The sequence below is a fragment of the Cervus elaphus genome, chromosome 15 (genome assembly GCF_910594005.1).
Source record: "Cervus elaphus chromosome 15, mCerEla1.1, whole genome shotgun sequence".
In the NCBI taxonomy this organism is placed as follows: Eukaryota; Metazoa; Chordata; class Mammalia; order Artiodactyla; family Cervidae; genus Cervus; species Cervus elaphus.
In genome coordinates, this window is record NC_057829.1 from 56,346,270 (window position 1) to 56,490,448 (window position 144,179).

A 144,179-nucleotide genomic window follows, 5' to 3' on the forward strand; every position below is an offset into this window, starting at 1 on the left:
GTTCATCCTCATAAGCCAAAGAGTATCTATTAATATTGTACATATAGTTGGTGTTCAGTACATACAGTTGGTGTTCAGTAAACTTTAATTAAACTGAATGGAATTGAGTTCACGTTCCAATAACTGTGAATCTGAAGCCTGTTTTTTCAGCCTATTCCCACTTTCTCTTCACACAGCTGATTTAGCATTAGCACTTATCAGTTTTAAATTTGCAAAGATTTTTGGTTGATTAAAAAACTTCTTCGCATAAACATTTAGAGCCAATACCACAATTTAGCTAACAGTTACAGACTTATTTAATTCAACTAATTACCCTCAGCTATATGTTTAGAGGTGGGGGGTGGACAAACATAATTTTCTTGAAAACAGATTAATAACTAATGTCCTTTTTATTGCTTTCCCCTGTACATGAAGCCTATGATTTGAATAATCTGTCAATCTAACTTCATTTACATACAAGTTTATCATTATTATCTAATATGTTCAAAACACAAGTAATTGGCAACAGTTGAATAACTGATGTTATAATACCAACTTGATATAATCCTGGCCCAAGTCATTTGTTTGTTTTTTTGAAAAACACTTATTAAGTGCCCATTGGGTATCAGGTTCTATTCTTGGGGATAATGGTGAAAAAGAGAGAGAACACCCCCGCCTAAGTGGTACTTATATTCTAGTGGGGCTAGAAACAGAGAAAGTTGATGGTTATCAAGATCAAGTAAATCTGTACAGCAGTATTTGATAATACATGTATGATGATGTAGACTTTAAAAAATTTGAAATAGCTTGTGGTTTCACACTGTTTGCTGTGTCTAGAGACCTTCTTTGCCCAGGGAACTGTTGCACCAGATACACTGAATTTCTTTCTACCTTAAGTAGTCTGGTCACATTTTTCCTGACTCTGTCAGTTTTCTATCGCAATGTAAAAAAGTACCACAAACTTAGAGGTGTAAGACAACACCCACTCACAAACTCACAGTTCTGTAGGGCAGAGGTCCAGACTGGCTTGGCTGCATCCCCTGGTTGGCTGGGCTGTCTTCTGAGGGTCTGGCAAGGCTGAGGTCAGGTGTCAGCCTTGTGAGGAGGCTCTGAGGAGATCCCACTTTTAAACTAATTCAAGCTATGGAAGAATCCAGTTCTTCGCAGTTGTGGGTCTGAGGTCACTGTTTCCTGGCTGGCAGTCACTGTGACCTCTCTCACAGCTCCTTAAGGACGCTTACATTCCTTCTCATGGTCTCTGCTACAGTCAAAGCCAGCAATGGCGCACCACATCCTGCTCTCGCTTTGAATCTCTACAACTTCTGCTGCTGGTCAGAGAAAGCCCTCGGCTTTTTGGGGCCTGTGTGATTAGATGAGGTCCACCTGGAGAACCACTGTCTTAAGGTCAGCTGTGCAACATAACACAATCATGGGAGAGAGAGCGCCTCACATTCACAGGGGCTGGGCTTAGGGTGGGACATTTCGAGGGAGCATTTCAGAAAGCCTACCTACTCTACTGACCAGTGGGAATTTCTGCTTCAAGTAATCAGTCTTTCAGAGACCTTTGTTGCCAGACAGAAAGATTTCAGACCTGTGCCATAGATAAGGTTTTTAGAATCATATAGGATTATTTTATTTAATCAAAGGAAAATCTTTAATAAGTGCATGTTGAAATTTTATAGGAACCCTTTTAAGATTTTTTTGGTCCCTTTTCCTTCATGTCCTTTCCTTAGAAAATATCTATTTAGGAAACTGACAGGTTAATCACAGATTCAATGAGTACCTTCAGGTAAAAGAAATATTAATGAGTTGTCATTTATAGAAATCTTTTCACATCTAGTCCTCCAAAGTATATTAATAAATAATACAATTTTATTTTGTCCATTTTGGATCTACCATTCATTAAATTTTACTATCTCAGTATTTCATCAACAGAATAGAAATATGGTGAGCTGGTGGTAATAGAGAAAAAATCTTTGTATTCTAATAGAAATGAATCACTAAAGGGATGTTGCCTTTAAGCTTAAATTATACATAATGGCCCATCTCTGGGAACCCTGCTTCCCAGGTAATGAACATTAAGTTAAAATACTCTTGTTTAGCTCACAAGAAAGCTCCTGACCAGGCTCATCTGTGAATGACTGTGGGGAGGAAGAAATGAACACTTTCCTACCTGAGGAAATGTTTGAGTTTACTTTCTCCTCTTTCAGTAATAAAGGAGCCTGAATTCTAACTCAGGCAAGATGGTTCTTTGGGACACGAGTCCACTATCTTCTTGGTTTGCTGGCTTTCCAAATAAAGTCACTGTTCCTTGACCCAACATCTCATCTCTTAATTTACTGGCCTGTCATTTGATGAGCAGTATGAACTTGGACTCAGTAACAGTATCTGAAAGGGCAAGATGATGATAATGGTTCATATAAATTTTATGCAGCATTTTTTACTTCAATGGAGTTTAAGTGTAAAGGAACTTTTAGCTTTGTTTAAATGTTCTGATTTAAATGTTCTGTTGACTATTTATGGTGACAGTTCAATTTTCACTAAGTAATGATCACTTAAAACTCTTTTTCTCCACTTCACCACATAAGAGGAATAACAATGGTTGTTGTGGTTGCAGTGAAATCATTTCTTATGCTAGCAGAGCAGGAAAATGTATGATTTTAAGTTTCAGAAGCATTTATCCTTGACAGATGCATTATGGGCAAATGAGTCAAACTTTCAAAATACAACTCATTAAATGTAATTTAGTTAAACATTTTTGTATTAACCTACATATTGTGGCTCAGCTGGTAAAGAATCCACCTGCAATGCAGGGGACCTGGGTTCGATCCCTGGTTTAGGAAGATCCCCTGGAGAAGGGAAAGGCTACCCACTCCAGTACTTTGGCCTGGAGAATTCCAAGGACTGTATAGTCCATGGGGTTGCAAATTTTCCTTAGGGATTTTCAAAACTAAGCTAATGATGCAAACACCTCTACTCTGAAAATGATACCCATCCAAATGTATTAGACTAAGTCCATCACCACCTACTTTAAAATCACTTGGAGTAACTTGTTTAAAATGAGGATTCCTACTTATACTGAAACACAACAGTGTTAAGAATTCAGGTATTCTGTAGAATTATTACCAGCATAGTTAAAATATTTCCACCGGATCTTTTAAATTTGAAAGTGATCGCATTAAAGACCTGAGGTTGCAAGAGACCACAGTATGAACCAGAATTCCATTTTCCTTTAAAAGACCTCAGTGGAAAAGGTATTTGGAATGAGTTTCCTTTGGGAAAGACTGGCGGGAAAATACAGAAAACCCTGGCCATTGTTGAAAGGCACTGGGGTCTTTCTGGAGTCAAAAACAATGGGATTAAACTCCAGTAGGAACAAGTGGTGACTTTTTCTTTTTATGTCTTTGATCTGATTTCGTTCCTGTAATACAGCCACCCGATTTTGTGAGGGGGGGGAATAATAATGTGGTTTTTGTACAAAAAAAAAAAAAAAATGAGGATTCCTGCAGCCATCTCACAGTCACAATAGCTAGGACCTATATCACTGCAAGTAACAACAATTTAACAGCAAATAAATAAAAACACCATACACACACCCAGCTGTTTCTTAAGAGAAACAAAAGTTAATAAGCCAAAGGAATTAAGTGGCTCATCAATGTCATTAAACATTTGGTTCCATTTTCTCCTTCCTCTCTGCCCTCCATGGTGTCAGCTTCATTCTGCAGAGCGATATCCCTAACTCCCTGGGAACTTGCTTCCTCTACCACATCTTGGAAGAGAGGAGGTTGTTCCTGCAAGTTGTCTATGTAAGGACATGTCCTCCCCTAAAAGTTCTCAGAACACACTTCTTCACCTCTCATTAAGTTGTGGGCCCATTCCCAAGCCAAATACTGTGATGGAGAAGTGGGACTGTGCTGATGAACTCTGAGCAACGTGTCCACCCACATGACCAGACATCGAGACACGGTCTCCTCAAGCACACTGGGTGGGGATGGGAAGTGTGCATTTACCAAAAGATGGGAAGATAGATATTGGGAAGACTCCACAACACCTACTCTACTTCCAAGATTCTACTTCCAAGGTACACAGGTGGTACATTTACAAAAATTCTAGAGATTTTAGAGTACATTTACAAAAATTCAGAACTTTTTACAAAAATTGACTACATGTTGACTACAGCATGAAGGCCTACCCGTCCCTTGTTCCCACCTGAGGATTTTGCAGTTTGACAGTCTTAATCTCTGGGTGAAGTCTGAAAGCCTTCATTTTAAAAAACCTACCAAAAGAGTTGGCTACACACAGAAGTTTGAGGAATGTGGCACTACACTGTAGACTTCCAGGGATAGTTTCATACTTTTGTATCCTGAGCACCAAAGTCCAATACGTTGCCTGCTGAATAGTAAGTGATCGGTAACACTGGCTAATTGGTGACTGAATTATCAATTTTATCAACCAGATAAAGGTAGTCAAGTAACTGGGCAGGACCTGATGAGGCCTTCCCAGAATAAGCCCCCACCAAGTCCTTGGGCTACCTTTGTCTGTAGAAAAATTTTAGTCAAAGAATAAATTGAGTCAGAGAAGTGAGAAGATGCAGAAAGAAAGGAAAACAATCAAGCAAGACAAAATAATATTACTTTAGCCATTAAATAAAGTCAAGGACCTTTAGTTCGTGAAGAACCACAGATAATACTCTGAGCTATATCCTTTGAGCTGTTTTGCAGATACTGAAACCCCCACCAGGTGGAAGAAGTTCACTGTACGCTACCCATAAGCACGTAGACTTCAGACCAGTTGAAACCAGAAGGTTGATGATGCGGACTCCCAATTACATCACCATCAACCAATCAGAAGAATGTCCATGAGCTGATCACACATTCAAAACCCCTCTCCCTCACCCTGTCTTTATGAACCTTTCCCTGAAAGCTTTCAGGAAGTATGGGCCTTTTAAGCACTAGCTGCCTGGATTCCTTGCTTGGTGCCCTGCAAGAAAGCTATTCTTTTCTACTTGACCCAAAATTCTCTGAGATTGAATCCAGCACTGGTGTACAGAGGCTGAGTTCCAGCAACAGTCAGGAAGGCCTTCTAAAATTAAACCTTCCCATGGCACAGTTTCTACACTGGGAGATAGCTGAGGGCATTGACATTCATCCTGCCTTTTCTGGGCTTATAGCCTGGTGTCCCATCTGCAGTGACAGACAAGAGAATAAAACCTTCTAATAGAACCATCACAAAGCATCCAAAATCATCCTTAAAAATGGGTTTCCCAAAGAGATTTGTAATCAGCATAAACATAAAAGCATATGAGTATTAACGTTGTCAAGGAACTTCTTTCATCTTGAATTTTTTACCAACATGTTGTTTTTTTTTTTCCAAGTAGATGCTTTAGTGCCATTTAGCATTCTGTCACAAAGCAAAGCTCTTGCATGGTGAAAAGAAGGGTCAGATTTAAGAAACAATGGTTCATGATGATCAGAATGAATTAGTACAGACCCTCAAGCCAGGAGCTCCTTGACATTCTGGAAGGTGTCCTCATGCGAGCAATCCCATCACAGGGTCCCGCTATCCTGTTGCCAATAAAATGACTTGACTTCAGCTTCCTGTGAAGAAAATATGACAGAAATAGGGTCATTCCCAGGAAGGTTTAATGCCTCGCCTTTGATTTTGGAGGAAATTTACCATGTGAATGCATCCCCTGAATGCTAACACCTTCACCAAACAGTGACAGCGGCTTAGCGTTTGTGTTAGCATTAGTGGCTCAGTAGTGTCTGATTCTTTGTGACCCCATGGACTGTAGCCCACTAGGCGCCTCTGTCCATGGAATTTCCTAGGCAAGAATACTGGAATGAGTTGCCATTTCCTTCTCCAGGGGATCTTCCCAAACCAGGGATCAACCCCGGGTCTCTTGCATCACAGATTCTTTACCACCTGAGCCACTGGAATCCCAATTACATATTCGCCTGCCCTTCAGAAATAAACTGTAATACCTGATATATTTAAATAATGTAAGATTTACTCAAATCTTTCAAGAATATCCTTTGTTTCTCTCCTGATCAAAACATGACTGTAACATAATAACATTTACAGAGCCTCAAAAAGCAGGGTCTCAGTGAAACATTAAACACTCGTCCATGAAAAATTGTTTGTCGAACCTGTGGGCCAGCAGTTTTCAAAAGGCTGGGGATCCTCTGTATCCGTCCTCAAAAACAACTAGAGGCAAGAGAAATTGTTAGCCAAAGATACTGAACCTGGATTGCAACCTTAATAAAGAATGATTAATTCAGTATCTGTAGTAGGAAATGGCCCATTAGGATGTCAAGCAAGAGAGAGGTGGTAGGTAAGCCCTCAGGAGCCATCCTTTATCATGGCTAAACCTATGCATTTACAAAATCCTAGTGTGTATGTGTGTGTGTGTTAGTCACTGAGTCGTGTCTGACTCCTTTGCGACCACATGGACTATAGCCTGCCAGGCTCCTCTGTCCATAAGTGATATACAGTAACAGGACATCAAAGGGAATAAAATGCACATCTTTCCCTGCCAGAAATATTTTTTGAGCAACTATTCTTTGTGCTTTGTGGGGAATAAAGAGATGAATCTGCACAGTTTACTGGGTGACTCCTTCATTTCCCCACGTATAAAATGGGGACAAGTTGCTATTCTGTGGCAATATTAAAAGTAGGTTCCTAAGAAGAATATATGAACCAGTCCTTGGAAAGTGCTTAACAGATTCTTTGGTACCCAGTGAGGTCTCATTAATTGGATTTGTTAAAATGCTTCATAATTCAAAAGGCACTTTTGTACGTTTCCTCATTTTGCTTCATAACGCCCATGCAGGGACCAGGAAAGAAACTAAAGGACAGAGTGATTTTGCCATGACCACAAAATAGTTAAAAATAGGAAAAACCAGAACTAAGAGCCAATTGTCACATGTCTTAACTCTTTCCAGTGTTTTGAGTTGAAATATAGAGGCATCTTTTCTAATTCCAAACAATAAAGTTCTTGCTTTTGTAAAGGTTACTGCAATTTCCAAAAATCTTAGAATTAAGACAAGATATTTTACTTGATTAGGATTGTGTCTTCATAACTGAAACAACATGTTTAACCAGTAGGAATTCAACCAATTAACTAGTTTGAGGATCAACTAAGAAAAAAATTATGGGTTCATGTGTGTGCAAGCTGAATATACAAGAAATGTGTTTAGCTAAAATGAGAGAAAAACCACATATAGGTAATTCAAGGTGGTGTATCAGCTCCCCAATTTCAGAAACATTTCGAATTCCTTCCGTCTTTCCACTACACTCCCCAGAGTCCTTTGGCATTCATCCTCATGATTGCAGACTCATGGTCATGAGATTAGAGCACCACATCCACACATCCTACCCTCATTTCAAGCAGGACAAAGGTGGCAAAAACTTCCCCTAAACCATCCAGCTTACACATCATTGGTCAGAATTATGTCAGATGCCCACCTTTAGCTTCAAGGAAGTCCAAAAAAGAAACCCCTCTTAACTGTGCAGATTCCCAACCGAGTTAAAACCAGGTTCTGCTAGCAAGAAAAAAGGAAAAAATCAATAACAGTGTCTGCCATTCTGACTTGTTTTCATGCCTTCAGCAACCAAAGGATATACAGAGCTTCTGTTAATTTAGACTCATGAAAATTTGAAATATGTGAATCACGCGTGGAATGCTTTTATTGTGCCATTTATTGTTTCATTGGGATTTGTTTTTTGTCTCCTATGAGTGGAAAACAGATATAAAATTGGGACTAATATTTAGAAGAGGTATAAATACAGGTACCTAGGTATCATTATTTCTTTGGAAACATCTAAGGAGGGCACCTAAAACCAATTTGAAAACAGACACAGATTTCAACTTTTACTGCCATTAACATTTTCTTCTCCACAGCAACAGACTAAGGTCATTTCTACACAGCATTGGACTAAAACAAGATGCAGTCAAATGTAGTTTGTCTCATCTAATTCTGTGAAAATGGAAATTTCTGTGAAAATAGTAAAGAAAAGAACCCAACCACCACCTCCAAAAGAAACTATTTAGTCTTTTAGGTTTAGCCTTTCAGAGCTCATTTAAACCTGTCCTCATTATTTTGGAAATGTTTGCTTGCATATATTCTGAAGAAGGAAATGATGGTGGTGGTGGTTTAGTCGTTAATTCATGTCTGACACTTGGAATCCCATGGACTGTAGCCCGCCAGGCTCCTCTGTCCATGGGATTTCCCAGGCAAAAATACTGGAATGGGTTGCTATTTCCTCCTCCAGGGGATCTTCCTAACCCAGGGATCAAACCCAGGTCTTATGCATTGCAGATTCTTCACCCTTGAGCCACCAGGGAAACCCTAAGATATAATAAAGTTCATTAATAAAGGTGCCGCAAATTTGGGAGCTGGCTATTCTTTTAAAGTTCATATGTGACTCTAGAGCTGTGCTATCCAATATGGTGGCCACTGGTCCCATTTGGTTACTCAAATATAAGTTAACTAAATGACCACAATTTAAAATTCAGTTCCTCAGTCACAGTAATCCCATTTCAAGTACTCAGTAGTCACATGTGGCCAGTGGCTACATACAGAACAGTACAGATAGAGAACATTTCCACCACAGCAGGAAGTTCTATTGGACCATGCTAGAAAATCTAGACTTTTAAGAAGCAATACCAGACAAAATCATCTAAATGAGTTCAGCTCAATAAAGATGTGAATGGAATTTTACTCAACCATAAAAAAGAATGAAATAAACCTGGAGAAGGAAATGACAACCCACTCCAGTATTCTTGCCTGGAAAAGTCCATGGACAGAGTAGCATGGCAGACAGTAGTCCATGGGGTTACACGAATAAGCACACATGCATGAGGGCAGAGGGAGATGGGCTGGTAGCAATAAACTGGTAGAACTAAAAAAATAAAGAAAGAATGAAATAAGGCCAGCTGTAGCAACAGTGATCAACCTAGAGATTATCATACTAAGTGAAGTAAGTCAGAAAGACAAATATATGACATGACTTATATGTGGAATAAAAAATTATTCAAATGAACTTATTTACAAAACAAAAATAGACCCATAGACATAGGAAACAAACTTTGCTGTTGTTCAGTTGCTTAGTCATGTCTGACTCTTTGCGACCCCATGGACTGCAGCACACCAGGCCTCCGGGTCCATCACCAACTCCCGGAGCTTGCTCAAACTCGTGTCCATCAAGTCAGTGATGCCATCCAACCATCTCATCCTCTGTCATCCCCTTTTCCTCCTGCCTTCAATCTTTCCCAGCATCAGGGTCTTTTCTAATGAGTCAGCTCTTCACATCACGTGGCCAAAGTATTGCAGCTTCAGCTTCAGCATCAGTCTTTCTAAAGAATACTCAGGACTGATTTCCTTTAGGATTGGCTGGTTTGATCTCGCTGTAGATCAAGGGACTCTCAAGAGTCTTCTCCGTCACAGCTCAAAAGCATCAATTGTTCAGTGCTAGCCTTCTTTATGGTACAACTCTCACATCCATACATGACTATTGGAAAAACCATAGCTTTGACTGGACAGACTTTTGTTGGGAAAGTAATGATTCTGCTTTTTAATATGCTCTCTAGGATTGTCATAGCTTTTCTTCCAAGCAGCAAGTGTCTTTTAATTTCGTGGCTGCAGTCACCATCTGCAGTGATTTGGGAGTCCAAGAAAATAAAGTCTGCCACTGTCCATTATTTCCCCATCTATTTGCCATGAAGTGATGGGACTGGATGCTATGATCTTTGTTTTTTGAGTGTTGAGTTTTAAACCAACTTTTTCACTCTCCTCTTTCACTATCATCAAGAGGCTCTTTAGTTCCTTTTTGCTTTCTGTCATAAGGGTGTTGTCACCTGCATTATCTGAGATTGTTGACAATTCTCCTCACAATCTTGATTCCAGCTTGTGTTTCATCCAGCCCAGCATTTCTCATGATGTACTCTGAATATAAGTCAAATAAGCAGACTGACAATATACAGCCTTGACGTACTCCTTTCCCAATTTGGAACCATCTGTTGTTCCATGTCTGGTTCTAACTGTTGCTTCTTGACCTGCATACAGATTCCTCAGGAGGCAGGTAAGGTGGTCTGGTATTCCCATCTCCTAAAGAATTTCCCACAGTTTGTTGTAATCCACACAGTCAAAGTCTTTGGTGTAGTCAATAAAGCAGATGTTTTCTCTGGAATTCTCTTGCTTTTTCTATGAGCCAAGGGATGTTGGCAATTCAATCTCTGGTTCCACTGCCTTTTCTAAATCCACCTTGAACATCTAGTTCTCAGTTCACGTACTGTTGAAGACTCACTTGGAGAATTTTGAGCATTACTTTGCTAGCATGTGAAATGAGTGCAACTGTGAAGTAGTTTGAACATTCTTTGGCATTGTCTTTCTTTGGGACTGGAATGAAAACTGACATTTTCCAGTCCTGTGGCCACTGCTGAGTTTTCCATATTTGCTGGCATAATGAGTGCAGCACTTTCACAGCATCATCTTTCAAGATTTTAAATAGCTCAGCTGGAATTCCATCAGTCTGCTAGCTTTGTTCGCAGTGATGCTCCCTAAGGTCCACTTGATCTTGCACTCCAAGATGTCTGGCTATAGGTGAGGGATCACACCATCGTGGTTATCTGGGTCATGAAGATCTTTTTTTGTGTAGTTCTTCTGTGTATTCTTGCCACCTCTTCTTAATATCTTCTGCTTCTGTTAGGTCCATACTGTTTCTTTTCTTTATTGTGCCCATCTTTGCATGAAATATTCCCTTCGTATCTCTAATTTTCTTGAAGAGATCTCTAGTCTTTCCCATTCTATTGTTTTCCTCTATTTCTTGGCACTGTTCACTTAGGAAGGCTTTCTTATCTCTCCCTGTTTGTCTTTGGAACTCTGCATTCAGATAGGTACATCTTTCCTTTTCTCATTTGCTTTTCACGTCTCTTCTCAGCTATTTGTAAGGCCTCCTCAGACAACCATTTTACCTTTTTACATTTCTTTTTCTTCGGAATGGTTTTGATCATAGACTCCTGTACAGTGTCAAAAACCTCTGTTGATAATTGTTTAGGCACTCTATTAGATCTAATCCCTTGAATCTATTTGTTACTTCCACTGTATAACTGTAAGGGATTTGATTTAGGTCATACTTCAGTGGCCTAGTGGTTTCCCCTACTTTCTTCAATTTAAGTCTGAATTTGGCAACAAGAAGTTCATGATCTGAGCCAGTCAGCTTCCTGTCTTGTTTTTGCTGACTCTATAGAGATTCTCCATCTTCAACTGCAAAGAATATAATCAATCTGATTTCAGTATTGAGCATCTGATGATGTTCATGTATAGTCTTTCGTGTTGTTGGAAGGCGGTGTTTGCTATGAACAGTGCGTTCTCTCAGCAAAACTCTGTTAGTCTTTGCCCTGCTTCACTTTGTACTTCAAGGCCAAACTTCCCTGTTACTCCAGCTATCTCTTGACCTCCTACTTTTGCATTCCAGTCCCCATGATGGAAAGGACATCTTTTTTTGGTGTTAGTTCTAGAAGGTCTTGTAGGTCTTCCTAGAACCATTCAACTTCAGCTTCTTCGGCATTAGTAGTTTGGGCATAGACCTGGATTACCGTGATATTGAATGGTTTGCCTTGGAAATGAACAGAGATCATTTTCTCATTTTTGAGATTGCACCCAAGCACTGCATTTCAGGCCCTTTTGTTGACTACGAGGGCTACTCCATTTCTTTTAAGGGATTCTTGCCCACAGAAGTAGGTGAAATGGTCATCTGAATTAAATTCAACAAAAGGGAAAGGAGATGGGGAAGGAAAAAGTAGGAATTTGCAATTAACAGATACACACTACTATATATAAAATATATAATAAAGTCCTACTGTATAGTACAAAGAAATATATTCACTACTTTGTAATAACTTAAAATAGAAAATAATCTGAAAACTGAATCATTTGCTGTACACCTGAAATATTGTAAATCAACTATACCTCAATTTAAAAAAGAAAAAGAAAAAATGAGTGTGTCTCTTCACTTGAAGCATTTTTGTTATTCCCCTTTGGAATAACTGCTTTTATAACACCTTACTAGCCACATTAAGAAAAACATCTTATTTTCCTTTATTCTGAGTTTATTGAGTACCTCAATAGCACATCCCACATAGTGTGCTACATGTGGGGATTTAAGGTGTAATTAAAAATGACCCTTCTCCTCTCTGGACTAGAACAACAGACTGGTTCCAAATAGGAAAAGGAGTACATCAAGGCTGTATATTATCACTGTGCTTATTTAACTTATATGCAGAGTACATCATGAGAAACACTGGGCTGGATGAAGCACAAGCTGGAATCAAGATTGCTGGGAGAAATATCAATAACCTTATATATGCAGATGACACCACTCTTATGACAGAAAGTGAAGAAGAACTAAAGAACCTCTTGATGAAAGTGAAAGAGGAAAGTGAAAAAGTCAGCTTAAAGCTCAACATTCAGAAAACTAAGATCATGGCATCTGGTCCCTTCACTTCATGGCAAATAGATGGAGAAACAGCGGGAACAGTGGCAGACTTTATTTTGGGGGGCTCCAAAATCACAGCAGATGGTGACTGCAGCCATGAAAGTAAAAGATGCTTACTCCTTGGAAGGAAAGTTATGACCAACCTAGATAGCATGTTAAAAAGCAGAGACATTACTTTGTCAACAAAGGTCCGTCTACTCAAGGCTATGGTTTTTCCAGTGGTCATGTATGGATGTGAGAGTTGGACTATATAGAAAGCTGAGTGCAGAAGAACTGATGCTTTTGAACTGTAGTGTTGGAGAAGACTCTTGAGAGTCCCTTGGACTGCAAGGAGATCAACCAGTCCATCCTAAAGGAAATCAGTCCTGAGTATTCATTGGAAGGACTGATGTTGAAGCTGAAACTCCAATACTTTGGCCACCTGATGCGAAGAGCTGATTCATTTGAAAAGACCCTGATGCTGAGAAAGATTGAAGGCAGGAGGAGAAGGGGATGACAGAGGATGAGATGGTTGGATGGCATCACCGACTCAATGGACATGAGTTTGAATAAACTCTGGGAGTTGGTGATGGACATGGAGGCCTGGCATGCTGCAGTCCATGGGATCGCAAAGAGGTGGACATGACTAAGTGAATGAACTGAACTGAACTGAACTTCTCCTCTCTGTCATGACCTATCGGGGGAACAAGTAACTGGGTACATAAATATAAGTATGTACAACACTCTCAAAGCAGAAAGAAAAAAACAATTGATTCTAGCTAGGACATTAAGGAGAAGATTACAAGTGGGGCAGTGGTAAAGAATCCGCCTAAAATTGCAGAAGCCATAGTAAATTCGAGTTCAATCCCTGGGTCAGGAAGATCCCCTGGAGAAGGAAATGGCAACCCACTCCAGTATTCTTGCCTGGAGAATCCCTTGGACAGAGCAGCCTGGCAGGCTATAGTCCATGCGGTTGCAAAGAGTCAGATATAACTGAAAGACTGAGCACACACATAGGACATTAAGAAAAAGAGTTCATCATAAACAATTCAGGTGAATGTTATACTAGGAGTTTCAGAGTTTTGCTTCAAGAGATCATTAAAGTTTTGTTAAAGAAAGGTCAGACGAGAAGTTACATATTTTGAAAAGGTCATTCTGGTGGCAATAGGAGCAGGTAAAACACTGAAGGCAAGACCTGTTTGAAAACTATGTTAATATTTTGGGTTAGAGATGTTAAAGGATTGACTAGGTCAATGGACAAGGGAATGCAGATGGAAAGAATAGATTCAAGAGAGGTCAGATTCAAAATATAAAGCTTGATCATCATGCACTCTTTTCCTCGGTCTTGACCCTACGTAACATTGAGTAATTTTTAAAAATTCATCCTCTAAAGATAGATCTATGACAACACTGTGGGTATTTTGAAGAATGAGGTACACAGGTTCAAAACAGTATTTCAGGATGTTCTGTTTTCATAAAAACAAAGCAAGAAACACAGTGTGTGTGTGTAGACAGATAGGCGCAGGCAGGCAGACAGACAGGAGATTTTATAAAGGTACATACCAAGGTCTTAGCAATTATCTGAAGATGGGAAAGATCCAGAGTTCATTTTCTTCATTTTGCTAATCTGTATTTTATAACTTTTCCCACAATGACAATATATTGTTCACATAGTAAACCAAAATTATTCTTTAAAATAATCTTTAAAAGTCACAGTGATTCAATCTAAGGAAGAGTTCTAACAAAGTTTTTTTAACAATATCAGCATGGCTAAAATAAGTTCATTTCTCCAAGTCTAGTACTTCAGAACAACATGCAGTTGAAATGTGAAAAAGAAGTTTTTTAAAATCTTCATTAATTCATGAAAGTGAAAGTCGCTCAGTCGTGTCTGACTCTTTGCAACCCCAAGGACTATACAGTCCATGGAATTCTCCAGGCCAGAATACTGGAGTGGGTAGTCTTTCCCTTCACCAGGGGATCGTCTCAACCCAGGGATTGAACCCAGGTCTCCCGCATTGCAGGTGGATTCTTTACCAACTGAGCCACCAGGGAAGCCCAAGAATACTGGAGTGGGTAGCCTATCCCTTCTCCAGGGGATCTTCCCAACCCAGGAATCAAACCAGGATCTCCTGCATTGCACGTGGAGTCTTTACTAAGGAAGCCATCAGGGAAGCCCTCACTAATTCATAACTTTATCTTACATAATTAAGGCATTAGTTAGTTATAAACCACTTTTAACCAAACTGTCATATCATAACCATAACTGAATAGCAAGGAGAGATAAGAAAGCCCTCAGTGATCAATGCAAAGAAATAGAGGAAAACAATAGAATGGGAGACGAGAAATCTCTTCAAGAAAATTAGAGATACCAAGGAAACATTTCCTGCAAAGATGGGCACATTAAAGGACAGAAATGGACCTCACAGAAGCAGAAGATATTAAAAAGAGATGCAGGAATACATAGAAGAACTATATAAAAAAGATCTTCATGACCCAGATGATCACCATGCTGTGATCACTCACCTAGAGCTAGACATACTGGAGTCTGAAGTCAAGTGGGCCTTAGGAAGCATCACTGCAAAGCTAGTGAAGGTGATGGAATTCCAGCTGAGCTATTTCAAACCCTAAAAGATGATGCTGTGAAAGTGCTGCACTCCATATGTCAGCAAATTTGGAAAACTCAGCAGTGGCCACAGGACTGGGAAAGGTCAGTTTTCATTCCAATCCCAAAGAAAGGCAATGCCAAAGAATGTTCAAACTACCACACAATTGCACTCATCTCACATGCTAGCAAAGTAATGCTCAAAATTCTCCAAGTGAGGTTTCAACAGTTCATGAACCAAGAACTACCAGATGTTCAAGGTGGATTTAGAAAAGGCATAGGAACCAGAGATTGAATTGCCAACATCCCTTGGATCACAGAAGAACTAAGAGAGTTCCAGAAAAACATCTACTACTGCTTTATGACTACACCAAAGACTTTTGACTGTGTGAATCACAAAAAACTGTGGAAAATTCTTTAAGAGATGGGAATACCAGACCACCTTACCTGTCTCCTGAGAAATCCGTATGCAGGTCAAGAAGTAACAGTTAGAACCAGACATGGAACAACGGACTGGTACCAAATTGGGAAAGGAGTACGTCAAGGCTGTATATTGTCAATCTACTAATTTAACATACTCAGAATACATCATGGGAAATGCCCCACTGGATGAAGCACAAGCTGGAATCAAGATTCCTGGGAGAAATATCAATAACCTCAGATATGCAGATGACACCACCCTAATGGCAGAAAGCAAACAACTAAAGAGCCTCTTGATGATAGTGACAGAGGAGAGTGACAAATTTGGCTTAAAATTCAGCATTCAAAACACAAAGATCATGGCATCCAGTCCCATCACTTCATGGCAAATAGATGGGGAAACAATGGAATCAGTGAGAGACTTTATTTTCTTAGGCTCCAAAATCACTACCGATGATGACTACAGCCATGAAATTAAAAGACGCTTGCTCCTTGGAAGGAAAGTTATGACCAACCTAGACAGCATATTAAAAAGCAAAATCATTACCTTGCCAACAAAGGTCCATCTAGTCAAGGTTATGGTTTTTCAGTGGTCATGTATGGATATGAGAGTTGGACTGTGAAGAAAGCTGAGCGCCGAAAAATTGATGCTTTTGAACTGTGGTGTTGGAGAAGACTCTTGAGAGTCTCTTGGACTGCAAGGAGATCAACCAGTCCATCCTAAAGATCAGTCCTGGGTGTTAATTGGAAGGACTGATGCTGAAGCTGAAACTCCAATACTTTGACCACCTTGTGGAAAGAGTTGACTCATTGGAAAAGACCCTGATGTTGGGAGGGATTGGGGGCAGGAGAAGAAGGGGACGACAGAGGATGAGATGGCTGGATGGCATCACCGACTCGATGGACGTGAGTTTGGGTAAACTCCGGGAGTTGGTGATGGACAGGGAGGCCTGGCGTGCTGCAACTCATGGAGTCGCAGAGTCAAACAAACACGACTGAGTGACTGAACTGAACTGCTCCTTGGAAGAAAAGCTATGACCAACCTGGACAGCATATTAAAAAGCACAGACATTACTTCACCAACAAATGTCCATCTTGTCAAAGCTAGGGTTTTTCCAGAAGTCATGTACGGATGTGAGTTGAACTATAAAGAAAGCTGAGCACCGAAGAATCGATGCTTTTGAACTGTGGTGTTGGAGAAGGCTCTTGAGAGTCCCTTGGACTGCAAGGAGATCAAACCAGTCAATCCTAAAGGAAATCAACCCTGAATATTCATTGGGAGGACTGATGTTGAAGCTGAAACTCTAATACTTCAGCCACCTGTTGCAAAAAACTGACTCATTGGAAAAAACCCTGATGCTGGGAAAGACTGAAGGCAGGAGAAGGAGGCAATAGATAATCAGATGGTTGGATTGCATCACTGACTCAGTGGACATGAGTTTGAGCAAGCTCCGGGAGTTGGTGATGAACAGGGAACCCTGGTGTGCTGCAGTCCATGGGGTTGCAAAGAGTCGGACACGACTGTGTGACTGAACTGAACCAAACTTTCAGAACTTACTTTGCTACTATTCACTAGAATAGTACCACTGTATACAATTACAATAGAATTTTACCTATAATTTAGATCTTTTAGTTACCTTGTAGTTTGGTCTTTGCTTTCACAGAAATAACCGGTTCTCTAAGTTCCCCACCCCACCCCCAAACTATTATACCCCACAGGTATGATGAATCAGCTCACGTTTTCCATCTGGACTTAGGAAGGTGAAATGTTTCTCCTGCTTCACTCCCAAGTTTTCCTGTGCTAACGAGTTTGAACATGGATGCCACCACTGTTGCACTTTTTGTTAACACTTGGCAGAATTGAAAAGCATCTTTTCCACACTTCCGTACAGAGCGACCAGAATGCTGTGTGTGTCCCGCACCACAACCTCTCACTCCTATTGGGCCTTCAGAAGTGTCTTGGTGGCAGTTAGGACTCTGTTTCTCCAGCCCACTGGAGTCATCACTCTGCAGCATTTCAGCAGCCCGTCTCCCACTCTCCATTCTGGAGCACATGTAGATGACAAAAGGATGGGGTGCTGTATTGCGAGCAATGTATTTAACAGGAAGTAAAAGAAAACATCAATGAATTACCTCTTTTTTTGCAGGGGGTGGCGGGGGAGAATGTAACTTCCAGGTGAATTAATCAACATACTTGTTAAGAAGTGGAGTATCTATTCTGGCACAGTAGCAGAAATTAAAATTTCTGATTTGCCTTGTTTTGCCAATATTGAAGCATTTGTTCTATTGAATGTGACTACATGTACAGACAAACTTCTATTTAGTCTCACACATGAAAAGAGAAAGCATAAGGCCTGTAATTCAACTGGTTTCTCATCCAAGCATTTTAATCACAAATTACTAAATCTAGTTTAAAAGGATAGCAAAAGATACAATTGTTCATCCTATCCAAGAGGGATTGTTTCCAGAGCCCCGTGGATACCAAAGTTCAAGGATCCTCAGGTCCCTTGTAAAATGGCATAGTATTTGCATTTAACCTACACATATGGTCCCATGTACTTTAAATTGTCTCTAGATTACTTATAATACCTAATACAATGTAAATGCTATATAAACATCTGGTGGAAAATTCAAGTTTTGCTTTATGGAACTTCCTAAAAAAATTTCTTTTGAGTATTTTCCATACACAGAGGCTGAGCTTGTGGATACGGAGGGCTGATTTTGTTATTTTCCCCTAGTATTTGTTCTATCAGCAGCCATGAAATTAAAAGATGCTTGCTCCTTGGAAGGAAAGCTATGCCAAACCTAGACAGTGTATTCAAAAGCAAAAACATCACTTTGCCAACAAAGGCCCATACAGTTAAAGCTACGGTTTTTCCAGTAGTCATGTATGGATGTGAGAGTTGGATCATAAAGAAAGCTGAGTGCCAAAGAGAACTGATGCTTTTGAATTGTGCTGGAGAAGACTCTTGAGAGTCCCTTGGACTGCAAGGAGATCAAGCCAATCAGTCCTAAAGGAAATCAATCCTGAATATTCACTGGAAGAACTGATGCTGAAGCTGAAGCTCCGATACTTTGGCCACCAGGTGCAAAGAGCCGACTAATTGGCTAACCATCAAAAGACCCTGATGCTGGGAAAGATCGAGGGCGGAAGGGGACAACAGACAATGAGATGGTTAGATAGCATCATTGACTCAACGGACATGAATTAGAGCAAACTCTGGGAGACAGTGAAAGACAAGGAGTCTGGCCTGCCTCAGTCCATGAGGTTGCAAAGAGTCAGACTTTGCAACTGAACAACAATTTGTTCTATCAATATAGCTTGGCAGCACAGACTATCTTGAACTGCAGTTAAAATAAAGCCTTCCATTTATAATATTTCAGTTGCTGCTGTATCAAAAGATCAGAACAATGACCTGCTAAAAGTAGGAAATAATTATATACTCCTCCTATAGGGTGAATATCTCATAGGTTTGAGAAGAAATGAAAATCCTGAAAAAGAATTCAAGAAAAATAGGAGACTGCATCAAAATAATGTGTGTCCGCGTCATTTTCCCTCCAAGACTAATTAGCACTGAAATACTTTTTGCCAACTATATGGCACTTCAAACCTTTTGCTAATGAACATTTAAATAGGTGATGACAGCAACTATATTAAAACTAGAAAGCCCTTCTACAAATGAAAGTTGGAATTTATAATATAGAAGGCAATCCTGAATACTAATTATTATAGTCATTACACGATTAACTTCAGATCTGTTTGTTACAAATTTCTGCGTTTGAAGGAAAAAACATGCAACCTCGTTTCATGGTGCACCATAACTAGTACTCAGTTATGCTAATAATTCTGAATTATGTAAAATAACAGATAACCCAAACATCCTCCCAAAGATGCTTCAGAGATATTTTTAGTTATTTGGATCTGGATATCCATGATTTGAAAATTCACTCATCCTCAAGTAAAATAACAAAGCCGCTACCGAGAAATGTGATGTGACTGTCAAGAATTCCCTGTTTTTAATACACGATGCAGCACATTCTTACTTTCTCCTTTCCCTTAGATCAGCAGGTGTCTCCACAGCTCCAGCAGACTGAGAAAAGGAAAAGGAGGGGGCGGAAAGGAAAGGAAATGTCTGTGTGGCTCGGTCATGGGGGTGGGGATGGGGGATGGTTCAATATCATGATTAAAAGCTTTCCTCCTCACTTTTAAAGTTCGCACCCATATTAACGATCTGACATTAAGGATTGTGCAGCGGAGTTTGGGTCTGTCCATCTGCAACTTATAAAAGGAAACGAACAAGGAAGGGATAGGAGGCAGCAAAGAGATGCGGGGAGAGAGCGAGATGTAGGCGCGTGGGGACGGGAAGGGAGAGGCGGATTTGGCAGTCCAAGTAGGGACGGGAAGAACAGGAATGGAAAGTGTGGCCTGGCCGTCCCGCCCTGCGGTGGGGAAGGTGGAGCCCACGGCGTCTCACTTCCCCTCTCCCCGCCTCAGCCTTTTTCTTCGTAGGTGGGGGCTCTTGGGGCATCTACAAAGGGTCGGTCGACTATAAAAGGAAGGTTGTCTCCTGAGGACGCCCAGGCTCGAGACCTCGCTCTTGGGGCAAGCGGGCGAGCGGGGGGTGGCAGGGACAAGCAGCGACCCGAAGGCGACGGTTTTGCGGGCGCTGGAGAGGAAAAATCCCCCCGCGGGTCTAGGCGCCCCAAGTCAGGGCCGTCCGTGCAGAGGAGGCTGCCGCGCTCGCCCCGCCCCACAGAAGCCATTCGGGAACGCTCTATCCCCGCGCGACCTTTGCTGGCTTCGCCTTGTCCCCCAGAGTACCGACCCTCTAGTCCCGACCCCCTCCTCGCCGGTTCGGGCGACGGTCGGCAAACAACATGGCGGCCCGGCTGCGGCGCCTCCTCTCCAGGCCCCCGGGGTTGGTGAGGGTGGCAGCGGCCAGCGTCCGGGACCCGCTACCCGTGAGCCGAGCCGTGGGCGGGGAGGGGGCGACAGAGGCGAAGAGCTGGCGGGAGCCGCGGGCTGGCTAGCCCAGCGAGCGGGGGCGGGCGCGGGGGCGGGGCGGGACATCCGGGCGCGCGCGCGGCGCGGCGCGGGCGCGGGCGGGGGCGGAGCGGCGGCGGAGGCTGGACGCGGTGGCCCAGAGCCCTCTCGCGGCCGCGGCGGCAGCAGCGCCAACCCCAGCAGCAGCCTGGCCGCCGCCGCCGCTGCCGCCGCCTCGCACTCCAGCCGCCCGGCCCGACATGAGTGAAGCGGATCGGGTGCCCTCGCCTGCCGCGCTGCCGGCGGTGGCGGCGACTGCGCCCGAGGAGAAGAAAGGGAAGGAACCGGAGCGTGAGAAGCTGCCGCCCATCGTATCGGCGGGCGCCAGTGCCCCTGCGGTAGGTGCCGGGCGGGGGCCGCGGGGAGCCCCGACGGCCGGTCGCCAGGGGGGCGAGGGGCGCCTGGGGACCCGCGTCTCCTCCGGGGGACCCCGGAACCCCCCGGAGAGAAGCGCTCAGGCTGCCCTTCCTCGGGCTGAAATCGAGGAGTTGTGTCTGGAGGACAGCCGTGATCATTTCTCGAGCTGCACCTTCCACCCTCGGGGAATGCCGGGGTGGCCGAGTCAGCTGGCTGTTTTCGGTCATTTTCTGCTTTGGGGGCTTCCCTCTTTCTCTGAGGAAATGACCAGCATTTTGGAGTCGGCATCGTCTCTTGGATGAGGGTAAGGTGTCAGGCAGGCGGGAGTGGGTTTTCCGCTGAGCTGTCTGCCTGCCCTGGGAGAGCGAAGATTTCTCCCCTTTTCTTCGCTTTTTCTTTCCGTTCCCCCTTCAGATTGAACAGGCTCTGAGGCGAGTTTCCACTTAATTGTGACCTTTCGGTTGCTGTCAGGATAGTGGGAGGTAGATGCCTCGGTGATGGGTTTTCTTTTTCATATGGTACAGACATGTGACGTAAGGTGGGGAAGCTTTTTTAACCTTATATTTAAACTCAAGAGATCTAAGCTTCTCGGGGATGATTTCCCAGTTGGATTTTCTTAAGGATTATTTGGAGAGTGCTTTCAGGCTTCAAACTACAGATTGCCGGATGATGTAATGGGACAGCCCCTCTTCCCTACTTTTACTGGTGGTTATGACTGTTTACTTTGGAGCGCGCACACACACAAAATTAGCCTCTGATTTTTTAGTTTTTTAATTTGATCCCATATTTATATACTTCTTGAAACTTCAGTACATTTAAAGAGCATGACTTATGCAGCCTATGTGAAAAAAAATAGTAAAAGTTTAGAGAACATGATACATTTTCCTTATTCCTGGTTGCAATTCATTTCCTAAAACCTCCCTCTTAAATGACTAAGAACTTACTAAAATAGCTAACTCTAATTTAAAATGTTATAGAAATAACGTTTGATTCAGTAGGTTTTTGGGAAATGTCTAAGGATTGTGATAACTGAAAATTGTTAGAACGAGCCCCATACCTTCAATCACAGCAAAGTGTAGACAGTGATAAAAAAGACACTTTAAAAAAATTACTACAGTTGATTGGTAAATTGGAGTTGCAGGTAGAAATTACTTTGGGAAATGCTTTGAAGGAATTTGTCACTCAGCTGCTTGTAGACCCAGTTCTTACTGTTGATTTCTTGGGCTTTCCGAGCTTATCTGGGATGTTCTTAACTGGCAAATAGTGTTTCAGCAGTTTATTTCTAAGTCAGTTTAAAACAATGAATGCATGCATGCTTATAGGAACAGTTGTGTTAATGGGTTTAGGTCCTCAAGTAAAGACACTCCCCAAAACTTATTTATTTCTGTGTAATTGAAAAATCGAAGGCTTAGAATAAAAACTTGGAGAAATTGATGCAATGTGGACATAGGTCTACAGACTATTATCTGAAACCTTGGGGCTTTGAAACAGAGTTCTTTGGATTTTAGAAAGTTAATTTAGTATATATATATCATGTATAATATCCACAGTGGGGTCCTGGCCAGTTCTTCATAATTAAGCATACTAATAACTCTGCAGTGAGAAGTGTGAGTTGTTCACAATAAATGAGATAATGTCTATCAGTAGCTTCCTATCAGTTCAGCTCAGGTTGGATTGTCAAAAAGTTCAGTTCAGGTACATGTTTAATTACCAAATAAGCTCTTTCAGTATTAAGAGCTTAGAGGATTTCATAAGTGTGAATAAAGGAATATGGGCTTGTACTGCTGGACAGACAGAAGAACAGAGTTCAAAAAGTTTAAGATCTTGAATAAAACCTTGAAAAAACATAGGTTAAATTAAAAGAGGATGAGAATGAAGACTTGAGATTTTGAAGGCAGTTTCTGGTGCCTTACAAGCAGAGTTGGTAGCATTGTTTTTTGTTTGTTTTAATGACAGGTTTTTATTTTTTAATGGCATTCAGAATTTCAGACTCTTTGAAATGATAGAGTTTGTCATTAGCACTGAGGTTTTGAGTCACTCAGGAGAGAAAAGTTCTCTGGTTTTGCAGCAAGAGTTAGGAGAGCAAGGGGGAGGATGAGAAACTTAGCCAGTAATGAAGACACTTGGTGTGTAGTTGTTAAAGAGAGATTTCTAGATCTGGAATTCTGAGTGATAGCAGTGAAAAGCCTTAGTCAAGAAATTGTGTGCTTGATCCTCCTGAGGGCGAGAAAGCCAGGCAGCCTGGATGACTTCCACGCTCACCGGGGGGACAGAGAAAGACAGCTTGTGGCCTGCTTGGTTCTTTTTCAGCCTCCTTGTGGATCAAATATAGCTTCTGGAGGTTCGCTTAGGAAGCTGAGTACTATCAATTAACTATCTCTTTGAGCTATTTTAGTGATGCTTACTTTTTGTCCCAGGTTAACAGCTCTGTCTCTGTAGATGGAGTTTCTGATTCAATTACTGTAACCTTACAGTACTAACATTTTCCAAAAATCACTTTATTACATTTTTATGAGAGTTTGGAAATAATTTAGAGTGACAGCTCCCTAAAATAAGTAGAAGGCCAGTTTATGATGACCCTGATTACACTTGAAGAGTTGGGACTGTATCCCAGAAATTTTTTTAAAAGGTGCAGGAGTGGGATTGAGGGTGCCAGAAAAAACAACCCTAACGTGATTGATCCTACAACTTCCTAAGCATGCAGGACGTCCATTGCAGCCAGGAAGTGCCTAACACGGTGGTTTCAAACCCGACTGACCACCAGGATCCCTTAGTAGCTTGGTGAAGTCCAGGTTCCTAGATCTCACTTTTGCTCATTGGTTCTCAACTTCTGCTGCATGGGGGAATGGGAACTTTTGAAGCCATCATTGCTCAGGCCCAGATGCAGGCCAATTAGATCAATTTCTGAGAGTAGGGCTCAGGCACCTATTTTTTTTTTTCAATTTCTAGGTGTAGCTAAGATTGAAAATTTATGTTCTGTGTACTGAATTAAAAGTTCCTTGGAGTCTATATTTTAACTCCACTGCCCCAAGTCTGCTTAGTTTATGGAGCAGCATTTGAAATGGAATAGTGAAAGGTACCGGAGAAGGCAATGGCACCCCACTCCAGTACTCTAGCCTGGAAAATCCCATGGACAGAGGAGCCTGGTAGGCTGCAGTCCATGGGGTAGCGAAGAGTCAGACATGACTGAGCGACTTCACTTTCACTTTTCACTTTTATGCATTGGAGAAGGAAATGGCAACCCACTCCAGTGTTCTTGCCTGGAGAATCCCAGGGATGGGGTCGCACAGAATCGGACACGACTGAAGTGACTTAGCAGTAGCAGCAGCAGTGAAAGGTACGGGTTAAGTGAATGAGGCACAACAGAAATCAGGTGTAGTGGGGAATTGAGAGAAATGGCGGGTAAGGTGGTTCCTAGTTAGAGTGGCTCAAGGGCCCAAGATAGAGCCCTCAGAAGCCTGTCAGTGTTTGGGGTTTGGCTTTGCTGTTGTGGAGAAGTGATGCAGGCCCAGAGAGCTAGGGGGAGTAGAAAATATGAAGGACTGATGATGTGAGTATTTACTGAAGTTGACAGATTGGACTGGAGAAGAATATCATAAATTAGTTGCTGATGTAATCTGGAAGTTGGAAAAAATTGGTGAGTGGGGAAGGAGAAAAGGGTCAAAAGAGGAGCAAATAACAGTGATAAGTGAAGATGAGTCTACTTCATCATTTAAATCAGGTGAGATGAGAAGGGGAGATTCTCCATGGCATAGGTTTATGAGAAATGAAGTGGGTTCAAGAAAGAGGTAGACTTTACTTAGGTCAGGGCAATGAAGGGAAATGGAGGAAATCAGTTTAGGATGGAAAGACAAAGTTTGCCCACAGTGAAGGTCAGGAGATTTGTCAAGTAGGGGGAAGGTGAGAGCAAGTCTTGAGGTATGTGGAGAGGATTTGGTAGGAAGTCCAGTAATAAAAATGAGAAGTTTGTACAGCTTCTATCAGGGGTGTGTCACCTGGCTTGATGGATCCGCTGGGCCACAATGTGACTACCAGTTATTGAACCTCTATTATGTTTAGCTTTGGGCTAGATGCTACAGAAAACGCAAAGTTTAAAAAAGAAAAATAGATTCCTGCCTCAGGGTAGGCAGAGCTAACACAGGAAAACCCAACAAAGCAAAGCAATGTGTAAAAGCCACCATGTGCCATAGAAACAATTTGCGCACTAGGAGATCAGAGAAAGGAAATCATTGCGTGCAGAACTGTGAAGAAAGGCCTTCAAGCAGCGGTAATTATTTAAGCTGGCTGGCCATTGAAGGGTGATAGGATTTGGATGGGCAAAAGCAAGTGGGAAAAGAATGTGAACAAGGCTTAAAGGGAAGAATTAGGGAGTAATAAAGTCAACCCAATGGAAGCATGCTGGCAACTTGTGGGAGGTAAGTGAGATTGCATGGGGGCTGGACCAGATCAGCAGGCAGGGAAGCTGGGACTTTTTTTTTTTTCTATGCTTCACAGGAAACCATTGGAGTTTCTGTTTTTTTTTTTTTCCCCCCATTGGAGTTTCTTAAATAAAAGAACAACAGAATGAAATTAGTGGAAGTGATTAGAGGTAGTTAGACTGGAGGAGGGAGGAGAAAGAGGGCAAGGAAGGAGCTTTGCAGTTCATACAAGAGATGATGGAGCATCCACTAGGGTCATGGTCATGTGATAAGGTGTAAAGGATGGAAGAATCCCTACAAAGTGGAATCTAGTGGAATGAAAGAGAAGGAAGATTAATAAAGGAAAAGAATTCCAAAGTTTGCAGATGAATTCTCTCAGAGGAAAATATTTACATAAAAAGGCAATCCAGCCAACAGCATTCCAAATAAACATATGTATGTGTGAACTTTGATAAAACTTGCCCATATAGGTGTTTGGAAGAGTCTTATTTTTGGAAAATCCTGTACCCTTTCTCAACAAGAGTTGAGATAGGGAGGAACAGAGGTTGTTGTAGTGAAGATGTCTTAAGCAATTTAATAAACCACAGGTATTAAAAAAGTACATCATGTATCCATATGTGAAATACATATAAATAATACAAACAATTGCTACTATTTATTTAGTACCTTCTCTGTGCTAAGCATTGTCCATATGTCTCTCATCTAGTCACTTAGTTCAACCAAAATTCATCACTAACCACTTGATCATTCTAATCATGAGGAAGATTCTGTTCCCAGTTCACACAGACAGGAATCATAGAGTCAGGTTACATATAGTATACCTTGCCAGAGGGTAGAATGGCTAGTAAGGGGCCAGAACTCGGTTTCAGCTGAGACTTTTCTGACTCAAAAAAAAACCCCATGCTCTTTCCCTTACCTCCATGTACTCTTTGTCTGTGGTCAGGGTCCATGTGGTTCAGAGAACCCCCACCTATAGCAGTATTTCTTAGATTAGAAAAGAGCATGTGGTCCAGTGGCAAATTTGTTCAAAACTTTGTTACTAGAGCTAGAACTATCCAGGAGAGAAATATGTATCTGATAATATCAGTTTTCATTATGGTATTAATGTATCATTAAATTCTATGTAAAATAAAGCAATCTCATTAAAGAAGTGATCAAAGAGTCTTAAGACACCGAAAGGGAGGGCTGTAGCTGTATAAATACTTAGCCAGAGTGTGTTTAATTTTGAGTGACTTTTAAAGTCGTTTGTCCACTTTTTTTTTTTTTAAAACTTCGAAGCCGTATTGTAGTTGCCTGCTTATCCTCCCTTTCATAATTAGTTCAGGGTGTTAGGACACAAATAATTTGACTATATTTAACAACTGAAGAAAAATGGTCATTGTAAGTTATGAAGCAGAGAACTTCTCAAAGTGTTCAGTATATTGTTATTTAGTTAGGCTGTGTCCAACCCTTCTGCAACCCTATGGACTGTAGCCCTCCAGGCTCCTCTGTCCATGGCATTTCCCAGGTTAGAATACTGAAGTGGGTTGCCATTTCCTTCTCCAGGGGATCTTCCTGACCCAGGGATTGAACCTGAGTCTTTTGCATTGGCAGGCAGATTCTTTACCACTGAGCCAGAAGGGAAGCCTGTCCAATATGATACTGCTTGCTATTTGTAGCTCCCTTTCTAATCTATCCTGTGGCTAAGGTACTTCCCTGTACAACCTTATCTGTAGATATTACCTGCATTATCTGTAGATACTATCTTTACCACTGCACCTCCCTCTTCTTCCTGCACTCCACACACAAGCTCACAAACATGCCCTCTGAATTAAAAGGTATCCTGCGCTCTCTGAAGTCTTCAGGGCTGGGGTATTCCTGGATTCAGAAGAATTTTTTTGAAAGGGAAAAGTAATGGCTTCAGAAAGGAGTACTGCTGGTGTCCCAGGGTAGCAGCTTATTTTGGCATATTGTTTGGAAATTAATTTGCTTATATTTACTTGAATTGAGGAAGAGAGAGTAGAGAAAGATCAACAGAATATGAATAAGGAAGTGGGTGGAGCTGAGAAACCTCTGGAAAATTGGGGTTTTTCTACATTTATTATGAGGATACCTTCTTGCACTTTAAAAATGTTAGACTGCTAAGACTTATGTGAATAACTAGTTGTTGTTAAGTTGATATTTATAACTTGCTAACAGTTTAGTAAGCAGTCAGGAAACATTTTGAGAGGAATAATTATAATAGATGAATGTGCCTTTTAAAAATAGAAATTATTGAAATTTTACTAATTCAGCTTAATTGAAAAATCAGTCTGAAGTTTGAACCTAGTCATTAAAGAAAACATTGTTTCAAATTAACTTGGTTTTGATTCTTTTTTTTTTAAAGAACAATAAATTGAGAATTGAGTTCATCAAATCACACAGTTTAAAAGTAGCATTTTGCTGTATAATGGTAATCTGTTGGTATAATTTATTTTTTTTCCCTATGTTGTAAAATAATAAAATCTCCCAAGATACATTGCCTTCCTGATAAGCAAACACTGAAATTTCCGGGCTCCAGGACTAACATTTCTTTGTATCAAGTAGGGTTAATTTTCAGTTATCAATAAGATCAATTGCATTGTGATTTTTTTGGTGTTAAAATTTTGTTTCAGAATCCCCATCCTTCCTAGTCTCCCTTGAAAATTGTGATTTATATCACTTAAAGAGAACAATTCAACTTGGATTGGTGCCTTTTAGTTGGGGGAAGGAAGGTTCACACCTTGAAAGGAGCCAACTTTTCACATCTTAATAGAAGGAGGTAGAGCACTGATTTTATAACCCAGCATCCTAATAGGGAACTGTGAAAAAACATACAAAAAGAAAAGCAAAATCTCTCTACCTAGGAACAAGGCCTAAAATAGTCTCCTTTGTTAGACCCTAAATAGAGTCGAGGCCTCTCATCTAGTGTGGCCCTAACAGGTAGTTTAGGTCAGTTTATTTTAAAAGTTGGTAAAGCAAAGTATAGTCAATGCTTAAGGGCTTCCCTGGTGACTCTGTTTTAACTTAAAACATATAAATGTACTTTATTCACCAGTCTTCTGATGCTGAAACCTTTGCTTAGTATCTCAGGAAGCCATTCAGTCTTTTGTAGGTTTTTTCTGGGTATCATAGGTATTCCGTGTATTCTGATGGAAGGATTCCTGCTTTATATTAGGAGCAATGAATGTATTGCCAGGCTTCCCAGGTGGCGCAGGAGACATAAGAGACGAGGGTTCAATCCCTGGGTCAGAAAGATGCCCTGGAGGAGGGCATGGCAACCCACTCCAGTGTTCTCGGCTAGAGAATCCCATGGAAAGAGGAGCCAGGCAGGCTATAGGCCATAGGGTCTCAAAGAGTCAGACACTCCTGAACCGACTTGGCACACACAATATGTTGCCAAACTATTTACCTTTGGGTTTGAAAAATAAATTTCACTGAGGTGTGGCCGAAAGTGTAGAAATCACCATTGTCCCTGTATACATATCTGAAATGACCAAAGCAAGAAACTCAGATTTTATTCCTTCAGATATCTTTGGTTCTTCATCCACATATTATACCCTGTTTACATTTGCTACATCAGATCTTTTTCTCCAGAATGATGCAGAGAAATGATGAATCAAAATAATAATTCTGTCCTGTTTCCTAAGATTGTATGTTGGATTGGACCTAGTTTAGGAAAGTATGTTTTCATTTATATCAGCTCTGTCCAGTAGAAATATAATGTGAACCACATATGTAATTTTAATTTTTCTAATAGCTAATTAAAGGCAATAAAAAGAGGTAAAATAAAATTTAATAGCATATTTTTTAATTCTGTATATCCAGAAACTTAACCATTTCAACATTTAATCAGTATGGACACTTAATATTTTACCTCTTTTTCATACTAAGTCTTTGAAAACTGTGTATTTTACACTTACTAGCACATTTTCAAGTTCTCAACAGCCACATGTGGCAAATGCTTGTATTAGAGCAGATTTAAATGTTGTCTTCTTGTTCTCCCAAGATTTCGTAGATTCATTCTTAGCACTGATTACTGTTTATTCCTACTATAGCAGTCCTCAACATGTAATCCTCAGTATCCTTTAAGATGTCCATGAAGTCAGCACTGCCTTTGTAATGATAGTGGGATGTTATTTGTGTTGTCTTGTTCTCACTCCTTCTCTCTAGTGTACAGTGTAGTTTTCTATGTGACAGATGATATTGCAACAAATTGAATGCAGAAACAAATATAAAAGTCGTTTTGCGAAATGTAAACCATGTCACTCTTCTCACTGATTTCTGTTTGTTGGGAAAATAGTTGTTGTCCGTAAATGGATTTATTGCTATTTAAGCAGGAATGAGTACATACATATAATAATTTTTAAGAATGTAAAGAGGTCCTGAAACCAGAAAGCTTGAAAACCACTATGCTAATGTATCTAGAATTTCCTTTGTATTATTACCATTAGTGCTTTTTGTTCTGTATTACCGATGACAGGTATTCCACATAAGTTAATTTCCCAGCTAGCCAACGGGTAGCTAAAATGGGTATTTTAGAATACCCGTTTATTTATTGCATGAAGCATTTTCTGAAATATGTACATCTCTTCTCAAATAAAAGCTACTGAACATAATTTAACATATGCTGGTGACTGGATCCTGCATGACAACTTTGTATCACCAGCCAAACCAGACAGCTCTATGTAGAATCCATCTACCTGTGCATTTGTGTGTGTTATCTCTATAGTAAATAAAACTTTTGTCAATCTGACCTATATAATAGCTAGAATACAGCATTAATTTTCACTTGATATGGTTTAAAATGCTAACATGTCCAGCTGTTTGCGAAGCTAGCAATTTAAAATATGTTTGCTCTTCAGTCGCTAAGTCACGTCAACTCTTTGTGACAACATAGACTGCAGCATGGCAGGCTCCTCTGTCCTCCACCATCTCCCAGAGTTTGCTCAAGTTGACATCCATTGAGTTGGTGATACTATCTAACCATCTCATCTTCTGTCGCCCTCTTCTCCTCCTGCCCTCAATCTTTCCCAGCTTTGGGGTCTCTTCCCGTGAGTCAGCTCTTCACCTCAGGTGGCCGAAGAATTGGAGCTTCAGCTTCAGCATCAGCCCTTCCAATGAATATTCAGTTTATTTCCTTTAGGATTAACTGGTTTGATCTCCTTGCTGTCCAAGTGACTCTCAAGAGTTTCCTCCAGCACCACAATTCAAAAGGATCAATTCTTTAGCACTCAGCCTTCTTTATGATCCAGCTCTCACATCCTTATATGACTACTGGAAAAAGCTCAGCTTTGACTATATGGACCTTTGTCAGTAGAGGGATGTCTCTCTGAATATGCTATCTACGTTTGTCATAGCTTTTCTTCCAAGGAGCAAGCATCTTTTAATTCCATAGCTGCAATCACTGTCTGCAGTGATTTTGGAACCCAAGAAAATAAAATCTGTCGCTACTTCCACTTTTTCCCCATCTATTTGCCATGAAGTGATGGCACTGGATGCCATGATCTTAGTTTTTTAATGTTGAGTTTCAAGCCAGGTTTTTCAGTGTCCTCTTTCACCCTCATCAAGAAGCTCTTTAGTTCCTCTTTACTTTCTGCCATTAGAGTGGTATCGTCTGCATATGTGATGTTGATATTTCTCCCGGCAATCTTGATTCCAGTTTGTGATTGATCCAGTCCTGCGTTTTGCATGATGTACTCCGCATAGAAGTTAAATAAGCAGGGAGACAATATGCAGCCTTGGCGTGCTCCTTTCCCAGTTTTGAACCAGTCTGTTGTTCCATGTCTGGTTCTAACTGTTGCTTCTTGACTTGCATATATGTTTCTCAGGAGACAGGGACGGTGGTCTGGTCTTCCCATCTCTAAGAATTTTCCACTGTTGTGATCCACACAGTCAAAGGCTTTAGCATAAATAGTCAATGAATGTTAGGAATAATGTATTTTGTAAACAGTACAAAATAATAAATTGTGTATACAATTTAAAATATTTCACCTCAAAGATCTATAGTGAGAGATATATATAGTGAGATATATAGTGAGAAATATAGTGAGATATTTTGGTTTTAAAAAGTGTTTCATGATGGAACAGCTGCTGCTGCTGCTAAGTCACTTCAGTCGTTGCCGGAGCCTGCCGGCAAACGAATCGGTCACGGACGCAATCGCCGAAATACCTAAGAAAATAAAGACTCGGAAAGATGGGGTTGAGAGGGACGGAGTCAGCTCTTGACTGAAACCGACAACTGACAACTTTATTGAGGGGTAACATACATATATATGCTAACAGGACTCACTAAATTTAGATCAAGGACATGTATACGTGCAGAATCGCGGGCATTAGTCTTCGCTCAGGAATTTTATCTCAACTCTTTAAGACTAGCAGAGCAAGGGACTGGCGTCTTAGTATGATTACAATCAGTTAAAGATTACCTAAAGATTACCTAGACATAAACCATAAACAGGAGCCTGACAATCTCGTCAGGAAAATGGGTAAAAGGTCGCTACAGCAATTTCCTTGAGGGAGGTAAGAAAGGCCAACCTGCACTTTAATAAATCAGGGGTGGCGGGACAGAGAGGGACCTCTTGATCTCTCTCAGGGCCAAGAAGGAGCCTGAGTAGCCAGGCCGGCTCCCCGCAAGTCGTGTCAGACTCCATGCGACCCCATAGACGGCAGCCCACCAGGCTCCACCGTCCCTGGGATTCTCCAGGCAAGAACACCGGAATGGGCTGCCACTTCCTTCTCCAATGTATGAAAGTGAAAAGTGAAAGTGAAGTTGCTCAGTTGTGTCCGACTCTTTGCGACCCCATGGACCACAGCCTACCAGGCTCCTTTGTCCATGGGATTTTCCAGGCAAGAGTGCTGGAGTGGGGTGCCATTGCCTTCTCTTCATGATGGAACAGAGCCAGCAGTTATTCTTTTATCAAAGATTGGTTTAGGAAATACCTAGTGGTTAGGACTCAGCTACTTCCACTACAGGAGGCACAGGTTCAATCCATCGCCAGGAAGCTATGATCCCACATGCTGTGCACTGTGACCAAAAAAAAAAAAAAGATTGGTTTAGAATGTGAATGAAAATGTTTTATTTTCTAAGGCAGCTTTTGGTGAAATAGTAGATGACCAAAGTTAATTTTATCAGAATTTTGAATATAAAAAGAACTTGGTATTCAATATAAAATATAAAAGCTATGATGGAAAACCATGGGTATCCTTCTTATTGACCTCTAATAGAAAAATATGATAAATCAGAAATTTAACTCAGATGTAGTCTATTCCTCAATAAATGTTTAAAGTAGGAGCTCATGTATTAAAACTTAAAATAAGGTCAACAGTATTTAATTATAGATTAACAGGGCAAAACAGGTATTCCATTTAATTTAATTCTATTTAATTTTTTGAAATTATATTTAATTTCTTGAAACTATTATAATCTTACATATAATCTGTGTGATTATATAGTCAAAAGGACCATTGAGGTCTATGTTAGCACTTGAAATAAGTATGATCTTTGATTAGTTTTGCAATTACCACATAAAATTTTTCAGCTGTTTGTTAAACTCATGGTCAGCCTCTACCTAGAGAGAGAGTCAAGTCTTATTTATTAACGCTAGGTGTATTTTGAGTTTTTCTCCTCAGTGAATTCTCAGCATCTCTTTCCTTCCATGTTCCCTATTTGTACTTCTTCTTCCTCTGTAACAGCTGGTTGGGTATCCTGCTACTATCTATTCTTCAACACATGCAGCCCACTGTTTGGAGGCTGGCCACATTCCAGGATGTCATCTCTAGTGTGTTACTTCCTTAGGACTCATAGACAACAGTTGCTCACAGACAAAACTCCTCGGGGAACCAGATGTAATAATGGTGGTAGATCCAATTCTTAGAAGACTTATAATGTTCCCTAACCTTTAATTTACTCATGTTCTAATAGCACTCAATAGCATCTTGATCCTCTAGTTTTTAATCAGTTTACCATCATACAGCATGTGACCCTGCATTCTCATGGAAGTATTAGGCTATGGGAAGGTTTCTCTTGTGCAAGCTAGTGTGGGGCAACTGCTATTTTGAGAGTTTGTTCTTATTTATCTGTAGTACACTGTCAACCTGTGAAATTGTCCATGATTTATTTCCTGTCATCTCAAGTGTGAAGTATCAAGGACACAGTCATCTTATAAGCAAGAGACATTAGACAAAGGATTTTTTTTCTCATGTTAAGCTTTCTTGATCACAAGGAACAGAAAATCAGGCCATATATGCTTCCTTTTGGAAAAGGGGGATTTATGGAAATAACATCCATGGATAGAACCAGAAGGCAGGCAGGAACAGAGACCAGCTGCTCTCTGTGCACCTGCTATTCTCTCATTCTTGGCTGCTTGCTCTTTTCCATATTCCTCCATCTGAAATCTGGAAAGACCTCCTCTGATTGACATATTAGGAAGCATCAATGTCCTGTATGCCAGGCCACCTAATGTGTGGCCATCCAATCGACAGATGGCTGCCTTTTGGTTGAGTGCCTGTCTCTGCTCCAATCTTTGGCCTTTGCTGCACAAAGAATAGCAGTAATGCTCTGGGGTGGATAGAAGCGAACCCTGTATTTGGCAGACATGATAACATGCTCAGCGTATCTTTCCTCACTTCTTTGTACCCTTCCAGCCACTTTGTACCCTTCCATAAAGCTTCTGGACAGAGCAAATCCTACGCAGTGCTTTCACCTCCTGACTTCCCATTCGTTTGCCAATCTATTTCATACAGTTTCTGCCACCATCAGTGGCAGTTTCTCCCCGGAATCTGTTGTCTCCTTCGTCCCCAAGATTTCACAGCTGCACATTCTAGTAGACACACTTTAGACCTAGCCACTGTTCATTATTCATCATTGCTGACCACCTTTTTTTTGATGATCCTTCCTTCATTTTTAACACATGAACTTCTTTTAGATTTCTTATCTTTTTTGGTCATTCATTCTTCATGTTCTTTGTCAGCTCATGTCATATTTGCCAGTGTTTCCATGATTTTGCCCTTATACTACTTTTGCATAGCAGTTGCTACATGACAGTAGTATAATGATAACCCTGTCAGCTAGAAAAATTACATTATTTTGGCATGAGATGCATACTTTTGCCTAGTGACCGTTGGTTCCTTTTCTAGTCATCCCACAAATACGTTTATATAACGTAGTCTAGAATTTTCTTCAGTTTGGTCGCTCAGTCGTGTCTGACTCTTTGCAACTCCATGGACTGCAGCACGCCAGGCCTCCCTGTCCATCACCAACTCCCAGAGTTTACTCAAACTCATGTCCATTGAGTTGGTGATGCCATCCAACCATCTTATCCTCTGTCTTCCATGTCTCCTCCCACTTTCAATTTTCCCCAGCATCAGGGTCTTTGCCAGTGAGTCAGTTCTTCCCATCATGTGGCCTCAGTATTGGAGTTTCAACTTCAAAATCAGTCCTTCCAATGAATATTCAGGACTGATTTCCTTTAGGATGCACTGGTTGGATCTCCTTGCAGTCCAAGGGACTCTCAAGCGTCTTCTCCAACACCACAGTTCAAAAGCATCAATTCTTTGGCACTCAGCTTACTTTATAGTCCAACTCTCACATCCATACATGACTACTGGAAAAACCGTAGCTTTTACTAGATGGACCTTTGTTGGTGAGGTAATGTCTGTACTTTTTAATATGCTGTCCAGGTTGGTCATAACTTTCCTTCAGAGGAGTAAGCATCTTTTAATTTTATGGCCGCAGTCACCATCTGCAGTGATTTTGGAGCCCAGAATATAAAGTCTGCCACTGTTTCCATTGTTTCCCCATCTATTTGCCATGAAGTGATGGGACCAGATGCCATGATCTTAGTTTTCTGAATGTTGAGTTTTAAGCCAGATTTTTCACTCTTCTCTTTAACTATCATCAAGAGGCTCTTTAGTTCTTTGCTTTCTGCCATAAGTGTGGTGTCATCTGCATAACTGAGGTTATTGATATTTCTCCCAGCAGTCTTGATTCCAGCTTATGCTTCATCCAGCCCAGCGTTTCTCATGATGTACTTTGCATATACGTTAAATAAGCAGGGTGACAATATACAGCCTTGACGTACTCCTTTTCCTATTTGGAACCAGTCTGTTGTTCCATGTCCAGCTCTAACTGTTGCTTCTTGACCTGCATACAGATTTCTCAGGAGGCAGGTAAGGTGGTCTGGTATTCCTATCTCTTTAAGAATTTTCCACAGTTAGTTGTGATCCACACAGTCAAAGCCTTTGGCATAGTCAATAGTCTTTAATCATATGCCTTCTTCTTTATGGTGAGGTGTCAAAGTATTTTTCCTGAAATTTGAAATAAAGCAGTTTACATTGTTCATTTCATTTATTTTATAATTTATCTAAGGGTTCTCTGATTCTCATTATGACCTGAAATAACTCTTGCTATTTTGCAGTAACTTTGGCCCAGGTTGTCATTCTTCTTCATTTCCTTTAACCCCTTTCTCAGTTCAGACTTATTTCTCCCAGTAAGTAGACCTGATGTATCTTTCTGGTATTGCTCCCCTTCAATCTTTTCCCTACACCTACTGACAGTGATTTTCCAAAGATACAGATATAATTATGTCACGCCCTTCTTACAAGTCCTCCACAACTGTTCCCTATCCCCTTCCAGGATAGAATCTATATGCCCTGTCCTGAGGGCTTCATAGTATTATCCCTGCCTATCTTTCCAGTCTCACCTCACTGGACCATTCTCCCTTTCTGATTCTGTACTGCAACTACACTGCTCTTTAAATCCTCTAAGTTGCACAGTCTTAGATAACATCAGTGACAGTTATCAATGAAAAAACCTTTGGTATATTAATTTATTGTAAATATTTACAGCTAAGTTAACAAACTTCTGGGCTTCTCTGGTGGGTCAGTGGTAAAGAACCCACCTGCCAATTCAGAAGATGTAAGTTCGATCCCTGGGTCAGGAAGATCCCCTGGAGAAGGAAATGGCAACACACTCAGTATTCTTGCCTGAAAAATCCCATGGACAGGGGAGCCTGGTGGGCTACAGTCCATGGGGTTACAAAGAGTTGGACGCAACTTAGTGACTAAACAACAGCAACACAACAAAGTTCCAAGGGGCCATTCATTGACCTCATTTTATAGATTGGTTACTTTTATCAACTCTCATGCATAAATGAAATAAATGTATATCAAATTTGACGTTCATTCCCATTATTATTTAAGATGTTTTGATAGGACAAAACATGCAAATAAACAAACTTGGCCCCAGAAGTTAATACAGTTCTTAAGTATCATAATATTTATAGCAAGGAATGATAATACTTTTTCAAATGTATGGGTTATTTTATTTTTCTAATCAGTTCTGTGAACGTGAGCATAATGTTTTAATTTACCAAAGTTATGCAAAGTATGTAATTTACTAAGACTTTTATAGAAAAGTATTGTGTATCACTCTTTTTTTTTTTTTTTTGCATATCGCTCTTTTATTAATCTTTTTCTCCGATTTTGTCTCTCCTCCTTGGGAATCTATATTAGAACTGATAGTTGTTAAATGCTTTTGTTGATTCAATCAGTTACTTGTGGGTTTTTTAATTATTATTTGAAGATTCCACAAGTGAATCAAGCAATGTTCTCTGGAATCTCTTATTATTAAGAAGGGGTAGAGGAAAGAGGAGGAAAATAAAATATTGAGCCTTTCCCAGATTTCTGGAATATCAGAGGCCCTAAAGTACAGTTAGTTTTTCCACTTACGTTGATTTCCTCTGGTTAGGTGAGTTGCTCCCAAAGCTGTTAAATTTCATTCAGCATACATCTATAAAAGTAGAGAAGAGAATATCAGCCACAAGGGTTGTGAAAACAGGCTGATATATGGAACACACTTACTGTCTCACGCTCAGCTCTTAATAAGTGATAGCTACTGTAGTGAGCAAGGTCATTCAGACTAGTTTGAATTCCCACTTTCCAGCTCTGTGAACTTTGGTGTGGTACTTCAGTTTCCTCATTTGTAAAATGGGGTGTAAATATATAACTCATAGAAATGTTATATTAAAGCACCTGTTATAATTAGTAGTATGCATATGCTGCTGCTGCTAAGTCACATCAGTTGTGTCCGACTCTGTACAACTCCACAGATGGCAGCCCACCAGGCTTCTCTGTCCCTGGGATTCTCCAGGCAAGAATACTGGAGTGGGTTGCCATTTCCTTCTACCAAGCACTCAATACATGACTTGTTTTAAGTGTTATTGTCACAAGAGTAATCATTTATGGAACATCCAGCGTGTCATAGGCTCTGTACAAGATCCTTGTTGCTACTGTCTGTGATTCTGAAACTTCAGGCTCATATCCTACATCTGTTAGAAGAAGACTTTATTTCGGTTGTTTAACTTTTGTAGGCTGGATCATATAGGCTAATCCTAACAGAAATACTGATTCAGACTTCACTGAGCCTAAATCTAGCCAAAAAGCAAACAAGCTAACAAACAACAACCAAAAAAAAACCCGTTTTCTGTGAGCAGCCAAAGATGTTGCGTACACAGAATTGCATACATGTACTTTCCTTATGGAAGCATTCTTCAAGTTCTTATTTAGTGCCCATCACATTTTTGTCACTTGTTAGCTGAATGACTTTAGGTGAGTCTCAATCCTGTTTTCCTCATCTGTGAAATAAAGGGGTTATACAGCTAATTTCTAAAAAGTCTCAAGACTAGAAACTTTTAAATTCTGTGTATCTGATTTTTTTCTGGGTTATTTTCTATACTCATCTCTTTAAAAGAAAAATAAATTTACTCTGAAGTGTAAGATCTGGGCACAGGATTCACTGGATGTCAAGCTCTGTGATGAATAAGAAATTTCAAGTCCAACATGAAGGACCAGTATATAAACAATTATAATTTCAGTGGAATAAGTTAAGTAAATCCCAAGCATAAATAAGAGTGATTGATTTTTCTGGAAATGGGGGCCACCAGAAAATGCTTTGCAGAGAAGTTATAACAGAATGGGTTAGACTGCATTTACAAGTTGTCCCAAAGTTCAGTGTTTGAAAATTCTAAAGGTGCATTTATTGTTAATTGTATAAGCCACTGTTGGTCATCAGTGCCTCTGCTCCACGTAGCTATTTGGGGACATGAGCCAATGGATGCTCTCACATCTCGGCTCGTAGCCTCTGTGATTGTCACAGTGAGAGGAGAAAAAGGAGCTGGTGATTTTACCACCAGCCTTAAATGCATTAGTACTTTCTGGTACACAGATGGCCAACATCACCTTGACTTGTAGCCTCTTAGAATTAATCAGATAGTTTCATTTAGCTGTAAGAGAGTGGGTGATATGGGAGAGTAAATATTTGGTGAGTGTATATTTTTGCTACATGGCACCTGAGCTAATTCTGAAAAGGTAAGTGAAAATCAGTCTGGTAAATGTAGAAGAAAATGAAAAAGAAACTCTCTCCTCTGAAGGCAAAGAAATTACATACCTTTAGTGTAAAAAAGTGAATGTTAGGGAAGAATTTAACTACTATGTTTGGTTAAGCATCTGGAAACTGGAATATAGTGTAAGTTGTAAAGAGCTGAGAACTGAGAGTAAGCCCTGAGCTAGCTTTATAACTGAGTATTGAACTGGTAATGTGATTTTATTTATAATTAAAGTGCACATTGATTATATATTATGAATTTTATAGGTATTATTTTGTGGAAAGTACGTTAATGGATAGATTCTATGCTATAGGAAGATTGCTCTGTTATTTGCACTTAAGTTGCTTAGCCCTATTTTTTTTTTAATCCCCTTATACTGAAAGTCCGATCACATATTTAGAGAGAAATGAACTCTAAAGGGTTTATCTTTTTACCTGAGCTTTTAAAGTTGCATCATAAGACAAGAAAACTCATTGCTTTACACACATTATCTCAGGTAAACCTCACAATAACCCTGTGAGAAAGGTACTGTTATTATCCCCACTTCCAAACTCTGTCAATTTATAAGCCATTAGATGGTATGACTATTTTCATTTTATACTTAAAACAATTTGGTCCTAGAAAAGGTAAGTCAATATTATATACATGTTTTATCTATCATGCATCTGTTATCAAACTAAAATCTTTATTTTAAATGTTTATGATTTTTACAGTAAAATTAGATATGCCTAGTAGGAATTATGCTGCAGTGTTACTTTTCTATTTTTAGGGTTTGGACAGAGGATTCAAAGGCCAGATTTCTACTTTCAGCAGTGTTATTTCAACTGTTAACCAAAAGAAAGAAGCCACTGAAAACAGAAGTTCACCCACACATCTTGTTTTCCCTAACATCAAGAATGGTAAAAGATTTAAAAATTTAAAAATAAATGTAATTACAATTATTAAAAGTATACACAGTCTATATATCTTGGCTGAAAGTATATTAATGAAATATTAAATAAGTAGATTTTAACTTATGGTTGCTGAGGGGAAGAATGGAGGAGAGAGATAAGTGCTTTGGAGTGAACATGTACACACTGCTACTATTTAAAATAGGTAACCAATATGGACCTACTTATAGCACAGAGAACTCTGCTCAATGTTATGTGGCAGCCGGGATGGGAGGGGATTTGGGGGGAGAATAGATACATATGTATGTATGTCTGAGTCCCTTTCTTGTCCACCTGAAGCTATCACAATATTGTTAACCGGCTATGCTCCAACATTAAAAAAATTTTTTTAAGTAGATTTTAATTATTCAGCATTGTTCTGCTAGGTCTGGTTAGTCAAAAGCTCTACAAATATTTACAGAAAGGAGCAAAATCATTATATTTAGGTAATTGTTACCTAGAATAAGAGAATGACATACAAAATTTATAAATAAGAACGTATGGTTAGGGAGCCTGACACAATAAAAATATATAAAAACTAAATAGATTTCCTTTAGCAGTAATCAATTAGAAGACTTGATGAAAAATATATGACAATATTTAGAAATAAACCAAAGAGAAAGTGGGCAAAACCTATACGAAATAAGCCTGTAAAATTTGATCAAAAAGCTAAAAGATGATTTTAATGGAAAATCTTAAATAACGTAGAGCTATCAGCTACACCAATTTGTTCTCTAACATTTGATGAATTTTTCAACAGTTTTTTAGGAGAAAACTTAAGAAAATGATGCATGCTCTATTTGATCTATATGAATAAAGAAGAGGGTATAAGAAAAAGTAACGAAGGATCCCATTCCTTTGTTGTAACATATATTATAAAGCTGCACTAGTGATACTACCAAGATAGTCAAATAGATGGAAATGGATCAGTAAAACATATTGTATATACAGGATATTAAATTACTTAAAAAAAAACCAGAATTATGGAAACTTTCCAACTTTTGGAAAATAGTAACTTTAAATTTTTAAAAACTACTAAAGTACTAGAAGAAAGCACAGGAAGTTGTTTTTATAATAAATTTTTGGCACAATGACAATGCCAGCAGCCATAAAACAAACAAAAAAATCAATGTTTGCAGGATAAGAAAATTTAAAACTTCTGTAGAAATTTTATAAGATCATAAACAAAGTAAGATGTCATAGTCAGTGAAAAATAAATTCTTGTATCATAGAGATCATTAACAGATCAGTAAAATGAACATTCCAGGAGGAAAAAAAAAAGGCAAAGGGTATGAACAGACCAATCCAAAAAGGAAATATGAACAATTAATACACATGTGAAAGGAGGCTCAGTCTCACTAGTATTAAAGAAGTACAGATTAAAATAAGGAGTTAACATTTCCCTACCTAGTGGCAGAGAAAGAAGACATGTGTATCTGTAGTCTTGTCTGTGGCATGTGAAAATTGGCACTTTTATTGAGTAGAGGGCTTGGAAATTGATACAGCTTTTCTGGAGAGCAAACTATTTGACATATATTCAAATTTTAAAATATTCATGTACTTACTGACCCAGTATTCCATTTCTAGGAATTTATTCTAAGGAAATAATATATGTTGAAAGACATATGGATAAAATGTTTACAATAGTGGTATTTGAAAGCTGTCTGAATAAACTGGTTGACTAAATTGTGGTAATCCATATTATAAATACCATGCATCTATTAAGAGAAATATGACATGTATATAAATTTTCTAGGAGAAATACAATACATTGTCAAATGAAAAATGCAAGTTACACATTAGTAGGTAGAATATGACTCCAGTTTTTTAAAGTGTGGGTAAACCTTTTAGGCTTCTTTGAGCAGATAAAGAGGTGTGGAAGGATGACTACCAACCTGTCTGTGGTTTCCTCAGAAAAGTAGGACTGGGTGGATATTAGTAATATGTTCTGTTTCTTTATATAACCCTATATTGTTTTATCACAGGAATCATACATTACTTGCACAATTTTAAGTGCCCCTTACCCTGTAATGAAACAGATCGGCAAAGGTTTAAATGTCCCTCACACCTGAACAAAACAAAACAAACCTCAAAATGTTTAAGGGCCTTGTTCCTGGTAAATTGCCTATGCCTATAAGCTGCAGTCCATGGGGTCACAAAGAGTCGGACACAGCTGAGCGACTGAACTAAACTGAACTGATAAGCTGCACATGGCATAAATTATTCTTGCACATATTTTCTGTTGACCCTCCAAGGGATCGCTAGACCTATTCTGCACTCTTACAAGTTAGTATTTATATTATCTCATTTATCAACCTTTGTCCCTGATAACTACTTTCTTCTTTTATTTATATATATACACACAAACATTTCATCACCTCAGTCTTACTCTAAGGAGGCACCAGTGCCCATATGTCACAGTCCCACAACAAAACAAACTTATATATAATTGTGATTCCATTATAGATAAAATTATGGAAATAAAGAAAATGAGCCTATTCAATGGGGGAGAGAAATTGAGAAAGATGATTGCTATTTTAGACCTTAGCTAGATAGTAACTATAACTTATTTGAGTAATATTTATGATTTAGGGAAAACTTTCATGTGATTTTTATTTTTTTTAAGCATCATAGCAATCATGTAAAATATATACTAGAATTGCTACGATGTAGTTTTCTGTTGCTGCTCAACAAATTATCACAAACCTAATGACTCAGAAGGGTACTTTCTTGGTGACTCAGTGGTAAAGAGTCTGCCTGCCAGTGCAGAAGACACAGGTTCAATCCCTGGGTCAGAAAGATGCCCTGGAGAAGAAAGTGACAACCCAATCCAGGATTCTTGCCTGGGAAATCCCATTGGACAGAGGAGCCTGGTGGGCTACAGTGCAGTCCATGGGGTCGCAAAAGAGTTGGACATGACTTAGCGACTAAACAACAACAGTGACTTAAAAACACTACCACGTATTAGCTCACAGCTCTTTTAAGTCAGACCTTGGTGAGTGTGGCTGAGTTTTCTACTCACGGTCTCTCAATGTGGAGGCTGGGCTGGACTCTGGGCAAGAATCCTCAGGTTGCTGGCAGAACTTATTATTTGCAGTTATAAGACTGAGGTCTCATCTCCTCGCTGACTGTCACCCAGAGCTGCCCTCAGCTCCCAGAGGCTGCTCATGGGCTCACTGGCTGTCTCCCAGCCTTCTTTTTCAGGGCTGGCATCAGGCTCCCTTGTGTCAAATCCCCTTCATGCTTTCAGTGTCTCTGACTTTGTCTTCTGCAACCAGTGGGAGAAAACCCTCTGCTTGTAAAAGTCTCATGTTATAAGGTTTTGCCTTCCTGGATGAATCTCCCTGGATTAAGAAAAGACAGAGGAACCAGAGATCAAATTGCCAACATCTGTTGGATCATAGACAAAAGCAAGGGAATTCAAAAAAATCACCTACTCCTGCTTCATTGACTACACTAAAGCCTTTGACTGTGTGGATCACAACAAACTGGAAAAGTCTCAAAGAGATAGGAATACCAAACCACCTTACCTGTTCCCTGAAAAACCTGATTGCAGGACAAGAAGCAACAGTTAGAATCAGATAGGAAACAATGGACTGGTTCTAAATTGGGAAAGGAGTACATCAAGGCTGTATATTGTCACCCTGATAATTTAACTTATATGCAGAGTGCATCATGTGAAATGCCAGGCTGGATTAATCACAAGCTGGACTCAAGATTGTTGAGAGAAATATCAACAACATCACATATGCAGATGATACCATTTTAATGGCAGAGGGTGAAGAAAAACTAAAGAGCCTCTTGATGAAAGGGAAAGAGGAGAGTGAAAAACCTGGCTTAAAACTCAACGTTCAAAACACTAAGATCATGGCATCTGTTCCCATCACCTCATGGCAAATAGAAGGGGAAAAAGTGGAAACGGTGACAGATTTTATTTTCTTGGGCTCCAAAAATCACTGCAGTTGGTGGTTTAGCTGTGAAATTAAACGACCCTTGCTCTTTGGAAGAAATGCTATGACAAACCTAGACAGTGTATTAGAAAGCAGAGACATTACTTTGCCAACAAAGGTCTGTATTGTCAAAGCTATGGTTTTTCCAGTAGTCATCTATGGATCTGAGAGTTGGACCCTAAAGAAGGCTGAGCACTGAAGAATTGATGCTTTTGAACTGTGGTGCTGGAAAAGACTCTTGAGCATCTCTTGGACAGCAGGGAGATCAAACCAGTCCATCCTAAAGGAAATCAACTGAATATTCATTGAAAGACTACTGCTGAACCTGAAGCTCCAATTCTTTGGCCACCTGAGGGGCAAGAGAGGATCAGCTGGTTGGATGGCATCACTGACTCAGTGGACATAAGTTTGAGCAAACTCCAGGAGATAGTGAAGGATAGGAAAGCCTGGTGTGCTGTACTTCTTGGGATCCCAGAGTCAAACATGACTTAGTGACTAAACAACAACACAATTAGTAATCTTAATTAGATCTGCACAATCCCTTTGGTCATGTAATGTGATCCACCAGGTGGCTGAGAATCCTGAGGCCCTCTTCAATCTCTGCTTATAACACATATTTAATAAGTAAAGAAACTGGAGCTCAGACAGGGTAAGTGACTTGGCCATGGTCATGCTGCTAAGTGACAGAACTGCAATTCAATCCCACATTTTCTGACAACAAAACTCTTGTTCTGACAGATAGAGGAAACTCCTGATTGACTTGTTTCTCTTGTCTGATTAATCATATGACATTAATCACACAACTCTAATTACATCATCTCTAATACTCCCTAAAGCTTCCAAAATTAAATACAAATTTTTTACCTTGACACGCAAGGATGTTCATAATATGACAGCTTTTCAACTTGATCTCCCACCTTTCTCCTCCATACAACTTACATTGCAACTATTCTCCTGCATGCCTCATACCTGCTCACTGCAGTTTTTGCAGTTTGTTCCAAGTGCATCCCTTGGAATGCACTCTTCCCCCTTCTCTAGCTGTCAGATCCTGTCTGTTCTTCAGTGCTACCTTTTTACTGAACCCTTGCTGATTCTCCCTAACTGTTGTAATTCTTCCCTTCTTACAATATAGGTGTTTCTTTTTTCTCACCTCTTTCAGTCTCAATCTTGTGTAGTATCATTTGTACTTTAATCTCCTAGACTATATGTTTCATGAGGGAATAAATACCTTTGTAACCCCTGCAGAGCCTAAGGGCAGTTCCCTTGTCCATCAGGGGGTCTTAGCAAGTATTTATTGCATGGAGTGAATGGAAGAGACAGCTTGGGATAGGAAAGTGGGTGCACTCAAGCAGTAACACCAGGAGCCACACCAGCAGCTTATTGAGTGCCCCTTGCATGTTGGACACAATTCTCAGCACTGAAACATACAGAGACACATGTAGTTCCTGCACAGCAGCCTCTTATGTATCAGTCAGTCAGTCCTGTCTGACTCTTTGCGACCCCATGGACTGTAGCCCACCAGGCTCTTCTGTCCTTGGAATTCTCTAGGCAAGAATACTGGAGTGGGTAGACATTCCCTTCTCCAGGGGATCTTCCCAACCCAGGGATCGAACCCAGGTCTCCTGCACTGTAAGCAGGTTCTTTACCATCTGAGCCTCCAGCCTAAGATAGGAATTATTTTCCCAGGCCAAGGGTAGGGAAACTTAAGCCACAGGCAGTTGTAAGTGCCTTGCCCTGCATGAATTTTTGTAACTAATGAAAGAGACAGAAAAGGAAAAGCGAGTTTAAAAGGAGAGTTGGTAGAAGGAAATAAGCCCTGAAGGAAGTCAAAGAACCAGGTTGTGGCCTGACTTGAAAATTCAAGGGAAAAGAGAATTTAAAGAAGAGGGTTTAGTCAGTGGTGCCACTGCTGAGAGAGCACAAGATGAGTGAGTGCTGAGGCAGAGCTAAGATTTGTTGGTCAGTGTGCTTGTTAGTGACTCTGAGAACCATTTCAGTAGGATAGTTAGCAGGAGAATTCAGGTTGTAAAAAGTTAAGGTGTAGGTTAACAGTAAGGATCTAGGGGCGGGCAGTGTAGACAGCCTTTAGAGTAGCTTGAACTGAAAGGAAGAAAGAACAGTAGAATCTTGCAGGATAGTGTGATCAAGCAAAAAGATGTGATGCAGGAAGAGGTTAACATAAGCTAATAAAATGCACAGAGAACAGAGCAGTGGTAAAAGGATAGGATCGAGGAAGAGGCAGGCAGAAGGCTTCAGGGGTTGGCTCCAGCAAGAAGAGAAGGGCACTTCTTGCTCAGACTGTGGACTTGAAAAAAGAGAGGAGGTAGGAGAAGGAAGTAGGAAACTCACTCTTTCTTGCCCTGAATTCAGTCATCTTCTTGGAAAACATGTTAGTCTTCTAGGGCTGCTGTAACAAAGCACCACAAACGTGGTGGCTTACAACAAGAGAACTTTATTCTGTCCTGGTTCTGGGGACTAGGGGTCTAAAACCCAAGTGTTGGCTGCACTGGTTCATTTTGAAGGTTGTGAGGAAGAAACTATCCCATGCCACTCTCCTACCTTCTGCTGGTTGTCAGCAAGTCTTGATGTGCGTTTACTTGTAGATGTATCGCTCTAACCTCTAACTCTGTCTTCACATGGCCTTCTCCCCTGTGTATCTTTCTGTGCCCAGGTTTCTCTCTTCTTGCAAAGGCATCAGTCACTGGATTAGGGCCTACTGCAATCCAGTATGACCTCATCTTAATTGGATTATATCTTCGAAGACCTTATTTCCAAACAAAGTCACATTAACAGCTCCCGGGGGTTAGGACTTCACCATATCTTTTTGGCAGACACAGTTCAGCCCACAGCAGAAGGTTAGGAACCTTATAAACACTCAATTACCTGCTAAGGAGAATGACAGGGAGTCAAAAAGAAGCAACGCATAGCCATAAACTTCTTTGGATTGTTTGTTCAAATTCCTTTGCCTTTGCTTCCCACTGATTCCTCTATTCCATTCTTTCTACACCAGTACTGTCTTGACCTCTGAACCCAGCTTGCCAGCTTGATGTCCACACCTGCCTGCCTCCTCCCTGGGTGCATGTATTGATTCAGAATGTGGTCCACATATCTGGGCTCCCACCACCTGGCCCTCTTATCTGTTCCATTCTTATGGAATCTGCAGTCCGCCCCACCCTGATCTTGGAGTGTGTATATCTTTGTGAATATATCACCCTACGGGAATAGGCCTCTTAGCAGACTTCCTTTACTGTGTTGAAACTGCTAGTGCTGACTTCTCATAACTGTTCTGTCTGGGTGCCGCTTGAATTCAGGCGAGACGTGGAGTTCACATGTCAGGGCTGCTGCAAAAGAACTCTTTTATTGAGTGGGAAGTTAGACCAAGTCTTCCAAATGTAAGCATGTTTATAATTCCATGATCTTTTGCAAAGCCTCTCTTGCCAATAAGATTGTTTCCTCAAAGATGCCTCCTTCTTGGCAGTTATTCCAGTTTTCCTCCTTCTCGGGGGACCCATGCTGTATATTCTCTTAACAGCTTGTCTCCCCGTCTGATCTTCAAGTGGTATTAGAGAAGCTGCAAAAGCCCAGCGTGGGTTTACCTAACAGCCCAGGGATGCCTCGCTTCCCTGCGGATCACGTGACTAGGTATGCCTTTCGAGTTGGCTGTCCTTTTAGAGATCAGAGCAGTGTGGGAGTTTTACCTACTGTGACAGCTGCCGGGGATGATACATCTTCAGAGAAACAATATAAATGGCAAGTAATGGGGGACAGGGTGAGCACTACATCCTCTCTTACTCTTTCATACCTTCTTTTCTACAGTGATTATGCTCCTGTCAGATTATTTAAGACATCTTTAAACAGCACAGACCATCTCTGAAAGAAGGGAAGTAATTCCTCTCCATGCCTTTTCAAATGTCTTTGCACTCTTGGTTATTTCAGGAAAAGTTGACATGAACTCTGATGGCGCCCAGGGGCCCCGGTCTTCTCCCTGCTCAGTCCGTTTTCTGAGTTGACTCGAGATGAGCCATGAGGGGCCCTAGTGAACTGTGTGGTTTTTACCTGGAGAAGTGTGTCCCATCTCCTTGCTGCCCCAAGAGCCCAGGGAAGAAGAGAGTGGTCTTAGCTCAGATGGTGCTGGGTCTGTGAGTGCTGGGGTGCTGTGAGCTGTTTGCAGGTGAAATGCCACAGAGTTTTCACAGCCTCTCCAGGAGCAGCTTTAGAGGCAGACACTCACACGGTGAGAAGAAACCCAGCGCAGGACTTGGCGTCTGGGGAGAGAAAAGGGCTCACAGTAGCTGCTGTAGGATTTCTGCCTTAAAAAAAGCATTTCCAAGGACTGCCCTGGTGGCTCAGATGGCAAAGTGTCTGCCTACAATGCAGGAATCCCGGGTTCGATTCCTGGGTCGGGAGGATCCCCTGGTGAAGGAAATGGCAACCCACTCCAATACTCTTGCCTGGAAAATCCCTTGGATGGAGGATCCTGGTAGGCTACAGTCCAAGAGGTTGCAAAGAGTCGGACACGATTGAGCGGCTTCACTTTCACTTTCAAGGCCTCAGATGACCCCATCTCCAGGATTCCTGGGAGAATGAATTGATTTGGGGCTAAATCTCCAAGATCCTTTTCTAGGTCAGGGTGACTCACCTTGGACTTACTTTTTTTTAACCATGCCTGTGGGAGCGATTTATCTGTCAAGAACTTGGAGTACCTTGCTGCATTGAATTGTTGATTCATCTGTCTCTTGACCAGTCTATAAACTCTTTAAGCTTTTTTTGTGGGGAGAGGGAAAGGGCTCATCTAACTTTTTTAAATTATAGTTAATTTTTTGAATGGCTAGCACATTTATGTGTTTCAAAAATCGAAATTAAAAAAATAAGTATGTTTTAGATGTCTCACTTTCACACTGCTGTCTTCTGTATTCTTTCCTGTGTTTTTATGCAAATGAAAGCAAATATAAATATACATGCTGATTTTCCACTTTATCTTAAAAAGTAACTGCCTACATATTACCTAGCACTTGTTATTTTTGTTGTTGTTAATGTATCCTGGATATCTTTCCGTAGCAGTGCATAAAGAGCTTCCTTACCCTTTTTTTTATATTCCTTTATATTGGACTTACCAAGATCCTATTGAAATCAATAAATTGTTTATTTTGTCTCTTGCATTGTGTACAGTGCCACAATGAATGGCTCTGAACATGTGTCATTTGTTCCTGTGTGGCTTATCTATAGGATATTCTTAGAAGTGGAATTGTTGGGTTTAGGAGTAAACGCATTTACAATCTCTGTATATCCCCAGGATCCAGTGTCCATGGTACTCAGAGTCTTTACTCAACAAATAATTTGAGGAAATATGTGGGAAGAACTTTTTCTGGGTTTCTGGCCAGTTCATCCTGTAATCTGTCTCAGAGCTACAGTTCTCTAATGTATGTCCAGGGTAAGACATCTATTCTATCAGAGGTAACCTTGTATAAAAAAGGGCTTTTGAATATTTTACAGGCAGCCTGGGTGGCTCAAATGGTAAAGCATCTGCCTACAATGTGGGAGACCCGGGTTCAATCCCCGGGTCGGGAAGATCCCCTGGAGAAGGAAATGGCAACCCACTCCAGTACTCTTGCCTGGAAAATCCCATGGACGGAGGAGCATGGTAGACTACAGTCCATGGGGTCACAAAGAGTTGGACACGACTGAACGACTTTGCTTTTGAATGTTTTTATGACTAGATCCAAAAAAGAACATTTTATGTATGCTTCTGCTGAAGTTTTACACACACACACACTATTGAACTTAGTAAGAAAGTACATCTCCAAACACCAATGAATATGTCACTTTTATTTGGCTCTGATGACTCTGAGTCAGAGTGGGTTCTTTTTCCCTTCTTTGTTCTTTTCTCTCTCCTGCCTTCAATTTTATTTTCTGCCAAATGTTCAGAAAAGTCATCCTATAGACAAAGATGTAAACACCACCTGTTATGACTAATTCACTCTGGTCTCTCCCTGTTTCCACGGCTTGCCACTACTGAAGGAGTCAGAAGCAGTGCAGAGTAGTGAACCGGTAGAGGGAGCCTTGAACTTGTAACTCACTTGTTACCTGCCCAGCACTCGCAGGTTGTCAATTAGGATATTAAGTATGAACTGAGTCTCTGAGTTTGCTATTGCTGTGCTTGGCCGTTCAGTCATGTCCGACTCTTTGCGATGCCATGGACCGTAGCCTGCCAGACTCCTCTGTGCATGAGGATTCTCCAAGCAAGAATACTGGAGTGAATTGCCATGCTCTTCTCTAGGGGATCTTCCTGACCCAGGAATCGAACCAGGGTTTCATGCATTGCAGGCGGATTCTTTACCAGATGAGCTACCAGGGAATAACTTGTCACTGGGACCTTAGACATTAAACCTAGACCTGATGGCCCTTCATTTGCTTGTCTATAGACTGAGGAAATGGGGCATTATGAGATGTAAAATATCTTCTACACCTGAGTTTTTTTTTTTTATTTAAAGGGTTAATTTTCCAAGATACTGATCTTGTTTGATCCTTGTTGAGTTTTGTTTTTGACATTTCATAGTTTACTAGCTCCTACTTCCATGTAAAGTTAGGCTTCATTTTTGCCACTTGTCTTTATACGTGATAGAAAGTTTGGCTTTATTCTGTAATCTAGTCATACTGCTGCCACATTTTTCATCAGCAGGGAGCCCCTAAGTCTGGCCTATATTCAAAGGGAGAATTAGACTCCATCTTTTGATGGGAGGAATATCAAAGAATTTATGGACCTATTTTAGAACTACCACATCATGTGAATGTAAGGTGTATATCCAGAGGGGAAAAAAAAGTCAGGTCTCCTTGAGGCTTATTTCAGAACTTTTTCCTTTACCCTGTTGTAAGACAGAAACTTATAACTAAAATCAGGTGTTTAGATGACATATGAATGTTAAATTTCCAAGCTCCTTCAATTTTTCTTTTATAGGTCACTACATTATGTTCTATAATAGAGAATTTTTACCTTTTCTGTTGGTTTATAAGTCCTGTCCATTTTGTTCTTAAAAGTTTTAGAGATGGGAATTAGAAATTATTGAACCAGTGCTTTTCAAACCTTTTTTTTTTTTTCCATTTTCAGAGCAAACACCTTTTGAAAAGCAATCTTTCTTAGAGCATCAGTGTATTAAGCAGAGAAAAGCTTAGTTTCCCTGAGTGGACACAGCACCATTGCCCTGAGGTGGCCCTTGAAGTTCTTCTTAGGAGCCTGGAAATGATCAACGTAGGCCATCTCTTTCATTTTATAAGGTCACAGCCAAGGCCCAAGGAGTTTCAATGATTTGTCTAAGGTTATGAAAGTTAGTAACCCAGCCAGCAACAGGACCTAGGCTCTTGTTTCCAAGACTGGTGCTTTTTCCATTACTTATTACTTATTTAATTACAAATTATTTGGGATAATTTAGGGTATAGCATTTTGTATCAGTGTGTTACCAGCAGCAAACCTTTACATCATTATTTGCTTTCCTGCAATAGGGGGATGAGGATCGGAGACCCAGTTCTCTTGTTGGGTGCCTCACCTTCACAGAGACTCCTGTTGCTTTGGAGCTGCTCCTGTTACCTGTGCTGACTGACTCGAAGCTACCTTCAGTCTCTTAACTGTGTGGCCAGTTTACAATGTCAGTCATCATCTCGGTGATGCGGTTGTGGAAAGCTACATATTACTGGTCACCAACCAGAGTCAGCCTATGATAGCTTCTTGAAAACAGTGAGCTGGTAAATTTTAGCTAGTAATCTCACACCCTTATATGTGGTTATATTATGATCCTCACATTTTTAAAAAATACACTACCAACCCCCACCATAACCCTTACTCTTCTCACATGGCATCAAGTATTTTACTTAATGTTTCTAAGCAACCAACTAAAATTGGCAACAGTATATTAAAAGAAAGGGAAAATGATTACTGCTTATCAGTTTAGCACAGAGTGTTCCCAAGTATTGGCTGAATGAAATCTAAATGACAGGTTCACTGATAAGTGTATATTGTGACTTTTTCTGTGTATTATGATATTCTATATTGCAGAGAAAGCTGTATACGATAGAACAAGATTTGCTGTTCTATTTATAATATCAGTTTGAGATTTAATTAATCCTTCATCACCACCGTTATTGGTTTTCTCTTTTGAATTAGGTTTTAATAACCATCTGCGAGAACAGGCTGAAAGCCTGTCTCTGGAAACAATGCCTTGATATTCAGGGACATGAGAGCAGCTGTGAGCTGTTATTCTTCCTTTCTTAATAACTGAATGTCACATCCTGTAGTTTGGCTTTCATTCACTAATGTGAGCAAAGGACTCTGCCTTTCTTTGTGACTCAAGTCCCATTTACATAGTACGTTAGCATTCTGCACTACTCTTCAGCCCAAGTTACCTTCCAAACTAAAAATAAATTCCATCTGGGCCTCTGGTTCTAACCTCATCCTCTAATCCTCTTGGCTTTGGCATTACGATTTCTCTTATGTAAGAATCTCCCCACTCTCAATCTTTGCCAAAATCCAGTTCTCTTACTAACTAAAATTTCTCTCTTCCACCTCAGCGTGATATTAATAAAAATGAGTGGGTATCAAAATGTGTATATATGCTCTGTGAGTGAATAAGTTAATTTATATGTGAATGAGCCTGTTTGTATCTAATAGTGGGTGTTTATAGCCAGGTTGAGAAAGGTGTGTGGGAAGGGATAGGAAAGGGTAAGCCTGGTGAAGAGGAAGAGAAACTGTAGAGGAGCCTCAAAAAGTAATAATAAAAGAAGACTGGTGTTGGAGAGAGGTTCTTTTCCGCAGCTTTCTTTCCCTTTAATAACAGTTGCCACACATAACACATAACAAATCATTTGCAGAGCTATCTAATTTTACTAACTGATGAACTTCTGTCTGATTTGTGCTTAAAGTACAAATTGCTAGAAATTAGATATTTCTATATTTAATAAAGGCTATAAAACTAAATTATAGAATTGAATTAAAGAAGGTTAATAATCTGTTTTATTCAGTATATTATCACTGTCTTTGTTCTCTCTAAATCACTGAACTGTGTTCCTCAATGTGATCCTCTGACTTGCATGTTAGAAATGCAGATTCTTGGGCCCTACCCCAGACCTACTGAATCACAAACTTTGAGGGGGCCCAGTAATTTTTGTTTTAGTTCAACAGGGTCTTCAGGTGATTCTGAGGTACAGTAAGGTTCAAAAATTATTGCTCTTGAGTGTAAGAAATAAGCAGTTCTGTGCTGTCTTCTAATGTGAAAAGTTTGTTTTAAAAGATACTTTAAATTTGAAGTCAGTGAGAGATCCAAAGATAATGCTTGATTGGGAGAGTGAATAAGGAAGGAAGAAAGAACCTCATAGCTATGTTACTGCCGTGATGATTGTGTTCTCTTAGTTGAAATATATTCTGATTACATTACAGTAATGGAATTACATTTCGTTATTGTAGAATTTAGAATCTACAGAATATTAGTCTATTGGTTTGTAAGTATTAATGCTTGACAAAATATTGTAACCAAAGTAAAATGTTTAGTAGATGGACTTAGCAGCAGAATGGAAGGGACAGGAATTAATAAGCTGGAATATAGAACAGTGGAGATTACCCAATCTGAATAATAAAGAGAAAATAGATTGGATAGAGAAAAATGAATCGTCTCAGAGGCCTGTGGGACTGTAATAAAAGATAGTACATTCTTGTCATTGGAGTCTTAGAAGGAGAGGAAGAAGAGGGTAGGCTGAAAAAGTACTCAAAAAATAGTTGAAAACTTCCCACACTTGGCAAGAGACATGAACCTCTAGGTTCAAGAAGCTAAGCAAATCCCATACAGGGTAAGCCCAAAGAGATCCTCATCAAGTCCTAGCATAATTAGACTTCTAAAAACTAGAGACAACAGCAACAAAATATTGAAAGGTAGCCATAGAAACATGATACCTTTACTGATGGGGGAAATCTTTCAAGTAACAGCTTCTTATCAGTAACCATGGAGGCCAGAAGGAAGTGACTGAGAGAACTGCCAGACCCAGAATCGTATATCCTATACCCAGAATGCTATTGTCAGGGGTGGAGAGGATATCAGGACATTCCCAGATGAAGGAAAACAAACAGAATTTGTTGCCAGTAGATGGTCAAAAAGAATGTATCAAGAGGTTGCCTGAACAGAAGGGAAACAATGAAAGAAGCAACATTGAACTCAAGAAAGAACATGATAAGCAAAAAATACAAAAGACTTTCTGTTTGGATTATTTCTCTTTTTCTCAGTGATTTTTAGGAAATATCTCTAAGTGCTCATCTTTTGTTGTATGTTTTTCAGATTTTCCCTCCAACTTGTAACTTACATTTTTAAAATTCAGATATCTTTGGTGATCATAAGTTTTTAATTTTAACATAGTCAAAAGTATCAATTTGCTTATAGTTGCACTTTTTGGTTACAACTATAAAAAAAGAAACCTCTTTGTCCCCAAAGCAGAAGGATTCTCCTATTCCTAATTTATAAAGTATGTGATAGGGATTCAACTTCATATTTTCCCCATGTGGTTAACCATATTTTCAAATTCTTTGTTTCTTCCAATGATCTGCCAAATATTTCATATATTGAACTTTTATGTATGGATGGATGTGATTCTGGGTTCTCTATTCCATTGGTTAATTTATCTAATCCTATGTTAGTAAAACACTGTCTTGGTTACTATAACCTCAAAAAATTTTTGAGGGTAGAGCAGGGTCCCCTTTTCTTACTCTTGTTTCTTTAGAAATGCTGTAGCTATTCTTGTGTATTTGGCCTTCCATATGACTTTTAGAATAAGTTCACCAAATCCAAAATATTGATGGGAATTTTTAAAAAAAAATTTTATTTATTTATTTATTTATTTATGGCTGTGCCGAGTTTTCGATGCTGTGCAGGCTTTCTCTAGTTACAGTGAGCGGGGGCTACTCTCTAGTTCCGGTTCATGAGCTGCTTCTCGTTGTGGTGGCTTCCCTTGTTTCGGAGCACAGGCTCTAGGGCACGTGGCCTTCAGTAGTTATAGTTCCCTGGCTCTAAAGCACAGGCTCAATAGTTGTGGTGCCCAGTCTATTGCTCCATGGCAAATGGGATATTCCTGGACCAGGGATTGAACCTATGTCTTCCTCCCTGGCAGGTGGATTCTTTATGTCTGAATCACCAGGGAAGCCTGGGATTTTACTGAACTGTTTCGAACCTAATAACCAGTTAGGAAAAATTGTCTTCTTTATGATCATCAGCCACAAATATGGTATTGCTTTCTATTTATTTAGATCTTTTTTTCGATCTGTAAACAAACTTTTAGTATTTTCTCTATGGAGATTTTACAATTTATTTATCATTATTTTTTAATGGTTTTACAAATTTTAAAAACTGTATTTTGTAGTTTGTTTCTGGTGTTTATAAATGCAGTTGACTGTTATATATTGGTTTTTTAAAAATCCGTGCACCTTGCTAAACTCTTAGTTATTCTATTTTGGATTATTGGTGATGTTTGGAGATTGTTTTGGATTTGTCTGTGTTTATAATTAAATCATTTGAAAATGATGGTGTTTTTTCTTCCTTTCTAATCCTGAGTCTTTAATAAAATTTTATAATAAATAGACAAAGTTATTTTCAATAAATTATTTATATAAGAAATTGTTAAGTTTATATTCCTTAACTGCAATGGCATAAAACTAGAATTAATAATATAAATTTAAGCATACTGGCTGAAAAAAATTTTAATAGCTTCCTTAATTTCTGTATTAAAAAAATTTAAGACTGAACTTACAGGTTTAGAAAATAGCAACTATTTAACATGAAAGTACTACATCATAAATTAGAAGACTAGAGCTACATTCAAAATAAAAGTCAAGCCTTCAGTATTTTCACTGTGAAATAAAAGAGAATTAATTGGCTTCCAGTGCTGGACTGCTCCAGGACACAGTCCCCAGAGATCAATTCTCAGGCTTCTTCTCTGTTTACCCTTTCCTTAGGGATCTCGTTAATTGAGCATTTTTACTATGAGCTATAAACCTTCACAGCTCCCCTGCACTCAAGAGTCATATCTACTCAACATCTGCATTTGGATGTCTCATAAGCATCTTACCTTTAATGTGGCCAAAAGAAAACTTTCTGACTCCCACCGACCCCAACTCCTGAAAAAAAAACAAAACTTCCTCTAGTGGTCTGGCATCCGGTCCCATCACTTCATGGCAAATAGATGGGGAAACAGTGGAAACAGTGGCTGACTTTATTTTTCTGGGCTCCAAAATCACTGCAGATGGTGACTGCAGCCATGAAATTAAAAGACGCTTACTCCTTGGAAGGAAAGTTATGACCAACCTAGACAGCATATTAAAAAGCAGAGAATTACTTTGTCAACAAAGGTCCGTCTAGTCAAGGCTATGGTTTTTCCAGTGGTCATGTGTGGATGTGAGAGTTGGACTACGAAGAAAGCTGAGTGCCCAAGAATTGATGCTTTTGAACTGTGGTGTTGAAGAAGACTCTTGAGAGTCCCTTGGACTGCAAGGAGATCCAACCAGTCCATCCTAAAGGAAATCAGTCCTGGGTGTTCATTGGTAGGACTGATTTTGAAGCTGATACTTTGGCCACCTGATGCGAAGAGCTAATTCATTTGAAAAGACTCTGATGCTGGGAAAGATTGAGGGCAGGAGGAGAAGGGGACGGCAGAAAATGAGGTGGTTGGGTGGCATCACCGACTCAATGGACATGGGTTTGGGTCGACTCCAGGAGTTGGTGATGGACAGGGAGGCCTGGCGTGCTGTGGTTCATGGGGTTGCAAAGAGTCAGACACGACTGAGTGACTGAACTGAACTGAGTGGTCTAGTGTTCTCCATTTCAGTAAATGGTCCCAGTTAATGGTCAAGCTAAATTATCAAAGTCATCTTTGGCTCATTTTTCTTTTAACAAATCTTGGCATTCCTACCTGTCTGCTAACACATCTTCCTATCATTCTGTATTCAGAATATGTCACAAATCCAACAATTTCTCATCAGTTTACTACTACCACTCATGCCCAAGCCACCAGCTATCTCTGACCAAGCCTATTGCCTTACCAGGTATTGATAGATATTAAGCTATAGTAACTGAAATTATTTCATACAAAAATTAACAGGTCAGTAGAATCATATGCATTATCCCAGTAATAGGCTCCAGAATATAGAAGAACTTAACATATGATAAATGTATCAAAAAACAGTGTGCAGTGACATACTTTTATACATGGTATTCTGAAATGGGCCATTTAGGAAAAAAATACATTTTATATTGTATTACCTCATAAATTCTAGAAATGATAAAATTTATTGAGCATTTATTATTTGCTAGGCAATGTGGTAAGTACATCCTTCACATGTACTGCAGTGGGAAAAGAAGTGCAGATTAGAAGAGATACATGGTCATCTGCTCTCTAGGTCTCTAGGGAGGGAAGGCTTGGATTACTAATCATAAAAAATTACTAAAAAAAAATTACTAAAGGAATATGTTGATAAGTTAAGTAATAGAAGTATTATTTAAATACTTTTCAGTTTCCAAGATTTGTGGGCACAGTTGGGGAAGGAGAAGGTGTATTGAATTGAGTAGCATTGAAAAATATACTCTGCTGTATGTAAAACAGATAGCCAGTGGGAATTTGCTATATGACACAGGGAGCTCAAACCTGATGCTCTGTGACAACCTAGAGGGGTGGGATGAGGTGGGAGGCGGGAGGAAGGTTTAAGAGTGAGGGGACACATGTATACCTGTGGCTGTTTCATGTTGATGTATGGCAGAAACCAGCACAATATTGTAAAGCAATTATCCTCCAATTAAAAATGAATAAAATAAGAAAAATTACTTTTCTGTTTTCAGAAATAAAATCAAAAGCAAACAGATTTAAAAGAAGGTAACAGCGAAGTAGCATTGTTTTTTAATCTCCCTGAATCCCTAGTAAAACACACATACCACCTCTATAGCAAAATTAAACATCTTGGACATCATTTACTACAGAATCAGCTTATAAAATGTCCCTGTACACCCCAAAAGATAGCAGGACAAATGACCAGAATCAGAAGATGTAAGCGTGATGTAAACAGAAGGAAGCATCGGGACCATTTGACGGACTCGAGACCAAAAGAGCTTCCGAATAAGCAGCAGGTATTCATTGGAGAAGGGCTTTCCTGGTGACTGAGATGGTAAAGAATCTGTCTTCAATGCGGGAGACAGGGGTTTGATCCCCGGGTGGGGAAGATCCCCTGAAGAAGGGAATGGCTATTCATTGGAAAGCTCAGGAGGCCAATTAGAGAACAGAAACTGAAATTGGGAGGGGTTTTTGCCAAGAGCAGGTGCATGCAGATGGCCCATGTGAGACCTGAAGGGAGCAGGTAACCCCTGTGAATTCTCCCAACTAGTACTTCCTTCCAGGCTGGGGTGCGTGTGGAGGGCATCCTGAGATTAGAATCAAATTTGAGCAGCTCTGGGACAATAGCGATTAAGGACAGAGAGAGAAAACCGGAATAAAAGTGGAGCAGGGAAACAGGGCCTGGAATCCCAGAAAGCAAACTACCATATATTTGAGTTCTACATAAAAACAAAAAAATGAGAGCTACACCTCCTTCTAAAAATTTGGGGAAAATAATTTCAAATCAAATTGGCTACAAAATTCTATAATTTTTAATTTAAAAATTTTATTGTAATAAAAAAGCAGAATAACAGCCACTTGAACAATGAGAGCACATCTGAAACACATGCCCACAAAAAAAGATAAAATTCTACTTCAAAATGAGCTAAAATTCATTAAGAAAATGATATGACACCTGAAAGAATGCCATAAATTAGAATTGCAAAAAATGAAAACTGAAGTGACAATAAAGGAAATAATTAGAATTTAATTTTAGAAATAAGCTGGAAGGAACATAAAAGCAAACAAGTGTAAAAGCACTTTATGAGACCTAAAAAATGAGAAAATATTTAACATTTAAAAAAGAAATGAGGGAAGAGTTATAAAGAAATTGAAAGAAATTAACTAACATTGGAATAGACAGAGCAGGAAGGGGCTGGTAGCACTCTGTTTCTTGACTGGTTAGTGTTTCACAGGTGTTTGCCTTGCAGTAATTCTTTAAGCCATACATTTGTTTTATGAGATATTTTGGTGCTTGTTTTGCTGTTATAAGGTTATGAAATGCAACAAAAAGGCCAGTCAGTGAACCAGTGGATATTTGGGGAAAAGGAAGAATACATAAACTGTTCATGCAAATTGATAACAAAGTGCTAAAACTCCAACAGAGAATTGCAGAGGATATAAATAAGTGATCTGCATATACAATTGACCCTTGAACAACATGGCTTTGAACTGTGTGGGTCCACTTATAGGCTGATTTTTTTTTTCCAATAAATTTCAGTATAGAAGTACTGTACTACTACAGAATCTGTGTTTGGTTGAATCTGCAGATGCTGAACCAAGGGTGCAGAAGGCCAACTGTAAAACTATGTGAGGGATCGGTGCCCAAGTTCTGCACCATTCAAGGAGCAACTATATTCAGAAAGCTAATAATCTCTAAAAACATCTAATCTCACTGAAATAATCTCTAAAAGACATAATTTATAGGAAGGGAGGCATCAAAAGAAAAATTCTGTATTATATCTGTTTTTGTTGTTCAGTCCCTAAGTTGTGTCTGACTCTGTGTGACCCCATGGACTGTAGCCCACCAGGCTCCTCTGTCCATGGGATTTTCCAGGAAAGAATGCTGGAGTGGGTTGTCATTTCCTTCTCCAAAGGATCTTCCCAGCCCTCTGGAGGTGCAGGGACTGAACTTGCATCTCCTGCTTAGCAGGCAGATTCTTTACCACTGAGCCACCTGGGAAGCCCCATATTATATCTGTAAATAATTTTTTAATGTCATATAATTTTTCTATTGTGGGTGAAATTGGGTAGGGTGACAACAGACTATCCCAACAAGTGCCCTTCAGTGTGGTAGGTTTTTCTATTATATGATCCCAAAGTGAATGCAATACAAAATAACCTATTCCTTTTCTGTTCATGTTGACTTAGCGTGGCATTTTTATAATTTGGAAAAGTTTATGATTAGTTACATTGAATACTTTATCCTTCACAGTGAGAGACCTACCACCAATTTCCCTTGATGTCAGACAAAAACAGCGCATCTCCACAGATCCATTATCATCTGAAATGAAAGCCCCAGTTCTTCCAGAACCCATCCTTCCAGTTCAGCCCAAAACTATGAAAGACTTTCTGTAAGTTTTGGCTCATTGTTACATGTAGACATATAGTCAACTGCATGTCGGCACTTCACATAATTTAATATTTTTGTGTGGGAAATTAATTGAACTTATGGCTCATATGGTATTATAAAAGTGAAGGCACCAAAGACTAGATGTCTCAAGTTGAAGGTGAGAACAAATATATAATTAACAGGTAAGGGATAGATAATGTTGCAACAAAAAAAACACTAAATAAGAGAAAATGAGTCAAAATAAGCAAGCAGAGATGAAGGAATGTGTCCTTTTTAAAAAATAAGATTTCATTTACTAAGTGACACACAGACCATAAAAACTACCTTGCTGCTATTAAGTTGGTACAAAAGTAATGTTGGTTCCGGCCATGAATTTTAAATCATTATAACTAGGCTCAAACACGTCTTTATTAATCAAAATAGGAACTATTACAGTTGACACATTTTTGCCAACAGGAAATAAGCTCATTCATTCCGTAGCATAAAAGTCCATGCTTCAGAATTCAACGAACTCTTGGAAAGCATTTTCTCCCTCCTGCTGGTTGTGGAGGTGTTTTCCCTGCAGAAAGTTGTCAAGATGCTTGAAGAAGTGGTAGTCAGTTGGCAAGAGGTCAGGTGAATATGGCAGATGAGGCAAAACTTTATGACCTAATTTGTTCAACTTTTGAAACATTGGTTGTGTGATGTGTGGTCAGGTGTTGTCCTGGAGAATTGGATCCCTTCTGTTGACCAGTACCAGCTGCAGACGTTGCAGTTTCCAGTGCATCTCATCAATTTGCTGAGCATACTTCTCAGATGTAATGGTTTCGCTGGGATTCCAAAAGCTGTAGTGGTTCAGACAGGCAGCAGACCACCAAACAGTGACTATGATCTTTTTCTGGTGCAGGTTTGGCTTTGGGAAGTGCTTTGGAGCTTCTTCTCTGTCCAGCCATTGAGCTGGTCATTGCCAGTTGTCGTATAATGTCCACTTTTCATCACAGGTCACAATCCAGTTGAGAAATGGTTGGTTGCATAGAATAAGAGAAGATGACACTTCAAAACGTTGGTTTTTCTGATTTGCAGGCAGCTCACGAGGCATCCATTTATCGAGCTTTTTCACCTTTCCAGTTTGCTTCAAATGCCGAATGACCTTAGAATGGTCAACATTGAGTTTTTCGGCAACTTCTCATGTTCCTCATATAAGAGGAGCAGCTTCAGTAATGGCTCTCAGTTGGTCATTGTTAACTTCCAATGGCCAGCCACTATGCTGCTTCTCTTCAAGGTTCTCATTTCCTTTGCAAAACTTCTTGAACCACCACTGCACTGTACATTCGTTAGCAGTTCCTGGGCCAAATGTGTTGATGTTGTGAGTTGTTGGCACTGCTTTATGACCCATTTTAAACTCGAATACAAAAATTGCTCAAATTAGCTTTTTGTCTAACATCATTTCTGTAGTCTAAAATATAAAATAAACAGCTAGTAATAAGTCATTAGCAAAAAAACATAAAGCGAGAAATGTGCATTAAAATGATGTATAGTAACATAACCACATTTATTTAAGAGTGTATTCCAATATCAAAGGGCAAAGTTCAACAATGCAAAACCATATTTACTTTTTGCACCAAGCCTGGAGAATCCCAGGGATGGCAGGGCCTGGTGGGCTGCCGTCTACGGGGTCCACACAGAGTTGGACATGACTGAAGCGACTTGGCAGCAGCAGCAGCAATAATAAAAACCAAATGGATACTCGAAGGACTAAATGAGAAAGAGAAAGTAGGGACAGAATGTAAACAAAATCTGTCAAGAAATTTGACTGTAAAGGAAAAAAAGAGATAATTATAAGGAGCATGTCAAATGAACTTTTAAAAAAATATTTATGTATGTATTTTGCCAATGCTGGGTCTTTGTTGTTGTGCATGGACTTTCTCTTATTGCAGCAAGTGGGGGCCGCTCTCTAGTTGTGGTGCATGGGCTTCTTACTGCAGGGGCTTCCCTTGTTGCCGAGCACGGGCTCTAGGCACACGGGCTCAGTCGTTGTGGTGCTTGGGCTTGGTTGTTCCGTGGCATGTGGGATCCTCCCAGACCAGGAATCTAACTGGTGTCCCCAGCATTGCAAGGTGGATCCGCAACCATTGGACTACCAGGGAAGCCCAAAAATGAACTTTTAAAAAGCAAATAAATGGGAAAGTTGAAGCTGGATTAATATCTTAATCCAATTAAGACTTATAAATTCAGAAACTACATATTTACATTAACTGGAACACATTCCTGTATTCAGCTTCATTATTTCAAGTTGCATGTTGGGTAACATTTATCTGTAAAGAATCAGTGCTGTATTATCTGCATAATGTTTTTATCTGTTGTGGCTAATAAATGCTTTTATTTTAGGGAAGATGTAGAAAAAGCTAAGTCATCAGGAGATTGGAAAACAGTATATGATTTTTATCTTACAACATTTGATTCTTTTCCAGAACTAAGTGCTGCATTTAAGGTAATAACACGTAAAGCACATTTTTCACTTTTTAAATTTTCCCCCCAAAAAGACACTGAATTTACCTCTTTTTCTAGACAATATTGGCTTAAGCAGCTACTTAAGCAAATATAAATATGTATTAATTCTGAAATTATAGATATCACAATAATTACTTAAGTGATATCTTAAAAATTGTTTTTATTTGTACTAATGTAATACTTGAGATGGTTAGATAACCTCACTGATTCTATGGACATGAATTTGAGCAAACTCCAGGAGAGAGCTGAGAACAGGGAAGCCTGGCGTGCTACAGTCCGTGGGATCACAAAGAGTCAAACATGACTTAGCGAATAACAATGTTTGACTCCATTCTTTCAGTTTTTAAAAAAGAAATTATTAAAATAATCCTTATGTATTTATTTTCCTTTTTAGCAATTTAGCCGTAACAGTTCTTTTATATCATCATACTAAGACTATTATAAATTATGAAGGAATAGTTATGATTCAGATATTACTTAGAATAGTTCTTAAAATGTTATATACACTTAGTTCTTTAATTGAATTTTCAGAAAGATGCCTCTGCCTCGTTTAATACTATTGAAGACTCTGGGATTAATGCTAAATTTGTGAATGCTGTATATGATGCCTTACTTAATACTGTAAGTATCATTTATGAACACATGCAGATCATACAGTTATTTTAGTCTAATACTGTACTTTGAAGTCAGTCACACAAATGTTGTAAAACTCACCTTGTAACATAATTACATAAGAAACTTTTTTGGTAAATTTAGTTGAAATTCTCAGAAAGTTAGATTATTTTTTAATTCTTATATTTTTCTAATTAAAAGGTTTTTCAAATTCTATAAGAAAAAATTTTTATCTTGTTTTTTTAACATAACTTGGTTGTACTTTATAATGAACTGTGGACTTAACTGCTAATTATAACATATAAATATGTACAAAATGTATGCCATCATTTTATATTGTTAAACATGCTATTCTTCAGTTTGTGTTCATGATTTAACCCTGTCAATCCAGAGACAGTGAAATTATTTTTCTGTTTTTCACTGTCACATAAAACTGATGGTAATCATCAAACAGCCACCTCGTCTGTTTGTTCAGGTTGTACAGTGCACATCCCAGGGAGCATTTTCACTGTAATCTTTCAGAAGTGAAATTGAGACCACCATAAGTGGCAGTAGTCAGTCATCAAGTCCAGTTTTAACCACTGAAACAGATCTGCAAATATAAGTAACATATAAAAGTCACCTAAATATCTAATCCTAATTATTTCATGATTTTCTTTTGCCTACAGCCTCAAGACATTCAGAAGACAGTATTAAAGGGAATCATTAACAGCCTGTTACAAGACTGGAAAGGGTAATTGTGGCCAATATTGTAGTTGTGGCTCCTCAGTATAGATGGTTAATCTGTGCACCTCATCCAACTTTAATGTATATGTGTGTGTTTTACTCAGAAAAGATTTTAGTTGAAACAGTAAAAACATAAAATGAAATTGTAAACCATTTATAACAAAGCTTTTTAACTCAAGACTTATGACTTATTAGGAGGATCCACATGTGAGCCTCAGAGGATCTGTGAATTGTTTAAAACTGTATATAATATTTGTTGTGTAGATGGGTGGTTAAATCAGTAACCTAGAATGAAATAATATGAGCATTAAATTTATCCTTGGGCTTCCGGGTAGCAGAGTAGACATCTCCTTATTTCTAATATAAGGAAACAAATTTAGCCACTAAAATATTTTTTTTCTGGAACTAAATATTGAATTGTTATATAAAGAATGATGAACAATGTAATTGATAGTGTTTGGAATATGCAGAACACAAAAATACAGTTTTAAAAGTACATATTTAAATTGATATTACTTAAATAACATAGTAAATAATAGCTGCTCTTAAAGCCAAGCAATGCCATTAAATTATAATTTAAATGTTTATATTAAGCCCAGTTTGAAAATACCAAACCACAGTTCTTAAATATGTTAAATATACCCTATATTTTAACAACATTGTTCCAATTTTCAAAGAAATTGGTGGTTTTTATAGAACATTGAGAAAAGGCAGAATAGTATTAAAAAAGTAAAAATGTAACTGTGCAGTTTTTTTCTAGTTGTCTTTTAAAAACAATTGAAATCATATTATATTTTACATGTGATTTTTATCTTAATATTTTCCTAGTTTATCGTTCTAGTAATACTTTTGCATTTTCCTTGAATTTTATGTTTCTGGTTGAATATATAATGCCTCATTGGCGATAGGAAGAAAAATTAGAATGTTAAAAGAATGCTTAGGAGAGTGAGGAAGTCCAGTGGTCTGAAACTGCAGGACCTTAGTCCCCTCTGAGCACGCTCCCACAGCTTTCTAACCCCTGCTCCTCAAATATGTACCTGAGACAGATTAAAATAATTTGATGCAACTTACTTATTAAAGGATCATGTGGTCTCTATCCCCAAAATTTTGTTTTATTTTGGACTTATAGTAACAGCAACAAGATTTATAGCTTATTGATTGTTTACTATGGGCTAATCACCTTTCAAATGATTTTGCATGTATTTCTCATATTGAATCTTCACTGCAATCCTGTGAAATAGGTAATAGGATTATTTTCACTTCACACTTGAGGAAATTAATTTACAGAGAAGTAAATTGCCTAGGTTAACACAATAAGTACCTTAGTCATAATTAGAACCCAGACTGTCTGGCAAAAGAGCCTATGATCTTAACCACCATTTCTGTACCCAAAGCTGTACACTGTACTAAAATACTAGTGCATAGGACAGGAAGATGGAAATTTTAATGGTACAGCTATAAAATGGAAAAAAAAAAAAGAGGACTCTCTTATCACCAGGAATTTTAATATTTATGAATTGCTTTTATCTTATTAAAATATTTTCAAATATAATTTCTAAAATAAAATAGTAGTCCCAATGAAAAAATAATCTGAAAATTATGTAGACTACTATAGAAAGAAGTAGTTTAGATTTTACTTAAAACCAAATAATTTAAATCATTATTCAGTCAGATAATTCTTCCATAGAGGAATAGTACTACTAATTTTAAAATTATATATGTAATATACATTCAAACATATAAATTTCAAAATTTAATACACATGTTATTTATTTATATTTCAGATGATTTGGCTTTACATTTATAAAGGGCATCTAGTACACTTTGGGCAATGATTTATGTTTATGTTTTCAGATTTAAGTCTAGGTTTATGTTTTCAGATTTAAGTCTAGCTTTCATCAAGTCAATTCTCACAGAAACATTGATAATTTTTATTAGATGGTGTAAGATTAAGCATCTCTCATCAGTCACACTTCTTTCTTTTTCAGTCCACGAACAAAAGATGATCTTAGAGCATATTTTATACTTTTACAGGTAAGAAAGCAAGAACTTAGTTGAAATTGTATAATTCATATTTCAATCTGTACATGTGAAAGTAAAATGATACCAAGTACTAAGTATTATTTTGAGCAGCATTTCTGATACTTTTTAGATTATAATTACTTTTAATCAGAGAATTAAAGCTATAACAAACAGTGGGAAGCTAAATTATATCCAGATTTAATATTTTAATTTAGTTCTTACCTTCCTGCTGTTGAATTCTGGAACAAACAGAACAGAAGCACTTCTTCCTCCTCCAGTCAGCTTCCTGTCTTGTAACTAGTTTTTTAAGGGGGCTTCAAAACTCTTTTTTGTTTCCCAATTAGTAGGTTTCTAACTTTTCAATAAATATTTAAGCTAGAATTCTAATGGAAAAGTCAAAGTGGTTGTTTATGTTTGCTGAAGCAAAGATAATGAACTTTTTCCTCTCAAGAGATACAGATTCATTGATATAAATAAGGTCCAAACAAATGAAAAGTAATTTTAACTTTTATAATTTTTTGAGAAGTATGTTATTCCCATAGCTAGCATACTATATTTGTATTATTCTTTACAGTTTACCAAAGATAGTTGTATAGATTATTATCTCATTTAAAGATAAAAAAATTATGTTAAATAAGGTATAATGTTTAACTTAATATTATGTCCAATAAAAAAATATGGAAGATATGGGTAGAAGGAGGAGGAGAGAGGAAAAAAGAAAAAGAAGAAAAAGTGGGGGGAAATAAGGGAAATAGATAAAAGGCAGTTGAGAGATGTAAAGCGAGGAAGGGGAGGTAAAAAGGTAAGAAGAGAAAGACAAAACTGGGGGGGAAAGAAAGGAAATATATGTGAAGATAGTAAAAGCTAGAAAGTGACAGCATGCAACTCACATTTTTAGGAGAGTGTATTTGGTCCTCAGTAAGTTCTACTCTTAAGAGCTAACACTTGATGAGGTTATCAGCTGGGGTCACTCCCTCATTTTGGACCATCCTGACCATAAGTCAGTTTTGAAAAATATATGGTGCTCTTTTCTTTTTTACAATTTCAGTTTATTGTTCAATAACACTTATTTTTACCATCAAGTTCTGAAATGTACATTGTGAGTTTTAGATTTTGGAAATGTAACTAGAGTTTGTGCTTGGTTTACAAGCTCTCCTTTAACATTTAAAAGTTCTCAGGAGCTGTTAGGTGGTTCTCCCCTGTTCTTTGTGAAATGTGCAAATAACTCTTTTCACATTGCAAAAGTTTCATTACCAGCTTTTATTTTTCTAGCATTCTCTGTCCCCCCCACCTTTTTTAAATCAAGAAAGAACCAGGTTTTTGCTTAATTGGAAAGGAGTGATTTCTCTCCATTTATACTAGGCAGTGAGCTAGGTGCTTTATGTTATCTTTTTGTTTCTTTTTTTTAGTACTCAAAACAACCTCCAAGATAGATATTATCATTCCCATTTTCTAGATGAAGAAGTTGAGCATCAAAGTTTAAGGAACATTCTTAAGGGTGTATAGTAGTAAGTGGTAGAATTAGCCCTCAGACCTAAATCTTTCTTAATTCAAAGCCCCTGGACCATTGTGGAAATGGAAGTCTCTGTTAATTAAATAATGAAACAAATAGATTCTTATTTTAAAGGATTTCATCTAGTATTTCATAATCTCAAATTTAGTTTTCTGAATTTTCCACTTAGCTCATTAAGCTTAGTGTCTTTCCTTTTACATGTTAACACAATTTTAACACAATTGTCTTTAATATCTTTTTCAGAATCCTCAATTTAATAACACATCTACATATGTCATCTATGCCCACTTGCTACGACAGACAGCCAGCTTAGTGGAAGCTGACCATCATTTCCTAGCTCACTGGTTTAAAAAGTAAATTACTCTATGATATTAAGAACTTTTAATTTTATAATAACATTAAATGTTTTCAGGTTTTTAGAAATGATACTTATAATTCACAGTGCTTCAGAAGCCAATTACAAGTGTATTATTTAGTACTATGTAGAGGATACATTAAAGATCTGTTCTGTGTGTAAGTAACCATTTTGCTTGTACCAGCTGTTGAGATTTCTGTCCACTGCTTTTGCATTTTATATAGCACATTCCTATTGTTGAACATATTAGCCATCAATATCAATTTATAAAAGTACAGTATTTTTTTCACAGTACTGTACTTACATTAACAATTACTTTTCCCCATGACTAATACAAGCTAAAGAAGTTAAATCATCCCAAAATTAATTTTAAATACAGTCAGTTCTCATTATTAGCAATAGTTAACATTCTATAAAGCTACTGTGAGTACTGAATTGGTGAATAGTAAACCATTATTCCCACTCAAGAGGGTTAGATTCCTACGAGCCTTTGCTCACAACATTTCCATCAGCATATCAGTACATAGCCTTACTTTATCTTTGTTTCATTTTAAAGCCGCCTTATTTGATAAAATCATTATTTTATTAACATTCAGCTCACAGCCAACAAAAGGTGAAGAATCTGCCTGCAAAGCAGGAAACCCAGATTCAGTCCCTGGGTCGGGAAGATCCGCTGGAGAAGGGAATGGCAACTCACTCCAGTATTCTTGCCTGGAAAATTCCATGGACCGAGGAGCCTGGCAGGCTACAGTCCATGGAGTCACAAAAAGTCAGTCACGACTGAGCAGCTAACACACCGCCAACAGCATCATAACTCATGTCTGAGCAAAGCTTATTGGACACAAGTACCTTCTCCATAAGGCACATCACATCCTTCTTAGGAACACTAGTCAGAACCTTAGAACTTCAGCACTAGAGTTAGGGGCAAAATCACAAATGAAAAGCTAAGAATTTGAAAAACATGACCCGAGTAGATTGCATAAAGAATACTTATTTGCAGTATGAGAGCTAAAACAAGGAGGCAGAGCATCACCTTATTCAGCCTCAGCATAAGCAACTCCTGTTTTTTGCCACTCTTTGCACTGCCATGAAATGACCACAAAAGTGCCACGATTATTTATTTGGGGTTTAGAATTAAATAGTAGGAAATGGGTGAATTTGCAGATACAGAGTCTATGAATGAGGAGTGACTAAACACTAAAAGCCTTAAAAGTGAAATGTTTAATGCTAACTTTTAGTAATTTTGGTGTTTATTTCTTATTTAATTAAGAAACGATATTTGAGGTAAGATTTTGCATCTTTTCAAATTTGGGGCAATTAAAGAAATATAATTTGGGGGAATAGCCTAAAATTTTATGCATAAAGGATGAACTTTGATCTCTAACAAACATATTGCCAAAATAGAAAATGTGAATTTTGATTGGAATTATTTCAAAATCTTTACCAGATTATCCCAGAAGAGGTTCAAACCATTGGTAGAGAGATTGCTGCAGTTTATTTCTTTACGCCTGTTTCCTGCAAAACCTGAAGAATTTCCACCTATATCAAAGTGTTCGTGGTGGATCCCATCAGCATCTAAAGTATTGGCTTTACTTAGTAGGTTTTATTATTCAATCATCTTTACTTTTCTTTTATTAAATATAAGGATATTTCCATAAGGACCTCAAAATACTATAGAGGCATTACGTACATCTTAAATCATTCCTTTGAGGAGGAGAGTTGTAGTAATGTATTTTCTATTTTGCTAATGGATTTCACAATTAATGTATAAGCATGAAAAAGCTTTATGCATTTTATTGAGCAGAATTCTGTTTTATGGCTGTCAACTGCATAGGACCTAAGTAGTGGTTCCTAAGAATACATGAACTTATATTCATTCCTGAGTATGCCATTTGCTTACTCCCTTTACTCTACTATTATAATCCTCACCATTCAAGTTTTCTTTTAAAGCAAGTAATTATTGGCTGCATTTTGACCTTAATTTTAAGCTACCTTCTTCATTCAGCACCTCAATTGCTTAAAAGAGGAATTTGTAGATAAAGGCTTTCTGGTGGGCATTAAAATATTCTTCCTACTAGAATGAATCATGTACATATTGGGAAAGATCATTATGTTAGAATTATCTTTACAGATACTGCGAACAACTTGGTTCACCCTCCCCTTATTCCTTATACTGATTTCTATAATTCTACATTGGATCACATTGACCTCATGGAAGAATACCACACCTGGCAGAGCTTTGGAAACTCTCACAGGTATGATCAAAAGTTCATTTGGTTATTCACCTGAATAAAATACTATACAAAATAATGACTGGCTTTTAAGTTTGTGTAAGTAAATTTACATATACACATACCTTAACATATAAACTTCTAAGTATATTTTAGATATCCAGCCTTGAAATCATTATATCATTATATTTCCTAAAGCATCTTCTTTTTCTATTTCATCTGAAGTTATGTTTATGTTAATATGATTTTTGTTTGGTTAGTAACATCTTTTTAAGAAGGGAAAAGTTCTTAATATGCAGTTTCTTATAAATTTTCTTATTCTATGTGTCATCACCCAGCACAGAGGTCAACAAACTTTTTCTGGAAAGTACAGGATTATAAATGTGTCTGGCTCTTTGGGCTATGCAGTCTCTGGTCTACCATTCTAGCACAGAACAGCCTTAGTGAATATGTAACTGAAGGGGTGTGTCTGTGTTCCAGAGCTTTACTCACAAGCCTGAGTTGTCGGCCATGTTGGTCCCATGGACCATAGTATGCTGGTGCCCGATCTCCCACAGTGATCACACATGTGTACACATACACACGTGAATTCACTCCTTTTCTTCCTCTTCCTGTAGATGAAGTGTTTGTTCTTTATACAAAGCATTAAAAAAATGGATGTTACAGAGACAGGGCCTCACCAGAAACGGTTTGTTACATTAGTGTAATAGATTTTCAAAACACTTGGCCAAATTCTTCATTACCCTGCACCTTATAGTCACACTTAGAGTTTGGATTAAACCAGCAAGACTATCCCAGACATAATTTATTCCCAAAGTCTGAGTTGTCCTACAGAATGCATTATTCTAAGAGAGACTAACTGAGAGAGATGATATGGGTATAAGTAACCCCAAGCCCCAGAATTGGTTCAAGCTTCCAGGGACCCTTTCTACCAGAATTGACCTAAAACATAGACTAGAATCCTGGATATATATCAATCCACACCTGAACTGAGTAAGAATTCCACTTCTGGGGGACCTTGGCCAGTCTGATGGATTTTTTCTTGTCAGAGTTTATTCTACAAAGATATTTTTTGTCCCACTTTAATGTATTTGTAATGTTGTAGACAAAGCTACAATACAATGCCAAGAGTTACTGTGCATATTTCAGCGACATCTTTTAATGCAAAGCTCCTCTAAACACTGTACTGTAACATTGGTGTACCAAGAATGAGTTATAGAGGTTTGATCCTATGATCCCTTCAGCCCTTGGGCCCTAGAAGGGGATCAGAGCCCCAGGGCAAGTCACGTGTCTGGCCATGGCCAGCCTCTTGTGTTTATCTCAGTGTGTGATGCACATAGTATCATTTGTCTATGTGCTATGACTAGGGAAGGGCTGAGAACACTATTTTAAAGTACATAGTTAGACCAGCATTATCCTACTAAGTTCATTGCACTTCTTTTTCTTTCCAAATTTTTAGTTGGCACTTTGTGATTCAAAATTATTACACATTAATACTGAGCAATTTTCTTACTGCTTTCTAACAGTTTCATTCCAAGAGGAAAACCATTTCATTTTCAGGTCATTCCAGGGCTATCTCCTTTTTCCTCCTAATGCCTACATCGCAGTGTGACCAGTGGTCACACATGTGCTGATCGACTGTCCTTGGATGTGTTCCAACTGCGGCTGATGGATTCATTACAGCCACTTATGTGGGAGTCTAGCTCCCAAAGAGTCATTGCTGCCTTACTAGTTCTCTCTGAATGCATCTTATCTGTGTGCTTTATGGCTCTTTTATATAACAGAGTAAGCTCTGACCCAGGAAAGAAGTTATTTTCATAACTTTTGATTGTATGTTGCGTGTTTACAAATACATACCATTCCATATTACTGCATCATTAAATAACAGTGCTAAAGCAACACTTTTCCTTTTATGTTATTGCTCTTAAATGTGTTACTTTTCCTACCATAGTTCTTGCTAGATTTCTTCATTTCTGATGCATAAGCATTTCTGGTGCCTATGCATACTCATAGAGTAATGGATTCTTATGTTAATTTCTGCACATGATTTTCTGTCCTAATCCTTCATCTGCACTTCTGCCTCCTGTTTCTGATGTTGGCCATATTTTTCCCAGGTAATGATGTACAAGTGGCTGCATAAATTGAGATTATTTGTATAAACAGTGTAAGCTGTCAGCACATGTTTCAGAACATTGGATGTAGCTTCCTCTAGGGAATAAAGCCACTGCACATCGGATAATGATGTATAGGTCACAGGGCTGTGGGATTCAAAGAAATGATGCACATAAAATCATTTTGTGAATGGTAAAACACAGTACAAAAGTAATGGTTTAATATTGTTGGAAGCGGTACCTTAGATTCCCTTAGTATAATTTTGCTAAAAATACACCATTTTGCTTTTTCTGTTTTCACTTGTTGAGCAGGTTTTCCTTCTGTCAGTACCCATTCGTTATTTCTATAGCTGCAAAAAAAATCATTATTCAAAGAGACTCAGAACAACAGATGATAAGCATCGCAAGGGTAAGCCAGCTATGAAAACATTTATGCTGACTATAATCAATATATAGTAAATAATTTAACAAATAAGTCAAATGTCATGTGAATTGTTCTAGCATAATCAGGAAATGTCAAAAGTAAAATTCATATCATACACCCTCAAAAAGTACTTAAACCTATTCATGATACAGGGGAAAAAATACTCCTCATCAACTTCTCATTGTTTTATAAATATAGCAGGAAGGTTAAATGCCTCTCACAGATCCAAAGTAGTGGGAACTTGGACATTATTTTGTAGATACCATCCTCCAGGGTCACTAGCAATGCATCAGTGAGAAAGAACTACAGTGAGGACAAGAAAAGGGGTGTCCTTGAGAGCAAACTGCTCAAACCACCAACATGTTTTCTAAATTTTATGAAAGTCAAATAGAAACAGCTGAAAAATTAGAAAATATAGCAAAAAGTGTAGTCTTAGAAAACTGAAAAATATGTCCATAGATGGTGAAAGGTGTTTTATTGATTCTTAGGGAACCAAAATGCCTGCAGGCCCATTGAGACAGGCAGCAGTCAGGCCAGATGAAGTTAGGCAGGATGAAGTTCATCTCTGGGACTGTCCTGTCCATTGCCTACCAGATTTCTGCATAACACAGTAAAGTTATAGATGAAGTACATAATTACTTTGATTGTGCTTTTTTTAAAAAAAAAAAATTAGAGCTCTAGACGATACACTTTAATACTCATATGTTTTTGAGTTTCTGCTTTTGCGACATGATTACTTAACAACTTTAAAACTTAGAGAGGTTGGCAATAGTCTTCTTAAAATAGAGACCCCAAGACAGACCTGTAGAGTAAAAGAAATGATTTCCATGTCTTGTTCAAGGATATAAAAAGAATTCTAAGGCATAAGTTATAATACTTCAAATACCATAAAAGTAAGAACTGTTGATTCTTCAGTAATTCACCAGAAGGTGAGTATTTTTTGCTGTCACAGAGCGGGACAAAAGATTTGAGTAACTAGTGACATCCCAGAGTCAGTTTACACTGAGTGTTGGAATATTAGAAGAAATGGTATCGCCTCTGTGTACCAAAGGAGTAACATAGCCATATTACCCTGCTGAGAAGTAGATTTCAACAGGGGTATTTAGCACCAGAATTATTAATCCTGGTTAAATATTGGCTCAAAGATTAGTCTATCTAGCTAGTCATTTTGATGATTAGCATTTATGCCATTTCATGTGCCTTTTTAGTTTTTTTTTTTTTAAGCCTTGGGCTATGATTTTTTTATTTATAAGAAAAAATCTAAAGAGCTAGAATTTTAAGTTCCTCTGAGCAATTTTCTGCTGTGCCACTCACACTTAAGATTTTAAATACCTTCTTCTGTTAAATTCCCTTTCATTTAAAAGGAGAGTGGCAGCTATAGCATGTATCCTGGGCTCTCTTCCACAGAGCAAGGGCACAAATGAGTAGCAACTGAAGAGTCCAGTGGCCTTCTCAGTTATGGGTGTTTCCCAGCATTTTAGCTTGTAAACTATGCCATACTATTTGGAATTAATGACTGGTGACTATTTTGACACAGGGTAGCCTTATAGATAGTTAATATAAGCAAGAACTTATATAGTATAATTTAAAGTTGTGAAAGTGACTTCCCAGATTAAAAATAACTTCCTCATCAGTCTGTGTGTAAAATTCTACCATCATTGGGTTATTTCTTTCATCTGAAGCACTTTCTATGCAGTATGAATTTCTGATGGGAGGAGTAGCCAGTAAGCTTTGTGTTCCATCAGCATCCTAGTTTAAGTTTGTGTGTTGGATAATTTCCAGTGTGATGGCTTCCAGGAGCTCAACTGGGAACAGAAGATAAGAAAGGGTTGGAAAAACAGGTCCATGACACTGCATACTATGCTAGGAATATAGATCTGTTTGAGCACAAAAGAGAGGGCCCAGAGAAGGGGAAAGGAAAAAAAAAACCTACTGCAAGCCTTTAGAATCGAATACTGGAGAGATGAAGAAGGGCTCTGAATTAGTGTATTATTATAGTAATCTACATAATCATGAAAGTAGCCTTACTATGTAGATTTAGGGTATTGAAATTTTACCCACTAAAGCAAATTGCTGCATGTATTTAAAATGTCAGAATGTTTATCTTTAATCTGCACAATAATTCATTTTCTTTGCTACCAAAGAGGATGAGGTAGTCTGAAAGTTTAAATAAATTAAATATATTACACAAGCATGTAGACTTTATATGATAAATGACATTCATATATTTCTTATACTTTTGTAAAACATCCCCTTATTTCCAACACCCAGGCATAAATATTGTTAACATTTTAGGGAATTTGCTTTTGATAGTCTTTACCTGTATTATCTTTAAGAGGCATCAGAGTTGAAACAATATTGTGTATACAATTTTGTTTCCTCGCTTTTTTTAGTTGTACATTCCTTAAACATTTTCCATGTTATTTACATGATTTTTATGACCATCATTTTTGATAACTGTATTATAATTCCACTAGACATTCATACTTAGTATATTTCTAAAGTTTTGCTTTTATAGATGATGCTGTGATGAATGTCACTGTATAAAATATTTCCTCTGTTTAGTATTGGGACAAAGGATATGAACATTGTTAATGGTTTCTGAAATATGTTGAAAATTACTTTCTAGAAGTAGATTGTAGAGTAAATCCAGTATCTTAAGCGTAAGCCAAGTTTATCATCAGACGTATGTACCTTGTTCCCAATGTTCCTACTTTGTTTGTATTTATTAAACAGAAAACTTTGCTACATAAGAGGTGAGACATACAGAAGCAGCAGTGCAACATTCTTTTACTGTAGAAGTTGAATTATTTTTGGGTCCTCCATTTTGTATCCCCTTCTGTTATCATTGTCCCAAAATGAAATAATAAGGCATTTTCATAAATCAAAATTTGCATAATTGAGTTTATGAAATTGTTTGTGTGAGAGATGGTAAAGAGAAGAATATAAGTGATTTTTACCTAAGTGTTTAAATGTTTTAATTGAGATTATAGTTCAAGTAAAAATGAAAATGTTTGCTTTCTTTTTCAATTAGCAAAGTCTGGTGGATAAAGTATCTCGAAGACAGAGACCTGATATGAATATGTTATTTCTAAATATGAAAGTAAGGCGGACACATCTGGTTAGCGATTCTCTTGATGAGGTATAGATTATTTATTCCAGATTAGTATTAATTGATTAAAGCTCTAAATAATTTGATAATGTGGCTCATTACTAAAATCTTAGTAAGCTGTCTTTATTTCTATATGCCAGTGGTGTGCTTTCTTATATTTTGATACAATGGTTGAAAACAGTTCTGTATTCATAGTTAAGCCTTATGTTCATTTTTTAATATGTTTTTAGTGGTTTGTTGTTAAATATTCATAAAAGGATTTCATATAAAACACTTAAATGAGTAATTCATATTTCTGAATATATAAAGTAGATTCTAGACCACCTTTGTTAACTGGTTGGGTGCCTAACAAGTCATTTTAACTTCTCCAGGCCTCAGATTACTCACCTGTAAAATTAGAAGTCTGATCTACAAGGATATATTGGGTATATTTAGGGTCAAACATATTGATACTTTGATTGTATATACATGTATTATTAAACTTCAAGCATGTACAGTTCTTTAACCAGATTTTCATGTGAATATTATAATGTTTGATTTAGTTATGTGATTTTTTAAAACTTTAGTGTTGAAGGCAAGTTTAAATGAGTTACTTTGTACTGTATTTGACTAAATTAAAATCTTGGAGTCAGTACGATGCCAGTAGGCAATAACCTTGAGCAAGGTACCTGACTTTGCTAATTCGGTTGCTTGAATCTATACAGCAAGCATTACAATAGGGTTGGGCAGATTTATTGGATGGATGGATGGATGAAGTTTTGTGACATTGTAAATATGATAATACATTTCCCAGAATTTAAAAGGTTAATTTCCTTTTTTACTGCCTTTTGCTCTCCTCTATCTTATAATTTCCTCAGTTAACCCGGAAAAGAGCAGACCTGAAAAAGAAGTTGAAAGTTACATTTGTAGGGGAAGCTGGTTTGGATATGGGTGGCTTGACTAAAGAATGGTTCCTTCTTCTAATTCGCCAAATTTTTCATCCAGATTATGGTGAGTAGTTAATTTCTGTGGAAGTGTTTTCTTCCTGATCGTTAGATTTAAGTAGTCACTCATTTTTAATCTATGATTTTACAGATTTTTTGTCAATCATAAATGTTGAATAATTTTTTAAAGACTGTTAGTTGCATTTTTTAAATTGACCAAATTGATGATTATATTTATTATCTTACTGGGAATCCTACACAAAATGTATTAGCTTAGAAGCATTCACATGTTTTCTGACTAAGCCAAATATGTAAAACTTTGTCATTGAAATAAAAAGAACATTAAAAATTTTAAGATCAGAGCTATAGTTTGCTCTTCACTAATATTCAAAGTCTCTTTCATAAAATAATGAGCCATTTTAATAAATAGGAAGCATTAAATAAACCTTTGAACTTTAATTTGGTTTCATTTGATTTAGAGAAAACACCTATATAATCCTTAGTATTGTTAAGCATTTTCTTCAAAAGAGTTTTAAGTGTTTTCTTAATTCTTTATTTTTCTTAATTTTGTATATATGTTTATATAATATCTCTCTGGTAATGGGAAATAGAGATGACAGTGATGAAGTCTCCAGATAATCCTCAGAATTAATTTTGTTAACTTATAAAGTATAAAACTATAGTTTCTATAAATCAACTGATTAATTTAGTTTCTGTCTTTTTCCCATTTCAACCCTTGGTTGAGGATACCAGTGAAGAATAAAAGGCTCTTGCACACTCTCTGGACCCATATTTGACATATTTTAACATGAAAATTGGTCTGTAACATAACTATTGCTGAACTGTTTTGCTTCTAATAGATAAGATATCATGTACATGTTTACCATTTTAATTTTTTAAATCAATTATATTAATGAAATTATGCTTCTATTTTCCAGGCATGTTTACGTATCATAAGGATTCATACTGCCATTGGTTTAGCAGCTTTAAATGTGATAACTATTCTGAATTCCGATTGGTTGGAATTGTATCCTTTAAACTTTCCACTAGGAGGTGCTAGTAGATTAGAGATTTTTAAGAATTTTATCTGAATTTTGGAAAACAGTTCTCATTAATTTATTCAGATTAAAGATTCTTATCAAATTTACTAGTAGATTTTTCCATAGTCTTTATTATTTTGTAAGATCACAGCCATATAATTATCAGCAGATTTAGTTAACTGGAAAGAGTGACTGAACTGTTAACATATTTCTCTGAAAACCTTATCTCAAGTATTATTTGCTATTTCATTTACAACCTAAATTATCAGAAACTTAAGACATTTTTAAAAGTCAAAGTGACTTTCCTATTCATAATGAACTATTCCCTTAGTTCTTTCACTTTGTGCTTGCTTCACTCAGTTTTCTAAATTGAAACTATGAAGATTAAATCTAATGTGGCCTCAAATCCTGAGACATTCATAAGAATTAAAAATTGAATGGAATAGGAACATTTGAAGCATACAGCATTATTTTATAGTGTTTTTTAAAATGATATAAATTCCTACGCCATCCTCTGATTCCTTCAGGTTTGTTGGAGAGGGTGTTCCTGCATTGGGTGGGAGATTGGGCAGGATGCCTTCTGCATTCATTTTTAAATTCTAAAAAATATAACTGTCTGTGGAAGAAAGAGAAGAATAAATAAATGAGCAAATCATAGGGATACGTAGGTTAAAAAAAGAAAAAATATCTGCTTTAAGAAGCTTACCATCTAGATGGACAGATGGACCACCCATGCAGGTAGTTTGTTCTCAGAATCCAATGACCATTTGGCATTAAGTGCTGAGGAGTTCTGAGAAGGAAACAGTTCATTGTATTCGTCCCACAGAAGGTAGAGTTTTTAAATGGAACCAATATATTTTATTAAACCAGGATTGGAGAGAGTGGGACCAGGACTGGGAAAATGGCTGGGAAAGTCCACAGTGTGCTGGCCGTCACAGAGCAATGTGTAGGTCCTCTTGTTGGGAGCAGGGGGCTCTCTGACAGCTACAGATGGTGCTGGCAAAAAAGATTCAGTTCAATTTTGTCGCTCAGTCGTGTCCAACTCTTTGCAACCCCATGGACCGTAGCATGCCAGGCCTCCCTGTCCATCACCAACTCCCGGAGTTTACCGAAACTCACGTCCATTGAGTCGGTGATGCCATCCAACCATTTCATCCTCTGTCGTCCCCTTCTCCTCCTGCCTTCAGTCTTTCCCAGCATCAGAGTCTTTTCAAATGAGTCAGTTCTTCACATCAGGTGGCCAAAGTATTGGAGTTTCAGCTTCAGCATCAGTCCTTCCAATGAATATTCAGGCAAAAAAGATTAAGAGCCGTCAGATGGAGGACTTTGAATATCATCTGACTTTGTGACATTTGTTGGAATACATCCTGAAGAATGTATATGGAAATCAAGAAACTGCATGGAAGAAAAGGGAGTAGGGAAAACCACACACTATGAAAGTAAACTTAATCTGAAATTTGATTATGTGTTGTCGTATCTAAAGGTCCAAAATGCCAAGCCCACAGTAAGGAACGTGTAACAGTTCCTAGACTCATATGTTTATTCTGTTATTTACAGTAGTCATTTGTTGAATGTTTCAACTTCATTGAAGGTCTGAGTTATTAACACTTCTCACTACACTAGGAGTCATTTGAATTTCCTGATAACTGTGTTTGTCATACTTTACATACTTATCATGGCTTAGGTTTGGCTTATTTTGGCTTTCTAGTGTTTGTAATAAAGTATTAGCTCTCCACTACATTTTTAGAGTAGTATATGTGATATTGTGAACTTGCTTATCGGGTTTTTTGCTTTTTTGTTTTCTTTGCAATAGGCATTAGTTTCTATTCAGTCATTACCCAAAAGAACATATTATATGTATTTAGATGTTGTATAATAATATCTATATATTATTACATCTATCTCTATATTAACAAGTTGAACAGTTATATCTAAAATTAATTTATAAATACCTCTATCTCCTTATTAGAGGGACTTCCCTGGTGGCTCAGATGGTAAAAGCGTCTGTCTGCAATGCAGAAGACCAGGCTTCGATCCCTGGGTTGGGAAGATCCCCTGGAGAAGAAAATGGCAACCCACTCCAGTACTCTTGCCTTGAAAATCCCATGGGTAGAGGAGCCTGGTAGGCTACAGTCCATGGGGTCACAAAGAGTCGGACATGACTGAGCGACTTCACTTTCACAAGGATTTCACTTTCATCTCCTTATTATGTATATTGATCTCACACGCAAACTATAGAAAGGTTGCTACCCTGAAAAGCATAATATTTTATATGAAAAATGTGTGATGACAGTGGACTGTGGTCACGTACATGGTTGAAAAATCTACCAAAGGTGAAGAGAACAAAAAATTTAGAAGTAATAGGTGTGGTGATTAAGAAAATATAATTGGCTCCATACATAATTCCAATTTTAAAATTTCAGAGGAGCTTCTTAGGTGGCTCAGTGATAAAAGAATCTGCCTGCCAATGCAGGAGACATGGGTTTGATCCCTGGGTTGGGACAATCCCCTGGAGAAGGAAATGGCAACCCACTCCAATATTCTTGCCTGGGAAATCCCATGAACAGAGGAAGCCTGGTGAGCTACAGTCCATGAGGTTGCCAAGAGGTAGACACGATTGCAAACACACACACAAAAGCATTCACTAAAATTTCAGAACCAAAGATTTATTGGTCTATTAGTTCTCACAGTATTGTATTTCTAATATGATTATTTTTAAATATTAAGGCCTTGGAGTTTACAAGAAATGTTATAATGAAACCTATAGTAATAATTATAAAATGTTTTGAAGATCACATGAAGAGCCATAATCTAATAGTTTTTTAGAAGTAGAATTACCAGAAAGGCATTGGAACTAAGGATGGGGCAATATAATATAGTGCAGGGTTTTCAAATTCCACCCTGTTTGCACCACATGGTATCTCCAGCAGAATTCCCACACTCCTACCCCTACTTCAACCAGAGCAGCTTTAGTGTGAAATCAGTGTGATTCTCTTGCCATGAAGGTGCCCTAAAGCAGATCCTGTGAACCTACTTCCTTATCTGTTAAAAACCTTCCTACAGGATTATAATTTTTTTTAATTTAATGAAAAATGCTTAGAACTTACCACTATAGTAAATGATCATACATGGTAACTACAGTAATATGGTACTTACTTCTGTTATTGTTATTATCATGATTATAGGCGTATATTAGGGCTTGTTTTCAATATCTTTTCTCTAGAACACACTTCTCGATCTCTGTTGGTATGGTTACCTATAAAATAACATAGCTGTTCCTTAGATTATTATTAGCCTTTTTCTGCCTTAGCAAATTAAAATATTGGCTATTTTCTAAATCTTTTAAATTGTTTTTAATGATTTGTCCAGACTATATGTTTAGATTTCCTTTTAAGTCAGTAGAAGTAATAACTTCCTTAAGAAGTTATTATAATCTTTGACAGTTGAAAGGTCATAAAATTTGCTCTAAAACCCCTCATTTAGCAAATGGATAAAGTTACATTCTGCTGTATAACTGATTAAAAAAATACAGTTGGACAAAGTTTATAAATATAACATCTGTAGCTTTTTAATTTAATACTTTGAGTAAACTCCAGGTAATAAGTCTTTCCAGTATTACTGTGGGAAATTGTGTCTTATCAGTAGTGTGTGTGTTTGCAGACGTCTGTGTATGTGTTTCCATGTGCCTACTCAATACAGCTCTCTCTATGTAGCCTGTATTTAGTTTGAAAGTAGCCAGAATGGTCACCAAAATCAATGGGATGTTCTGCAGCGAGTTCTGAATAAACTGCTGCTAATAAAATTACCACCATCTTTGTTTAAATTTAGAAGTTTTCTTATATGTTAAATAGACTTCCCTGGTGGTCAGATGGTAAAGCGTCTGCCTACAATGTGGGAGACCTGGGTTCAATCCCTGGGTCAGAACGATCTCCTGGAGAAGGAAATGGCAACCCACTCCACTGTTCTTGCCTGGAAAATCCCATGGATGGAGGAACCTGGTAGGCTACAGTCCATGGGGATGCAAAGAGTTGGACACGATCTTTGTTTAAATTTATAAGCTTTCTTATATGTTTTCTTATAAGTTTTCTTATATGTTAAATACTTTATAGAAATGTGTGAACTTGCTATTGTGATCTTAGATATACAGTTTTCTAGGGAAATCATTAAATACTATTATCTGAGCCTCTCCTTTTTACATAATTTTTGGTAATCAAGGAATTATATTATGGAAAATAAAGGGAAAATAAAGGAAAGAGGAAGTATGTGGGATTAATTAGAAAATCAGTGTTAGATCTGAAAGAAGTATGCAAGAAATAGATGCATAATTCAAAACTCATTTGTTGTCATGGATTTTATGTTAATGCTTAACATTTAGTATGCATAGCTTATGGGACTAGCTGTTTATAACAGCATTACTTTGGATATTCGTTTCCCCCCCTGCTGCTATAAGAAATTATTGAGCCCTCCCATCGTTCCTAGTGATCAAAATACACCAGTAGGCATCTGCAGTGTTACCACTGACGACCTGTGTCAAATTATGCCTGTAAGTATACAGTTGTTTAGTATCTTATCCCTTACTGCTTAATCATCCTTCTACTACTACAGTCTCTCTCCTCCTGATAACTATTTTTATGTTTAGATATGGTTTCCCTCTACATTTGTAACCCATCTCCTCTTTTGTCTAATTTTCTCCTTCCCTGTGGAGATACATAACCCACTTTGCAGCACTTAGTTCTTCCAGCATAGTGGAACAAGCTTTGAGTCAGAGGCAGAGATTTGAATCTGGCCTCTGCAATTTACAAGCTCTGTGAATTTGAATAAGCTGTTTATGTTTCTGAACTCTAGTTTCCTTATGTGAACAATGGAATAGTAAAACTTACATATCAGGAAGATTACAAGAGATGATAAAGTACTCTGTATTCAATACTTGATTGCTTCTGTGGATTCTTATCAATGTGTCACTATGCAATATCGTTAACAATGTCTGCAAGAACACCCTTAATAAAATTAATGAATTTCACAGACCTGTCTCTGATATTCTGCTATTCAGAGACTAGACTTCCAATCATCAGATTTAATCCAGTGTTAAAATTTAGTAGAAGAATGGATAGTATGCTCATCATACTGACAATCCCCTACAATAATAATACTTTTCACAGCTGAATTTCGATAGCCATTGGTCAGCAGAGAATTCCCTTCACTATTCTTAGTAAGTAGCTGGATGTGGACATCCTCTTTGTTCATTAAGGACCTATTTAAATATTGTTGTGTTTCAGTTAATGGTCAGATCACTTTGGTGTAGGGTTGGAACCTTCCTACCAAAGTTGAAAAACCTCTCCAGAACACATGACCAATTAGAAAACCATTCTTCATGTGATTTCAAACACATTTTTTAAAGTAAGTTTGGATTCTTTTGAATTAAGAGCCTAAATCCATATTTTTACAAGACTCAGTAGTTGGAAAAGGTAATAGAGTAAATTCTACTTAAGAAAGATTTGCCCTCTATAATCTTGTATTTTGGCCACATACTACCTGTGACCCTGGACAATTTACTGAATTTGCTTATTTGTATAACAATGAGAGTTATTGTTACATCTATACACTAATATATACTAGTGTATAATACATATTAATACTATATATACTAATGGCTTAACTAACTGCTCATTTTAGATTTGTGTGGTTTTTTTTGGTCCCATACATGCAGTTTTTGTCAAATTTTTACCAATAGATTTCCTAATTTTATTACTGATTTTTACCAATAAATTGTCTGATTTTAGGATTAAAGCTATTTGAACTTGAGTCATTTGGATCCAAGTTTTTAGTTAATAATAATGGATATTTTATGAATGACTATACCAATATGTTTTTTCATATTATGGAGCTGAAGATGATACTGAGTTAATTTCATAGTCCTACATTGCCTCTTTAATGATGAATCAAGATTGTGCATAAACTATGAGATCAACTGAAAAAAAACTGAGTGTCTGTGCAGGCATGAATGAAGATTGAAAGGAAGCAAGAAAACTGCTGTGTTAGGATAGTAGAATGCAGGGAATTTTTTTAATTTTTATAAAATGGAATATCAATTTATGAATGGCATCTATTAAAATTAGCACCTAATTCCCATTTCATATATGGCAAAACATGTCTAGAAAAACGTGAAGTGCTTTTTTTATTCAGTGCTTTGTTTACCATTTGTATCTGTACAGTATGTGTTTCAAGAAGAGTAAACAGGAAGGCAAAGAGAAACCTATAGTGATATATTTCTTAATTTAAACACAGTATTTGTGAATAAGGATTAAAAAAAACATGAAAGTAAGCAAAATATTCAATGATGGAGCCTTCAGTATAGTGTTAATAGGCCAATGCTTTTCCGTGACCATGTTAATGGAAACTCCATTGCTTTTGTAGAGAAGGGATCCATGACTCAAAGCATCAGAACTGTCCCATGGCAACAACAAATCTTCCCTACACAGCCTTGTGAAAATTATCCTTGAGGGTTTTAGTTGAGAATGGAGAGGCTAAGTATAACCTTGAATCAGCAACTGTAGTAGCTCTTTTCTCTTCTGTTTAAGTCACTGTCCAGTACGGTCTGTTAAATAATACCAGGGTATTCAAATAGTATATAAAACCTGTATCTTCATGCACTTTTAATTTTATATTTATAAAAATCATTAAAATGTTGAACTATGGGCTAATTAATACTATTTTTGCATTTAATAATCTTAACTATAGATAAAAAATTAAAAATTGAGTTTTGAAAATACAAAGGCTGGGAATAAAAGTCCCTACAGTCGAATAAAGCAGATCTGAGTATATAACTTTATTACCTAATTGACTTTGTATTTTATCACTAAAAATTCAATCTTTGAAAGAATATGGTAAATCCTTTCAATTGGATTCATCTACTACTTCCTTGAATTCTTTTAAAAAATGCAGATCTACCAATTATAATTTTCAGCAGCCATAACTTTATCAGTAATTGAAACAAATGATAAAAATCACATTAGAAGGAACATACCTCAACATTATAAAAGCCATATATGACAAACCCACAGCAAGCATCACCCTCAATGGTGAAAAATTGAAAGCATTCCCCCTGAAATCAGGAACAAGACAAGGGTGCCCACTGTCACCACTACTGTTCAACATAGTGTTGGAAGTTTTGGCCACAGCAATCAGAGCAGAAAAAGAAGTAAAAGGAATCCAGATAGGAAAAGAAGAAGTGAAACTCTCACTGTTTGCAGATGACATGATCCTCTACATAGAAAACCCTAAAGACTCTACCAGAAAATTACTAGAACTAATCAATGAATATAGTAAAGTTGCAGGATATAAAATTAACACACAGAAATCCCTTGCATTCCTATATACTAACAATGAAAAAACAGAAAGAGAAATTAAGGAAACAATACCATTCACCATTGCAACAAAAAGAATAAAATACTTAGGAGTATATCTACCTAAAGAAACAAAAGACCTATACATAGAAAACTATAAAACACTGATGAAAGAAATCAAAGAGGACACAAACAGATGGAGAAACATACCGTGTTCATGGATTGGAAGAATCAATATTGTCAAAATGGCTATTCTACCCAAAGCAATCTATAGATTCAATGCAATCCCTATCAAGCTACCAACGGTATTTTTCACAGAACTAGACCAAAGAATTTCACAATTTGTATGGAAATACAAAAAACCTCGAATAGCCAAAGTAATCTTGAGAAAGAAGAATGGAACTGGAGGAATCAACCTGCCTGACTTCAGACTCTACTACAAAGCCACAGTCATCAAGACAGTATGGTACTGGCACAAAGACAGAAATATAGATCAATGGAACAGAATAGAAAGCCCAGAGATAAATCCACGAACCTATGGACACCTTATCTTTGACAAAGGAGGCAAGGATATACAATGGAAAAAAGACAACCTCTTTAACAAGTGGTGCTGGGAAAACTGGTCAACCACTTGTAAAAGAATGAAACTAGAACACTTTCTAACACCATACACAAAAATAAACTCAAAATGGATTAAAGATCTAAATGTAAGACCAGAAACTATAAAACTCCTAGAGGAGAACATAGGCAAAACACTCTCCGACATAAATCACAGCAAGATCCTCTATGACCCACCTCCCAGAATATTGGAAATAAAAGCAAAACTAAACAAATGGGATCTAATGAAACTTAAAAGCTTTTGCACTACAAAGGAAACTATAAGTAAGGTGAAAAGACAGCCGTCAGATTGGGAGAAAATAATAGCAAATGAAGAAACAGACAAAGGATTAATCTCAAAAATATACAAGCAACTCCTGAAGCTCAATTCCAGAAAAATAAATGACCCAATCGAAAAATGGGCCAAAGAACTAAACAGACATTTCTCCAAAGAAGACATACAGATGGCTAACAAACACATGAAAAGATGCTCAACATCACTCATTATTAGAGAAATGCAAATCAAAACCACAATGAGGTACCATTACACGCCAGTCAGGATGGCTGCTATCCAAAAGACTACAAGCAATAAATGCTGGAGAGGGTGTGGAGAAAAGGGAACCCTCTTACACTGTTGGTGGGAATGCAAACTAGTACAGCCACTATGGAAAACAGTGTGGAGATTCCTTAAAAAACTGGAAATAGAACTGCCATATGACCCAGCAATCCCACTTTTGGGCATACACACTGAGGAAACCAGATCTGAAAGAGACACGTGCACCCCAATGTTCATTGCAGCACTGTTTATAATAGCCAGGACATGGAAGCAACCTAGATGCCCATCAGCAGATGAATGGATAAGGAAGCTGTGGTACATATACACCATGGAATATTACTCAGCTGCCAAAAAGAATTCATTTGAATCAGTCCTAATGAGATGGATGAAACTGGAGCCCATTATACAGAGTGAAGTAAGCCAGAAAGATAAAGAACATTACAGCATACTAACACATATATATGGAATTTAGAAAGATGGTAATGATAACCCTATATGCAAAACAGAAAAAGAGACACAGAAATACAGAACAGACTTTTGAACTCTGTGGGAGAATGTGAGGGTGGGATGTTTCAAAAGAACAGCATGTATACTATCTATGGTGAAACAGATCACCAGCCCAGGTGGGATGCATGAGACAAGTGCTCGGGCCTGGTGCACTGGGAAGACCCAGAGGAGTCGGGTGAAGAGGGAGGTGGGAGGGGGGATCGGGATGGGGAATAAGTGTAAATCTATGGCTGATTCATATCAATGTATGACAAAACCCACTGAAATGTTGTGAAGTAATTAGCCTCCAACTAATAAAAAAATTTAAAAAAAAAAAAAAAATCACATTCAAACCTATGTAACCCTAGATTTGTTTTAAAATTTATTTTAGTGGAATGGAAAATTTAATATGTAAAGTGTGTAAGATCATTCTAAACATGCTGTTCTTTATCTTTTCTGCTAATGTTTAAAATAAAACACTTTTTGTACAACCTGAAATTTTTTAAAAATACTGGCTTAGTTTTTCTATTTTTAAATCTGTCTCCAGGGGAAACATGAGTTACAATGTAGGAAAACATTTCTTCCCGTGTTCTCAACTTTTTATTGGAAGGGGAGAACCCTGAACTGAAATGTAAAAACCACTTAACATATATAAACTGTGTATTTTTATTTAAAAGAGGAATTCTAAAACATTAACAGATTTTTTTAAGAATATAAACTGAGAATGAGAAATACTACAAATTCATCAACAGTGGTATTGCAGTTAGCAGTGAATTATGATGGAAACTGTACTCTTAGCTCTCTGCATAAGAATAGACCCCAGAGTTATGCCTTTATGGGTATAACTGGATATTTTCCTTCATGTGACCTTTCCAGTAAATTTTTCCAAAACTTTTACATGGTAGAAATCATTAACCAGTATTTTTTACCCTGGAAGATATGTCCCAATGTTATCTTTATTTCAAAATCTTGAGTTTATCTCACGTGTAAGTGAGCTATAGTAGATCTGGTTTACTGTTTGGGGTAGTACTATTTGATTTAAAAACACAAATAACAGGTTTCTCTTTACAGGAGTTGGCCCATGGATTAAGTGAACTCCTGTCATATGAAGGCAATGTTGAAGAAGATTTCTATTCCACATTTCAGGTACCATTAAGGGCAAATAGCTTTCTGTTAACCAGGTATTTCATATATGAAAAATACCCCTTGTTACCATATACCCATCGCTAGAAAAGAGGAACAAGGATTGATCTGTACATGCCACTCCCTATCTTAAAGGATCTTAACCCGATTAAAAACAGTTAAGTGTTAGCTCCTCAGTTGCATCCAACTCTTTTTGACCCCCATGGACTATAGCCTGCCAGGCTCCTCTGTCCATGGAATCTCCAGGCAAGAATACTGGAGTGGGTTGCCATTTCCTACTCTAGGGGATCTTCCTGACACAGGGATCAGACCCGAGTCACCTGTAATGCAGGCAGATTCCTTACCATCTGAGCCACCAGGGAAGCCCAAAGACATTGAAGCAGACATGTATAAGCAATCAAGGAAAGCCAGCAAGGGTGAGGGTACTCTGCAAGGCACCTGGCCTATATCCTGGACGCAATTACTTTCTCTGAGCTTTTCACCTTCTAAAAACAAGCCTCTTCTGTTAATTCAGTACAAGAAGTAAGGAGCAGAAGTTAATCAATCAGACCAAAATTCTCTCATTTCCACTCTCCTAAAAATAATCCAAAGGTGGAAATGATAGTAATCCACATAGCTCCAAAGGCCTGAGTGCTACCCAAATGGTCACACAAATTTTTTTAAACATCAGTAAAGTATTTAGCTTATTCAAGAGGGTTAAGACCCTACTTTTTTACTCCAAAATGCTTTCATGACACCATTTTTAATACAAATATCACAAGAGCCAAACCTTTCTGTATTTTGTAATTTAGAAAAGAGGGAAACACTTTTCTTTTTAAATTTTACAAACCTGTTCACTGAAGTCTGTTAACATATACCAATAAATGTGGTATGTCGGTATCTCCCATCAGGTGTTTCAAGAAGAATTCGGAATAATTAAGTCCTATAATTTAAAGCCAGGTGGTGATAAAATTCCAGTTACCAATCAAAATAGGAAAGGTAAGTTAAAACACCTTTTCTTAATTAAAGTGCATTAGTGTTTGCCATTTACTTTTATTATTTAACAGATGTAAAATTGCTTTTCAGAATATGTACAGCTTTATATTGACTTTCTTCTCAACAAATCCATCTATAAGCAGTTTGCTGCATTTTATTATGGATTTCATAGTGTGTGTGCTTCAAATGCCCTAATGGTGAGTTTAAAGCTTCATGCCTTCAGTTAGGCTTTGTAATACTATGATATTGACAAGTAATTCTTTAAAACATTTTAAATTAAAAAAAAAATTTTTTTTATTTTTAAATTTTTTAAAAATTTATTTTCTAGTTTTTAAAGCTAGAGCTGGAAATGAAAATAGTTTTCTCATTTCAGCCTTAACTCTCTAAAGAGAAAAAAGACCAGTCAACTCCATCCCCCCTACCCATTATGCTGTATCTTAAACTATGTCTTCTAAGCTTTAAAAAATTTCCCCAAGCAGAGTGGATGAAGAGATCGCCAAGGGCTCCAGATCTTTAAAACTGAGGCGCAAAGTGCTGAAAATGGTTAACATAAGCTCCAGGCAAAAGCTACAACTTCTCACCGTTTAAGGAACAGGTTTTTATAGTGGCTTCATTCCTCTTCAGGGGTCCCCCAGCAACTCTGAGTGGCCTTTTTCCCACAGGAAGTAGTTTATCTCCAGAGTCATGGTGGGCTCTGGTCGGTGTGTGAGTATGGGTCAGCTGCTGTTGAGAGCACCGAATCAAAAACATCATAAAAGTCTCTTCATCCCTGCTCCTCTGGGCACACTCCATCAAGCCATCTCCACTCAGTTTTATAAGGAGGGTTTGGAGTCAGTCTTCCATGTGAATTATTTTGCATAGGAGAGAACTTGCTTTAGAGTGATAGTCTTTCAGTTCAGTTCAGTTCAGTCGCTCAGTCGTGTCCGACTCTTTGTGACCCCATGGACTGCAGCACGCCAGGCCTCCCTGTCCATCACCAACTCCCAGAGTTTCCTCAAACTCATGTCCATTGAGTCGGTGGTGCCATCGAACCATCTCATCCTCTGTCGTCCCCTTCTCTTCTGCCCTCAATCTTTCCCAGCATCAGGGTCTTTTCAAATGAGTGAGTTCTTTGCATCAGGTGGCCAAAGTATTGGAGTTTCAACTTCCCCATCAGTCCTTCCAGTGAATATTCAGGACTGATTTCCTTTAGGATGGATTGGTTGGGTCTCCTTGCTGTCCAAGGGGTTCTCAAGAGTCTTCTCCAGCACCACAGTTCAAAAGCATCAATTCTTCAGCGATCAGCTTTCTTTATAGTTCAACTCTCACTATGTGACGGTCTTTATCACATGTTTATTGAAAGTACCTTTGAATATGGAGCACTTGTTGATTTCTAATTAAGTTTTGTCTGCAATGCACTGTAGTTATAGGGGTGGAAGGAGGGAAAATAAATAGTGTAGCAAATGTTCATTTTAAAATTCTAATCTCTTTAGGTGGGAGACAAGCTGTGTAGGTGAAAAAACAAGTGAACAACACAAAACAGACTAACCTACTACTCAAACGCCACATTGTGCACAGGAGGCTTCATGGATGTTGGATCCAGGCATGTCAGTAGATGCTAGAGTAGCTGAAATAGTTTCAAGCTGGGTTTTGGGGAGGAGCTGTAATTTGGATTTATGCTTTGTCATCTACTTGTTTTTCTAGCTAATTGCAGTTATTTGCAAAAGGGGGAATCTAAGAGTTGGACAAGATTTATAAACTTTCAGAAGCAAAAATATCCCAGTAGGAAAAATATAAATGGAGAATATTTTTCCTTAAAAAATGGTTTGATTTACTACAAGAAGGTCGATTTTTGTTGCTTGATTCAGTGGAAAGAGTTCCAGTTTCACTTTTTTTGATCATCACTTTTTCTTATCATTTTTGATAAATAATTATTGGCAGCTGCTTCGTCCAGAAGAGGTTGAAATTCTAGTCTGTGGAAGTCCTGAACTGGATATGCATGCCCTACAGAGAAGTACACAGTATGATGGTTACGCAAAAACTGACTTGACTATCCGGTGAGCTCTTTATACTTCTGAGAGTGAGGCTGCTGAAGAGGGAATGAAAGAGAATGTGGTTGGTTTATTTGTGTAACTTACAATCTTTAAATCAAGTTAAGTCACCGGAAATCTTATACAGCCCACAATGCCTTCTTTTATCTCTTGAAAGTAATGTGAGCATATTCAATATGAAATCACTTCGCAGTCCCCTTGGGAGAAAGTGATACAAGTAAGCTTCTACAGAAGTCCAGAGAGTTGACTTCTTTTAAAAAATGACTTTGGTCCTAGAATTGCAGAGATGCCATGCTTATAAAAAGCCTTTTAATAGCACTGTGTTGAAAAATATGGAAAATTACATAGAAGAAAAATGTCTTATGTACTCTCCGTTGTTGGACTATTTTTATAATGATGTTAGTCAGAACTCTAATTTATATATAGAAACCTGTCATTCCTCCATTTCAGTTTGAGAGTAGTCTGTACCTTTAAGGGAATTGTTTCCCTAGAGCTTACTTTATATTATTTTATTCTCATATGCAGGATTTTTGTCATTTTATATACATTTTATATAAATTTCCTTTGGTGTCCTCTAGATACTTTTGGGATGTTGTGCTTGGATTTCCTCTTGATCTTCAAAAGAAGTTGTTACATTTTACTACAGGAAGTGACAGAGTTCCTGTAGGAGGAATGGCTGATTTAAACTTTAAAATCTCAAAGAATGAAACTTCTACTAACTGGTAAATTTCCAGATTGTCATTCACTTTTTTTAATCTATAGGTTTTGCTAATAATAGTATGCTTGGAACTAGAAGATTCTTTCAATATGAAGTTGTTTTCTTAGAAAAATGCTAGAAGTAAACATGGCTTTGAAATAAGATAGACTATGGCTTAAGGTTCTTTATTAAGTTTGAGACATACCAATACTAACTGATAATAATTCCTTTCCATCAACTTTTTACTTTGCTAAGTCAGTTACTTTATCATCACTTCCAGAATCTAGCTTGCTTTTCATGGCATTTAGATTGTCTGACCTTCATTTTTACTTAAAAGTCTTTTTATTTAAGATGCCAGGTGAGTTTTTTGGCTATTATTATAATTAGTTCCAGAAGTCCTGTTGTACTGGAATACCTCTAGTGCTAGTCTTTTTTTTTTTTTTTCTTTATCTAGTGCTCTTTGCATATGAAAGTGATGCTGGTGATGGCTTTAAATTATTTTCTACTAGAGTATTGGTGGGGTAATGTTGATCTACTTCTTTTCCCAATCTCATTGTAATTTCTAAAGCTGATATGAGTAGATACTACTTTGATTATAAATATTTTTTTCTCCTGTCCTGTATATTCCCTGAGTTCTGTCAGTTCTTCCTTTCATCAGTTAGAACTGAAATCTGTCCTTTCCTTTATCACTGCTACCACCGACAGCTGTTCTGATCCTGTGGAGTTCATAAAAACTGAGGGAACGGGTCTAAGAATTCTGCTGGAATCTTGGATGTAGATAAAAGTGTCATCGGGTAAAGGGTTGGGAAATCTGATCAGAAATTGTTGTTGCTGTTGAGGGCAGCAACAGGAGAAGTGTGGGTATCAAGTGTCTCAGAATGTTCTTATGATTTTTTTGACAATCAAGGGTAAAATAATAGTTATTTTACCTACTATTCTACTGGGTCTTTCCACCCATTCAGACAGTTTGCCTTATGTGATGAGGCAACTGAGATTTGGAGACATGTAGCCACTTGAACGAGATCTCACAGCCAGAAAGTAAGGGAGATGGTATTCAGATTGATTTGTCTGACTCTAAAAATAGTGCTTCTAGAATGCAAGTTTTGTGAGAGCAGGGCCATTGTCTTGTCGGTACACCCAGCCGCAGGGAGTACAACAGGTACTCCAGAAGTATTTGTTCAGTAAAGGAGTGGATGAGTCGTCTCAGTCTAGTAAAACAGATTTGAGTATGCGCGTTCAGGTACTTTGAAAGTTGCTTAGGAGTCATTCTGTGTGTGTTTTAAGACTTGATATCTTTGAAGAAAATGTTTCCCCTAGGTTGCCTGTGGCCCACACCTGCTTCAATCAACTTTGCCTTCCCCCCTACAAGAGCAAAAAGGACCTGAAACAGAAATTGATCATTGGAATTTCAAATTCAGAAGGTTTTGGACTTGAGTAACCAAGAAGACTTGAAATACATTTATATGTAGCATTCACTTCCCTCTTACTGTGCCTTTAACCTTTCCATGTTTTCTGTCTCAAAATACCTTGGAAAAGCTCACCAACTTTAAAAGACTGACTTTAAAAAAAAAAAAAATCAAATACGAAGTGTGTTCAGTAGAGGCATGGTTTTCTAAAAACACAACACTGTTTGAGTGAGAAAAAGACCAGGTGGCAGAGACAGGTGGGTCCAGTCCCTCTTTTTATAGCACTTTATCATCCTCCATAAGTGGTGTGTCGCAGGTGTTCCACTGGGGAAGCATCACGCAGTAAAGAATGCAGCGATGGCAGAGTGGGTGGAGCCCAGTGGCAAATTGTGTGCTGCTTGCGCACGGTAGCAACACGGATAGCTACATTATCATTAATGTAGGGCATGTAGCCATATTTTCATATAGCGGGTAAACAACAGTATCATTGCAAATGCAATTTACAGGGGTTTTTTGATATACTGGCTTTGGTCCTCTAAAGATTCTTTTCAACCATTCCTGAAAATCAGCATGTAAATAACTACATAATAGCCTGAGAATAATGGGATTTTGATAGTGCCATTTATTGCTAAAGATTTATTTTTACAAAGTAAATTCAGGGTTTTAGATGTGTGTACAGCTTTTACAAATCAATAAAGATGATTGCACAAGAGTGTAACTATTTTCAGACTAATTGGACTCAAGGTTATATTCTTTTAAGTATCGTCAGTCTGCATGCACACGCACAGTAAACTAGTTACTTTGAGTACTCTGTAATGTTTGTATAATCCTTTCTTCTTAAGGGTCAGAATATTAGAAAGGAAATAGATCTGACTAGTCACTGATAAATTAAGTCAATTACAAGCACAAAAAGAGAGAACTGTTTTTATATACACTTTGATTGACATACAAGACTTATTTATAGTATTTTTTGATCACCTGTTGTTCTGAAACACTAATTTTTGAAAACAAGTAGGATAAGATATTTGACAAAAGTGAATACGATAACATTTGTGTCAAAATGACATGAAGTGAAAGTCCCTCAGTGACATAGCTTGATGTAAAGATAAGGTTCAACATTTTGGCCCAAATGTTTGTTTTTCACTGGATTTTGAATATAGTGAATTCAAAAGTACCCTTTTTGGAGTTTATTAATAAAGTAGCATGTAAAAAGAAACTGCATTTTAAGTCAGACAGTAAATGGTTTTAATTTACAGCAAATGAAGCAGTTTTATTAGCACATTGCAGTATTTCCAAATCGACTTCTGTATTATACTTTGATAGCTTTCCTTTAGAAAACTCTGAAGGTGTATTTGCAATAATAATGAAGCCAGCATTTAGTACCAGCACATGGTTCACATGCAAATAATACTTTCCCAATTTCCAAGTTACACTACTATCTTATTGCTATGATTCCTACACCCCCACCAGCAGAATTCTTCTAGGGTGGAGGAACTAATCAGCTTGTTCTGTATTTCCAAAGCCAACTTGTGAATCTTGGAGGAAAGGAGTTAGTTCATTTACTATTCTGTTTGAGACAGAAGTGATTCCACTTTTCCACTTGGACATACTATTTAAAGGTTTTTTCTTCTTAAAATTCTTGGAACACCTAAGAGATTTAAGGGCATGTTGGTTTTGTTTTGTTTGCTCTGTTTTTAATCCATGTGCAAATAAAACTGCTTCTCTCTTTCACTGCTTGAACTAGAAAGTAAGGTGTTTAATGTAGGTTACTGCTAACTAATAAGCACAAAAGAATCATGTATAAGAAACCAGATTTAAGTGTTCTAAGTAAAATGTAAACAAAGCTTCTATTTGGTAGAGATGGGAAAATTGTGTTGGCTTGGTCTGCATGTCTATGATGTGCTTGTATATCAATAGCTATGTCATTTTTAAATAAGAAGTATACAAGCAAGCCAAATTTTTAAATCACAGAGTCCATAAATAACTGGAAAATTTCTGTTGTCTGTTGTTGAAATTTATAATCATTTATCACTAAATTGCACATTGCCTTTATTTATTTATGCTCTGGTTTTGGTTTACAGTGTAATTAATACCTCATTTTTTAAAAGAACCACTACTGTTATATTTCGTTAATTTAAACAGCTAGAAAATTCATGTAGTTGCTTTCTTTTTATATAATCTGTTCATGAATTCTTGATTTTTGTATCTGCCACAGTAAATTAAAGCATTGCACACTATTTATCAGTATTTACAAAATGTTCTGTCCTTTTTTAATCTTTGTTTAATTAATCATATTTTTGTCTGTATGATCAGAAGTTTTTAACCGCCCCTCTTTTTTGTACAAATGTGTATTGTATTATGTTGTTAATTTCTGGATAAATTTTTTCAAATATTAAAGTTATATAATCAACTAGACTTCAATTCATTTTTTTGAACATTAGGCAGTGAATTAAAAGTTTAAAATATAAATGCAAACTACTCTGTTACACTGTCTTTTAAACTGGTGCTTTGGAAAATTAATACATACTCCTTCAAAAGATGTGTGTTATTGACACCAAATGCTGCTAACCTCTAACATTATTTTTCGGTATGAAACAACATATAGGCAATGACTGGATGATCACACAAATATTCCACCAAATGAACATTATAGTACCATGGAGGTCACCTAGAAATAAACTAAGTATGACATTTCATTGGCCATCAATCAACAACTTCAGATCTGTTACCTCCTACCAAAACCATTAGTTTGGCCATGTTTTCCCTTACCACATTTTCCTTGATTAATGAACAAAGAGAGGAGATTCTAAGAATGTAGGAGAGAATGTCATGGATGATAGATGAGAGAAAATAGCTAGCTGGGTGGAAGACTGAGATGAGTTTTCACAGGGGAGGGTACAAGATCGGTTCACCCAGAGGGCCTGGTGAGTGGTTAAGAATTGAGCTTTGAAATTGCCTGGGTTTCACTGCAATGTTGTGAAGTAATTAGCCTCCAACTAATAAAAATAAAATAAAAATAAAATGAAAAATCATGAAAAAAAAAAGAAACTGCCTGGGTTTGAGTTTACTGTTCAGTACTTGTGTTTCCTTGGGCAGGTTAATCTGTTCATGCCTTAATATCAAATGATAATAATTTGTGAAATGAAAATAACCCTATCTCAATGACAAAGTTCTGGGGAGAAATAAATGAATTAGTATGTGTAAAGCACTTACACAGTCCCTGGCATATAGTAAGCAATGTAATGTGACGCCAGAGGAACCTTGGTTCCAGTGGTATTACCTCTTATAACCACTGCTTCTGATAACACGTAATTCATAGAGTTGTTAAATAAACCTCTGTAGAACTATGTAGGTGTGTATATATACTTATGTATGTATATATATTATTGTAAGTATATGTATTAGATATATATATTGTTGTTTAGTCACTAAGGCATGTCTGACTCTTTGCGACCCCATGGACTTCAGCCTGCTGGGCTCCTCTGTCCATGGGATTTCCCAGGCAGAAATTCTGGAGTGGGTTGCAGTTTCCTTCTTCAGGGCATCTTCCTCATCCAGGGATCAAACCCGTGTCTCCTGCATTAGCAGGCAGATTCTTTACTGCTGAGCCACTAAGGTTACTCATATAGATATATGCTTATACATTATATATATATATATATACTCATATAAAATGTAGTTAGCATATATAAATAAATAAGTACTTATATCTTGCCTAACCTATAATAAGCCTTATATGTTTGATATTATTACCATTACCTTTTTGTTATAGCTCATGTATTGTAGAGATCTAGTTGTATCCTGACTTCTATCTTTTATAATATGAATTTAAAATTTTTAAATACAGCCCATAACATTATTTTATATAGTTGTTTAGATTTAACCACATAGTTACAGTTTCTTTGCACACCAATCCTTCTTTTAATGTTCTTCACACCCAGTTCTGGGATCAGTTTTTTTCCTCCAAAATATCTGCTAGAAGCTGTTTTAAATTAGTAAGTTTTTTTTCCATTTGTCTGAAAGTGACTTTATTTCACCTCTATTCGTGAAAGATAAATTCATCAAGCATGCATCTCTATTGTGATACTTAAGGACTTAGTGATACTTAAGGACTTGTGATACTTAGTTCCCTTAGGACTTTTAATGTATAATCCATTATCTTTGCATTTCATTGTTTTTTTTTAAGAGGGTAGTTGTTTGCTTTTAACTTTTTATACTGGGTGCATGTGTGCTAAGTCACTTTAATTGTATCCAACTCTTTGCGACCCTGTGACCTGTAGCCTGCCAGGTTCCTCTGTCTATGGGATTCTCCAAGCAAGAATACTGGAGTGGGTTGTCATGCCCTCCTCGAGGGAGTCTTCCTGACCCAGGGATTGAACTCACATCTTTTACGTTTTCTGCATTGGCAGGCTGGTTTTTTACCAATAGCCCCACCTTTAACTAACAATGTTGTGTTAGTTTCTGTTGTACAACGAAGTGATTTAGTTATACACGTGTCTATTGTTCTTCAAATCTTTTCCCAGTTAGGTTGATACATAATACTGGTCAGAGTTCTCTTTGCTATACAGTAGAACCTTCTTGGTTGTCCATTTTAAGTATTGGTGGTGTTGATGGGAAGTTAGTTGTCAGTATAATTGTCATTCCTTGGTAGATAATCTCTTTTACTCTGGCCACTTTTTAATATTTTTTTTTCTTGTGAAACTGCAAAACATCACAGACAATATGTATATTTGTATTTTTTTTAATCTCTTAGGATTTGTTATGGTTCTTGAAACTAGGAATTTCTGTCTTTCAGTTTTAGAAAATTCTTCAGCCATTTCCTCTTTGAACACTGCGCTTCCCTCCTCTCTCTAATCTGTCCTACTAAACATATATTGGACCATCTCAATCATTAAATCCTGTTTAACCATGGTGTATTTCAATAGCTTTATTTTTTATTTCTAGAAATTCTTTCAGTTCCTTTTCAAATCCACCCGCTCTTATTTCATACTGTTCTTCCTTTCCTATGGTTTTTTTAAAAGATAATTTTCAGTGTACTTGTTTGATAGTCTATTTTAGATTATTTTTTTACTCTCCCCAGTTCTTGAAATACTGATTCCTGTATTTGTTCATCTACTGGCTCTCAGTAATTTATTTCCTTGTGTCATGTCACTTATAATTTTGCTTTTAATTTTGGGCCCTGAGAAATGCAAGTGTCCTAGTAGAGCAGTTTCGTATTGTTGTCAACAAAGACCCTACAGGTTTCTATACCACTTTGTATGTGACTTCCTCAGATCAGGGCTTCTCTCCCATTTGTGTATGTTTGGGCCCCTCCCTTATAGTGGCACAGGTTGGGGTTTATGAGTAAAGTTTTTCTATCCCATTTTCATAGATATAGCAGCCCTTTTAAATTCTGGACTTTATGAAGTGGAATCAGTTTTGGCTCCTCACCATGAGTAGGGCTTAAGGAATGTCTGTTGAATTCATATGGGCATTAATATCCGCTAGACAGTTCATGACCCACATGAGTCACCTAATCTTGCTTTTTATTTCTGCATTTCTTCCTCATTTCCCATTACTGATGATTTCTCTTCTTCCCTTCCTTTTAATCTTGAACATTTATATTTTAAGACTTTTGTAGCTATATTTTGCCCAAAAATTATAAAAGTTTATGGTAGTAACTGGCCTCTTCCATTTCAGCTCAGCCTATACATGCCCTGACCCTTGGTTATTTTTTTACCCCATTCAGTGCATAAAACTTTTAAATGCATTGTTTCCTATAGATGACTTACACGAGTTTATTTATGTGTTAATTTACCAGTTGTGTATTGCATGCCTATTACATTTCAGCTGGAGGCTGATCTTCAGTTCCATACACATTTGCTTATTCTTTACAAACATAAGCAAATGTGGTTCTGAGTACTTACTTTGCAAAGCATTAATGTGTATCATAGCAAGAAAATTTCTCTAGGATTTTCATGATAATGGTACAACTTCAAAGTTTTCACACCATATAAATTTTACAATTCAGATATATGCACCATAGAAGCATTAGTCACCACTGAGTTAAATTAGATTTTTTTCAGCATCCCAACTTGACTTTTTCTATGTGCACGACACACACACAAATTGCAATAGAAAAAGCATAGAATTATTTCAGTAGAGTTTCTCAAGGAGCATAATCTTGTGCTGTTTCCACCTGCATATAGGTCACCTCTGCTTATAAGACCTTCAGTATGCCTTCCTTACCGCTGTCACTGGCAATCTTATTCTCCTGATTAGCTTGGCTCATAAACGTTGGTCTCATTTTGACTTTTCATTCTCTTTAACCTCATGTCTGCAAGCCTCATCTTTATGCTGTTTCTCAGATTTGACCCTTCTTTCTACTCCATTTCCACAGACCCCCTCCTTGGTTTAAACCCTCAATAGCTGACTGGCTTCTCTGACTAGAGACTTACTCTTCCCCCATTTATCGTAAGGTCCCCACTATTAATCTTTATCAAATTCTCTTCTTACCATGCTTATCTGACCACCTCCTCACTCCAAAGCCTAGCCTGTGTTCCACTTTTATTTTGCACATTCCCCAGTACCATCTTCCAAAAAGATCGCTCCTCTCCCGTGTCCTATGCACACGCTGCACAGTGGCATCACTGCTCAGCCCAGTGCTTCTGAGGTCCTCTTCCTGCCTTCAAATCACCTCCTCCCTCAGCCCCAGCCCAGCTCTAAACCTCCGCAGACTAGAATTTTCTCTCCTCCCCTGCCAAACCTTGTGCTGAGCTACCACCATCACCACCCCTCCCCCCCACAAAGAAAACAGCCAGCTGGAAGGCCTCTCTCCCTCTTTTTCACGCCCATCCCACCTGTCTTCATTGCTCAGTGGCTCTTAGTATTTTCAGACTTGCTGTGCTTCACTGTGTGCACATTAGCCATTTGAGAACAGAGGCATCTCCTGTGTCCTCCTCCAGCACAGAGCAGGGTCAGTCAACTCAGATAAAATCCTACCCGACTTCTTGACTTGACTGGGCAGGTGAAACACTCATCAAATTAGTGGAATGAACCAGAAACCCTCATGGGTAAATGGTCTCCTCTATAATTTGTTACCTTTTGCCCTGACTCACAGACCCCACCATCAGCCTGCCTGTCACGACTTGGGAGTGGCAGCCTCGGGGAAGCACCTTCAGAAATGCCACCCCCCCAAACCTACCACCATGTTCCCATCAGTCTAGGCAGCCTTTCACTCCCACGCAGAGCCTTAGCCTGCCCACCGCCAGTGACCAAGGGCTCATTCACCAAATGAAACAAAACCAGTGAGCAGTGGTGCCTTTGTGGGTTAACTATGAAAGGGGGAAAAGATGATTGTAGAGCAGCTCTGTGGTATCACCCAGATTTTGAGGGTGTGTATGTGAGTGAGTGTCAATGTATATGAATGTGCATGTGTGTTCTGAAAAATTTTATCACAGTTAATGTAATTACCACTGGGATTATACATGATTTTACCTTTTTTTGCTTTGTCGTGCTTCTTAAAAAATTTCCTTGCAATGAACACTTTGTAATAAGAGAAAAAACCCTTTGTTTAATTTTTTAAACCAGTTATCCAGTACCCCAGGTCTTCCTCGGCAGCTCAGTGGTAAAGAATCCACCTGCTAGTGCACAAGACGTGGGTCTGATCCCAGGGTCGGGAAGATCCCCTGGAAAAGGAAATGGCAGCCCACTCCAGTATTCTTGCCTGGAGAATCCCATGGATAGGGGAGCCTGGCAGACTACAGTCCATAGGTTCACAAGAGAGTTGGACATGAATTGCTGACTAAACAAAACATCCAGTATCCTAAGTATCTATAGAATATAAATTGAAGGGGCAGAAATGGATGTTTATTGATCATCTAAGATGTATGAGGTGCATCACTTCACGTTTCATTTAATCTTTACAACAGCATAAAATTGATGTTATTATCCCCATGCTAAAGATAAGAAATGGAAACTCAGGCCTGGAAGCTTGCCCAAGGTTACACAGGCATTAAGAATTTGAATTCATGTCTCTCTGGCTCTAAATATCACTATTTCCCATTACATATGCTCCCTCAACTAGTTAGCCTTCCCAGAAACTCCCAAGCTTGAACTGTTCTTGTAGAAATGGATAAAACTTGTTCTCCCTGTTTGGACAAGGAGTCAGAGTCAGTCAATCTGAGTTCTAACCCTAAGTCTGACACTCAATTGCTGTATAACCTTAAATGATTTTTTTGCTTCTCTTTTTGTCTTCCAAAAAAGTGACAGATATCCTTAGAATTTTAAAATATAGTATAGATTACAGTTTTCTCTGGGTCAAGGAAGAAATAAAGTCTATAATAAGGACTACTTGGAAATCCATGACAGTGACAACAAACTATATATTTGATCTCATGGGATACAGACAAAGAGTATTTGTGAGGAAATTTATAGCTCTAAATATTTTACTTACTAAAAGATAAAATTGTGCATGCTTAGTTGCTCAACCATATCCAACCCTTTGTGACCCTGTGGACTGTAGCCCATCAAGCTCCTCGATCCGTGGGATTCTCGAAGCAAGAATACTGGAGTGGATTGTCATTTCCTCCTCTGGGGAATCTTCCTGACCCAGGGATTGAACCTACATCTCCTAAGTCTCCTGCATTGGCAGGCAAATGTTTTACCTGCTGAGCGATCAGGGATGCCTACAAGATAAAAGTAATGAATTCAATAAATAAAATTTCAGGAAAGGAGACAACAGGGAATAAAGAAAAAAGTATCAATAAATAGTTCAATTTTAAAATATAAAAGCAGCATAATTGAGGCATAAACTCAAAAGGAGATTTGAGCTTTATAAAATCAATAAACTTTTAGCAAACTATAATAAGATAAAAAGGAAAACCACGCTAGATTAGAAACAAGAAACAGTGGCAGATAAGCAGGGGTGAGCCCCAGAGCCACTTGATCCTGCTCAGGGGGCATTCATCACGCTCAGGGCCCCCTTCCAGGGCTGCTCCATCCCTCACCCTAGCCTCTACTCTGACCTCCACTCTGCCCACAGCGCCCTGGAGAGTGGGCACACACAGTCGCAGGCTGGACTCACAGGATGCAGATGCTGACGTGAAGTTGTGGGGTTCACAAAGGCTATTGGGAATCAATGCCTGTGAAAGGAAAAGAAGAGGAAGCCGCATCGGGCAAAGCGTGAGGTCCGTTGAGGTAAAACCCAGTCCTGACAAAGTCATGGAGCCAATACTGCCCCTCAGAGTTGTCCTCAGTCGGCCAAAATGGCCAGCCTTCCTGTCAGGTGTCGGGCAGTCAGGCGCCCTGGGAAGGGTTGAGAGCAGGCAGCAGCTCTCTGCAGCTGAGGCTAACCATGGAGGAGCTGACAGCCGGAAACTGTCTGCTGACGGCACGCCCTGCCCCTGGGCAGCAAGCCGTTCCCTGGGGGCTCCGGAGGCCTGCAGTCTACCACTCGCGGCCACACCTAACTGCCAGGGAGTCTAAATGTGGACCAGCTGCCTAAGAGGAAGGAGAGTCCAGTGTGGTGGCAGCTGGCAATCAGACAAGGTCTCAGCACGCTCTCCAACTGTACAGAGGAGCCTGAACTTGGGAGGGAACTGACAGAGCAGCCAGTCTGAGCTGCATTTGGCCTCGGGTTTACCACACCTGCTAGAACGCTGAGGGGAGCAGGGTGGCGGGCGCAGGGACCTAACCCTAGCAATAGCATCTGTAAAGTGCCTGGACAGGAGGTGCCCAATCCGTGTGGCTTCTGTCTCAGCTTTCGTGACTGGATCTGGCTTTTTTGAGAGCATGCCCAGCCCCTCTGGAGTCCTCATCACAACTCAGAGTGATGTAGTAAGTAAAATGGAAAGATGAAAATGGGTTACACAACTGCCCTTGTTTATGTGCGGGCCTGTCAGCTCTGACCTCTGAGGTGCTGAGAGCCTTCAGTCACCTTCAGGTCCAAGAGAGAAATCTGAAGACCTAGAGTAAGTCCCCCAGTTTGTACCAAGTGACCCACTTTTCCCTTTTGACTGTCACGTCTGAGGTTCCCGTGGTCAGAGGAAAAGTTGGGCAGGACTCTGTGCTGGTCACAACTGCCCAGCCCTCCTCTTTGGCCTCTTGCATGAAAGCATTGGGAAATTCCAGCCAAACACAAGTTCTGACCAGCCAGGGAGGCTGCCCAGGTGAGTTCCTAATCACCTGGAACTAGGATTGGGTACCATGGCACCTCCCCAGGCAGGAAACCCTTTGGGCTGCCAGCTGGGGTGGGTGAGGGGTGGGCCTGGCTGCACGGGCAAATGTAGGCCCATCCCTCCCTCTGCCACGCCTCAGTGGTGCCCAAAGCTGGGGTTCCCTTTAGGGAGCTGGGGAACCATCACAGAGCCCCGAAGGAGGAGACCATCTCAGATCTGCTCAAGCCCTAGCCCACTCTGTGACCTTGGGAAGTAACCTCACAGAGCCTCATGATCCAGCCACTAAATGGAGCCAGAATATGAAGTACCCCCGTCTCTCTGGTGGCCTTTAAGCCAGGAGATCCTGTGCATCCTCTTGGAGACCAGTGGGCTCTTCTCTGTCATACTTCTTTTCATTTTAATAACCTAAAATGCTACCCACAAGCCAATTCTGGTTGGTTTCTAGTCATCTGAGATCACAGATGGGTCATGATTTTGGTGGTATTGTTCAGTCGCTAAGTGGTCTCCAGCTCTTTGTGACCACATGGACTGCAGCACACCAGGCTTCCCCGTCCTTCACTATCTCCTGGAGTTTGCTGAAACTCATGTCCATTAAGTTGGTGATGCTATCTAACCATCTCATCCTCTGCCACCCCCTTCTCCTTTTGCCCTCAGTCTTTCCCAGCATCAGGGTCTTTTCCAATGAGTAGGCTCCTCACATCAGGTGAGGCCAAAGTATTGGAGCTTCAGTGTCATGATTTCGGTCACAGCCTTTGTGGTTAGATACAGGAGAGGACCAAATGTCATCTCAGCATGCAGATGAACAGATGGATGGAGGTGTACTCATTTCCTATTGCTGCTGTAACAAACTACCACAGACCCAGAGGCTTAAAACAACATGGACTTATCATCTTAACAGTTCTGGGGCTCCAATGTGTGAAGTGGGTCTCACTCAGCTGAAACTGAGGTGTCAACAGGGCTGCCTTCCTTCCAGAGGCTCTGGAGGAGAATCCGTTTCTTTGCCTTGTTAAGCACCTGGAGGCTGCCCGTGTTCCTTGGCTCGAGGTTCCTTCCTTCATCCTCAGAGCCACCAGTGTGGCACTCTGACCCTCCTGCTTCCTCTTTGACTGTGAGAGCGCCAGTGGTTACCTCAGGCCCACCTAGATAACCCAGGATAATCCACCTCATCTCAACATCCCTATTTAATCACATATGCAAAGTCCCACTGGCCAGGTGAGGTAACACATTCACAAGTCCATGGGTTCAGATGTGGACGTCTTTGGAAGCCACTATTCTGCACACCACAGACAGTTTTCCATTGTCCAACAGTCCAGCTGAAGGCAAAAATGGACAAAAACAACATGATAAGGAATGGTCAGAATAGGGAAGCCCATGGCAAGTGCATCTTCCATTTATTCACTGATTTCCTACACCAGTCCAACTATCATTCCTGTGATGGTTTTTTCAACTATATCTAAAGCATTTAAAAACTAATTTCGGATAGCCTCCATTTCCTAAATACAGCAGAAACAATATTGAAACTGGAAAAAAAAGAACTTTATATAATTCAAAAACTCTTTTTTTTTTAAATTCCCCAATGCTTTAAGAAGACCCCTTCCTGTTAAATGAAACAAATTGGCACATGCTAACGTGGACAGATATCCAAAATGGGTTAAGTATGAAAAAAACCTTCAGAGCAGCATGTTCAGTGTCATCCAATTTCCATAAAAGTCATAGAGTTATCAGAGAAGGCAATGGCAACCCACTCCAGTAGTCTTGCCTGGAAAATCCCACGGACGGAGGAGCCTGGTAGGCTGAAGTCCACGGGGTCTCGAAGAGTCAGACACAACTGAGTGACTTAGCAGCAGCAGCAGCATAGAGTTATTTTTGGCTTTACATTGAAAATACACATGAGAATATAAACCAAACTGTTAACTTGGTTGGGAACAGCTAGGAAACAGCCATAGAATTCCAGGAGATTTTATCTTTCTAAATCAGCATGTCTGTAGTGTTTTAGTTATGTGTATTATTCTGCCTGCAATGCAGGTGACCTGGGTTCAGTCCCTGGATTGGGAAGATCCCCTGGAGAAGGGAATGACTACTCAGTCCAGTATTCTTGCCTGGAGAATCCCAGGGACAGAGGAGGCTGGCAGTGGGGCCGCAAAGAGTTGGACACGACTGAGCAACTGACACACACATGTGTATTATATGAATTATACATAATAATAATTATTTTGTATACATTATATAATAGTCACTGTGTATGATATATTAATATCATATAGTGACATATATGTATAGAATATATATAATATTGACATAATAGTAACATATCATAAATAACATAATCATATAATGTGATAGATAATAAACTCATCTTAATTTTTGTAACTATAAAAAAAAATAGGACACTTCTTGTTTGTGTTTGAAGACTAAGGGGCTCTTCTAAAACAGAGCTTTTTCTGGAGAATGACATCAACCAGAATTTCAGGATTCTGCCCAATTGGTGTGAGCCTTCAGCCTCACCTCTGAATACTATCTGTTCCCTTCTTTCCAACACTCCCTTAGAAATCTTATCTCCGCCCCCCCACCCCCACCATGGCAATCACAGGAAATGTAGGTCAGGTAATTAGTAACTAGGGTTTATTTTGTTTGGAAAACAGTACATTCGGGCAAAATAGGCCAGTTCCCCTTCCTGAGGGCAGAATCCAAGAGCTTTCTCAAGGGGAGGAGTGCTGAGGTCACAGAACACCAGGGCCCCCCTTGTACCCTGGGGCCCAGAGCTGGGTCTCCAGCTGGTAAGCAGCAGCGCTGCACCCCTGAAGCCATGTTCTTGCCACTTAACTGCCCCTGGTCAACCCCAGAACATGGTCCTCCCTGGGATTCCATCCCGGGGCTCCATAGACTGGCAGAGCCCAATTGTGCAGTCCTGGCTCCACTCACGCCCTGCTTCACCCTAGGCTGGGACACTGGTGACTGTAGGGAGTGACACTGGGAGCATTTGTCACCCAAACAGCTCAGAGACACACACATCACAAATGGCTGGGCCGCTCCTGCCGCAAACCAGCACCATCTGGGTTAACACTGCCTTCTTGATGGTCTCTTTGGGTGCTCTTGGCTCCTTAAGTGTGGAGTTTTACAACCAGGCCACTCTCTTGACTGAACTAAATGTGACATGACTCATGGATCCCAGGCTGGTTCTGGCTAGTGACGCTATCAATGCAGACAAGTGGAAGCAGCTTCTAAGAGTCACTGGGAGGTGTTTATATCACCTACCAAACATCAAAAGAGCTGGAAGACTTACCTGATGCGGAAAGGCCTGAGATCCGCCCAGAGGGTCAGGACTGGAGGTCTCAGGACACAGCATTTGCCCTAGGGCTCTCAAGTGGGCAGCAATCTAGACAGAAAGGCCCAGCTGGTAACCAGCTTAGAAAAGCTACCTAGCGTTTTCTTCCCAGACTCTTTTCTAGTATTGATGTGGCCACCATACCCTCACGCAACCAGGATGGGGCATGCAGTGGTAGATGCTGGGGACACATAGCTTTGGTGAGGAGGGTAGTGCAGCTTCTGTGTGACACCCCCATAGTCTCACCACCTATGAGCAAAGCCTGATCCCAGGAAATCACCAAGCTTTGTCTCTAAGGAACTTGGATCCCACACCATCTGAGTCAGCTCCATCCCTTGAAAGCTGGAAACATGGGCTTTATTGTGTGGGTGTGAGATGGATAAGAGCTGAAGGGTCCACCCTGACTCAGCATCCTTTTACCCTGAGAATCTCCTCCAGAATCACCTATAATTTTGTTCTTATTAATCCCAGTTTTTAAGGACTCACCAGTGGAGAAAGACAACCAGCTGTTCTCTGGGCCAGTGAGGTGGTCCGCACCCAAGAGCCAGAGAGGGCCCTGGAAAAGGAGCCATTATCCCTCTGACCCTCACCCCCAGCACACACACACACACTGCTTGTCAGCCTGTGTTGATAAGCAGAAAGCACCCCACCCCTAAGTCTTGCACCTGGAATCCTACTCAGCACAGCAGGTATGGGCATGTAGAGTGGATGTTAGACCAGATCTCGGACAGCAGGGAGCTCTGACTCCCGGGGGGGTGGTGGGGGCGGGGTTTGTTGCTTCTGAGTTCCTCTGTTCAAATGCCTGGAGACCATGCTAAAGTCCTTTCTGCATCACTATGGGTTGATTTGTTGAAGGCCTGCTTCTTTCTTGCCTCGTTACTGTGGCCAGTATGGCAACCTGGCTGTCAGGGACATCAGAACCAGAAACCTCACACACTGGGTCAGAACTCAGAGACCACCTAGGAGGTGCACATAGTCACAGCACCCCAGGCTTTGTACCCAAGACCACAAAGGAGATGGATGGTGTATACAGCAAGTAAGGCCCCCAGAGCTCTGGGAATCATCTCATGAGGGTAAACTGCCTTTTCACACCAGATTTTCAGCTTCACTCTCCAGGGTGTGTCAGAAAGCAGGAAAAGGCAGGTGGGTCTCCCTTACACCCCTACACCCTACCCCAGGCCCCAACCACCTTGGCAGTCTTCCCTCCCTCTTCCACTCCCAAGAAGAATGACTCATCACAGGGCCCCCTTCTGTATTCGAGGCTTGGAGACTTCCCCGTCTAGGGGAGTGGACTGCAGGAGGAGCCAGGGTTCAGGGTAGGAGCAGAGAAGTGTGGTGAGAAGTGATGAGGGAGCCGTTCTCTGCAGTTCGCTTGGGACACCTCCGTGGGCTGGAGAAAGGCCCCACACAGACGGAGCAGCTAAGTTCAGGCCACCTCCTCACCCACTTCTGTAGTCTGAATTATGAATGCATCATTGTGAACGTACAATACGGAACCAAGTGGACTTTCTTCGTAGCTTGTGCACGTGTATGTGCACATTGGCTCTTCAGCAGAGGCCGGGGAGGGAGGCAGAGCACTGGGCAACACAGGCAGGAGGAGAGACGCTTTGTAACCAAGTGTCAAGAACAGAAATCAGAGGACCAGCTTTGTGTAACATGGGGTGAGGGACTCAGGGTTCAGACCACCTGGCTTCCATCTGGTAGTTTCCCCCAGGACTGTTTGCAGAACCTCAGGTCTCCCAAAACCCTAAATAGAAAACATCACCCATCCAATCCAGCCCCTTGGGGTGCAGCTGCCGGAGGAGCTAGAGGTGGGGGGCGGCAAGGGGGAACCTGTCCCATCATTTCACAGTGCTGGCAGAGCCCAATCTGGGCTCGCCTGATGACTCAGACTTTATGGAGCTTCTCTTCCTCTTTTCAAGATTTCCTGGAGGGTTGATGGCCATGTCAGCTTGCAGCAAGGCCTGCGGTTGCATCAGTACTGGCCCCAGACAGTTTGCAAGAGTGTTTGGTACCCCTGGCTCCTCGGTACAGCTTGCCTAGTGCTGGGGCACATGACAGGGAGCCCTCACCAGCTCCCTGGCCCCTTCTGCCTCTGCCCGCTGTGCCTGATGCCTCTAAACAAGGGACTGCCGGGCGCTGATGAAGCACTGTGTGGACCAAGGGGTGATAGTGGGGGTGATGCAATGCTCTCTTTGGCATTTTTAAAGGGCATTCCCAACAAGGACCGTGGGTGGATGTGTGTACATAAAGCCCTGGAGACTGGCCTGTTGGTTGGCATTAGCTCTCAGAGCCTCTTATCTCTCTTACCCCTTCGATGACCTGCCCACTCCACCCTAAATCCCCAAAGCACTGGCTCTACTCCCGCTGCCCTCCATTAATGGGACCTTTGTCCCAACCCAACATCCCCTGCCTATAAGATCTCAGGATCCTTCCTGCTAGTCTGAGCTCCCAAAGCTCTGCCCAAGGACTCTACCACCAACCTTCTCTGCAATCCCACTCAGGACCATGTTCTCCTTTGGCCTCAGGGCACAGATAGCAGAGATGAGAGCTCTCCACCTGGTAGAGATGGGATCTCTATACACTGATGTCACAGCATGTGGCGGGGTGTAGTGGGAGAGAGAATCATCACAGAATCCCAAGAAGGGAGCAATCATCTCTGTCAGTGGATCTGGGACAGCTCAGGGAGGGTCAGGAGCAGAGAAGGACGAAGAGCCGGACAGATCAGGTATAAATCTTCCACTTCCTGCTGTGTCACTTTGTCCATGTTAAATCTCCACGCTCAGTCTTACCTGTAAAGTGGAAATAATAACACCCTCCCTGCAGGGCTACTGAAGACTTATTGAAGACTATGTACTTGGTGCTACCCTCGTTGTGGATGCTCAAAAGGCATTTTCCCCTCTTCAAGGAGCAAACAGTGGAAACTCTGATGTCAAGGGTCAAAGCAGTGTTTAGGACATGCCTGTGGAATTAGAAAACCTGGGTTTGAATCCTGCTAAAGGATGTGGCCTTCTGGAACTTCAGTTTCCTCATCCACAAAATGGGAATAATAACAGGACCCAACTCAGAGGGTTGTTGGGAAGACTAAATGCAATGAGTTTGCAAGAACATTAGCTTGGGGCCTGGCATTTATTTAACACTTAATAAATGTTGGCTGCTGTTACAGCTCATGGATCATGCAGTCTAGGCTGACTGGGACATATCACTCCCCAACACAAATCCCTCAATGGCCTATAGTGGGGACATAGGGTAAGGGTTTCTCAGGGGTCATGGAGAGAGCAGCCACAACCATAAGCTTCTGATTGGTTCTTCCACCAAGAGACCACTCCTCCCAATGTCGCAAAGGCTTTATGCAAACTTCTGTTTGCTCAACTGATTTCACCACCCCGTCTGTTAGCCCTTCTACCAAACCATGAATCCTAACCTGCTTCTCTAAAATTTTCCTCCTGACAAACGGTTTACAAGTTCAAGTAGTCAGTGGTATGTATCACCTATGCATGTGTGCTAAGTTGCTTCAGTTGTGTCCGACTCTGTGCAACCCTATGGACTGTAGCCCACTAGGCTCCTCTGTCCATGGGATTTACCAGGCAAGAATATTGGAGTGGGTTGCCCTGCCCTTCTCCAGGGGATCTTCCTGACCCAGGGATCAAACCTGCATCTCTTATGTCTCCTGCACTGGCAGGCGGGTTGTTTACCACTAGGGCCACCTGGGAAGCCCTATGTATCATCCACCCCTCCTCAATTCGATCACTCTAAAAACCGAGTCAGGTTGGACTTTGATCTCACCTCTGAGCTGTTATGATAAATGTTATTTACAATGATGACTTTCAATGACACTTATAATGATAAATGGTATTTACAAAGATGAATTACATAGCATATGCAGCATCTTTGCTACACATTACCCCTCAAAGCTCACCACAACCCCACGAGGCTGAAGGGGCCAGGCTGGCCCAGCAGGTTAAGAGCAGGTGGACCTTTGGCATCTGCCCTAGGTTTTCTCAGGGGCTTCCCCAGGTGGCACTGGTGGTAAAGAACCCTCCTGCCAAAGCAGGAGATGTAAGAGACGCGGGTTCTATCCCTCGGTTGGGAAGATCCTCTGGAGGAGTGCATGGCAACCCACTCCAGTATTCTTGCCTGGAGAATCCCATGCACAAAGGATCCTGGCAGGCTGCAGCCCATAGGGTCGCAAAAAGCTGGACATGACTGAAGTGCCTTAGAACACACACAAGTGTGCTAGGTTTTCTGAATTGTCATTTCTTTGGGTCAGCAACCTGGAAAGGGGATTATCTTGAAATTTGGTGTGCATGGAAGCACACTGTTGTGAGTCGACTTGGGGGTGGCTTGGGGAACTGATATCTGCCCCTCAAGACCACCAGACCGTCCATATCATCCAATTTAACTTCTTCATTTTATAGATGGAGTAAGTTGAGACTCAAAGAAGGGAATTAAGTTCCCCAGGGTCATGAGATGGTCAATGAAGCACCAAGGACCAGACTCTGGTCCCCCAAAATTAACCATTTTGTTGACCACCTAATAGGTGCCCAAATTGAAATGTAAAAGGTTTCTTTATGGAAGGGCTTCTCAGTATTTATATCATGTGCATTAATTTCTAAGAGCAAAATCATTTTTAACCTTTTTTCAAACTTTAAGTCCTTTCTTCCACAACAAACACTTATTAATGCTTTGATAAATAACAGAGGTGGGAAATGTTGGTCTCATCTCGCCTATCTATTTGTATCTAAAAAAATCATTTCCTAAGCCAAAAATCAATCCTGATTAAGAAGATAAAGACGGATCTCTTCAAACAGATTCCTGTTTGCCAAGGGGGAGAAGGATGGGGAGGGAAGGACTGGGAATTTGGGATTAGCAGATGTAAGTTATGATATATAGGATGGATAAACAACAAGGTCCTACTGTGAAGAACAAGGAACTATATTCAATATCCCGTGATAAACCATAATGGAAAAGGATATTTTAAAATAGATTGTCTACATGTGTATGAGTCACTTTACTGTACGGCAGAGATTGGCACAACATTGTAAATCAACTATCATTGAAAATAATTGTTTTAAAAAGACATGGGTTAGGGAAAAAAAGTCATTTATCTCTTCTTGAAAAGAAAAAACAATCCCAAGAAAGGTTCAGAATGAACATGAGATGACCTTGTCTCCAGGTCCTTCCTTCCAATACCCTGGAACTTTGTTACCCATCCATCATCAGGGAAAGCCTGGAGGAATGTGCCAGACTGAATCTTTCATAGATGACTGCAAAAATCTCTCCTGTCTCACATTCCTTTCTACAATTCAGACTTAATATAAATAAATAAGTTAATTAAAAGTGATGCAGATTGTACCTCACTCACTGGAAATTCACAGCCATGTAAGAAGTCCAACTATCCTGAGGCTGCCACTCTGTGAAGAAGCTCAAGCCCCATGGAGAGGCCACAAGTAGGTGCTCTGGTCGTTAGTACTGACTTTGAAATCATATCAGCCCAGGCACCAGATATGTGAGTGAGGGACCTGCAGGTGATTATACCAAATGGATGAAGAATGTCTCATTCAGTAAACAAACGATGTTGTGGTCATCAAGTCATCAGTCACTACAGCCACCCCTGACTGTGTACCCTGAGGGGAGTCAGGATGGAGATAAGCAGGATACTGGCCCTAGATAGCTAAGGGATGATTTCAATGAGTCTAGAAACTGTTGCATCTCCCCATACATAGGAAAGCACTAAATTTTTTCAAAATTTACTTATTTTTAATTGGACGATAATTGTTTTACAGTGTTGTATTGGTTTCTGCCGTACATCAATATGAATCAGTCATAGGTATACACATGTTCCCTCCCTCTTGAACCTCCCTCCTATATCCCACCCTCTAGGTTGTCACAGGATACCAGGTTGAGCTCCCTGTGTTACGCAGCAACTTCCCATTAGCTATCTATTTTGCATATGGTAATATATATATTTCAGTGTTACTCTTTCTGTTCCCCTGCCCCTACTGTGTCCATAAGTCTGTTCTCTATGTCTGAGTCTCTATTCCTGCCCTGCAAATAGATTGTACCATTTTTGTACCAAAATAGTACCATTTTTCTAGATTCCTTATATATGCATTAATTTATAATATTTGCTTTTCTGTTTCTAACTTATTTTTTTTCCATTTACTTTTAGTAGTTGGAGGCTAATTACTTTACAACATTGTAGTGGTTTTTGCCATACATTGACATGAATCAGCCATGGATTTACATGTATTCCCTATCCCGATCCCCTCTCCCGCCTCCCTCCCCATCCCATCTCTCTGGGTCTTCCCAGTGCATCAACCCTGAGCACTTGTCTCATGCATCTTTCTAACTTACTTCACTCTGTATAGCAGGCTCTAGGTTCATCCACCTCACCAGAACTGACTCAAATTCACTCTATTTATGACTGTGTAATATTCCACCGTATATACCACAATTTCTTTATCCATTCATCTGGCAACAGACATCTAGGTTGCTTCCATGTCCTGGATACTGTAAATAGTGGAAAAACACTAAATTTATTAACTTTAGATGTCTGCTTTTTCTTTAATTAACAGTAATCTTACAATGTTCCAGCTACACAGGTTTTTTTGCAAAAACTCCTATATATCCTGGTTCCTCCCTTACCTCTTCAGAACAGTCCCTCAGAGCTATCTGAGAGGCTGTATCCTGGGCTTACATTCTCAGTATGTCCACTGAATAAAACATAATTCTCAACTTTTAGGTTGTGCTTTTTTTTTCCCATCAACTGTTCCCATCTGCTGAGTCACCCCCAACTTTTGAGTCTTCCCAGCTGAGGTCCCAGAAATCACAGAGTAGTAACCAGCCATTCCCTTCAGCGCTGTCTGAATTCTTGACCCAAAGAGTCTGTGAGCAAAATAAAAATGGTAGTTGTTTTGAGCCAGTATGTTTTGGAGCAGTTTGTTAGGTAGCAATAGGAACTGAACTGTGCATAAGGCATGAGTGAGTGCATTTAAGTTGAGGGTTTAGATTGGTATCAATATTCTCTTTTATATCCATGAGGGATTCTCTTCAGGATGCTTTTTTGACTGGAAGGACTGATGCTTAAGCTGAAGTTACAATACTTTGCCCACCAGATGCAAAGAGCTGACTCATTAGAAAAGACCCTGATGCTGGGAAAGAGTAAAGGCAGGAGGAGAAGGGGATGACTAGGAATGAGATGGCTGGATGGCACCACCAATTCAATGGACATGAGTTTGAGCAAGCTCTGGGGGATAGTGAAGGACAGGGAAACCGGGCATGCTGCAGTCCATGGGATTGCAAAGAGTCGGATACAACTGAACTGAACAACAATGACATAGTAAGATACAGCCATATGCAGGATCAAAGGGACAAAGCACAAATGTGGTACAACCTCCGTGGAGTTTCTGTTCTAGTGTGAACACTTAGTCAAATGCTAATATCACACAACTGGACATACTCAACAGGAAAGAGGGACCAGGGGAGGAAAAAGGCAGAGAAACCCCCTGGGTGACCAGGAGATAAATAAAAGCTCTGGGTGCTTTCAGCCACAAAGACAGTAAGTCAGTGACTTGAAAGCGGAAATGGTTCTCCAACCAGCTGTGAATTTGAAAATCCCATATGTGATACAACATTAAGCTGCTATTTTAGAAATTCTTTCATCTTTTTCAGAGACATCTCTGGGGCCCTTCCTTCCTCTTGGAAGTCAGTTTTCTGCAGAAATCACTTCATCAGCAGGAGCTGAGGCATTTCTCATGCAACTGTATAATTCTGGAAATGTGGTTTAAAAAGGACTCTCTCCTGGGTGAAGAAAGAAACATCGCAGAGCATTGCTCTGCATTTTTTCTGTAAGCGCCAGCTGGGACTCTTTGGATGCACTTTTTTTTTTTCTTTTTCCCTTTTGAAATGGCAGAATCTTGGCACCTGTGTAAGAGCCTAATGCAGTGTTGTTGATTTCCTTAAAAGAGTGATGAGTCTGCTTCGGAGTTACTGGAGTTTTTTCATTATCACCAGAGGCCATGGCACCACTTTTAGATGCTTTTGTTTAGATCCTTTTAGATGCTCAATTGAATTTACAATTACTCATTGAATATCGGTGCCTGATATTGTGTCAGGAGTTGGCAATGGGGTAAGAATAACAGTCATGGCCTCCTGCCTTTACATACCTCACACTGTAGAAGGGACGGCAGACTTTAGACAAACAATGCAATGACATTTGTCCTCCTCAACAAAGGCAGAGGAAGGTGCAACCGAAGGCCAGGAGATTTCTCTGTAAGCAAATACTCAAAGGAGGAGTGGGAGGTACCAGGTGAAAGGAGGAAGGAGAGCAGAACTGATGAAGAAAAAAGCATGACCAAAGTCTGGCCACTAGAGATAACCACAGATATTTGAACTGCAAGAACTGAAGGAAAACCAGTGGATGGAGAAAATGAGAGGTGAGGGTGGGGAGGGCGCTGGGCTCAGGCAGGGACTGAGCACGTGGAAGATTTGGAATGTTGTCTGAAGCAAATGGAACAGGAATGATTTATTTTTTTAATCTTTTTATTTTATATTGGAGTAAAGTCGATTAACAATGTTGTGATAGCTTCAGGTAGATGGCAAAGGGACTCAGTCATACATATCTGTGTATCCATTCTTCTCCAAACTCCTCCCTCATCCAGCTGCCACATAACATTGAACAGAGTTCCCTGTGCTATACAGTAGGTCCTTGTTGACTATCCATCGTAAATATGGCAACCACTGATGTACTATAAACAGGACAACCGTGTGAGCACATCAGTGTTTTTGGAAGATCACTCTAGATTTAGTATAAAGCATGCATTGGAGAGAACCAAGGATAATATCACAAAGGCCAGGTAAAAAGCTACTGCGATGGTCCTGGTGAACAACTGTGCTAGTCTGGATGAATACAGTGCCAGAGGATGTAGGGATGGGAGTTGGGAAGCTGAAAACTCTGGCTTTTGTTTAACAAAGCACTCTGATGGGCCTTTTCATTGTAGTAAGAGGTTTGAGGGTTTGCCCAGAGGCAATGCAGGAGACCTCTGTTTCGATTCCTGGGTCGGGAAGATCCCCTGGAGAAAGAAATGGTAACCCACTCCAGTATTCTTGCCTGTAGAATCCCATGGACAGAGGAGCCTGGCAGGCTACAGTCCATGGGGTTGCAAGAGTCAGAAACGACTTAGGTACTAAAGAGAGAGAGGAGTTAGACCAAGGGGACTCTGTGCCTGGCCCGATAATGTAAGAAGAAACTGAGGTGACCATTGGCAATCTCAGAGGAAGGGATGAGGAAGCTCAGAGATGGAGAGATATTGCATTAATGGGATCTGAGAGGGGGCTCAGCAAGATGGCCAGAGGCCAGGATTCTGGAGAGAAGCAAAGACTAGGGAGAAGTCTCAGGTGACGGAGAGAGCAGGGGTTCATTCAAGAAGCAGGACAGGAGTTTTGTGCTGTGTGTTGCCACCATTTTACCAGCTCTCCTCCCATACCACCACTGCTTCCAGTCCCCTCTGAGTCCCCTGACAGCTGCAATACATGCGAGCAGTGTTTTGAGAAAATGAAGGAAAATGGGCCACCATCCATGTCAGCATGGGTGCTAGAAGGAGGAAAGCAAGAAACCTGGAAATGTGGGAAATGGAACAAGGGCACCCATCCAGGGAAAGGCATAGGACATAGGGTGTGGGAAGGAGTTTGAGGCATTTGTACACACAAATCACACTGGCCAGGTAAAATATCAAATACTATTTGTGAACTGTGTTTGGATTCTGATTTGAAAACCATCTGTAAAAAGTATGAACTTTCCTGCAAGAACAAGCTTCCTACATGACCATGTCTCTCAAAGGATCTCTGTCTCTTAATCACTCTCAAAAACAGGAGAGGAAACACAAGAATTGCTGGTTCAGAGCCTCAGACCCTACTTCATGGATTCAAAATGCCCAGATGCTGTCGCCTGGCCATGACTTGTGACCAAAGACAAATGGCAGTTGTGTGTGTTGGCTACTGCAGGAGGCAAGGCAAGGCTGACAGAAGGATGCTCCTTTGTGCTAGTGCTAAATGCCCCAGGATGAAGGGGAAAACCATCCTACTAAATACATTTTGGATAATACAAAAAGAAAAAAATTGAGACAGAGAAATTTTAATATGAACTGGATATTAGGAATTAGCATTAATAACTATGTTTATGTGATAATGGCCTTGTAAATGAGTGAGTTGTCATTGTTATTTGCTTTTCGCTTTCATCTTCTTCTGTTACAGGCATATACAATCTTTATCGTGAAATAATATGTTGTCTGGGATTTGCTTTTAAAATGTCTGGTAAAACACATACAGACACATAGAAAACTCCAGACCCAGACAGCTTCCCAAGAGAATTCTACTAATCCCTTAGGAGCAGATCATTACAAGGCTGTCTAAACTGTTCAGAGTACTGAAGATGTATTTGTGCATTTAATCCTCACAACACCCCTTGAGGCAGATGGTATCCTAACTTTACATATGAAGTCATTCAGTCAAAGAGATGTGAAGAGTCTAGTCAAGATCACACAGCTGGAGGTGATGTAAACAGATTTGAAACAAGGCGCTACAATCCCAACACAACTGCCTTCTAAGCTAGGGCTGCCATGTACGATCCTTGTGAACAGCGCCCCCTGGAGTTGTGCAGAATACAACACAACCTGTAAGAAGGTTCATGTGAGCCTACACTCAACACTATGTTACTCAGCTCAGTTCAGTTCGGTCTCTCAGTCATGTCCGGTTCTTTGCAACCCCATGGACTGCAGCACGCCAGGCTTTCCTGTCCATCACCAACTCCCGGAGCTTGCTCAAACTCACGTCCATTGAGTTGGTGATGCCATCCAATCATCTCAACCTCTGTTGTCCCCTACTCCTCCTGCCTTCAATCTTTCCCAGCATCAGGGTCTTTTCAAATGAATCAGTTCTTCACATCAGGTGGGCAAAGTATTGGAGTTTCAGCTTCAGCATCAGTCCTTCCAAAGAATATTCAGTCCATCCTGTAGGATGGACTGGTTGGATCTCCTTGCAGTCCAAGGGACTCTCAAGAGTCTTCTCCAACACCACAGTTCAAAAGCATCAATTCTGTGGCACTCAGCTTTCTGTATAGTCCAACTCTCACATCCATACATGACTACTGGAAAAACCATAGCTTTGACTAGATGAACCTTTGTTGGCAAAGTAATGTCTCTGCTTTTTAATATGTTGTCTAAGTTTGTCATAGCTTTTCTTCTGGAGCAAGCATCTTTTAATTGCATAGCAGCAGTCACCATCTGCAGTGACTTTGGAGCCCAAAAAAACAATGTCTGTCATTGTTTCCATTGTTTCTCCATCTATTTGCCATGAAGTGAGGGGACCGGATGCCATGATATTAGTTTCCTGAATGTTGAGTTTTAAGCCAACTTTTTCACTCTCCTCTTTCACTTTCAAGAGGCTCTTCAGTTCCTCTTCACTTTCTGCCACAAGGGTGGTATCATCTACGTATCTGAGTTTATTGATATTTTTCCCGGCAATCTTGATTCTAGTTTGTGCTTCATTCAGCTCAGCATTTCTCTTGATGTACCCTGCATATAAGTTAAATAAACAGGGTAACAATATACAGCCTTGATGTACTCCTTTCCCAATTTAGAACAGTTTGTTGTTCCACGTCCACTTCTAACTGTTGCTTCTTGATCTGCATGCAGATTTCTCAGGAGGCAGGTCAGGTGGTCTGGTATTCCCATCTCTTTAAGAATTTTCCACAGTTTGTTGTGATCTACACAGTCAAAGGCTTTGGTGTAGTCAATAAAGCAGAAGTAGATGTTTTTCTGGAACTCTCTTGCTCTTTGATGATCCAACAGATGTTGGAAATTTGATCTCTGGTTCCTCTGCCTTTTCTAAATCCAGCTTGAACATCTAGAAGTTCATGGTTCAGGTACTGCTGAAGCCTAGCTTGGAGAATTTTGAGCATTACTTTGCTAGCACATGATGAGTATGATTGTGTGGTAGTTTGAACATTTTTTGGCATTGCCCTTCTTTGGGACTGGAAAGAAAACTGACCTTTTCCAGTCTTGTGGCCACTGCTGAGTTTTCCAAATTTGCTGGCATATTGAGTGCGGCACTTTAACAGCATCATCTTTTAGGATTTGAAATAGCTCAGTTGGAATTCCATTACCTCCACTAGCTTTGTTCATAGTGATGCTTCCTAAGGCCCACTTGACTTCACATTCCAGGATGTCTGGCTCTAACTGAGTGATCATACCATTGTGGTTATCTGGGTCATGAAGATCTTTTTTGTACAGTTCTTCTGTGTATTCTTGCCATCTCTTATCAATATATTCTGCTTCTGTTAGGTCCATGCCAGTTCTGTCCTTTATTGTGCCCATCTTTGCATGAAAGTTTCCCTTGGTATCTCTAAATTTTTCATAAATGAACAAATGAGTGAATACAGGATAAATGGATGAATGAATTCTCTTCATTTCTTCTCACTAGTTTCACTTTCAGCAGATGGGTCTCCTAAATTCTGTCTTGTTCTCAAGAAGGCTGAGTGCAGAGATATCCATGCCAAGACTGCACTAATGGAGTTCCAGCAATCTCTTTGCTAACTCGGCTTTCCTGCTTGGGAACAAATCAATTATCAAATTGCCTTTTGGGAAATGAAGTGATATTGGCCCTGTTCCTTTTGGCTACCCTGGCTTCCTCCAACTGCAAGGAACAGCAGTCAGCCCCCTGTCAGAAATCCTGGCCTGAGATAAAGAAAAAAGCCACCCACACAGTGGGGTGCAAAGGAAGCCTTGGGCCCACTGCCCCAAATTACTTCTCTCTCCTTGGACTACTTCTGTGCTTGAAACTCCTGCCATTGGCTTCTCTTGTCTGGGTTAAGTAAGGTTCAGTCAAAAATGTGAATCTGTAAGCTGAGTGTAAGAGCACACACATAATCCTTGTTAACACTTTTATATGAACACAGATTTCTTCATTATTGAACTACGAGAAAGTAGGACCAAGAGGGCTGGGATCTGGATGGATGTGATGAAAGGAGAAAGGAATTCCCAAAAGCCCCAAGTGTGAAACTGTTTGTTGAGAGAAATCTGCCTTGTCTGATGCCATTTTGGAGGGAGGCGTGGTCTGGAAAGATGGAGCCATGTGGACATCAGGAGAGCAACAAAAGAGGGCCCGGGAGACCGGGAGCAGTGAGAAGAGAGAAGTCAGAGAGGGCTGTGATGGATGGGATGGTCTTTACTTTGGATTCTTTGGGGAATTCTTCCCATTTCAGAAGGTCCCTGGTGGGGCTGTCAATCACAATATCTGATTCCCATGAAATGAGTATATGATCCAGGATCATCAATTAGACTCTTCCATGAGGTCAATACATACACATTGAGAAACACTGGTCTGCCATCACAACATTTTTTGGTCAATTTTTAAATCTAAATTTTCAATAAAATTCAAACTTACTGAAAATAGTAAGAATAGTATATACAATGAACTTACTTTGTCCTTCACCTAGATTAGCATTTTGCCAAATTTGTTGTATCATTTTCTATCTCTCTGCCCCTTCTGTGCATATCCTATTCTAGTCTATTCTAATATTATAGGATATAGTTGTTGTCATAATTATTACTGTATTTGAGAGTAAGTTGAAGACATCTTACTTTTATTCCTAAATACTCTAAATTTATCTCTTAAGAACAAGAATATTCTTTTATATAACCACAATTTGTTGTGGTTTAGTCGCTAAGGCATGTCCAAGTCTTCTGTGACCCCATGGACTGTACCCCACCAGCCTCTTCTGTCCCTGGGATTTCCCAAGCAGGAATACTAGACTGAGTTGTCATTTTCTTCTCCAGAGGATTTTCCTGACCCAGGGATCGAACCCACATCTCCTGCACTGGCAAGTGGATTCTTTACCACTGAGCCACCTGGAAAGCCCATATAACCACAATACAAAAATCAAATTCAGAAAATTTAACATTGAAACAATACTACTGCCTAATATACAGAACATTTCTTTATAACAGTTTCTTTCCAGGATCTAATTCAGGATCCAGGTTGGTACATTATATTTAATTTTCATAAATGAAAAATGAGACAGTTTAGTCTTACATAGTTTGAAGAGCCCTTTAGCCTTTTTTTGTCTTTCATGATGGATCTTTTTAAAACATAGGCTAGTTGTTTTGTAGAACGTTTCTGAATTTAGGTCTGTCTGATTATCTCCTCATGATTGGATTTACTTTTGGCAGGAGTGCAAGCGACTTCCTTGACAGTTGTGTAGAGACAGCCAGTTGGAGGAATGAAGCCTCATAGAAACAAGATGAACTGGGAGGTGGAGAAAGAAAACAAACCCTCAGGAGCCCCTTGATCCAACTGAAGCCACTTGCAGCTCTGGATCCCCCAGTTACATAAGCTAATAAAGTCTTTTTTGCTTAAATTCATCTGAGTTGGGTTTGTGGCTACTCTGACTTACTTATACCTTTAGCTAGTAATCTTTGGCCACACAGTATCCTCAAGAGGCCCAGAATCATTCTGACCAGAAGGACTTTCCCAGGCATCCCACAGAAAACTGACCATCTTTCCTAGTAACAAGCCAGAGGCCACACAGAGGTAAATGTCATTTGACTCCCGCCAAGAGTCCTTGTCTCTTGAGAAAGCCCATAACCAGCTATGGTTTGTCCCAGACCCAGTGACACAAAGAAGGATCTTTCTCTTCTCTCTGCCTCTGCTTCAGGACCTCCCCATAGAGTCATCCCCTCACTGTGTCAAAACTGTGTGTGAAAATAGTATGGTTTATGTTGAACACCTGTCTTCCTTCTGGGAGTCTGGATTATTGATATGTGCTAGGCAGAGAGTGCCTGTATGACCAGTCTCCTATACAAACTCTGGGCATGGAGTCTCTAATGAGATTCCCTGGTGGACAACATTTCACATGTACTACCACAATTCGAGAGAGGAATTAAGAATGTCTCATGTGACTTCACTGAGAGGAACTCTTGGAAGCTTGTGCCTGGGTTCCTCCGAACTATAATCCATGTACCTCTACCCCTTTGTGATTTGGTTTTGTATCTTTTCACTGTAATAAACCTTAGCTGTGAGTACAACTATGTGCTAAGTCCTGTGAGTCCTCCTAGCAAATTTCTGGAATTGGGGGTGGTCTTGGGACCCCCAACACAGGAACCCCCAACATTCAGCCCATGGGGCTGGTCACACTTGGGGCTTTGTCAGAGGAGAAGATGAGTAGAATGGCTGTGGGGAATGACAACAGTGTCTACCAGACGTATCAATACTTCTTGGACAGTATCAATCATTCCGACAGTTAATGGATTCCACAGACACAGATGTAGGGTTTTTGAAACTTGAAACCAGAGATTCCTGACTCATTATAAAGGCAATAAAGATATGTATCATAATCGGAAGTCAAAGGAGATCAAACCAGTCCATCCTAAAGGAAACCAATCCTGAATATTCATTAGAAGGCCTGATGCTGAAGTTGAAGCACTAATACTTTGGCCACCTGATGCGAAGACCCGACTCATTAGAAAAGACCTTGATGCTGGGAAAGATTGAAAGCAGGAGAAAGGGATGACAGACGATGAGATGGTTGGATGGCATCACCGACTCAATGGACATGAGTTTGAGCAAGCTCAGTGAGACGGTGAAGGACAGGGAAGCCTGGCATGCTGCAATCCATGGAGTCACAAAGAGTTGGACATAACTGAGTGACTGAACAGCTATAGCAAATCATAACTGGAACACAAATCTAAATTGTAAGGAATCTTAACTGATAATCTCATTCAAATCCACCCTCTTCCTTGACCTCTTATTCTATGGAAAGAGAGGCCATAACATCATGGAAAGGAAGTTAGGAGAAAATTACAAATGCCAGTGACAGGACAACCAGGACATTGCCCCATCACAGGCAGGTTTGCACTCTGAAGAAGGGTGGATGCCCCCACGCTTGGAAACATGGAGATTCAATGAGTGGTCTTAAGATCCAGGGGCTTCCCAAGTGGCACAGTGGTAAGGAATTCACCTACTAATGCAGGAGACACAGAGATGCAGGTTTAATCCCTGGGTTGGGAAGATCCCTTGAAGTGGGAAATGGCAACCCACTTCAGTATTCCTGCCTGGAAAATTCCATGGACAGAGAAGTCTGGAGGGCTATAGTCCATGGGGTCACAAAGAGTCGGACACAACTGAACATGCACGCACCTAAGATTAAGGGAGTTTCTGATCACCAAAACTGGCTGCAGAGGTTCAGTTGGAAACCTGGTGTAATGATTAGCCAAATCCATTTCACCTGCCTTCACTAACCAAGGTTGTTTTAAGACCTGCACGTTCCCCAAGCTGCACGTAGCTAAACAACAAGGTGTTTGCCAGAACAATTTTCTAGGAACTTGGAATCAACTGCATCTAGTTGGAGCTGAGCTTGTTAAGACTGGATGAGACCACTGACCCTCCAACTGGGCATGCGTGAGTGTCCACTAGGTGATCTTTGGACGTGCAGATGCCCACAGCCTAGTAACGCCTGTGCAGAACGACTACCACACCTGTTTCTCATCAGCTTGCCCCACACTCCCAACACTCCTCACTCCTCAGAGCACCCTCCAGGAGGCAGTCTGAGGTTTTTTGTCTTGTCTTCTCCTCTAGCTACCTTTGTGAATAACCCATGGTTTTGCTGCAAATCTCTGTGTCTCAGGGTTTTGGCTTGGTGTGTGGGGGGTCAAAAAAACTGGTTTGGTAGCAAGATGGAGTGGTTGATTCTCTCGTCACAGAATGAGCAGGGAAAATGACTCACAAGTCTGTTTTCACTCTGGTGTTTTCTGCCTCTGCATAACCACCTGGGTTATGTCCGTATGAGGAGAAGAAACTAGAAAGGACGATAAACAATAGAACATCCAAGTATTTGCTACAGTGTTGGTGGCACCTACAATGGCCAAACGTGAACATAGACACAACTGAAGACAACCTTGCTGGAGGATTCTGGGCTATCTAAGCACTCTGCCTCCTCTAATCTCTTGTGATCATTTTCCTATTTTAATCCATCAGTGATCCCAGTCTTGGGTTGGGAAAGAGAGAAAAGAAAGTAAAAGTCATGGTAAATGCCCTAAAGGAGCCTGCATGTAGCTGGGGACAAAAACTATGAGCAGCAAACTCTTGACTTCTGAACCGTATATGCAGTAGAACTGGGGCAACAGGGGTCGTCAGTGTGGGTTGAAGAGACCAGGGAGGCTTCCTGAGGTTTCCAGTTTGTGAACAGGTCTTGGGAGAAGAGTGAACTTTAAACTGATGCAGGAGGGGTAAGAACGGCAGCAAAGTGAGGCACAGCGCAGAGATGAAGTCGGGAGACCAGGGGAGGATTTGGGTGGGAGAAAAGCAGGCGACCTGGCCACTGAGTAAAATGAAGCGAAGAGTTTGGGGTGGTTGAGGGCTGCCAGCCTTCAGCAGCTGATGCCGGCTCTCGGGCAGTGGTGTGGCAGGGTCTAGCCAAGGTGCCCAGGGGAACCTGGAGACCAGGAGACCGACATAGAGACCCACCCCACTCCCTCCCCAGGAACAGAGGTCCAGGTTTGAAGGCTCCGGGGAGGAAAGTTCTGTCAGGACTAAGAAGATGGACAGGTTGGAGAAGCCCAAGTGAAGGCAGAAATGGCAGAGCTCCGTGATTAAGCTCAGAGAGTAGACAGCGGCAACCGGGTTTCCCCTCAGCAGGCTTGAGCACACACCGCCACTCACCCTCACCCTCTGCCTGCGCCTCACACTGACGCCCCGAGGCAGGAGAGGGCTTGGCAAGGTTATGCCTGGGTTCTTGGAAGTTGTTCTGAGGGAAGGTCCATCTCCCCTCCTCCTCCTCTCTCTTGCCCTCCTTTGTTCCCTTCTTCCTCGTCTCACTTTCTGGCTTCTGGGGAAAAGCAACCACAGAGCTCCAGGTTCTTGGAGGACAGACCCACCCAGTGACTGGACCCAGAAATACCAGAAAAATGCCAGAACACCTCTGCCTGCTACTCCTGCCAGCCTGGCTCCAGCTGCCTCACGCCCAGCGTGCTAAGTCATGCTACATCGCTTCAGTCATGTTTGCCTCTTTGCGACCCTATGGACTGTAGCCCACCAGGCTCCTCTGTCCATGGGATTCTCCAGGCAAGAATACGGGAGTGGGTTGCCATGCCCTCCTCCAGGGGATCTTACCAAAGCAGGGATCAAACCCGTGTCTCTTGCATCTCCTGCATTGGCAGGTGGGTTCTTTACTACTAGTGACACCTGAGAAGCCCCTGCCCGAAGAAGGGGGTCCAATGGCAAGGGTGTCCCTCTTTCTCTCAGACTCCCCAAGCTGCTACCAACAACTTAGGGGGAGAAGGGACGCGGTAGTATTTACAGCAAGAAGGACATCAGCTCACTAGAACAGCTGGCTTCTGTTTCACAGGGACCGCGTGTGTGCAGAGGAGCAGCCAGTACAACCCTCAGTCAGTCTTGGTGTGTCTTCTCAGAGGGACAGTGAGTGTGCATGTGCACACACATACACACATGCACAGGAACTCACCCAACGTTAGACAAAAAGTCTTTCTAACCCCTAATGGGTAGGAATGGACTTTGGGAGCTCTTCACTCTAAACCACTTCACTGACCCATAGTCAAAGTCAATGAATAAATCCTAGTGCCTGAGAAATCCTGCTAAATGAGAGAGGGGAGTGGAGAGGAAGGAAGAGCATGAGGGACAGGGAGAGGAGGAAGGGGGGGAAGGAGGGAGGTAGAGGAGAGAGGGGAGGGGAAGAAGGAAAGAAGGGGAGAGGGAGGGGGGAAGGAAGGAGGGGGAAGAGGGAGGGGGAGAGGGAGGAAGAAGGGAGAGAAGGGGAGAGGGAGGGAAGATGGGATGGGGGAGAGGGAGGAAGAGGGAAAGAAGGAGAGAGGGAGGGAGGGGGGAAGGTGGGGGAAGGGAGGGGAAGAGAAAGAGAGATGGAGACAGATGGTTCTACCAACACCTCAGGGAACTAAGATCCCACAAGCCATGACCAGCCAAAAAAATTTTTTTAAAACATAGGCTGAGATTTCTAAACCCTCTTTTTTGTACAGCCATCCTCCACATCACCACCCCCACCCCCAACCAAAAGGAAACCTTCTCCTCACACACTACACACTGGAGATGCCCCACAAACCCTATACAAGGGGATGTGGATTTTCTCGGAGAAGCCTCTAAACCACCAGTGGTCTCAAGCCCTCGATTAGACGCATTAGTAGTTTGGTGTGTATCCCTCTGTATCTTTCTCTTAACTAATACAAACATATGTAAACGTTCATCAAGAAGTTTAGATCTAATAATTGAGTTATTATTAAGCTTGTTTTTCAGTAATTCGCATCTTTAACATTGTATTTTGGACATTCCTTCCACCCAATACATGTGGATCTAACTCTTTTAAATGGCTACACACACCCACACACTTAATCCACATCTATTTTGCTAACACAGATGTATGTATTATTGTACACACACACTCATTCCCAAGGCTATTCATACTGGCACTGCCCCAGGTCTACCGAACATGAGGTTACTGTTGTGTGGTTTCTCCCTCACAACCACTTTCAAAACCTCACTGGCTGGACTCTCAGAGGTGGTGGAAACCATTCCACCTGTGAGTCTGAACAGGCTGCTCTTGAATCTCCCTAGCCTTCACCAGAACTTGCAGAAGTAAAAACTTTAGCCTAGGAACAGGGAGCAATCTCAGGGCCAGGCAAACACATTTGAAGGCCGCTAGGGTAATGGGGGGCTTCGCTAGTGGCTCAGCAATAATCCACCTGCAATGCAGGACATGCTAGTTCGATCCCTGGGTTGGGAAGATCCCCTGGAGAAAGAAATGGCCACCCACTCCAGTACTCTTACCTGGGAAATCCCATGGACAAAGGAACCTGGCAGAGTACAGTCCATGGGATCGAAACAGAGTTAGACATAACTTAGCAACTAAACCATCACTCCCACCACATGGTGATGGGCAGGGGGCGGGGGGGAAGGAAATTGGCCAGCCCTGTAAGAAGCAAACGGTGTCCTGGAGCAGCAGCAGACCCCCAAGCCTAGGGGTTAGCATCCGGGTTCTAGTCCCAGCCCTGAGATTAACTCACTGTGTGGCAAGCCTTTCCCCTCCCTTGGCCTCTTCCATTAAATGAGCTATTAACACTGATGTTCCCAACGTCTTCCAGCAGCAATCCTGGGCTTGGTCAGAGAATCTCGCTGCTCACTCAGTATTGGGAGCTCCCTCTCATATTGGTCTCCTCTGGGACTCTGCTGCCTGCACCCTCAGGGCTGAGGGGCACCTGGAGGGAGCTGGTGATGCCAGAGCAGAGGCTGGGCCTGCCCAGAGAGGCTGCTCTGGAGGCCAGAACCAGATGAGGGTTTCCAGGCCTGGAAAGAGCCTCATCACCTCCTCCTGAGGCCAAACATGCCCTTGAGTGCCTTGGAACCACGCTGCACAGTGATTACACCTGGTGACACCAAGTACTTTTTCTCCTTAATTCTAAAAAAAAAAAAGTGTCATTTTCAGCAAGCTCTGAGCACTTCCTACCTCTCTAAATGAGTACTGTTTGATCTTCTCTGTTGACCTGTGGGCCCCTTAAGAGCAACATCTACTATTTACACATCTCTATATCCCCAGGGTCTAGATGACTCCTGAGATACACTAAGTGTACCATAAAAATTTCTGTCTTACTAATTGATTCTGACTGCAAAGGTAATACACTCATATTGTTAAAAAGTCCCAACAACACATAAATAAACTTAGTAAGTGGAAAGTTTTCCCAAACTCTGTTCCATCCTCCTCTCCCTGTCCCATCAATAACCATTACTAACAGTTTGGCAACAAACATTCTTTCATACTAGTTTTCTCAACCCTGCACTATTGGCATCTGGAGCTGAATGATTCTTTGTAGTCAGATGATCAGCAGTGTATCTGGCCTCTACCCAGAAGATGCCTGTAGCATCCCCTCAGTTGTGATGACCAAAAACATCTCCAGACATTGCCAAATATACGGGGGATGGGAAGCAAAATTGCCCCTCCTTGAGACCTACTGTTCTATACACGTACAGAGAGAAAGAGAAAACAAGCCAGATACACGTAGGCATGTTGTTGTTTAGTCTCTAAGTCTTGTCCGACTCTTTTTGACCTTGTAGACTGTCGCCCACCAGGCTCCTCTGTCTGTGGAATTTCCCAAGCAAGAATACTGGCGTGGGTTTCTGTCTTGCTGATCACTGAACCCAGGTAGGATAGACAAGGCATGAACTGGGGAGCTGGAAGAAAATGTGAGGAGCCATAGGAACTGCAGACAGGCTTTATTTGCTATTGGCTGGCACTGCAGCCAGAGATCTTCCAGGCAGGCTTATATAGGTATTCATGAACAAAGGTGGCAGTTTCCCAAGCTATTACATCCTGAGGTGTGTGTGCATTGCTATAGATGATCTCAGTTGTTATATAACCATGCAAAGTCATTGTTTATAGGAAGTGGGGAGAAAGAGCCTGACTATCACCCTTAATCAATCACTAGTTCTCTAGATGCCTCCCCTTCAGGGGTTCTCGCCCCACAGACTGCAAATTTCGTCTTCTGTGGCATCGTTTCAGTAACTAAAGAAACCCCCTGAATCCACATTCCACAACAGCAGTAGAGGCTACACAACAAATACTAGGGTGCAAGCTACACCCCCAATACACAGCAAAACCCAGTACCAGGTACTGGACAGATTGGCCCACCATTCTTGTAGTGGGTCTCCAGGAAGGCATTGTATCTTATGAATTTCCTGTCATGTGCTCTAATGCTGTTGTAATATTTTTATGATTATCTGGATATATACACAACATTCTGTACCTAGAAATATACACCTTCCACCCTGTGTAGCAGTATAAATTTAGGGCCATTCAGTTCTGTAAGACTGTGATCCTCATTTGGTAAACGTCTTAATCCCACAGAGTTAAGGCCTGATGTACTGCATGTAATTCAGAGCATGGGCGGTATGCAAGGCAAGTGCAGTCACTTGTGTTTCAGTAACTATAGCTGCCCCTTGGGGCCAAAACAAGGCTAGTGGATAGTACCACCAGGGGGTCCATTTCACTCGGTACCGTGCACAGACTGTATTCCAATTAGCGGGTTGTTGTGGGGGGGGTCACACATACTGAGGCAGGCAGGTGCCACTGGCCTTGAGTATACTGTCCAGTCCAATTCCTGGGCAGGTACCCATACGGTCCTCATTCCCATGGGGTTCCATGAGGGACAGGGATTACACTATTGGCCTCTTGATATGTATAATTAAGGCTAACGTTAGCACAGAGGGATGGGGGGGGTGGGGTTCAACCTGCAGGCTCAGTATCATTCTTCTCTGCACAAAGGGTACAATTTCCCGTAATTCAACACTTATTGCGGGCAACCAGGAAAACTCATCCCACATTACATGTTCTCCCCAGGGGTGGGGCATATTCCACCATTTCTTCACATCTTGTGCAATCGGGCACTTTGCCTCATTCTATTCAATGCTCTTCTTTTCTGACCAGGAGGTGTTTCATTTCCAGGTCCAGATAATCAATGTCATAGGCTGAATATGCCAGGGAAGCCCCGTGTTCAGTGCAGACCCAACATGCCAACACATTTTGTACCATCGCATAAGTGTGTACCCTACACATTTGCAATCATACTGATCATGACACACATATGGGCAGAAAGACAAAGACGTCAAAGGTACCAACATGGGCAATTCCTTCCCATCTAACAAAATGCATGCAAGCTTTGTGTCTTAGGAGAGAACTGTTCCTGGTACCAGGGGTTTACCTGGCTTCATATACCACAGTTTGTTTGCCTGATTGCTCACATCCTATGATTCTATATGAAGCATAACAGGAGAACTCATAAAGAGCCACAGAGAGAGCGTGAAGGCACCCTTGAGCACTGAGGTGGCCCCCTGTGGTCCTAGCCAGCTGACTGGCACATGAGGGGGCCAGGCACTCATCACCCATGGTACTACCTGAAACTCATGTTGCAGTCCTTGTCCCCATGGGGCTAGAAAAGCCATCTACCACATGAGGGGTGCTTTTATCTTCCATGGCCAGGTCCAGTCCACCATCTGCCCTTGTGAAATCCCTGTCGGAGCCAGAAGCAGGATATTACCTTGGGTTCCGTATCTAGGCTTTAACAAAATGTCTGTTGTTGTTACTTGTAATTGTGTAGGTTTGGCGGCATGATGTAGGAGAGCCTCCAGAGGGGCAACTCCACCCCTGAAGGGTTTCTCATTAAGGACCCACAAAATCTCCCATAGGTGTCAGGCCCAACCCTTCAAAGAGGGGGGCATCAGTAGACATCCATAGGCTCTGTTTTAGAAAGCCATTATATCACTCAATCATACCTACTGCCTATGGGTGGCATGGGACATGAAATACCTATTGTATCCTCAGTCTTCGAGCCCATTGCTAAACCTTCCCAGGGAAATGGGTACCTTGATCACTTTCTATTATCAGAGGTTGGCCGTATAGTGCCATCAGGCAATCAAATGCCTTAAGCGTATAGTGCTGATCCATGGTCCTACATGGCCAGGCAAAAAGCAAACCTGCACCTGTGTCTACAGTTGTTAGTGCAAAGCTAGGGTTATCTGATGCTGGCAGAGGCCCCATGAAGGCCACTTGCCACCGAGTCAACAGAACCCTTCCTCTTACCACTTGTCCATCAGTGGCTGCCAATCTACAGGGATAGAAGTCCTCCCGGGCACATGTGGGGCAGTCATGGCAAGCATCTGCTATCTCTTTCCATGAGATGGGGAGATCCCATCTTTTAGTGACCATTCACATGGTTTTCATTCCTGCATAATGCAGGCACCAGAGCAGCCAGCCCACTACCTCATTGGGCAGGGCTGGTTCCACCCATGGGACACACACAAGCCTGTCAGCTTCATCTTTCCCCAGGCTTGCCATAGGCAGATGCCCAGTCACATGTACTACTGTTATGTCTTTCTCATGCCCTCAGTTCTGTAGGTCCTGCCACATGGCTTTTCCCCACAGGGGTCGGTGTCCTATTAGCCACTGCTGTGCTTTCCATGTGCTGATCCATGTTAGACCTTTATATACTGCTATCTGCACAAACAGTAAAGGGTTTTACTTCATTCTTTGCTACCACCTAGACAGTTCACAATTTGGCCCACTAGCTGTTTTGCAGCTAGTCAAACCATATTTGCATCTGTGGCAGACTGGATAGTAAAGGCCGTCCAGGAGGAAGTCTGGCCTCTGCTGGACCCATCAGTGTACCAGGCTCAAACATCTATTGAAGGTTTATCTCCTTTAAATGGCAAAGGTTCCAGTTCCATTCCATTATTGTCAGGGTGTCTCCCAAGACCAACAGCAGGTGTTTCTTCTGTAATTGTAACAGGCCCTAGAGTATGCTGCAACTCTTGTGACAAAGGACTGGCAGACAAGGAGCTCCTTTGTTCTAGGTATGCTCCCCACCTAGCCAAAGCTGAGGTTTGTGCTACTGAGGTTTGGTCTTAGCCAACCAGACAACTCCCAAGAACCTGACAGATAATCCTGGCCTTTGGATTTTTGCAGTGTTCACAGCCCACCCACATGATTTCAAATGCTTAAAAAGCTCTAGTACACACTGTTCTAAATCTTCAAGAGAATCAGGTTAGTAGCACATCAACAATATAATGGAATAATTTCACTGACGTTGGGCACTTCCATTTTGCCAGGTCTTCCTCAACCAGCCCGTGACATACAGTTGGGCTGTGTAGGTATCCTTGGGGAAGGGTCCTCCCACGTAAAGGTAAATTGATATTGGCTCTGATAAGCTATAGCTGTAGAAAAAAATCATTAACTAAGTCTGCCACATAGTGATACCTGCCCAATGCTGGGGTCAGTTGGTCCATCAGCTCGCAGATTGACGGTATGGCAGCATGCAAGGGCGGCACAAACTTTGTTGAGTTGTCTGTAGCCCACTATCATCCGCCATGAGCCATCAGCCTTCTGAACAAGCCACACTGGGGAGTTAGACTGTGAACGGGCTGTACAATGCCCACTTTCGCCAGCTTGGCAGTGGTGGCAATTATTTCCTCATGCCCCCTGGTAGATGGTACTGTCTCAAAGCCATCACCCTCCGAGGTGCCAGTAGTAACTGTGGGGAATGCTTCAAGTCTCCCCTCACAACAGCCTTCACCACATGCACTTGGAGACGAAATTCCCACTCAGACGTTTGCAACTTTCGGCCTTGCAGAACACTTATCCCCAAAATATATTCCAGGATCAGAGATACATACACAGTATACATCCGTGTAAGGAGCCATTCAATTTCTAAAGGCAGGTTCACAGACTTTACCTTAACTGTTTGGCTGCCATAGCCATCAACGTGTGCACTGGGACCTAGAAACTGTTCTGGCTTACTGTAAATACGGCTGCATTGGGCACCAGTGTCAACCAGAGCCATTATCTTCTGTACGTTAGCCTGTGACCAGTAAGTTTCAAGCTCTACATGGAGCCTCTGGTCCCCATTTAGGTTCTTTGGGTGGACACCTTGGCCTGAGCCCTATTCAAGCTGAAAGAGGTCATCCGAGGATACGCCTTTTGAGGCCACACAGTCCTCCAGGTAGATGGTCTGTTTCTCTTGCTGTGGGCATTTCCCACATGTGGTAAACTGCTGCTCTGGCCTCAGTTGCCTCCATAGCTCTAGGATGTAGCTTTGGCTTGTTTATCCATCTTGGTTTTATCGACTCCCACTGTCAGCAATCGGCCCACATCTGCATCTGCGTACCCAGATGGGTCCTTTACCAGTTCGACCCCCCTTTGGGGTCTTCACACTTCTAATCCCCTTTGCCTGCCACCATCCCTCCACTTCTCCTAAGCTGCCACCATTGAGGTCACTTCCTAGATGGGATGGCCCACATAGGGCACAAGAATAGCAGTTGACCTGAAAGAGGTAGATGGGACACTGTTCAAAATGGCATCTCGCATGCCGCCTGTAAAATGCTTTACATCTGGGCCCTATGTATTGGGGTTAAGCATAGACTGTTTCATTCCTAACTATCTCACAACTTGAGTTAACTCAGCAAAGGTATGCCACTTACTTGCAGTATCCAGGAGTTGTCCCTCATCCATCCATACAGCGTGGATGGCAACGTTAATCCATTCCATCAGGGAGTATGTTTGGTTAGGCACCCCTTGAATGTGTCACCTAACGTTTTGTAATCTTTGTTTCAACCAGGGGTTAGTGGTTATAGATGCCAACTGTTCTATCTCATCTCTGGTGCAAATAATACCATCCACCCCTTTGGCAAGCTGCCAAGTGTTCCCCTTGCTGTTGTAGAAATTGCTTACCCAGGTCAACCAACTCCGCCTGGATACATGGCCAATAAGTTGTGAACTCAGTCACACACATACTGGGAGCCCCTTGGGGATGCCCCACAGCTGGGCCATAGGCTGCTGGTGTTTCATCTTCTGACACATGATGGGTCTTGCTAACAAGCAGGGACCCACAGTATCATCATCACCGTCCCATGTCGCCTTGCTATGGGAGACACTGGGTTCCTCAGGCCATGTCTTTCTGGCTCTAATGTCCATATACATTGCTCCTGTTCTTCCTCACATTTCTGCAATTCGCAGACCTGTGCAGCATTGCATATGGCACCATCCATATTAGCTTCCAGGGAAGTTAAGAAAATCCTTCTCACTGTAACGGTGGCAGTGTGTACCACCTTGTCTGGCAAACGGGAACCGCCTGTAATGCCTTATCAAGACTATCCAGTGACCTGTCCACCACCTCCCACTGGTGTGTTCCACTGGGGCCCACACCAAGAGAACTGAAGCTACCGGATACCACATACTTTGCAGTGGCCACTGACTTCCTCCATTCATTGGAGCCTCAGGCTCCCCTACCTGCTGGGAATCCTGCTTACTATGACAATTCTCTTGTTTATCACTGAACCCTGGGTAGGTAAGGCATGAGCTGGGAAGCTGGAAGAAAATGCTAGGAGCCATAAAAACTGCAGATATGCTTTATTTTCTAGTGCCTGGCGCAGTGGCCAGAAATGTTCCAGGAGGACTTACATAGGTATACATGAACAACGGTGGCAATTTCCCAAGCTGTTGCATACTGATGCATGTGTGCATTGCTATAGAGGATCTCAGTTGTTGGATAACCATGCAAAGTCATTGTTTACAGGAAGCAGGCTGAGAGAGCCTATCACCATCTTAGCCAATCACTAGTTCTCTACAGTGGCTATTTCCTTCTCCAGGGGATCTTCCCAACCCAGGGATCAAACCCATGTCTCCTACTTGCAGGTGGATTCTTTACCACTGAGCCACCTGGGAAGCCCTCAACATAGGTACAGATACATATATGTAAATGTGCTGTGGTGGGTCACTCAGTTGTGTTCAACTCTTTGTGACCCCATGGACTATAGCCTGCCAGGTTTCTCTGTCCGAGGGGATTCTCCAGGCAAGTACACTGGAGTGGGTTGCCATGCCCTTCTCCAGGGGATCTTCCCAACCCAGGGATGGAACCCAAGTCTTCTGTATTGCAGGCGGATTCTTTACCATCTAAGCCACCGGGGAAGCCCAAGAATACTGGAGTGGGTAGCCTAACCCTTCTCCAGGGGATCTTCCTGACCCAGGAATTGAACTGGGGTCTCCTACATTGCAGGCAGATTGTTTACCAGCTGAGCTACCAGAGAAGCCCATATATGTAAAACAGTTGAACATGAGCTACATTCCTGTTCCTAATTCCCAGTCTTCTGTGGTCCTAGTCCACACATTCATTCTTTCCTTCATTTGCCAAATATTTATTGAGTACTTCCTATGTTCTAGGAACTGTGTTCAGAGATAAAATTAAGATACTAAACTGCAGCTAAAATTTTCACCATCACCCCCCTTCTTCATAGATATTTTCATCCCCAAAATGAAGAGAGGGATGGGAAAGAGTCATCCAGCCTGGGACAGTTACTCACAGATTTCCCACCAGCTTTGATCAGTCCCTCCCTGCTTTCTACCCAAAACCTCCATCTGACTGCCTGCCATATTGGGTTGGGAAACAAGAAAGAGGTAGAAAAGAGGAGAGAAAAAGGGAAAGATGTTGTCCGTAACCTTGGCCTTCCTTGGAAAGGGACAGTTGGAATTACTGCCTTCCCAAAAGTCTAGGGCTCTGGGTCCTCTCAAGCCCCCCACACCCAGCACCACAGATGCCCGTTCCCTGCAAGAAATCCCTAAGCACTTTGTGAGGACCCCACTCCCAAATGTATCTAAACCTAGTCTTGCTCAATTGATCTCAGCCTTCACTGTTTACTTGGGCTGGTCTCTGAGCAGAATCTGTGACCGCCCTCAAATTAGGTAAGTGGCCCAGCCTCTGGCTATTGACTGATTCAAAGATTACAGTTCAGCAAACAGGAGTATGTTAATTTTTAATTTCACTGTGTTAACTGCTGATCAGGCTTCCTCCTTGTCCTATAACCAATAATGACCTCGTCAGAAGAAACACACAATCCTTGCCCCACAATAAAAGTCCACTCAAAAAAAAAAAACAAAAAAAAAAAAAATTTTTTTTTCTTTTTATATTTTTTCTTTTTTATTTTTTCTCTTTTATTTTCCTTTAAAATTCCCTATTACTCCCCCATTACTCCTTAACTTTCATTTTCATAGATTTTTACGATTTTTTTAATTAGGGGAAAAAAAATTTTTTTTTTTTCTTTCTTTCTTTTTTTTTTTTTTTTGTTTTTTTTTCTTTTTTTCTTTTTCTTTTTTTTCTTTTTTCTTCTTTTTTTTCCTTTCCGTTTTCTCTTTTATTTTCTATTTTTCTTTTTCTCTTATTTCTTTTAAAGTCCTCTAGAACTCCTCTACTACTCTTCATTTTCATTTTCACTACACTATAACCTTACCAAAAAAAAAAAAGAGAAGCCCTATCTTTAAACCGAAGATTATTCTCTCCCAATCTTGACTCTCTGTTTTCTACCTCAGAACACCTCTATTTCCTCCTTTCCCCTTCTCTTCCCAATCCAATTCTGTGAATCCTTGTAGGTGTCTGAGATACGGAGAACACTCTGGGAACAGACAGCTGCGTAGATCTGTCTCTCTCCTCTTGAGTCCCCCTTTTTCTCCTCCTGCTCATCTCTATCTCCCTCCTCCCTTTTCTCCTGTTCATGTAACTCTGTGAACCTCTCTGGGTGTCCCTAACAGGGGAGAATCTTTTCGCCATTAACCTAGAAGTTTTATTATCAGTGCTGTATAGTTGGAGAAGTCCTGAGACTACAGGAAGAATAAAACTGAAATCCAGAGGCAGGAAACTTAAGCCCAAAACCTGAGAACACCAGAAAACTCCTGACTACATGGAACTTTAAGCAATAAGTGACCGTCCAAAAGCCTCCATACCTACACTGAAACCAACCACCACCCAAGAGCCAGTAAGTTTTAGAGCAAGACATACCACGCAAATTCTCCAGCAACACAGGAACATAGCCCCGAATGTCAACATACAGGCTGCCCAAGGTGACACCTAACACATAGACCCATCTCAAAACTCATTACTGGGCACTCCATTGCTCTCCAAAAAGAAGAAATCAAGTTCCACGCACCAGTACACTGACGCAAGCTTCCCTAACCGGGAAACCTTGACAAGCCAATCGTCTAACCCCACCCGCTGGGTAAATCCTCCACAATAAAAAGGAACCACAGACCTCCAGAATACAGAAAGTCCACTCCAGACACAGCAATCTAAACAAGATGAAAAGGCAAAGAAATACCCAACAGGTAAAGGAACATGAAAAATGCCCACCAAGTCAAACAAAAGAGGAGATAGGGAATCTACCTGAAAAAGAATTTAGAATAATGATAATAAAAATGATCCAAAATCTTGAAAACAAAATGGAGTTACAGATAAATAGCCTGGAGACAAAGATTGAAAAGATACAAGAATTGTTTAATACACTGATGAAAGAAATCAAAGAGGACACAAACAGATGGAGAAACATACCGTGTTCATGGATTGGAAGAATCAATATTGTCAAAATGGCTATTCTACCCAAAGCAATCTATAGATTCAATGCAATCCCTATCAAGCTACCAACGGTATTTTTCACAGAACTAGACCAAAGAATTTCACAATTTGTATGGAAATACAAAAAACCTCGAATAGCCAAAGTAATCTTGAGAAAGAAGAATGGAACTGGAGGAATCAACCTGCCTGACTTCAGACTCTACTACAAAGCCACAGTCATCAAGACAGTATGGTACTGGCACAAAGACAGAAATATAGATCAATGGAACAGAATAGAAAGCCCAGAGATAAATCCACGAACCTATGGACACCTTATCTTTGACAAAGGAGGCAAGGATATACAATGGAAAAAAGACAACCTCTTTAACAAGTGGTGCTGGGAAAACTGGTCAACCACTTGTAAAAGAATGAAACTAGAACACTTTCTAACACCATACACAAAAATAAACTCAAAATGGATTAAAGATCTAAATGTAAGACCAGAAACTATAAAACTCCTAGAGGAGAACATAGGCAAAACACTCTCCGACATAAATCACAGCAAGATCCTCTATGACCCACCTCCCAGAATATTGGAAATAAAAGCAAAACTAAACAAATGGGATCTAATGAAACTTAAAAGCTTTTGCACTACAAAGGAAACTATAAGTAAGGTGAAAAGACAGCCGTCAGATTGGGAGAAAATAATAGCAAATGAAGAAACAGACAAAGGATTAATCTCAAAAATATACAAGCAACTCCTGAAGCTCAATTCCAGAAAAATAAATGACCCAATCAAAAAATGGGCCAAAGAACTAAACAGACATTTCTCCAAAGAAGACATACAGATGGCTAACAAACACATGAAAAGGTGCTCAACATCACTCATTATTAGAGAAATGCAAATCAAAACCACAATGAGGTACCATTACACGCCAGTCAGGATGGCTGCTATCCAAAAGACTACAAGCAATAAATGCTGGAGAGGGTGTGGAGAAAAGGGAACCCTCTTACACTGTTGGTGGGAATGCAAACTAGTACAGCCACTATGGAAAACAGTGTGGAGATTCCTTAAAAAACTGGAAATAGAACTGCCATATGACCCAGCAATCCCACTTTTGGGCATACACACTGAGGAAACCAGATCTGAAAGAGACACGTGCACCCCAATGTTCATCGCAGCACTGTTTATAATAGCCAGGACATGGAAGCAACCTAGATGCCCATCAGCAGATGAATGGATAAGGAAGCTGTGGTACATATACACCATGGAATATTACTCAGCCATTAAAAAGAATACATTTGAATCAGTCCTAATGAGATGGATGAAACTGGAGCCCATTATACAGAGTGAAGTAAGCCAGAAAGATAAAGAACATTACAGCATACTAACACATATATATGGAATTTAGAAAGATGGTAATGATAACCCTATATGCAAAACAGAAAAAGAGACACAGAAATACAGAACAGACTTTTGAACTCTGTGGGAGAATGAGAGGGTGGGATGTTTCAAAAGAACAGCATGTATACTATCTATGGTGAAACAGATCACCAGCCCAGGTGGGATGCATGAGACAAGTGCTCGGGCCTGGTGCACTGGGAAGACCCAGAGGAGTCGGGTGAAGAGGGAGGTGGGAGGGGGGATCGGGATGGGGAATAAGTGTAAATCTATGGCTGATTCATATCAATGTATGACAAAACCCACTGAAATGTTGTGAAGTAATTAGCCTCCAACTAATAAAAAAATTAAAAAAAAAAAAAAATCATCAACTTGAAAAAAAAAAAAAAAAAAAAGAATTGTTTAATAAAGACCTAGAAGAAATAAAAAAGAGTCAATTAAAAATGAACAATGCAATGAATGAGATCAAAAACACTTTGGAGGGAACCAAGAGTAGAATAACGGAGGCAGAAGATAGGATAAGTGAGGTAGAAGATAAAATGGTGGAAATAAATGAAGCAGAAAGGAAAAAAGAAAAAAGGATCAAAAGAAATGAGGACAACCTCAGGGACCTCTGGGACACTGTGAAACGCCCCAACATTCGAATCATAGGAGTCCTAGAAGAAGAAGACAAAAAGAAAGGCCATGAGAAAATACTCGAGGAGATAATAGCTGAAAACTTCCCTAAAATGGGGAAGGAAATAGCCACTCAAGTCCAAGAAACCCAGAGAGTCCCAAACAGGATAAACCCAAGGCGAAACACCCCAAGACACATATTAATCAAACTAACAAAGATCAAACACAAAGAACAAATATTAAAAGCAGCAAGGGAAAAACAACAAATAACACACAAAGGGATTCCCATAAGGATAACAGCTGACCTATCAATAGAAACCCTCCAGGCCAGAAGGGAATGGCAGGACGTCCTGAAAGTAATGAAAGAGAATAACCTACAACCTAGATTACTGTATCCAGCAAGGATCTCATTCAGATATGAAGGAGAACTCAAAAGCTTTACAGATAAGCAAAAGCTGAGAGAATTCAGCACCACCAAACCAGCTCTTCAACAAATGCTAAAGGATCTTCTCTAGACAGGAAATGCAGAAAGGTTGTATAAACGTGAACCCAAAACAACAAAGTAAATGGCAACGGGACCACACCTATCAATAATTACCTTAAATGTAAATGGGTTGAATGCCCCAACCAAAAGACAAAGATTGGCTGAATGGATACAAAAACAAGACCCCCATATATGCTGTCTACAAGAGACCCACCTCAAAACAAGAGACACATACAGACTAAAAGTGAAGGGCTGGAAAAAAATATTTCATGCAAACGGAGACCAAAAGAAAGCAGGAGTCGCAATACTCATATCAGATAAAATAGACTTTCAAATAAAAGCTGTGAAAAGAGACAAAGAAGGACACTACATAATGATCAAAGGATCAATCCAAGAAGAAGATATAACAATTATAAATATATATGCACCCAACATAGGAGCACCGCAATATGTACGGCAAACACTAACGAGTATGAAAGAGGAAATTAATAGTAACACAATAATAGTGGGAGACTTTAATACCCCACTCACAACTATGGATAGATCAACTAAACAGAAAATCAACAAGGAAACACAAACTTTAAATGACACAATGGACCAGCTAGACCTAATTGATATCTATAGGACATTTCACCCCAAAACAATCAACTTCACCTTTTTCTCAAGTGCACACGGAACATTCTCCAGAATAGATCACATCCTGGGCCATAAATCTAGTCTTGGAAAATTCAAAAAAATTGAAATCATTCCAGTCATCTTTTCTGACCACAGTGCAGTAAGATTAGACCTCAATTACAGGAAAAAAATTGTTAAAAATTCAAACACGTGGAGGCTAAATAACACGCTTCTGAATAACCAACAAATCATAGAAGAAATCAAAAAAGAAATCAAAATATGTATAGAAATGAATGAAAATGAAAACACAACAACCCAAAACCTATGGGACACTGTAAAAGCAGTGCTAAGGGGAAGGTTAATAGCATTACAGGCTTACATCAAGAAACAAGAAAAAAGCCAAATAAATAACCTAACTCTACACCTAAAGCAATTAGAGAAGGAAGAAATGAAGAACCCCAGGGTTAGCAGAAGGAAAGAAATCTTAAAAATTAAGGCAGAAATAAATGCAATAGAAACTAAAGAGACCATAGCAAAAATCAACAAAGCTAAAAGCTGGTTTTTTGAAAAAATAAACAAAATTGACAAACCATTAGCAAGACTCATTAAGAAACAAAGAGAGAAGAACCAAATTAACAAAATTAGAAATGAAAATGGAGAGATCACAACAGACAACACTGAAATACAAAGGATCATAAGAGACTACTACCAGCAGCTCTATGCCAATAAAATGGACAACTTGGATGAAATGGACAAATTCTTAGAAAAGTATAACTTTCCAAAACTGAACCAGGAAGAAATAGAAGATCTTAACAGACCCATCACAGGCAAGGAAATCGAAACTGTAATCAAAAATCTTCCAGCAAACAAAAGCCCAGGACCAGATGGCTTCACAGCTGAATTCTACCAAAAATTTAGAGAAGAGCTAACACCTACCTTACTCAAACTCTTCCAGAAAATTGCAGAAGAAGGTAAACTTCCAAACTCATTCTATGAGGCCACCATCACCCTAATTCCAAAACCTGACAAAGATGCCACAAAAAAAGAAAACTACAGGCCAATATCACTGATGAACATAGATGCAAAAATCCTTAACAAAATTCTAGCAAACAGAATCCAACAACATATTAAAAAAATCATACACCACGACCAACTGGGCTTTATCCCAGGAATGCAAGGATTCTTCAATATCCGCAAATCAATCAATGTAATACACCACATTAACAAATTGAAAGATAAAAACCATATGATTATCTCAATAGATGCAAAGAAAGCCTTTGACAAAATTCAACACTCATTTATGATTAAAACTCTCCAAAAAGCAGGAATAGAAGGAACATACCTCAACATAATAAAAGCTATATATGACAAACCCACAGCAAGCATCACCCTCAATGGTGAAAAATTGAAAGCATTTCCCCTGAAATCAGGAACAAGACAAGGGTGCCCACTCTCACCACTACTGTTCAACATAGTGTTGGAAGTTCTGGCCACAGCAATCAGAGCAGAAAAAGAAGTAAAAGGAATCCAGATAGGAAAAGAAGAAGTGAAACTCTCACTGTTTGCAGATGACATGATCCTCTACATAGAAAACCCTAAAGACTCTACCAGAAAATTACTAGAACTAATCAACGAATATAGTAAAGTTGCAGGATATAAAATTAACACACAGAAATCCCTTGCATTCCTATATACTAACAATGAAAAAACAGAAAGAGAAATTAAGGAAACAATACCATTCACCATTGCAACAAAAAGAATAAAATACTTAGGAGTATATCTACCTAAAGAAACAAAAGACCTATACATAGAAAACTATAAAACACTGATGAAAGAAATCAAAGAGGACACAAACAGATGGAGAAACATACCGTGTTCATGGATTGGAAGAATCAATATTGTCAAAATGGCTATTCTACCCAAAGCAATCTATAGATTCAATGCAATCCCTATCAAGCTACCAACGGTATTTTTCACAGAACTAGACCAAAGAATTTCACAATTTGTATGGAAATACAAAAAACCTCGAATAGCCAAAGTAATCTTGAAAAAGAAGAATGGAACTGGAGGAATCAACCTGCCTGACTTCAGACTCTACTACAAAGCCACAGTCATCAAGACAGTGTGGTACTGGCACAAAGACAGAAATATAGACCAATGGAACAGAATAGAAAGCCCAGAGATAAATCCACGAACCTATGGACACCTTATCTTTGACAAAGGAGGCAAGGATATACAATGGAAAAAAGACAACCTCTTTAACAAGTGGTGCTGGGAAAACTGGTCAACCACTTGTAAAAGAATGAAACTAGAACACTATCTAACACCATACACAAAAATAAACTCAAAATGGATTAAAGATCTAAATGTAAGACCAGAAACTATAAAACTCCTAGAGGAGAACATAGGCAAAACACTCTCCGACATAAATCACAGCAAGATCCTCTATGACCCACCTCCCAGAATATTGGAAATAAAAGCAAAACTAAACAAATGGGATCTAATGAAACTTAAAAGCTTTTGCACTACAAAAGAAACTATAAGTAAGGTGAAAAGACAGCCGTCAGATTGGGAGAAAATAATAGCAAATGAAGAAACAGACAAAGGATTAATCTCAAAAATATACAAGCAACTCCTGCAGCTCAATTCCAGAAAAATAAATGACCCAATCAAAAAATGGGCCAGAGAACTAAACAGACATTTCTCCAAAGAAGACATACAGATGGCTAACAAACACATGAAAAGGTGCTCAACATCACTCATTATTAGAGAAATGCAAATCAAAACCACAATGAGGTACCATTACACACCAGTCAGGATGGCTGCTATCCAAAAGTCTACAAGCAATAAATGCTGGAGAGGCTGTGGAGAAAAGGGAACCCTCTTACACTGTTGGTGGGAATGCAAACTAGTACAGCCACTATGGAAAACAGTGTGGAGATTCCTTAAAAAACTGGAAATAGAACTGCCATATGACCCAGCAATCCCACTTCTGGGCATACACACTGAGGAAACCAGATCTGAAAGAGACACGTGCACCCCAATGTTCATCGCAGCACTGTTTATAATAGCCAGGACATGGAAGCAACCTAGATGCCCATCAGCAGATGAATGGATAAGGAAGCTGTGGTACATATACACCATGGAATATTACTCAGCCGTCAAAAAGAATTCATTTGAACCAGTCCTAATGAGATGGATGAAACTGGAGCCCCTTATACAGAGTGAAGTAAGCCAGAAAGATAAAGAACATTACAGCATACTAACACATATATATGGAATTTAGAAAGATGGTAACGATAACCCTATATGCAAAACAGAAAAAGAGACGCAGAAATACAGAACAGACTTTTGAACTCTGTGGGAGAAGGTGAGGGTGGGATGTTTCAAAAGAACAGCATGTATACTATCTATGGTGAAACAGATCACCAGCCCAGGTGGGATGCATGAGACAAGTGCTTGGGCCTGGTGCACTGGGAAGACCCAGAGGAATCGGGTGGAGAGGGAGATGGGAGGGGGGATCGGGATGGGGAATAAGTGTAAATCTATGGCTGATTCATATCAATGTATGACAAAACCCACTGAAATGTTGTGAAGTAATTAGCCTCCAACTAATAAAAAAATTAAAAAAAAAAAAGATGAAACTTAACTTACCTTTTAACCTTTAAATACATATTTGAAAAAAAAAAAAAAAAAAGTCCACTCATCTGGCCTTCCTGGCACTAGCTGGGCTTTTTAAAGCAGATTCCATATTGATATGAACTCAGTCAACAGAGAAGTAAAGGATTTCTTGTGATGTGGGCAACCCTGGATCAACACAAGACCCAGATGAGCAGCATGGTTCTCTAAGGGTTAAAGAGGAATTCCCAGGGCAGGCCTTTGAGGTTTGGGCTTTGGGGTAAGGAAAGGACAGGGCCCTTCCTCTCACGAGGAGAGAGGTGATCGAGAAAGTGTTTCTTCCCATGAACACCAGCTCATGATAAATCATCACCCAAGAGACACATTCACACCCTGGAGCACAGTTGTTCTCAGCAGTGACTTCACCACTGCCCGGGAGACCAGAAAACAGCAGGGGACACGTCACCACATCCTTACAGGGGCTCTGCTGTTTGCTATGTCCTGTAGTTCACATCAACATCATGCTTTCTCTGGGAGGTCATGGCCAGCACCCCATGGTGTGGAAAAGGAAACTGAAGAGAGTTGTCCTATCCAGGGTTCCACAGTTCATATTTTCATGGGGTCCGGTCATTTAGTGCAGACCTGCCAGAGATTTTCCTCTTCCTCTTCTCCTTTTGCTTTTATGGAGCCAAAGTAGTTTCAGTCTGAAAACCATGATGAATTTAACAGAGATCAAGAAGAGCCACAGAAGCAATTTTTTCTCATCTGAGATGGAGTAGATGCTTTGATTTTATGCCATTTGTCTACCTTGTCACTAGCTGCAGAGAAAACATTCTAACACTGTCCTTTGTGGCCTCAAGCCATTTCCCTGAGGCCGTTAGACTGAAAAAACAGAAAACCAGAGAAATTAAAAACATGGTCAGAGCCCGAGTGAAACTGAACGTTAGTCAGAGGCCCACTGAGCAGGGATTCATTCAGTTGGTTACTTTAAATAATTCACTCCAGAAAAAGACTGGTTGAGTATCTGTGTGTGTGTGTGTTTATAGACAGATATATATATATATAAATATATATATATCAACTTCAACTTCATTCACAGATGTTGGCAAGTGACTAAAAAAAGAAGGGAAACTTTGTTCAAGGCTCAGAGATGAATGTCCCAAATTATACAAGCCTCACAGAGTTTGAGAACTGGAAGGAGATAAGGAAATAAGTCGTTAGAGCAAGTCAAGACTGGTAACTTGTTTCTGGGGAGCTACTTCTGAATTTCCTCAAATTTCATGGTCACCAGAGACATAATTCTTGGTGTGGTTGGAGAAGGAAAGGGTGGGGTTTACTGTGTTGTCATCTGCCTGCTTTTACATCTCACAAGTCTCCCCACCACCTGTACCAGCATTTCCATGAACGCCAGCTTCCGGAGATTCTTCCCTGAAA

At 40.0% G+C, this 144,179-nt stretch overlaps 1 protein-coding gene and 1 long non-coding RNA gene across 5 annotated transcripts; one reads left to right on the top strand and one right to left on the bottom strand.

The window, feature by feature from the left end:
* The first annotated feature begins 20,704 nt into the window (after positions 1–20,704).
* HECTD2 (HECT domain E3 ubiquitin protein ligase 2) lies at positions 20,705–94,997 on the top strand. 4 transcript variants are annotated; one of them, XM_043925343.1, is made up of 21 exons: positions 20,705–20,860; positions 39,449–39,578; positions 59,658–59,796; positions 62,163–62,265; positions 62,817–62,906; positions 63,566–63,630; positions 65,612–65,657; positions 67,402–67,511; positions 68,961–69,109; positions 69,645–69,768; positions 72,168–72,264; positions 75,314–75,421; positions 76,249–76,381; positions 77,253–77,341; positions 81,739–81,897; positions 87,408–87,482; positions 88,370–88,457; positions 88,545–88,651; positions 90,375–90,490; positions 91,063–91,206; positions 92,499–94,997. In XM_043925343.1, exons 1-21 carry the CDS (start codon positions 20,723–20,725, stop codon positions 92,617–92,619), a joined length of 2,331 nt encoding a protein of 776 aa, XP_043781278.1. In that variant the 5' UTR covers positions 20,705–20,722; the 3' UTR covers positions 92,620–94,997. The 4 variants fall into 4 exon arrangements, 3 of the variants coding, with proteins under 3 accessions (XP_043781278.1, XP_043781280.1, XP_043781279.1); XM_043925344.1 differs by lacking the exon at positions 20,705–20,860 and adding an exon at positions 36,731–38,662; XR_006345326.1 differs by lacking the exon at positions 92,499–94,997 and having other exon boundaries at positions 89,927–90,490; positions 91,063–91,095.
* Positions 60,674–60,930, bottom strand: LOC122708797. The gene is made up of 2 exons (XR_006345327.1): positions 60,895–60,930; positions 60,674–60,762 (listed from the first exon to the last, which is right to left on the bottom strand). It is a non-coding gene; the product is annotated as an uncharacterized LOC122708797 (long non-coding RNA).
* Positions 94,998–144,179: the final 49,182 nt, after the last annotated feature.

What these genes read in the sequence shown, in the direction of transcription:
- HECTD2 (XM_043925343.1), top strand. Translation starts at nt 20,723, where the DNA reads ATGAGTGAAGCGGATCGGGTGCCCTCGCCTGCCGCGCTGCCGGCGGTG. An exon ending in AGCTTTGGAAACTCTCACAG is followed by an intron (nt 69,769 to 72,167) that starts GTATGATCAAAA and finishes CTTGTTGAGCAG; the next exon opens with GTTTTCCTTCTGTCAGTACC. An exon ending in AATTCCGATTGGTTGGAATT is followed by an intron (nt 77,342 to 81,738) that starts GTATCCTTTAAA and finishes TAGTATGCATAG; the next exon opens with CTTATGGGACTAGCTGTTTA.